This window comes from Falco rusticolus, chromosome 5, assembly GCF_015220075.1.
Source record: "Falco rusticolus isolate bFalRus1 chromosome 5, bFalRus1.pri, whole genome shotgun sequence".
NCBI lineage: Eukaryota > Metazoa > Chordata > Aves > Falconiformes > Falconidae > Falco > Falco rusticolus.
Window position 1 is genome coordinate 39,033,646 of NC_051191.1, and position 144,179 is coordinate 39,177,824.

Genomic DNA, 144,179 nt, shown 5'->3' on the forward strand with positions numbered 1-144,179 from the left:
ACATCAAAATGAATAATGGGGTGGCGGGTGGGGGATCTTCAAGAGGAATGAGAGTTCTCTGGGAGGAACAATTATGTAGAGACTGCCAAATGTTTTTTAAGCGCACTAGATGCTGATATGCAAAAAGACCATTAAAATTCATGTGAATTTTGAATCATGATGTCAGTGAAATTGCTTCCATTCACTTCAGCAGTAAGTAAAGTTGAACTTTCTCTCATAAGGACAACATAATTTAAAAAACCCAACCAAATAAAACAAAACAAATTCTTTGAAAATAAAATAAGACCTTCTCTAACTCTGTCAAAACAGTTCAGAAATCACACTCCTGAAATAAAGGGATTGTAGTCTTACTAGTTATGCTACAGGAATTCATATAAAAATATGCTTTTATGAACTTAATGGAAATACAGAACTGGCAATGGTTGCAACCACAGTTCAATGAGGAGAGGCAGGAGGGGTGAACTTTCGACATGTTGTTGAAAAAGTACTGGGAATTACTGGTGAGAAGTCTTTCTCTGGAGTTGGAAAGGGCAATACAAAAAACCTCTCCAGCTACCAGAGAAGAGTACGACGTCAAAATAAAAGTATCCGGATGTGTACTCTGAAACTACATGAAATTTAACCTGGATGTTAAATAGGAAAAATATTATTAATGTAATCTTTCCTACTAATTTTAAGGTTTTGGCATTGTTTTTATTGACTGATCAATATTGTGCAGAGAAATGAAAAGGATGAAGTATACATGAGTATAAATGAGATTAAGACCAATTAAGGATTTGCTTGCACTGATTGACAGAGACTACAGACTCCATAGTGCATAAAAGATGCATGTGGTATGTCTTGAAGTTTGAGAGTACATTTCATCCTTGTAAGGCAGGGCCATCTCTTAGTCCTGACCCTACAGTGGTCCAGACTGGGGTGAGGTAATTAAAAGAAACCAAGGGAATTTAGAGAGATGGTATATACCCAGGTCTTATCCTGAAAGCAAAAATGTAATGATGAAATGACTTGCAGTACAAATTATAGCTCAGTGCAGAGTGATATTCAGGGGTATGAAGGCAAGTTATACTCATTTTGCTACTTTGCTGCTCATTACAGAATTGATTCAAGGTAATTTGCTATTATTATTACTTTTAGAAATAAGAGCTACCTATAGAAGGCAATTGCCTCTTTAGGACCTGTTATTTGGAACATACAGCTTTTTAATTTCAGGCAGTTTTTGCATATGGTTCCAATTTTCTTCATTCATCTCCGGATTTTAACTTCTTTAACATTCAGTAATATCAAGAGTATTCTGACGGTTTTGATTTTGTTGCTAGTATTAAGAGGAAAAGTAATGAAAGAGGTGTAAGGAAATGTTTCACTTGATTCAGTTACTACCTTATATTGCTCCAGTTGCCTGCTGTATCATTTTCCCTTATGGGATTAAAAATTGCATATTGGTGAGTGGTGCTGAAGCAGCTCTTTCATTCCTATTATTTTTTAACGTAATTGACCAGAGATGGAAGTATGGTGTCTCTGTAGAAGGTTGTGTTTATATAAATTTTTACTTCCTCTGAGATAGTAATACAATTTTTTGTTACTTGTGGTTAGGTGTGTCTAAGGCTCAAGGAACCTTGTTCTTCCCTTATCTCCTATGCCATGTTGCATTGTATTCTGTGATCCTGCATACAACAGCAAAGTTGCCTGCATGTTTCCTGAGAGCCTTTTATCATCTTTTTTCCAAGTCCTTTATTTACACAACAGCAAATTTTACCAGACTTAAGTCAAAAGTTGACACTTATCTTCTACCCTGTATTCTTAATCATGATGGTTTTTGCAAAGAGATAATAAGCACCGAGAATTTTGCCTCCATAATTTTGGTTCAGCCTCTATAATCATCTCTTTTCAAATAATCTCTGCCTTTCTACCACTTGCTGTCAGGAGAAGAGTGATGTTCCTGAGGACTACTCTTTGGATAAAATTTCAGTTCATCGTTTACAATCCAGTATTTCTAACTGATATTCCACACTCTATGAAAACTTGGTGTCTATGAAATTCCTCATCACTTTCTGGCTGTACTTCATAGATACTGAATTCACTCTGTCTGTATAGCTAAAAACCAAGCAATGTTTTTACCTCATGGGGTGCTGGCAGGGCTACATTTGGAAGGAGGTGCAATGTATTTATTACTTCTCTGAAGCTGGGGGCTGAACGAGGAACTGTGATTTTAGTAGGACTAAATCATTCTCCTTTACACAGTTCACTGCTCAGATCTGATCATGTAACCCATATTTCCTCCCCAGACTCTGAAATGCACATATTTTGTTGCTGATATGCCTATATGCTACAGGACTTGTAGAAGACATTTGGTTTTCTTGCATATAATTAGGTAAAAAGTAGGTATTAATTTCTGTACCATGCTGTGAGTAGATTCATGATGCTTCTCCTCCAAAACAGTGCTGAGATAATGAAAAAGTTCGGCATTACTGTGGAACTTCATAGTATGTAAGATGATAACCCAGCAAAACAGAAGCAAGCTCTGCCAGAATTTTTTTAGAAGAGTGGATATAGTAATATCAAACATTACTATTAAGAAATGGCTTTCTTAAAAGCACTCCTGTGTCTGTTTATTTTACTATTAATTTTTTCTTCATTATTGGTGCTTCAAAGTGTGTTTAGCACAGCTAGCTGTCTGTCCAATATACTTGCAACTTTTTGCGATTTAAAAGAGAACTAAAAAGAATTACATTCTTTTCCTGGAATTGAGTGTATGTGTATCCTCCATAAACAGTGCATAAATGTTTTATGAATCAGACCCTTAATTTTCACAATTTCTGAGTCATTTGCAGGCATCTCTCTGAAACAAATAACACATTTCCTCACCTACAAACAGAACAGAAATATTTTCACTTAATACCTTCAGAAGCTTGCATTTCTAGCTTTCAAGTGCAATGCTAAATGATTTCTGTAAAGTCAAATTGTAGACTTCTGCTTCCTTTTGCCTAAAGGAAGAGGAACAGTTGTGTACATTTTAATTGATAGGAGTGTCTGTGTGAAACTGTAGACACAAGACCAAATATCCTGCACAAAAATGATATGTCAATACAAAGCTTCCAGACTGGCACTGTCAATGTGCCTTGCAGCATTTTTGCTCAAACTGGCATTAGAAAAAGGAAGTAGCTTTTCACTGAATACTTGGGAAAGGGAGCTGAGAACTGGTACAGTTACCTGTCTGCAAATACCTGAAGTTAGACCTTAAATATCCTCCCAGCAGACCATCAAACAACTAATGACGCGCCAATAAACCAAACTGATTTGGGCCACAAAAGCCAAGGGTAAGCATCCTTTTAACATCAGCAGGTTCTGAGTCTAGTCCCTTTAGGAAGAAAGTTTCACAGTCCAGTGCAGACCCTTCAGCCATACAGGACTACATAATGAAAAAAAAAAAAAGCAAAACACCTAATTGCCACTCTTGTTAGCAATGTAAATCTTGGGTTTAAATCCTTTTATATACAGACAGATTTTAGCTCTGTTTGAATTAGCAAAGTCTGAAGATACTTTGGATTCAAATGTACGTTGAAATACAATGTAGTCAGCTATCACAGGAGGAAACAACTTCTGGAATATATTGTAATTCAGCTGTTTATTGTATTTTAGAGATGGTGCCCACCAACTGTTCGTCTCCTAACCTTAATTTTTACATCCATATTATAATTGTTTATACAGGCATAATGTATCTTTTTGATCTAGTGGGCATACAAAAGAGAAAAAAGTTTCAGTGTGCTTCACTCAGGTACTCTGTCTCTTTTCAAAAAATCTTTGAGCTTATATTCTTTTTAATATTAGTGGTAAATACAGTTTGGGCAGATGATTTCAACAGACTTTAACAATATTCTAAAGAAAGCAAAGTATCTTCCTAAATAAGTCTAGGAGATACTTTTGCATTAGATACATATTTTAAACAAAACTGTTATTGGAAGGCTTTATTGTCTGGTTTACCTGACTCTTGATTGTCCAGTCATAGTCTGATGGACTCATTTGCATGGAGTCAGTACCTCTTTAATCTCAATTTTGTATCACTGAAATAAATAAACTGTAGATAGTAATTTAACTAAGAGTCTTGCCACAGGGCAAAAATCTGTTCCCATCCAATATTGTGACTGATCATTATTACCAAAAAAAACCTGGCCTGTGTCTTGAAGACATATTTCTAATGGAAGTCATAAATGTTGCCTTCTGAGCTATACTGCAGATTAAATATTGGTTTCTCTTTCTGAAGGATCTTCAAGAGCTTTATCAGCTCTGCTGGCAGCATCTTCGTTCTCATTGTTTGTTAATGGTTCGGCTTCCTTTGAGTCAGCATTCTTCTGTGCTTTCTGCTTCTCATCTTCTAACTTCTTTTCTTTTGCCAAAAGCCTGTAGTTAATGGTATTGCCAATGAATAACCAGATACTGGCCACAATCACAATCACTCCGCAGACGAAATACATGTACTGATATTCACCAGTAACATCTACCAACCAACCTGAAATACAAAGACAAGAAGAGAGAAAAAACATCTTTAAAATAGGATGCCCAATACAATCCAGATGCTTTCCTAGGAGAAATATCTATATATAGCTTGGTTTTGGAGTTGGAGCAGCAAAGCATTTCAACATGTTCAAATTGTCTAACATATATATCAGAACTCTAACAAAACCTGTCAAAGTAGCAATTGTCATTGGAATCACTGACAGTGATAAAATATTGAAGAACAATGTAAGTAAAGCTTAATGAATAATGACAGACATTTTTTTAGTTGTTTAATTTTCATTATTTCATTGCCTTTTTATTTTATTTTCCTCCTAATTTTGTTTCCTATTGTTTTGGAATGACTGACACTCACAGAGGCTGCATACAGACAATAGGATGAAGAGGTATGTGTCTTTTTATGCTGCTGTCATTGTACATCAACTTTGCAATTTTTACTTTCCTGTGACTGGTGAAAGAGATAGAAAGGTTTGTCCCTTCAAGCTATCATACTCAACTGCTGAGTTTTAAACTATGAAACCTGTACCTAAAAATTACATCCACACCTCTGAGATTAGTTGGGTCATGACAAGGAAAATAAAATATAACTGTTCTTCCACTTTATGAGCCATTCTTCCCAGATTTTCCCAACTCCCAAATCAACATCTGCACGTATCCAAGTATTTAGCTCTGAATACTGCTACACTAGCATTGGAATCCACAGGATAGCCTGCACACTTCAATTTTGTATGCATTTAGATGCTTTTACTGGGTTGAAGCCATAATGTCAGCCTATTCAGCTGATACACATTTACAAGCCATCAAATTATTTTAGTCTTTATTTCACAAGCCTAGTATTAGGAAAAACTCAAATAGCACTGCAAGCGTATAATTCACCTATTAGCGTAAAAAGTACAATTTACTGTTTTTTCTCAATGAGCAGACTCATAAAACTGATGATTAAAAATGAAATTCTGCATTAAAATTACTTCAGCATAATATAAGATAAATCAATTTTTCATAGAGTTATAGCACAAACACATACTTTTCAAAACTCCTGAAAAGCTAATATACTGAAAAATAAATAGTTTCGTGTGCTATTGCCCCATAAATATTAAATTTAATATCTTTAGAGTTAATACTAACATTGATTTTAGAACCTGACCGAAAAGGCTGGGCTCCAGCAGTCACCGGCTCAGTCCGCCCACTAGGTGGCATAGCAAGAGGCTGCGTGAGAATCTGTTGTGTTCTACCATTACCAAAAGGAATTTTTATGTTAAAAGATGAGAGAAACACTGACTATCTTGAGGACTATTAAAAATTTACTTTAACAAATATTATTGTACTTAAGTGAGTGGAATTGTTTAGCCATATTCAAAATTTCACGCAACAATGCTGTTTATAGAAATACTGACAATAATCCTCAAAATACTTTGATATGTATAAATGTTTTTTAGACACACATAATCTTGCTGACTTCTGTGGCACTGTTTATCCCGTGGGTATAGTATATGTTCACAAGTTGGGCTTACACTGCAACACACATACACACTCTCTTAACCAGTACTTTTCAATAATATTTGACCATCTATTTCTTTAGTTTCTTGTATCATCAGAAACCTTAAAACTACAAAACTTACTAACAACATTACTAAATAGTGACTAAATTCTAGTAAACAGAAAACACTTTAACATTACTAAATAGTGACTAAATTCTAGTAAACAGAAAACACTTTAGATAAGACTCTTCAAAATTTTTGGTGCTAGAAGCCCAAAAGTTATGAATATAGTCTAAGGTATACACATAGGCTCCCTTTAAGCTCCCCTTACACTCAAAAGAATAAAGTTGGTAACATTATCATCTTTCAGCCAGTTCACACTCTTGAATTGCCTTACACATTATCTGTTTGCTATAGAAACAGGCTAAAGGACTGGCGGAGAGCAGGGCAGTGGTGTGAAATTATGCCAGGGGACAACACTCCACAGCACCATGCTGGCATCCCACCATGCGTGCACTCTGCCTAGGCTGCTGAGCATGTCCCTGTCCTTTCTAGTACCTCCCTGCTGGCTTCTTTTTTCTAGAAATGCCAATCCTCTCTGTTTATACAAACTAAAGTTGCTATTTTAAACTTAAGTGTGTGCTCCTCTAGCTGCCACTAGTTTAGAGAAATCTAGTTAGAAGATCTGTGAGATCTCCACAAAACTACTAGAGGACTCAATCAATTCAAGAGAGTAACAACTATGTTGGCAATGAGCAAATTGGAACTGAATACATGTAAATCAAGGTTGAAAAGTTAGCACTATGTGCTATCAGGAAAACATGTATTTATCACCTGGATTTATGTGCCAGTAGAGATACACTCTTAATCTATCTATTGCACATGCATGCAATATATGCCTTTAGATTTTCATGTGGATCTGCAGCTGTAAAGCCGAAAGATAACAGATGTGGTACACTACTGCTACAGTATGTCCCTAGTCACAGTGAAAACATTAAATAACATTAAGAACAATGTTTATATTAATGCAATGCTAAATTGCAAGATTATGCTGTAATGCCTGAAAAAAACAGTATAAAAGAGGTTCTTACCTCCTAGAGGAGGACCTATGAGCACAGGGCAACATTCCACGATGGTGACAAGTCCAACTGCACTGGAAAATCTGGCAGCCCCAACGAGGTCCATCAATGTCTCAAAAAGAACGCTGCTAACCATTCCAAATGCAAACCCAAAAAATACAGCATATATCACCAAGCCAGTGTAATTTGTTGCCAGAGGGCACAAAATATGACAGACGCCATTATACAAGACAGCGAAACTGAAAAAGTACTGAATCTTTGGCCGGATAAACTTGGAGTTTGCTACGAGTCCCATTGAAGGCCTAGCAAACATGTCTACAAAAGCTAAGATAGACAGCAAAAATGCAGCAGAATATTCATCAATTCCCTTGTGCTTGGCATAAGGAGCCAAGAATACTATTGGAGCAAAGAAACCGATAAACATAATGACATTCCCAGACAAATAAATCAGAAACCCTCTGTGTTTGAAGAGGGAAAGATCTAGGTATTTATTCATGGTTTGCCAAAAAGACTTCTTGTTGTTTTTGTGCAAGGGAGAATCTCCTGTGCCTTTTTCAACATCTTTTTTTATAGGCGGGACTGTTTTCGGTCCAACAGGTCTCATAAGTGACCCAGCCACACAACAGTTCAAAAGAAGTCCTCCCAGAATGAGAAAGCTTCCTTTCCAGCCAAACACATTAAAGAGGAATTGGTTGAGAGGTGCCAATGTGCTCAGAAACACTGGACTTCCAGCCATGGCCAGTCCGTTAGCAATGGGACGCTTCTTATAGAAGTACTTGCCAATCATGGTCAAGGCAGGCTGTAAATTGAATGCTAAACCCAGACCTAAAAAACACATAAAAGACAGTATTATTGCAGGTCATGCACTGAAAAACACATCACACCTCTTTCAAGTTATTTTTAAATGACCAGTGTCTATTCCAGTGATTCCCAATAAAGACAGAAACCAACCAGCATCAGAGAATGAAAGACAGTTTCATTGCTGCCTATGCGTGTTCATGCCAAGATTGTGTCGTGGTGGCATTCTGCCATTTCCCCTATAGCACTGCAATAAAAGCCAAAACTCCTTACTGTATTTCAGCAGTGATAGTGACAGGGGAATCACAGAGGAATGATGGTGTCACTGCCTTGACTCACCACTTTTAAATTTACTAAGTTATAATGCAATTCTCTCTTGGCTCATTTCACAAAAGTAACATAATGTCACTTCAGCTACAATGAATGCAGGGTGTATTTAAATGCATAGATGTCCTCGTTTCTTACTTCCAGCTCTATTTAAGATCAAACTTGTGTACAAATGTGGAGCTTAAAATGGCTAACTGTTTTGCGACACATTCAGCTACACTTCCACAAGTATGGAAGTCACTGCTAAAGGTGGAAGAGTTGTAGAGGACATGCATGGGAGCAGAGCACCAATCCACATCAGCCGAGTGTATAAGCTGAACCTCTAGGCCTTCTCTCTGTATTAAGACATCTAGGCAATAAAGTCTGCATAGCTACACATCTGCTGGATGGCACAGGGGACAAGACAGGCTCATTCCTGGACTGTGACTTTACTCTTTCGGTAGACCCCAGGTTTAGGATGTGAAAAATAAGAGCATTAAGAAATAATCACTGAACGAAGACAGAGTCCTTTAGTCCCAACATAAAGAAAGATAAGCTTGAATATAAGAACAAGTATTACCTTATTCATTTACTACCTGCCAATATTTCACCTCACTTGCCTTCCTTATTCTGAGGATGTAGTTTAAAAAAAAAACCAAACCCACAACTTTTGATAGAAGAAGGCTATTTAATTTACTGGCTTAATGATCACATTAGTTCATTGCCTGAGGCAATATCCAGGCCTCTGATGGATGATTATGAATAATTTTATTTGGGGATTGGCCCTGGGGATTTCAAACAGAAACCTATTGAACTGAAAGTAAATGTATGTACGAACCTACAGAAAGCTGGCACTAGCTTTCATGTTTTCACTAGATTTCTGCTAGCCTCTGCCACTCTGTTTGACGTGCAACGATTGAAAGCTGAAAGAAGGAATGTGAATTTCTACATTCTACATCTACAAAATGACTGTAATAGGTGCTGTCATGAGCCAATCAATTTTTATACCATAATTACAGTGCTGTGTGGAACAATACATACATACAGCATTTATTGAATGAAATTATCGGTTGTTCCTGAAATACCCTATGAAATAATTTAACATCATACCAGCTAATTTAAACGATTTGATAGTTCAGATAGCTGAAATGAACTGATCTTGCTACCTTCTTGGCTTGTATTTGTACAGTGCCTTGCACAGTGGGTTCTTGACCAGTAAGGCTCAATGGTAGAACAGTATTAGAAATAATATAATATAATATAATATAATATAATATAATATAATATAATATATTAATACCTTTTGACCAGGACTCTTACCTCCAACGACACCAATACATAGATAAAGTTCCAGGACGCTATTGCAGAAAGAGGAAGCAATCATTCCAAATGAACACAAGATACCACCTGCTATCATCACAGGCCGGCTACCATATTTGTTCACCAAAATGCTGCTTATGGGACCTGTTGGGAAAAAAGAAAATACATTAACAGGTAACTCCATCATACATGTTTCGTATTTATGATATGTTGGAATGCTTTCCTCCTCCATCTTGGAAAACGTTTAGCTGTTTCCACAGCAATTTGTCTCACAAACATCCCCTGTGAGTCTGCAGATACACGAGCCTGGATGTAGATATATTGCCTCCATGACATGGAACTGGATACAAAGATTAAAGACATCAGACAAGCAAGAGCGATTGTTACAGTTCACAAGCAATCAATACTGAGATCGGTCAATGGAAGTTTTGAAAGTGCAAAGACTGAAGAATTTCAAGTATGAGGCAGATAACAAAACACTTCACAGAGCAGGGGAAATCTCCAGGCAAGCAAACTAATAACTGACCTTAATACTGTAGCATGTACTGGACCCCTACTTAAAACTACACATAGGCTTTAAAGTATCATCAAATCAGAATGTAAATCTCTGGCCCCTGAGGCTCGTTTTTCCTTACCTCATCCAGAAAGGAGCGTTAATGGGCAGTAAGATGACTATAGGTTGTCTGGGAAAACCTAAGATGTGGTTTAGCATAAAGACCTATAAACTTTGAAAATATTGCTACAGGTCCATTTTTCAGTTTCAACTGCAATTCAGTTTATGGTGTAATTACAGCCATACTAAACAAACAGCTAGTGTGCAATTTAGCGTGACATGCATTATATGTTTTTTTAAATGACCATGACTAGAATAGACGGTGATGCTACATATCAAGATTAAGAGGTTGTCAAAGCTCTTTAGGTAAACCTGCATACCATCTGAATGCACTATATTTGGCCCAGACCATTACAAATAGTCTTGCTTTTGCAATAACTAAACTTATCCAATTAACCCCCCCCCCAAACCCAAAAAACAAAACCCAGTAAACAATTATAATAAGAAGCAAAAAAATTCAAACTCAAGGTAAAGCAGGCACCTGGCATAAAGTGGAACGCCAAGCTCTGTATCTGATTCCACTGCAAATCATTCACTGTACTGGTAACAGTTTAAAGTCTTTAATTTTTATAAATATCTAAAGGAATAAATCCAAGAAATCCCATAATGTGAAAAAGCCAAATTCAATCAAATTTAAAAGTGTGTTTTCATAGGTACAGTGTTAGCTTAGACCCCACTTTTTGAATCACCTTAAATGTATTAAAGTATTATTATGGATGTAATGTAAATGTTATTTGCTACTTACATATCAAAAGTCTTAAGCATATGCCAAATGATCAGTTTTTAGCTGACAGAAATAAGCTCCTGCAATAGTGTTGCCCTCTGCCTACCTGTCTGTTTCTAATGGCTCATGAATCCAGAGGTCAGTTTGAAGTTAACTTGACTGAAAAGCAAAGATTTGAGTGATGTTTAGATCTTATGGTTTGTGCACTGATTAAACAGCTTGGGTCCCAAGGAGTCTAGGGAAGCTCCTTCAGGCTCCCTGTCCAGGCAGCACAAACATGGCCAGTACACCCAGCTTGTCACCACTAAAAGCAATCTATCTTCTTGCCCAGGCAGCTGTACCATTCCAGGTAGGTGGGGGCATAGAAGATAAACAGGGTGGCTATTTTACCGAGAAGGTAAAGGATGCTCAGGCTGAAGGCATTAGGTCTCATCTTACGGACATAAGCATAGGACATCAGGCTCTGCTGCTCACTGAACTGCAGCTTAAGCATAACCATGTATTAAACCCAACACACTTAAACACCCATAGCATGGAATGGCCCACCAAATATACAACAGCCCAGAGATTTAGTAACAGACTTTAAATCACATATGAAGCACTAAAACATTTCACTGACAGCCTATATTATGAGATAACTAACACTTCTTAACTTCCATCTGGGGGGACCACTGAGCAGAACTGTGACAAGGTGGGCTTTCTCCTTTGAGACCATACGGAGAAAGCAGTGAGACATGAAGAACGAACAAATTGCACTCCAAGCACTTTGCAAATATATCATGCTTACTTCTCCTGTCTTAATAAACTTGTGCTCTCATAACTATGCTGAAGAATAACTTAAATCATGATTTTGCTATTTATAGAGCTATGTTTGGACAATCAGTATTTGGCTCATGTTTCACTTAAAAAGAAAGCCCTTTTGAAATACAGGAACAATACAAATATTTTCTCTAGTTAAAAAAAAAACCCACCTTTTTACTGGAACTTTTTGCTTAACTCAAGCAAAAAGTTTCATCCTAATATCAAGTAATATTTTTATTTTTGAAAATAAATAAAACCAAGTCAATTTTCTGGAAAAAAAAAGAAGTTGTAAAGGCTAAACACAAAACAGTATTTTACATCAAAGATAAAAAAATACAGATTCCTAAAATTATTGCAAGTTCTTCTTCCCATGATGAGAGGGATGTATTTACAAAACTGTAAATGAAAAATTTGTTTAGTATTTCTTATCATTCTGACCTACCTGCAAGTTACCGCTGTAATAACTGTTGCCTTGCTGTAGTCATACTTAAAATGTTCCTTTGCTGATCCTTAGAAAAAATGTAGCAAAGAGGCATCGTAGCAGGGAAATATTTGACCATATTATTTACAGATTTATTCACTGCAGGCAACTTGAGTTTTACCCTTACATAAATGCTTCAGTTATGATGTGGATAGACCTGTTAGCAATCTGTTTCTTTTCTCATTAAACAAAGACAGCTTGAAAGGCCAGAAGGATAGGTGTGAAACTAAATGAAAAAGATGAGGTAAATCCACACATAGCAGGCTATCAAGTGCTGGAAATTGAGGAATGGCATTAAAAAATATTGTTGTGCAATATCGCTATATTGTTAGCATTGTAAATAAAATTATGGATCAAAAAGACAGCATTGCACAGCACTGACAATGTTTTGCAACGACAGTCAAGGACAAAGATGAGCTCTGCTGTAACATTCACCCCTAAAGAGTACTGACTATAATATTAATATTCTTTAATACTTTTCCGTCAATCCTTCCTTCCTTCTGTAGGACAGAAAAATGAGCCAGATACTTGTTTGTTTAGGGATTTGGGGGAGATGTTTGTTTTCAGTGTTTGGTTGGTTGCCTTTTTTAGAGGTTGTCCAGAAATGGCAAGTTTCCCTCTCCTTTGAGGGAAATAATTTTGCAGAGAGTTCCTTATCAGGAATAAGAAAACAGCATCTTTGCAGATCTTAACTGTGGTGCTTAGGCCAGGACTGTAAATTACAGCTTTTCAGATCAAAGCAGGTAATGTTAGCCCCACCTACAAGACCTGTTAGTTGAGGTCAAATATGGATGTATTAATTTAGGTAGGCAGTGGATGAAGACACCAGAGGAAAGACAAAACTGTCTGATGGGTCTAAGCTCTGTACTTTCAAATGACCTAAAGCTGGAATGGATTACAAACTTAAAATTCCTTTAAACCTAATAGTCTCTTTGAGACGTTTTTCTCAAATTAATGATGTGCATTTTCCATCATATCTCCATTTAATTTTGGGTTTTCTTTTAGTACATTCCAATATTTTGATTTAAAATTTGTGCATGTGGGAAATACTAATTGTTCTATAAGCCATAAAGTTAGTTTAAGCTTACTCCCTAAGTTACCCAGGAACCTTTCCAATCTAATGAGTAATTTAAACATTTTCTTGTGACATCTGCGTATACACCTGGTTTTGGAGTCTCATGAAATAATGCATATTCATACCTTGAAGTATATGAATCTACATAAATCCCAGCTGTTTGTCTATCATCACACATTTTATAGCCATACACAAATTTCATTTCACATCTAACAGCTTCCACAATTATTTAAGCAATGCTCACGTGACAGCACGTATCTATATTTCTTGCAGTTTTTTTCTTTTTAGTAGAAGGAAGATTATGCCGTTTTAGCACTGTAACACTACCAAAATCACATTATACATTAATGCACATTAATGCACTAAAGGACTGCTGGATCTCTGAGTCTACTTTCACGAAGCCTGAAGTAACTACATAACAGATGTTAAGTCAGGAAGCCCACAAGAATATTTAATCTGATCTCTCCCTTAGCACCTACAAACCATCAGCCACATAAGACTATACACTCCCTAAACCAAATTTAAGACCATTATCGTAATATGCTAACAGTCTCCTGGCTGTATTTTTGTTTTATATCTGTCTGTTTGAGGCAAATGACCAGAATGTGAGAAGGAATAAGGCAGCAACTGTAACTGATGCCACCGAAGAACAGTTTCAGGAAGGCCTGTGCAGCAGGACACAAATGACTTAGAAGAACACAAAAAATAGCAGCTTTTCACATTGTTTGTCATATGTCAAAGGAAAGATGGCAAAAGTCATTTCAGCTATGTAAGCAGACACTGGCTCATGCATCTGGGAGCTGTTTATGATGTTTTATACAAAATCTATAATAATGTGATGTCTACGTTCTGTTTTGACCGCTCAGCAGAACATTCACTTGCACATCTGTATTGTGTAAAATGTGAGGACAAAGGTGCTTTTTCTGGTGTTCAGTGAATACCAGGATTTCTCAGAAGAAACGTATTGTATACACATGAGATAGATTACTTCTTGTAATAAGAAAAGTAGCAATAAACCATATTTTCCTCTCACTTTCAAGTTTATATTTTCTATCACCATTTAAATCCTCATCTTCTGCTAAGGCATACTGTTGTAAATGAAAAGCAATAAAAAAGACTACATTAGTGAACAATAAGTAGATTCAAAAGGCAGATGTTTGAAGAAATAATCACCTTTTTTCCCCTTAAAAGATGTTTATTTTGCTAATATGGTTTAAACATAACTTGAACACTAAAGTTTCTTTTTAAAGAAATATACTGCTTGTTATTTTTGTGGAAATGAATAGAGGACTCAAACTATACACTCTAAATTTAATATTCTTTCTCTTATAGTTACATTCTCAGAGATACACACACACTCATATACACATATCTGTCCATTTATTTGCTTTTTTCAGCCCTAAAGAAAACATAAACTTCAAAAAATGATCTGAGTCTTCATATCTGGTATCTTTTAAAAGCTTAAAGGATGCAAACCAGATAACAGTATTTCCACTTCATAATACCTTGAGGTAATAGTACAGGCAGATTAGTTTTAAGGCCATGAAATAGAATAAAGGAAGATTTATTTGGCATAAAATGCACATCTTGCTCATCTCTCAAGTAGAATAACATTTATAAGATCTAATGTATTAGGTACACTCCATTAATTTAAAAGAGGAAAAGAATCTAGGACACCAGAATTCTTGCTGCCTTTTCTCTTTTCCATCAGTTTTTTTCTTACCAAACTGAACAAAAGAAAAAAAAATTACTTTAGAGTTCTCCCATAAATAGACACCACTTTCTGTGAGGGATGAAAAAATGTTCAGCAACTTAAATGTATAATAACTAGTTAGAATGGTTACAATACTAGGGATTGGTCTGTAGCAGTATCAAGCTGCCGTAATTGTCTTTTATGTCCAAAATAAAGTTATCTTTGGGTCTATTCTGTATTTGTATTCACTGGAGGAATGAAAGTGTCTTTGCAAAGTATGTAATCTAGGTTTCAGTATTTAATTTATTCATTCTGGTGTGATTTCTCACTGCTATAATACAGTGATGTAATCAAAGATCATTCACATCTGTAACTTGTTTCACATACAGCCAATGTATTTATGCTTTTTACTTTGCTACCTGCATTATTTTTAGTATGGAACTAGAGATGAACCTTCCTAATATAAAGATAATTCCTTAAACATATATTGACAATGCCATACAGTGTTCATAGTGTCATTGATCCAAAGCAACCTGAAATGACTCAGTTTGAACAATATGACATTTATTTAAATAAAGTGAATGGCTGAAAGAAGTTGAAAATAAACGCAATAATATTTCAAGTTGCACTAATGCAATATTGGAGATTGCATACTGTCAAGTCAAGTGACTGAAACACAATAACATTTGCAGCCATCTGCTCTGCAGAGTCAATGCAGCTATCTTTCTAGTCCAGCTTTATTTTTTATTTCTGTTTCCTACAAAGCTGGAAAAACCTGAGGAGCTGCAAGAACTATCATCAGGATAACCTACTTGCTAATATCAGTCAGAGGTGGTTTTTTCTTTTGCTGTTTTTTTTTTCTTTTTCTTTCCCCCCAAAATATAAGATCTACTTGCAGGAGCTGACTTGCTTTGTTTGGCAAAGAATCCCCTATTTTTTCTAAAGCAGAGCCTTATCTTTCACTTTAAAACAACTCCTTCAACCATAAATGCTTTAAGCAAGTACTTACTACTACTATTGGAATGTCATCTCTGGCTTACAGAGGAAAAGCAACTCAAAATTAATCACCTTTAAAACCTGTTAATTAAGTTGGAAAACACTTCAAAAATATGCTGCTTTTCTCAAGCAGAGCTAAAAATAACTGAGTATTTTTGTGACAGTCTTATCTCTAGTTCAAAAACCTTTCGCTAAATACTTTTACTCTTGGATAGAATTTAGAGATGACAGAGAGAAAAAAATACAAAAAGGTATCAATGAATTTGAAAATACTAAAATGTCATGCAACTGTTTGGGTGTTATTTTTTGTTGTAGATTTTTTGTGTTATTTTGTGTTGTAGATTCTATACCACATTTCTGGGAATGGTAACCTGTGTTTCTGACATATCCTATGCATTTCTGTAACAGCAATGAAGTTAACATAGTTCAACAATCATTGGAAAGCTTTATTTGTAGTTCCTCTATGCATTTGGCAGTATTTATTTTTCCATTTCATATAATATCTACAACTGGCTGCACTGATTCCATAAATCTAGATAATACAGTAACCTTGACAGAAAGCAAAGAGAAAAAAATACTCTTGCAATAAATATCACCGACAAGAAATGGCTAACACTGAGTCAGCGTCACCAACCTATGCATTAAGGTAGCTCAGCAGCTGAAAGCCCAGCATGCTGGGGGGTAAGCAGTCAGGTGTTCAACCATCCATCACACTTTGCTCACCACTTCCTCTCCTCTAACTACATTTCCTCAGCACCATTATCCTGAATTTACACATTCTCACTTGTGTCCTGAAGGATCCTTGAATTCTATTAAGTATCTATCTTTTGGTTTTTTATCTGTTATTTGGATTAACTGGACCTTCAGATATTCCTTAGGACTTTTAAAAAATACGGCAGTCCTGTGGGGTAATTCATAGGGCTCTGGCTGATGGTAGAGTGTCTCAGCACACCGATTGCTTGTTCATGGTTCCCCCTCCAAAAAAGCTGCATCTGATAATTTTGGACTGATGTGCTCAGGTCAGGAACATGTATGCCTGGTGCAACTATGGCTGCCTTTTTCCTGAAAAGTTCAGAAGAAACACAGTAAGTGATCAGTGGCACTGGTGCTTGCACTAAATATATTGCTTTTGTGTAGAAATTAAAGATCCTTGATCTGTTTTGGTATTTTGTTGTTTGTGGGTTTGGGGTTTTTTTCCCCCCAGTGATTCATCAGAGACATGAACCAAGGGCATTGCCTATTTTAATTAAAGCTGTTGTTTGGCTTACAGGTTTTTTACTTGTTTGTCAGGGTGCAAATGTATATGGAGTTAGGGACCATGTAATTTAGAAAACATCTTCAAGCTAGCAAATTACTCTATATCTATGCACTTTTCAAAGTTGGAAAATTGCCCAGTTTTTAATCAAGGAGAAGCCATGCTGATTATTATTTACATGGATATATATTGAAGCTTTATATTAATTATCTTTTGCATGCTCCACTACAGCATTTTTTTCATGAAAGGCTAAAATGCTTGATCACAAAGCAGAAGACTTTATGATGATTTATGACATTTCTTTTGAAATTAGCAATATGAAACTTCATAATATTTAATGGGAAATGAGTGTAATTCTATGAGTTGCTGACCACTTGCCAGTTTTCAGAAACATTCATATTCACCCACTACAAATAAAGTTGCCTCAAAATTAATTGCCCCCATTTAACACTGACACATTTATTGTGAAATGAAGTCAGATGCAGCAAAATATTTCAACATTTTTAAAACTTTCCTTATATTTACCTTCAGTATCTCTCAGTAAAGTGAAGCTCATGCATAGATATTTGCAAAAATTAGTCTTTCTATTTGGAAAAAGGCAAGAAAAATGAAAGAAGAAAGGTGAGAACAAGCTAATCACGATATGAAATCAAAGCACCTATGTAAAAGTGATGCATATAAATAGAGGCATTCTAACACCAGGCACATACTTCTCACAAAGTGGCCTGCATGCCTCTGTAATGGGGACAGCTGGAAATAGCATCAGCACCAGCACATGATATGTGCATTGCAAACAGTCTTCTCAGAAAAATGTTCTTTTCTTCTCAGAAAACTGATGCAACCAGCTTGTAACTTAAGCAGTAACTGTCATGTAGTGTATCAACAGGAACGTTAGAAAATTCAGTGGCAAATACAAGATACTTGGAAGAATAAATGAAAGTTTCCTGCAGAAGAAAAGACAATGAATTTTTAACGCTTAGTATTTAACTGCAATTTACTCCTCAGGACTTCATAGGTTGGCATGAATCTAAATTGTCATGGAAGCAGAACAATACTTTGTTATTTGGAAGCTTAGCAGACATCACAGAGAGCAAAAAACCATAGCAAACACTTTGGAAAGACCTTGCACAGGCTATTTAGTAGTTTTTATGAACTTAGGGTATATTCTCTGCAACTCAAATCATTACATTTTTCAGATAATGAATTCATTGTGAAAAATCCAGCCAACTTCAGTTAATACTGTCATTTGGATTTCTCTGTCTTCTACTAATTGCTCATACAACATCCCATTTTTACCCTGCAGATCATCCTACAGTTTATTTGTTTTCTTCCAGAGTACTATTATCTCACCCAACTTGGAAATGATTTCTTATATATTATTACAGGCAATAATATGTAATTTCAGAGAAAGCACAAGACATGCTTCTTCCTAGTTGCTCCTTTAATATATTACATTCTGGTCTCCATTTTGCACTGTATAATTAAACTTCAAACTGCAAATACTCAATCTGCTGCCTATGATGTTTCCATGAACCACTAACTGTGAATTATGGATCATGAGTGGATCATTAAATCTCATCTACATATTCAGAATATATGTAATGAGAAGTATAAATCTGGATGTATTTATAACTTGAAAGTGTCCTGAGAAGTCATCATATTTAGGTCATTGTCAATAAGATTGTAAAATTATTTCCAAATGCATTTGCTACTTAACACATATGTATCATTAAGCTTAAAATGTACTTTATAAAAAAAACCCACAACTTTCTAAAACATTATTTTATCATTATTTCCATTATAATTGTATTTTAATAATATCCAATAAAATGCATATGTGACTTTCAATGGTAATAATTAGAAGCTTAAGAGTGGGAATTTCCCAAATTCCTTTACAGCCCATAAATTAGATCATGTCTGAAGAACTGCATAAGGTAAATGTATTTTCATAATATTTAGTTAAAAACATACTAGAGGGATGAGAAGAGAGACATAAGGAGGGAAAGGGAAGAGGGAGGGGAAGGAAAAGGGAAAAGGAAATAAGAGAGGGAAGGGAATTTGTGTTTCAAAGATATATAAAATGGGAACTGAGTGTTCTCATTAGGTTTTGGCACCTAAGGTATTCAGAGTAAGTGCAGACAATGTAGAATATTAATGGGATCATACCTGGTACATAATTTGCATTTTTCCCAGTATTTTGAAAAAGGGGAGACTGAGAAACTGGGGGGTGGGGGTAGGGGGTGGGGGAACACACAACATGACGGACACATAACGGACATGATTATTCAGTTGTCAATTAAAAGTGAGAAACTTTGGGGGAATTCATTTGTGTTTTCTTTTCCTGTTTTCAGACAAGTGAAAAAATAACATGTATGTATACTGAGAAAATCTGTTTAATTATAGAATGATATGTAAATGTAACACTAAACATTTCCTCTTCCCAGTCAAAAAGACTAAATGCAATACAAACTGTATAATGGCTATAAGCATGAAGAAAAAATCAAAAGTAGAATGTCGAAAAGCCAGAAGTTATCAAATGATTAGCCTCTTGATCAACAATATTAACAAGATTTATTTATCTTTCAAAGCATTTCTTTATTTCAGCTGTGCCCACCGCAGTAGCCTTTATTAGACCCCAGAGGACGCGGAACCTTTGTAGACAACTTAGTGAAACGGTCCAGAACTCTAAAAGTGTCCCACAGGTTCAGATCACAGCATCTTCCAGGTTACTTAAACTTCAGGCAACCTACATTTAACTGCTTTTTAGAAATAATAATCTTCAATAAAATATTTACTGATTAATCAATAATTGAAGAATGAGTTCTAATCTCTTCTCTCCTTATTCCTTTTCCCTTGTTTCTCTCTAGCCTTTTACAGCAAAATGTGCATGCCTGACACTCTCTTCAACAGAACTGAAAGAGCAGCCAGATGCATTTTTTTTTTAGTCTGTACATTACCTGAGCAGATGTCAGTTTATTTTTGCATATTCCCATACCCACCTCATATACTTTTTGTCATCGGAGTTGAATTTGTCATCAAGTTGACACTTCTAGATTTGCATCTACAATGGGAAAAGCTTTACCTGATGGGTCATTCAAATATTTAGACATTTCCTATGTATAGTCACATGCCATTTCTTTTGTGGGCTGGGCTGACAAATACACTTTCCATGGACTTTTACCAATAAAAACATGATGACTTCCTTTAATGAGGGGAGAAGTATGCCTTCCTTTATGAAAACAATATTTCATATGTTAATATGACCAAGTAAGGAGTGAAAGAATCATAAAAAATTAGCAGAGGAAGCCTGGGACTTAAGCAGTGGAAAAGGAATATATTACAAGGAATCTGGGCAAAGGTATTTATGGCGTTTCTGTTTTGCCTGGACTAGAGAGGAAACAGCATGTATAACGTTCTCTGCACGGTCCCTTCCCTTGCAGCAGCAGAGGATGTATCTCCATAGACAAGTTCTTCTGAAAATGGCGGGGTGGAGGGGCTGGGGAAGCCTAGTGCTCTGCTTATATAATCATGGGATATCTCAGTTCTGCTGCAAAAAGCAACATGAAGTGGCTTGGTGACCTAGTGCCATCTTATTGTACTTGAAGATAATATTTGTATGGCTTTTGAACCAGGCATATTTTCTTACCTACTGTAAAGAAATAAAACAACCCACCACTGGCATAAACCTTATTCTTCACTGAGTAATGCCAAACAGCTTACTTCTAATGATTGTAATGCATCATAAATTCAAAATAAATTAGTGCCCATTGAAATATAGGCTTCTCATGTTTTGTATTACAGACACTGCCCGAACATCATGCATTCCTGGAGCGAGCTTTCATCTAAGGAGTTATGTTGGTATTCTTGAACCTGAACATATTGAAATAATCCATTGAAATATACCTGCTTCTGCAAGGATTTAACATTTATGCTTGTGAAAAGAATATAACTTAGGTTTACTAATGAAAGAATTATTTTCTTCCCACAGGAGGAACTATGTTTCTTTAGTAACTTTTAATACATTTTACTGACAAGCAATTGGTTAGAAAGTTGACTGATCTGGGCAATATGTATATCTGAACACCTTGTCACGCAAATTTTTATAACATCGGGAGAAATGATCCAGAGGAAATTCTATGATACAAATCTGTTCTTGTCTTAATCCCATCTGCCACTTCAGCTCTGTTTCCCTGAGCAGAGGGTCAAGTGCTTTGCACTCAGGTTATTGTTTACATTTGAGTAAGTAAATATGAAAAGCTTCTAAATCACAACGGCAATGGTTTATATAACCTTGCCCACTCTTTGCACAGGTACAAATTATGGTGTTGTGTGAAAGACAAGACAATCACTCCCACGTGTACTATCTTTGTGACATGCTATTTGATTTTTAAGGAATGATACATAAAATTAGAACTAGCATTGCATGAAACATTCTTTTGGCTTAAACATCCATTTTATTCCCAAGCTGAAATAAAAATTTCAAGCCTCAGAATTTTCATTTGAACTAAAAGTCTTCAAATAAGTCACTCTGAAATATCTCAAACGTCTTCTGTTGTACGAATAAACAAATTACTAATACAAATATCTGGCATTCCCATGATCTAACTTTTCCTCTTAGCTTTTCAAAATATTCACAAACATCTTGTTTCAGGTCATTCGGTACTACATCGCATTTCATTACCAAATCGTCTTAAAAACATTGCAGCTCTTTATTTTTTTATTTTAATATAAGCCAAATTGCAGGACTATGTTGCTCATTATTGTATATGTAGTCACGTAACACACATTGGACTTCACCCTGACATGAATTGCCCCGTGACATTCTGCAATGTGTAGTCCTTCTGCAAGTGCAGCCCACAGGAGAGAGGGGTTTGTGGAGTGCTTTGTCAAACTTTTTTTTTTTTTTTTAGATTTTCTGTAACTTTCTGTGACAATAAAAATGTGTTAAGAAAAAATGATTATTCAGGCCATCTGGCCCCTACAATTATCTCTAACGTTGACAACATTCTCTTCTCATGTGACAATCATACAATTTCAGGTCACTACCTCAAAGTTCAGCCTGGAGAAGCAAAATCTCCAGGGAGACCTGATAGCAGCCTTCCAGTACCTGAAGGGGGCCTACAGGAAAGCTGGAGAGGGACTTCTTACAAGGGCATGTAGTGATAGGACAAGGGGTAATGTCTTTAAGCTGAAAGAGAGTATCTCTAGACTAGCTGTTTGGAAGAAATTCTTTACTGTGAGGGTGGTGAGACACTGGAACAGGTTGCCCAGAGAAGCTGTGGATGCCCCAACCTTGGAAGTGTTCAAGGCCAGGCTGGATAGGGCATTGAGCAACCTGGTCTAGTGGAAGGTGTCCCTGCCCATGGCAGGGGGGCTGGAACTAGATGATCTTTAAGGTCCCCTCCAACCCAAACCATTCTGATTCTATGATTCTACAAGTGTTATGTTACATAAGTTCGTTGCTTCAATGAATAATCAGAACAATCCTTACACTCATGGTGCCTGATTCTTCACCCCTCAATGTACTTTGCAGCACTGGAACTCTACAGAATCCAATAAACTGAAATTGAAGTTAGGAGAATCATACTTAAGGTCAAATTGTCCTGTGTCCCTAGATTTTTACTTTTTATTTATGAAGCAGAAATAAGCTTACTGATAAATAAGTCAAAAGTTTAATCAAATGATTGCTTTAATAAAGTGAACACCACCAGTTTTGCTCGAATACTGTAAATCCTCAAAGCTAATCTATATTTTATTTGTATTTTATTTTGGGGAAGAAACATGAATCATTTATGAATAATGTCTTTTTAAGGTTGATATAAATAAAAATGAGATTTTAATGAGTGCCTCTGGGAGCACTTAAGTCATTGAAGGTACACTGTCAAGAGAGCTTGATGTTACAAACACCTATGGGTAAACATATTTGCATAAATATATAAACATGTTTATATGCTGACTTTAACCAGGTGAAAAAATTATTTTAACTTTGAACTTTATGAGACCACTAAGACATTTAAAATTAAGCACATATTGCAGATTAGCACCATGATGCCCATACTTGGAATGGAGTGCCACGCAGTTATTTTACATGTCTCTGGTAAGAGCATAACATCATCATTGAAAACTGTCATTCATCACTATGTGTGTCAATGGATCTGTTGTAAGTTTTCCTACTGTCATCTTTTATTTTTTCCAGTGTCACTAGCCAAACTGTGACTTTAGAACATTTGGCTATAAATTCGAAGAAGACCTGCAGATTCACCATATGCAGTACATGACCTAAAGCTCTTTAGCAATAATGTAGCTATTTTACTTTATTATCATCATCATCATCATCTTCATCATCATCATCATTATTGCATTTTGCTGGATAGATGTCCAGGTAAACCAACTAACTAACTAACTATCTAAAAAAATCTTATTTCACCATAAGTAACATCACGCTACTTCTCACCAGCTTTAAAACCTTATGTTCCTTAACAAAATGTTCATGGTAACAGTTACAGTCTTGGTTTCTTATGGATTGAACAGTTCCTGCAAAGACAGTCTTTAAGTAGAACATCCAGTAGTAAAACCTCCTGCACCTTGTTTAATTACTTGATGCTTTGGAAATTACAACTGTTGTGCTTATGCAAATAGTAACAGATTCAGCTACGTAATTACACACACTCAAAGTTTAGAAACATCACAATAAGGAGGGATTAATTCTGCCATTTGGGTATATGCCAATAATTCAAACAACTCAGAACAGAGCTGCTCTTGATGCTATTCTGAGTGAAATTTGACTTCCAAGGACACAAGAGTACACACATCCACCCACCCCCTTTCTAGGGAAGGTCACACAGGACACCCTCACCTTCTCTTGTGCCAGTCCTAACCTGAAAGCCATTGCAGACTCCTTGGGAAGTTCTAGCTTTAACTTACATTCTACAATGTAGAAAGCAATAAGAAGGTAAAAGCTAGGACACATATGCAAATCTGGAAGCAGCATGGGTGGGACAGAGCAGCTCATTCTTGTAATAGAAGAAAAAAAATCAGACAAGTAAGTTCTGTTCCTGGAAAAGCAAAGGAGCCCTCCATAGGAGAGCAGCATGAATAAGGTTTGTACCGTGTCAAAATCGGTACCACCAGCTGATACTGATAAGGAAGTGTTTGGGGACCTTGTTACAAAGATGCTGAAGTGGATTCAACTTTCAAATCATTCACAGAACAGAAGTAATTGTAACAGATCCATTGTTTTTTTTCAGCTTATAATCAGCTACAAAAGAATGTAAACGGTCAATTATTAGACAAACCAGCTATTCTCCCAGTTGTGTTTTTTTCTTAGCTGGTGATGGAAGAGAGGGAATTACTGGTATGAGGAAAGTCAATACAAGATTAGAGAAGATTTACAAGCTAATAAGTAATTTCAAAATTGCCAGTTACTTTTAATAGTATCACAACTAGTACAACTGAGTTAGCGTCACTGAAATGTGAGAGAACTACAACCCATACAACATAATGAGAGGAAGATTAAAGAAGAAAACCAAACCTTAACCAGAACAAGTTCAAACCACTAATCATGGGTGCATATCTCTTAACAGGAATGTTAGATTTTAAGGTCTCTAGGGCTATACTAATACTTAATGTATTAGTATAGGGCAAAAATTGTGGGGGGGGGGGGGGCGGCGCTCACAGATCTGTGCAAAATGGACATCTGAACTCTTCCTCTATATTACTTCAGCACTCAAAAAAGACACTGAACTTTAAAACAAGATTCATTTGGTGTGTTAGGAAAGGATGAATCAGAAATTCCTGTTTTTACTGACAGACAACAGAAGATGTCTAGGCAACTGCATCAGATGTAGGTGCCTATGCTGACGAAGATTAAACACGTGAGTCTTGTCCATATAATCTCCAGTTACTATTGTTAAAAGGCTGTAAGGGTAGCACTGCTTCCTTCAAAGTTTACTAAAAGTCAAAGCACTTAGTGATAAGTGTTTCAAAGCAGTACACATAGAAAACCAAAAGGGACATGTTCCAGTCATCAGTGGCTAAGGGTTGCAAGATGTGTTTGAACTAGATGAGGATATCAACGTCTTATGTCACAATCACAGTCTCCTATTTTAATCCCATTCTTTCATTTGACTGTCTAGTACATATTCACCTGAACAAAAGTCAGGTAAAACTGCAGTGAAAATGCTTAACTATTTCTTGACAATTAAAAAAATCCTGCCAAAATTTTGGAAAAGAAAAGTAAGCTTCTCTTTTGTTTGTATGCACCAATGAAAAGTATATTACCTTCTAAAGCTGCAGTTGTTTGTGCTTTTTGACATATGCAAACTTAATAGAATATCACTGTTAAGATTAAAAAGGCTCTGACTGATCAAAAACTCTTCATACGGTATATATGTTTATGTACCTGTGTCATATGTGGTATCTGCAAAAATCTTCAAATCTAGTTAATCAATTAAAAGGGTGTTTAAAGTAATCATAAAAGATAATTTAAAACCACCTCATTCTTTGATTTCTGCAGCTCCCCTGGCATCAGCATAAATCTGTCACTAAGTCCCTGGTCCACTTACCTCTGTTAATGAGTACAGATCTACATATCTTTATGAATCAGTAAAAGTCTCAGCTGTTGAGATTTGATACTGGATTAGAACATTTTCTAAACATATCAGTACAACTCTGTTTCCCTTGAATATACCCTTCAAAATAAACAAGGGAATAGTTCTTAGACATTCCAAAACAATGGACCAGTAAAATTCTATAATAAGTTCTTTGTAAAGTGCTGGGTTTATTATTTCATTTGAAGTGCTGGTGTGACTACAATGGTATACACAGACTTTTCCTTCCCCACAGTACTTCTCTGGTATCTGCTTAAATATCTCATGATTCCCAGTTGTGTTAGACCATTGTTTTATTACCTTTGAATTACCCGACACACATCACAAATACAACCATTGTATGATCCAGTGATATGAAAAACTATATGGGAACTATTCCAACATTATTAGTACACACAAAATAAGCATTCTTTCGTCAAAGCTTTACAAGCTCAATGAACATATCAAAGGCCTGAGTTTGTCCCTTGATATCTTTCTTAAACAAACCCAAAGTTTTAGTGGTTAGAAAATGTATTTTATGATGCATGTTATTTATTATTGTTTGACTTTGACCCATGACTTGAAACTAAGCAGGAAAGAAAAAAGAATCTTCTTTGCAGATAAAAGAGCTGTCAATATTGATTACTTTACTTATAGAAATCCCTGTCTATAAAGACAAATGAAGATCAAGACAAACACAAAGCCTTAAATAGGGAGAGTGCTTAACTAACATTCATTATGTAATCCACATTGCCTACTTGTATGTAAATGAGAACTATTTTAGTAAAGGGCTTGAGTTAATTAGATTTAAGTGACCACAAATATTTCTATGATATGCATCAAATTATTACTAATAACCTACAGTTTGGATACTCAAAGAGCTTGGTAGAAGCACACTGGAAATTCTTTGATGCATAATGTCTTTCGGACAGTTATTCAAAATTAACATAAGCGTACAACAAAAGACAAAAAAGCCTTATTTCTTTTGGTGGCAGCATGTCTTTAACTTTGAGAATGGCTTCCTGAGCGTGGCTTAATAGACCCCAGTAAAAACTATGTTTCATGAAAACTTGAAAAAATTGGATCCCCAAAAGTCACTGAATATTTAACGATTAGATCTTAGCCACTCAGCCAGGCATAACAACTTGCAGAGTTAAAAAGTCAACTTGCTCCTGTAGATAGGACAACAAACCAGTTTGAAAAAAATGTATAAAACCACCCACAACAGATCTGGGATTTGTCATCTTTCTTCCCATGACCATTTTAAAGAGTGTTTTCTGAAAATTAGGGAAGGCCTCTGTTCTAAATAGCCATTGCTACTGCAGAACACCACCCTAAAAGGTACAACTTTACTAGAACTAAAAGCCTTCCAAACATAAGAAGTGGCAGTATTACACTTCAGAGGCCTTATCAGGCTTTCTTAGCATTTAGGACTTCTTTCTTTAAAACTGAACTACGTAAATGTATAATACTTTTGTTACTCTTGATACCTTTTTTTTGTACTGATCTCCATTTGCTAGTAAGATTCAAAACGCTCTGTTCTTGTGTCACCTCATTATGACTTCTTTTCCTTTATCTCCAAGTCTCAAATTAACTTGACATAGATGTTTTACATATATTTTAGGCTAAATGTGAAGCATTTCCTCATGCCCATAAGGCATTCAGAAAGCTGGTAAGTTCTGCTTTCAAAGACACTCTAAATGAAGTGATTAAAATTCAACACTTTGCATATTTTGATGGAGAAAAATGCTTGCCCTTGACAACAAAGGACACAGGTCAATTTAAGAAAGCTTCTTAATCTCCTTATCCATGGCCACTGAATTCCTTGTGCCAGTATATTTGTAAAAACAAAATAAGAAAATGTTACCAGGGAGGAAAAAAAAGTGTAGGAGCCCAGGTCCTGTCCAAAAGTAAAAATCCATAACCATCTGTTGTTTGTGTTACATGGATTTCGCAACTGTCATCTCCACTGTGCACGCCATTTCATCTTCACAGCAATATCACCAAAACACCCACTGAGATAAAATCACAAATATTTTGAACATACCATATGATACATTATTTTCCAAATTAATATTTGACAAAGTCAAAATGAGAACTTGTCTATAGGTTACTTTTGTGTTGTCACATGAAAAATCCTTTCAGGGATTTTTCCCTACTGTTTGGAAACACTTAACCTCAAACTTGAGTAACTTAAGAAATACAGAATAAAAGAGAGGAAGCTATTAAATTCCACATTTTTAAATTATAAGTGTGTTTCAAAAAAAAGTAACGGCCACTGCTTACACTTATATAGCATCTTTGTTCAAAAAGGGTCCAAAGGTGCTTTAAAAATTATTTACTTAGAAATATTATCTAGAATTTAAATTAACTCTTCTTTTTTGAATTTCAGTAAGACTAGCATACATTTCGCAGCTGGGTATGGCTTGAAGGATTTGTCAGCTCTCAAGCTAATCTCTATAAACCAATGTTACACCCAAAAAATTGTTTTGGAAAAACAAATAAACAAACAAAACAAAAAAACCCCGAAAAACAAATAAACAAACAAAACAAAAAAACCCCAAAACATCCAAACTGAAATTGTCCTTGGAAAAATGAGTTAAAGACAAGGGAGTAAACCAACTGTTTTTTCCCTGAGGAAATCTAAAACTCAAGGTCAGTTGTGTCTGAAATCACCAGACCTGTCACATGGCTTTCATAGCTGCCACTAAGGCTTCTATCAAACCTACACTGAAAGTAATGAAAACATTTTTACTGGAAACAGATCGAGCTCTGATAAGAAGCTCTCTAATCACCTTTGGCTGCTAACACTCAGCAAAGCGAGAGCTGAAGTTCTGAAAAAGAGAAGAATGAACTGAGAGAACTTGAGGTCAAATCTATTTGATCTTTTTCTTGAATTCCTTAATGCTTGTGTATGTTAGAGCATAAATATGGCTCTATAAGAATATGAATACAGATATAGTTTATGTATAAAAGAATACATACATGTAAGCACATTTTATATGCATATGCATATGTGTTCATACACATCTAGAAACACAGATTGTCCTGTCAGGATAACTCAACTAATTCCATTTTGTCCGAGCTTCTGTCCTACAGTAACAAAAGTTTGGTGGTCTCAAGTCACAGTCCCCTGAGTGTGGGAGTCCATCACAAAACCATCACCCTTAATTTAATACCATTGACAGTCTCTGCTCTAGAGAGGTAGAAAAAGGAGTTGCCATGGAGACTGAACTATTGCTCCTCTCCAGAGAATGCCTTCTTTAGGCATGGGCTGAACAGTAGAGCCTGTGCAATACTGGTAACCTGGGTCACACCACAGCATCTGGCTTTTTGGGATGGCTTTTTAGTAAACTCTAATGAACATCCAGGAGATGGGGGTGGGGAGAGAAAGCATAAGAAAATAAACAAAACCACAAAAAACCACTATGAAAGTGCATATTACAACAGATTGAGAGGGGAAAAGTGTTTCATATTGATTTGATTTATCAGATTTGTCACCTCTGTTCAGTGCTTTCCTAACAGGGTGAATGCTGTGCTTGACCTATTTGCTGGAATTAACTAGGACTGCAGGAGACCATATGGATTGCCAGATGGTCTGCTATAATTTAATGCCATTTATTCTAAGTATGAAGTAATTGATAAACATAATTAACATTCTTTTAGCTTCTTACTGGATGCCTTTTATTAGTTTCTTTTTTTTTTTTCTCAGCCACTGAAAGGTAAGTTAATACCTTGTTACTGAAACACAGATGCCAGCTAATTACTGCAAGAGGCTGCGGCGTCCAAAGCAAAAAGTGTCTGCACAGACTAAACTTACTCACTGACCCCACTGTGATGATTAATAGGTTGAATGCTAAACACTAATGAGGATGACAGATCTTAGATGTTTTCAGGTTACCTTAATTAGTGGTATGATGAACAGAGCGTTCATCACAGACGTACGTATGACAATTCATAGTAAACAATACACCTTGTACTCATGGTCTGAATGTGTATTTCACATTACAGCACATCAAATGCTAAGGAATCAAACCTTCAGACAGCAAAAACAATGGACTGATTTCCTTCAGAAATGTTTTTCCTGATTGCTATTTCATATTCTGCCAGTGATTGTCTAAATGGCCTATTTTTTAGGAAGTGGTTCTAGAGAAGCTATGGCTTCAAAGAGTGTTTATATCAGACAGGCTTGTCATTCTTAGCATTTTAAAACCACAAGTCTGTAACAAGATATCCAAACAACCTGGTCTACTGTTCCTGTGCTGATAAACTTCATAGTGACTGAGGTAGGTGTTAGCAGAATGAATAGTAAACCATTTTATAATGTTTCATGTCGATGTCCAGGTGAAGTTAGTATGCTAGTACTCAAAACAGTAAAAGAAGTATCAGAGAAAAGGCAGAAATACTGAATGTTTTGTATTTTACATGAAAAGTTGGAATATTAAACCTCACAGGTAAAAATGACCACAGCTAAATGTCCCATGATTTGCACCTGTACTGTTAATAAAACATGAGTGAGCTCTGAGGTGACAGAAATGGCATAAATTAAATGTAATTCAAAGGTTAAAACAAAAGAACAGCACCTGTGCTATAATGCAAATCTACCCTTAAAAAATTTAGTTCCGATTACAAAATGTGGTGAAAAAGAGTCCAGGTCAAAAGCCACAGCATAGGGAAAGCAGAAACAAACTCCTGTGCCTTTCCCTTCTTCTGCATGGGTCCAGTGCTTGTTCACCGGCCTCCACGGTTACACAGGTACACTCCACAGTGCAAATGCTGATGTATCCTAAAGAAGTGATTACATTAGAGGGAACCTGAGTGACGGGATATACCTGTTCTTTTTTCCTTTAGTTCAAGTTACTTCTTCACCTGGTGAATTTTGGTGAATCACTTGGGTTTTGTTGCTGGTCCTATAAAATCCTTTGTAATTCTATACTAATCTATGAATAATTTATGATTCTCTACTAATATATGAATAAAAATGGGATCAAAGTGTCTGAAAAGCAAGCTTTTGTTGATGTTGACACCACTTGTCAAGATGACTTTATAAGGTCCTGTCTCTGTCAGCATTTGAAGAAAGGATCTATTTTTCCATCCCATTAACTGAAAAATATTTACCTGAGGTGCTTAAGCTAATGCTATGCTGGCTGCAGGTTCATTTTTATAGTCAGAGAGGAAACACAGGTATTTAGAGCAACTCAGGTAGCCTGAATTCCTCTCTGTAGGCATCTACCTCTCTTCCCTGACTGTGAAAGGAGTTAGGGTCATTCAGGTGTTGAAACTTAGGTAGGCTGAAATCAGAGATAAAAAAATACCATGCTAAAACTAAGACTCCATGCTTCCTTCAATAGGTTGTTTACTGGACCTGATAATACCATACTTTACTATCACACAGATAACACTTCTGAAAAATACTGGAGTGATGCTCTTCAGTGCTTAAAGATACTGAATTCTCAATGTGCTACTGGCACAATGTTTTCAGTTCCTATGTATATATTTCTATACTTAGGTACATATACATACATACATATAAATATTCAATATATATGGAGAATTTAATTGCTCCATCATTGCAAACAGTCTGAGATGCTCTAATTGATTACCTCATAAGATCCAAAGACAGGGCAACACCAGATCTATTGCCTGATATAACCTCTTTTTTGGACCTCTGGACTGCCTGAAAAAAGTGTTTTGCCAAAGTAGTAGCTAGCTCCCACCAATACTTAAAAAAAAAAAAAAATAATCTGAAAGAATGAAGGAATTAAGCAGAATTTAACAGTTAGTCTTGGAGGCTGATAGACACAAAACCTGCCAAAGCAGGTTTGACACTTAGTACTTAAGGATGGGTTTATACTTCAAAATCCTTTTTCATCTGTCTTGTTCTTTATTTACACGCTCACAAGAAAAAAGATATCAGAGAATTTATGTTCACCGTTCATTTCAGTCCTAAGAATAAGATTGTATTTTAGCTGTCATACAGATGGCATGTATGACACATGGCTTTTGGCCTAAATGGAAAGTAGGATTTTAATTTAGAGCAAACAGGGACGAGATATAAACCCCCTGTCTACAGAGGCTTACCTATGCCTGACTAATGAACCTTCACTGCTGTAATAATTTTCTGTGTTTATCCATCATCTGACCTACCTGAGAGATCTCACCGAGACAGTGGAAACTGAGCAAACATACCCCAGTCCCGGGAAAAGTTACTTAGTCATTGCTTTGTTGGAAAACGTGACTGTCAGAAACTGAATTTAGGGCAAATTTGCAAAACAGAATTAGGTAGAGAAACAAATAAAAGGCCCTAAGGGGAAAAGAAAAAGGAAAGAATACAAAATATTTTGAAAGAGAAAGTAAATGGTGCATTAACGATGAAGTGGATACCAGTAATCTCTGATAAAGTATAATACAAAATGAAGCATGTATTTTGGTAAATTCTTCAGGTAATAATGATAAAATCAGGTAGTCATTAACCTGAAATGCTTTAAGACCATAAAACCCCCCAAACTATGATATTTCCAAATTTCACAAATGTCTTACCTCCTGCATACATGACAGCCAACATTATTGATGATATCCAAGCTATCTCACTATATGATGTGTGGAAGATTTCTTGTATTTCTTTGAAGAATACTGTGATGGCTTTGGGGAATGCATAGGAAAACCCAATGGAAATAAAAGCCCCAAAGACCACAACCCATCCCCAGCCTCCATCTGGAGGTGGGTACTGTGGCGCTGCTGATGCTGGTGGCATTTTTGGTCTCTGTCTCGTCTCGAACCAGGCTGAAAAAGAAGAGAAGAAACAGAGTTTCGAACAGTTTTCCTTTTTTCTTTATCAAATTACAGTATTCAGTCATGATCTGCAGGGATTCTAAAGAATCCGCAAAGCAAAGACCAATTTCCTGCTTTCATGGGACCGCAGAACGCAAGTACCTGTGTTTAGAAGCAAAATCTGTTCTGCAATAAAACTTGTCACAAGAATATTTGCAATATCCTGTTCAGTATGTGGCAACTGTTACAATTTGCAGTCACTAAAGTTGTGTTTGCAATTAGTCACTTACTGGAAAGTGACGTTTTTGTGTGGGCTAATTTACATAACTCTACTATCTACAGTGTGGGTTTAGCACAGGAATCAAATGGAAAAAAAAAACAACACAAAAGCCTGGAAGTTGAACTTACATGAACCAATGAAAAAAACGTACAGTAAATTACCACTAATGTGATAATGCCATTGTGTTAGCAGGATTTATCTGTACTTCAGGAAAATCATCAGCAACAACAGCAAGGAATAAATGCATTACACAGTTTTTTTATCATATGCTGTCAGTATTCAACTTTTGACCATTGTTCATAAAACTTGCTTATCTCATGAGAACATCAAAAAAGTGTGTTCTAAATAGATTTTAAATTCCCTGTGTATCCATTATAAAAAATAGAAAATATTAAAACTCCATATTGCACTCCTAGTTTTAAAATTTTCATCTTCACATTAGTTGATATTGATATTACCTGCAGGAACAAGGTGGAGCTTGATGGTACTATTTTTGCTCTGCTTCCACATGTCAGAAGACATCAGGAAGTCTTCCACTAATAACCTCACGAACTTTCCACAGCTACTCTCTAATTTAGAATTTACCATAACAGATGCCAACAGAGTGGTATCTTATAGCAGTTCCAAGAGATGCAATCAACACACTCAGGCAGTGGAAGAAAGCATAGGTAAATACATATAAAACTCCTAAGGCCTGAAATAAATTTCATATAGTTATTATCATCCTGATGTCTAACACCTTAAGCTTTCTACACTTCGCATAACCTATTTAGAAAACATGTAGTAGCTAGAATCTACTTTGTAATTCTGAGACTTTTGCACTATCAAGTCCCTTTATTGTCAAACGCAGATTTGGAGTCCACTGTGCTTTCTTCCCGCCTACACAGACAGCATGAACTGAAAAGTCCTCTTTCCTCCCTGTTTCTTTCTTGGGCATTTAGGCAACTATTACTCTTGATAGGTCTCCTGCCATACCAGTATCAAAAGCTGTGGATGATAATGGTGTGCAGGTTGCTGTTACACTTATGATTACCAGCAAGTTCCTATGTGATTTCTTCCATGCCACATACGGCATACTCCAATTTCTTAAAGCAAACTGCATTAGCAGTGGGAGTGGTATGATTATCTTAACAAAAACTAAAACCCAAACTGTGTCACCTTATATTAATCTCTCAGGATAGTGCCTGGAGTACTTTCAGGGTAAACACCATGCAGCACTGTGTGCAATACATGCCACAAAACTAGCAAAGTGTTCCTTTCAAGATTATCTATCGCTAGGCTAGTCCTGTAATAGAAACCCACCATACTTTTGATTCTCCACTTCAGTGAAGCTGATTGTAGACATCACCCTGATATTGGCAGACCTCCAGGGGGAAGATAAATCAGCCACTATAATATCTGGCTTCTATGCAAGGTTGCAAAAACCCAGGTAGTTTGACTTCTGCATCATATCATACAGATTTGCTGCTGGCAGCAATACATACCTATTGCTCGGTACACAGAGCATATCCATCTCTTTATATATGCATGTCCAGAAAGAACCTCTGTCATGTACTTTGTTTCTACTTATCCTAGTCTCGTCTTAGTATTAATCCACTTAAATACACGAGTGAGGAAAACCCTAGTCTGCCGCTAAAAGTTGGACAGGTAGAGACAATTCTGGTTGCCTAAGACTTAACTTTGGCAAAGCAGATAATACCAGTTTGGTTTTACTGAATCAGGATTCATTACAAGGAAAAGTATTTCAGAAAGCTCACTGCAACTTGTAACACACATAGTGATTATCAATTGCTTTCAACAGCAAAAAAGCCCCAAACTGGCAAGAAAAGCAGAACCCTATTTCTGTGAATTTAATGACAGTAAACAAGAGAATTTGCTATCTGTCCCAGAAAGCTCTTGTTCTACTCAACTGAGAAAAGTTTTGGTTATTTACTAACGCCCCCCCTGTTAACTATTGTTTTCTTACACTTCAAAGGTTTCAGCATATTTGTTTACATATTTCATATTCATATGACATCATTTCTATCTCTATTATAAATTTTAGTAATGCCACAGGACATCAAGGCATTGCTCTCCACAGAAATGGAAAGGGATTATCAATTTATTGAGGAAGCACTCCTTAACCTAAAAATAACATACAACCACTTTGAAAATCAATGTCACCACCTTAAATCAGATGAATGCTGAATATTGCTGAATTCCTAAGGCATCGGTGCTTTGGAAAGATCCCATTATATCCGCCCTTTTAGGGCAGCAGAACAGGCTCTGACAGTTTAGTGCTTTCCTCCCTTCAAAATCTTCAAGTAAACTAAGGGGGCATTCAGGAGATGGCCAAAGGGGCATCGGCTGCTCCTGTGCCTCAGCCTAGAGGCACATTGTGCAAAGCCCATTGCCTGGCCCTGTCTGCTAACCTACACTAGACACGACACCGTCACAAAGAGCCTGGATCACTGTATCTCACACCTCCTGTTTATCCCACAGAGTAGAGTTAATAATAGCTTCCCTGATGTTCCTTTATGATCATGAGAGCCAATTTTAGTGCCAGATAAACAAAAGGTGAAAAGGAAAAAAAATAAAAATACATTTGCACCAAGAGGAATAAAGTATTAATTTTTTTCAGGAATATTAAATCTAGTATCTCAAACATCCCCTACCTGCTCTTGAGCTAAATCAACTTTCTCCTGTAAAATCTGCACTTAATATCACTGAAACGGAACTCCTTCTAAAGCAGTCTAGCACATTTTAATAGACCTAGCTCTACTCTAAGCCTAACTAGTTCAGATTTGGGTCGCATAGGCAGTATACAGACTAGTGCAAAATCCATTAGCAACCAAAATAAAACAGCATTTTAGATGAGTGGATATAATTGTTGACAAGAGAAGAAGAGGCAGAAGAGGGAGGAATGGCAGTGACAAGCAAAATGCCACTTCAGAGCTCTCAGAGCTTATTATGGACTGTGAAGAATAAAAAGAAATATGGCAGAAAGCATAAAAAGCAGGTGTGTGTGATGCTCATCTAAAGGACATGGTACCAGTCAAAAAAAAAAAATTAAAAAGCATCACTTGAGTAAATTAAGGTCACCACCAGTGTTTTCAGTCAGTCACACAGATTTCATCATGTGTTTAAAGCTGGCAAGCCAGCACCGCTCATACCTATGCTTCTATAGGCAAGCAGTGGGTGAGGAATACTGCCTGCCCTCTGCCCAAGGAAGCACCAGGGGAACAGTGACTGAAGCGCATCCTGGGTGAAGCCATCAATCTCCTTTCTCTCAATAAGATACAGAGAGGTTTCGCAGCCTCTCTATACCTTCAGTCAGACTGTGCACAGGGATTTTCTCCTAAGCTCCTTCTAGTTCCCCTGTATACATCCCATTTATGTAAGCAGTGAACAAGAACATAGCTTACTGTAGTAAGTGCTGCATGTGCCTACTAACAAATAATAGGAGAGAAACGGAGCAAGAGGACACTTTCAAAACATCTGATATGTAACGTTTTTTCTTATCTAGGTCTCAGCACATTTGAATTTAATTAGGCAAATGAGAACTAGTGAACGAAAGAGAGAAAGGGAGGGAGGAAGGAAGGGAAAGGAAGAAAAAAAGGGGAACAAAGAAAAAGAAAAATGCAGCAAGCAAGCAAGCAACAAGGTCAAACTAAGAGCAAATGCTACAGACAAATAATGTATCTTGATATCATGCACTGTAGACTTCAGTCAGTCATAATCAACCTGTTCAGACTGCTCTTGTACCAATGCTTCATTAATATTCTACAGTTGCAGCTGCCAGAATCAGCTATCAATACAACAGCTTGTCAAAGTCTTCTGAGAAGGGGTTATGTTGTTCTCTTGTTTACAGAGAGTGATTTTACTGGGAGTTTTAGTTTTGTTTTTCTGCAACATTAAAGTAACTATTTGCTTTCCTGCTTACATTTTATCAGCCTTGTCCTCAATGTGCCCCATCACCACTTGACTCAGCAGCCATTTGTCCCAGAGTAAAAGAGCTGGTATGTGAAAAATCTGTCCCCAGTTGCTGTAGGACTATTTGGCATGTGTGTGCCACATTCCAGTTCCGCATAGTAAGCCAAGAACCACAAAAAGCTTTGCAAACTTGAGCAAATTCAGTCTTATCCCTGTGGGGTGTCTAAGAAGTGTCATCCACTTTCAGACATGGGAAACAAATATAGTAACAGGCTAAGCAACCTAAGTTGTGTCCCAATTCAGCAGCAGAGCTGGGATGTGGACTTACGTCCAAGTAAGCTGTGAGTTATGACTGAGAATTTTAAGGACATGTGTGTTTTAGAAGCTCATTAAGTAGCAAATGCTGATTAATTGTATAGCTTAATGCTTGAGCTAGGAGTATGGGTCGGATACAATGTTTGCTTTACAGGTTGGAATAGTCAGCTGCTCTAACTTTGCTATATTTGAAATCAACAACGTTGTGGTAGCATTAGAAAACAATGAGTTATATAGGAATTATACTCTTGTAAACGATCCTTGCTTAAAAGCTGCAAAAAAATCAATTTTCTATTTTTATCAACAGATTTTTAATGAATTCCAAGCAGCATGGCAGAATACTGTGTATCATCAAATGGCATTGCCTCACCAACTCCTACAAGCTATTGTCATTATCTTGTGAGCAATATTCAGTATTTGAAGAAAAAAAAAATATTGTTAGTTCTGTGAGAAGGTTTTGTTCTAACTTGGGATTTTTTTTATGGCAAAAGGGAGGATGAGGAAAGACTCTGACTGAAGGGATCAAGAGAGCCTGTTGTCTGCTTTTAGCTCTACTCAGTTCCAGAGGCAACATAGCTCCTAATGAGCTGTGGTACCCAACCTTAAAGAAATGGCTAATTGTCCTGGAAGAGGAAAACACTCTCCATTTTGTCTGCATATCTATATCCAGAGACTGAGGGGTATGCAATAAATGAAATCCAGGTAGATGAAAGATACACTCGGAATCTGACTTTATTGCTTTTTTCCCACTAGGGTCTAACCTGCAGGACAAAAACACCCTGTGTGAGACCAAAACTGCTAAAATGTGCCCAGGCTACCTGGCATTTTAGAAAGCTGCTGGGTTTTGTGAAGTTTCTCTAACAGTCTTGAATCAAAGGGCCATGTCTGTGAATGTTTCTCAGAGGTCTATGCAACAATAATATAAATTATATTTATAGTCAATTAAGTGGTATTTATGGGGCTTACGTTAGGATTTACTATTTTTGCTAGAAGTCTAGGCAACTATTAAAAAAAAATAATTCACCAGCCTTTCTTTATTTTAAAACCTACTTCACTTCAGTCGTTAATAGTTCAGTATCAAACAATATTAAAATATACCATTACAGGTATTTTCAGTATAAAGCTGTATCTTATAGGAAAAAAACAACCTTTTTTTTTTCTTGAAGAGAAGAAGAGAGGGTGAAGGAACTAATTCCAAATATTCACATCTATGAAACAAATATGGAGCTATTCAACCCATCCATAATTTACAGTTAAGAATCAATATCGTAGTATACTTGTCCTCCCACTGAAGCTGTAACGAGACAAGTATGTGCTTGAAGGCAGTGTGAGAAAGTAATAGCCCCTCACACATCCAAAGCAAGCATATTAATATCATTCCTCCAAATGCCTAGGAGGCTGGCAGAGGCGGGCTCCATGGAGGAAAGCACAAGGGAGGGAAAGGCACACATAAAATAAATGAACAATCCCAGTAACTTTTCTTCCTAGGGTCTGGCATTGTAACAGGCCGATTCTTACTAACAGCATCAGCTGAGCAGACAACTGGATGTAAAAGCAAAGACACCTTGCTGAGTTAAACCAGGATGACTCCAGATGTAAGTTCCTGGTGGCTGTGGGAATAATTAAAGGTCTAATTCACTTTTACCAAGAAGACTGGAATAAGGGCATATGTCACGTAATTCCTTTTCCTGTTTGAGGACTCAAAACAGGATTAGAGACAGAAGTGAACCCTGTAAAATATTGCCCTATAAAAAGCAAAAACTTTAAAATTATGCTGTGACACTGTAATTAAAATCCCATTCACACTAAGGCCCTATTTCACCATGGTTTAAATAGAGGTTGAGGCCAAAAGCTATTACTAAAATTACTATCACTAAAGTCAGGTTTTCACAGAACTGGAACACCCATCTGAAAAAAAATCACATTTAAACTATCTTGGAATGGTTACATCATTGTAATCAGAGGACTGCTGAGTCAGTAGTGAGTAGTAACTTGTCAAAACTATTAGTAATGCAGTGTTTATAACTCATTGGAGTTGGGGGGGGTGTGGGTTGGTTTTTTTTTGTTTGTTTTTTTTAATGTCATGTGTTGTGCTGCCACATTCTCTTGGGAAACCATAACCTGTATTCATAATCACAGTCATGGCTTGGACTTCCATTCATCATGCCTTCTGTTACTACCTTTTTCATTGATTTTAAGGGAGACCTAAATGACTGGCTTACTCTGGATGACTAAATGCCTAGATGACTAAAGTTAAGTGAAATGAATTCCAACCAAAGCGACTGCAATTCTGTTTTAATTACTTAAAAAAAAGCAGTCAATACAATATCTAGCCTAAAGAGTGTGGCACTTCACCCACACTGAAGTGCACTGAAATGAAATGTTGATGGCTAAATTGAAAATGCTAGCCAACCACTCTGAAGATATAATCAGTTTTAACAATTAGTTGATTGAGATTCATAAAAAAATCTGAATGCCTGGAAAAAAATAAACCGTCAAACTAATCAACCTTTCAAAAAATCCCAACCCAAAACTTTGTTCTGCCATTAAAGAATTACTTTTAATAAGCTCAGCTAAACCCGTCCTTTATAACTTGAAGTGGTGGTTCCCCACACTGCAAGAATATTGATCCACTTATTAATTAATTTCTAACCAATCGTACCATCCTTTAAATTTTAGTGCCACTCCCTCATATTTAACTATGGTAGTTACCAGCTTTACAATCTGTTGTATAAGATTATTATTTTAACTTCGTATAGACCAATTTTGAACCATTTTTGGTAATGTAAGCCTTTTCAGTACATCACAACACTTATCTTTAAAATCCACATTGAGTGAATGTTATAAAAAAGAATATTCAGAATAACAGAAGTCTTAAAGATCTGGAGCTGTATGTTTGATACATATTTTTAAGAGTTCTGATGTTTGGAAGATGTGGATTTATAACTTCTTTGTAATACTTTATGTGTGGAAGAACTAAGGTTTCAAGTCAGTATTAATGGAGTTGTCTCCACAGCTGCTGCACATTGCTTGAAAAATAAATAGCATAATCTTTCCGAAGTAGCAGATTTTCCATTATCAATAATAACAGATATTCATTGTAATATCATTCCCTCAATACTTAGCTGCAGAAAAAGAAAAAAAAAATCCATGATGGGAAAAGCTAGTCTATTCTTAGGCTGTGCTATTTCTTAAGTTTTTCAAAAACAAAATCTGTATCTTTTTACATAAACATACAATTTGGAACAGGTAATATTTAATTCATTTACTGCTTAAGATAATATTCACATTCATCTATTAGCTTAATACTTGACATTATGAAGATGCAACAGATTCGAATTCAAATTCTGCTGACGTTGATTTCGGTAAACTTTATCAGAAGTTACTCTGTGCTCTGGAGATCAGAATCCAACCCCTGGCTCTCCTCTCTACTTCAATATTATTGTAGTAGTGTGAAAGGCCCAGTGTACTTTCTGTATATGTCCTATACCTCGCCTAAATCTTGGCCTGGAAGCATCATCTCACACATACTGGGAAAATATTTTTCTTCTATTCTCATGCAGCACATGACTCCCACGGGTGGAAATAGTTACTAATGCTTAAGTCTCAGTGACAACTACTTTGATTATGTAATAGAAAGTAAACCGATCTGGATTCTGTTCCTAAAAGCATATGACAGGAAACACATAGCAGGCCAAGGCTGGAAAATAAATCCAGACTGCAAAAGCTATACAGGCTTCACATTTCATTTATTCTTGCCTGTTTGGAAATTGTTACTAGTTTAAGAAATATTTTCTATATTATTAACAAAATGGAAAAAGTTAGGAAGACTTCTGATGACATAGACACTTTTAGAAGTGTGAACTGGGAAACTGAATTAATTATAGGTTATCTATTAGCAAAGCTCCAGTTAACTTATGTACTATATAGAAAATTACATAAATAAGGCAAAAAGGAAATAGGCAGAATCACTAAAACTTATAATGAGGAAGAGAGCTTTTAAAAGAAATTACTCGGGAACCAATGTATCTTGGAAAAGCCAGAATAGTTTCCTCAATTATAGGTATTCAGTCTAAAAAACTTCTCAAGATTTACATCATAAGTAAGAAGCTATGTGATTAATGTAGATTTTTAAAGTTGTGTGAGAGTACAGAAAGCAAGCCATCTATTTGTATAAAATAAAATTAAAAACATACAGATAATTCAAACTGTAAATTCCAATTGATACAGCTGTGCCCCGTAAAGGCTTGATGTGTGAGCTCTTTCTGCCAGTGAAAGTTAAAATATGAGTCATGGATTCCAAGCACAATATAGCCAAAAGATAAATCAGTCAAGAAGTCCTTCCAGAACTACTAAAATATATAAGGTCAGAAGAGAGAAAGAACGAGAGAATGAAAGAACAAACAAACAAAAGAAAGAAAGAAAGAAAAAAGAAAGAAAGGAAAAAGGAAGGAAGGAAGGAAAATAACTTCATCCACCTTAACAGAATTTAACAGAGATGAAAACTTTTTATACATTTTAAAAAAATGTTTTTTAGAACTGAATCATTGGCTTTAGAAAACAAAGTGGAAGAATTCTAAAAATACCAACATTTTTCTCACATTGTCTACCTGACAGTCTTCTCAAGCTGGAGGCATTAATTTTTATTTTATTAATCTCATGACCAGTGATACCCATGGGTCTGAAAAAGCAAAACATGACAGTAAGCTATGCTATTAGCTCCAGCTGTCTCCAATTCCAGGCAGATAGATAATCATGCAGATATGCCAGCTTGGTGCTTGTGTGAGCATATCTGCCCCATGCCCCATGCAGGGGCCGTCCTTGAAGATGCACTTCCCATTTCTTAAGTAGAGAAATCAGATTTTAATAGCACCTTGAATACTGTGCAGGGAAAGGTAACATCTCTAACCACCTAGCATTAAACAGCTATGTCCAGTGCATTCACCTTTCAGTCTTTCTTACACTGGTATTTGTGCTGGTAAATGATGGTAAAAGTTCTACTCTTATTTGACAGCCCATAACTTTGAGCACACTGGTAAGGAAATGAGGGAGGTATACTTTTACATGGGACAATGTAATACTACACAGATACTCATGCCGTCTCTTGATGGTTAACACGGCTAGTAGGAGCAGAATAGCTGTTTGCTCAGTATCCTATTGAGGCAGCTTAGCTCTAGTTGGGTACCATGGCATTGTGCTACATAAAATAAGTACATGTATGATGATTATTTGTCCAGTCTGGAACATGATGATAAAAAATTCATTTGAAGTAGGTACCAAAACTAATATAATTTAAGGCAATGACAATGTTTTAGCATAAACAAATACAGGGAAGGAAGAAGCTATGATTGTATTTGATTTCCATGGGAAGGAAGAGGATGTTTAATTACAAACTTACTATGTACTTTGTCCAAGTGTTAATGAGGTGACCTGCTGATATCTATATACAAAACAACTTTAAAGACCACGATGGTTTAATCAAATTCTGATGTGTACCCCTCCACCCATTGTGAGAAATTCGACATGGGGAGATCAAAAAACCTCTCTTGTCTGTTCCTAACACAGTACACAACACCCAAAGAGTACAACACACTGCTGTTACCTCCCAAAGTATAGTTCTACAATGCTAGAGCTAAAACAATCTTTGATTAATTTGCAACAAGTGTTAGAATTCATCAAGAGGTTAATAAAAATCATATTCTTCCTAGGTGATTAATTTGCAACTTTTCTATTCTGCCATTTACTAAATCCTCATAGAAAATCTAGAATACATGCGTGAAGCCTGTGGTTCTGCTCTGGCATGGTGGCACTGAAAAGCTGTTTAGTGCTTGTCAATACACTCCAAGAGTTGAAGACCAGCCGCTGAAGGATGCAAGAGAAGTGGTACATAATTCTGGAACCACTTCCCCCCTCATCCTGACATCAGGAATTTCTGAAGAATCTAGAAATCCAGTTTTTCCCATATTTGTTTCCTATTTTCCATATTTGAAGCTCCCATTATAGATTTTCTATTTAATCCCAGCACTGTATTTGTCTTATATAGCATCCATTTCCACAGCTTACAGTGGGAAACATAAGCCTTCCGGAACATGAGCCTTTTGACCAGAACTTACCAGCTATTTTAGCCCGTCATGAAAGTGCTCCTTTCAGACACTAAGACAAGAGGAAGTAATTTTCTTACTACAAATGGGTGATCCGAACAGGCCACTGTTGGGGTTGCAGACCCAAAAAGCAGAAAACTGAATTCCTGGAGTGCAGTAGCCAGCTAATCACACGATATGAACTTGCTATCGCAATAGATCTGTTTTAGCTGGTAAATTACTCATTTTTGACAGAGAATATGGTGATTACTCAAAAGCAACCTAAAAAATCCACAAGATGCATTTTTGTTGATATATGTAAAACGCATCCCATGTACCAAAGGATGTGACCCTTCTTTGCCAAAACCACACAAAATTAAACAGTCTCATGAGCATTAGCTTTTACATTTCTGTATCATCACACGAAATCTTTACACTTCAGGTTGTTCTCTTGTGAACTGAGATAGCATAACACTCATTATTCTCATTATTGAGAATCTAGATCAAAATAATTCAAATCCTCAAAATTTCACTGTAATAGCTGCAATGGAAACAGTACATTTTCAACAGCACAAAATACATAGCAAGTAAGACAAGAAATATAAAGATCTCTGTGGTATTTCCATGCTTCCAATTAGCAAAAGGGCAGAGTAAAAATATTCACCAAAGAGACTAGTTAAATCATATTTACCTGGAATCTTAATAAATCAAGAACAAGCCATATCAAATGTAGGACAATGAGTGCATCAGTCTAAGGAAAGACTCTGTTGACCCTTTCAGGACAAAAGTTTAATCAGTTCAGAGGCAAAAAACTGACTTGTGCTTTTTCTTGTGAAAAGCAGATACATAGACACATTTGGTTGTTACATGATGTCTGCTGAAGGCCAACCTACACATAAAACAAAGAGTTAGCCGAACTTTCTCCATGTAAAATTGTTGATAATGTGTAAAAATGTGAGCAGCACAGTCCACAATCTATTAATTTTGCCTTGATAACAAGACAAGGAAGTGGCAGTGGAGTTTTTTAAATCTCGAGGTTTTTTCCTTGAGAAAGTGACACAATTCTAGGATTCAGAGCCTAAAAGCATTATAGTCCACTGAAGATTACTCTCTCAGTCTTCAAGACAATACTACTTTCCTTTGTGTACAAACTACCCAACCCTGGAATTTATGTTTTTTAAAGACCATTAAAGACATCTCTTACTCATTTCTGCTGAAGTCTTAAACTGTTATTCTGCCTATCCATAGGTACGCATAGACTTTGCATACACTTCCTATACATAGACTTTTACTTTCACATACAGCCCAACTGACTTCAAAGGAGCTTAGATGGATTTGAGCTACAAATCCGTATTTCTAGTTGTCATTTAGCTAGATCCTTTCTCAGTCAACAGCTGCAGATGAAACAACCACCACCCTCTGGGATGACTAGATTTAAGTAAGCATTTTTTTTTTCTTTACAGATTTTTCTCCAAACACACTTCTCAATATTACACGGATCTCTCAAAATATTTCTGGATGTACTGCTAGGTGTTCCCGAGGGGAGGTTGTACTTCTTTTAATCTGATTCAAGCACAAAATCTCTGTTCTGTTCAATCTTAATATTATTATTCCCTTTTCATGATATTTTGCATTTTGTATATTAAACATGTAATTCAGGTTTTGTTTGTTGGGTTTTTTCCCCCCTGTAAGTTATGTAGGGTGAGATTCACCTCTTCAGTCAACAAAATGGTTACACTGAAAGACAAAGGTTAGGTGAAACAAACTCTGCCCTAAATCCAAATAAATCTGTATGGCTTTCATGTCAGGAAAGAGCATGGGTTGTTTCTTTCTCTTCTCCCTAGTATAACTTACAGATTCAAAAACTATGTCTGTAAAATGCCGCATACACTTACCACACCATTTACATGATAAAAGCAGCACAGGATGGAAAAGTATACCTAAATTGAGTTTCTGTGCCTGTGCACCTCAGAAAATGGTACAATGTATGTAGGTAGTAGTACCTATGAAATAAAATTTTAATGCACTGAATTTTTCTTTTGCCTTTTATGGGGAAATGTGTGATTGGCCCCTGCAGAAATAAGCTGACTGTTAAAAGATGCAGCACTGATAAAAATTGAATTTTTAGGGAGTGAAAAAAGGACAGTAACAGAATATACCTCTGTTCAGGATTCCTGAGCAAATATCAGAGTGCAAAAGGATGAAGCAAATAGTGCTGTTTTCATCTTCAAAATTAGTAAAGCTATGACTCATCCTCTTTGCAAAACAAAAATAGGACTTTGAGGAGGAGCGCATGAGATGTCGTCTAGTTCTGGCTACTTACGAATTTTTCAATTGGCTCTAGCTTCTCTCTGTTATGCATCAGACCTGAACCTGCCTTGTAGGGTGAGCTGCATTCTATAAAGTCACGCATACATTTGCAGTGTATATGCATTACAAAATAGCTATTATTATTACCTATGATAGCCGTGCATACTTAAAATGGTAAATTAACACAAAGTAGTGTTAATTTTCCATCAATCAAAGAAAAATACAAACTTTTTCCAGCACCATCCCTAAGTAAGGCTGTTGTAGGAGTTTTTCACATGTTCGTTCACACGATTTTTTTACAATTATTTAAACAAAAACAACATAGTAATGCAAAGATGATGTACAAATTCTGTATGTAAATGAATAAAATATTTTCTAATGTACGCTACTTCGGTCATATTTCTGGAAGAGACATGGTGGGGATTCCATACATTACAATCTGTCAATTCAGTATAACAGAGGAAAAGCAATACAATAGAATGCAAATTATTTTGAGTGATAGCAAACTTTTATGTACTTTTGACACTCACACCCCACATTTGAACTAGTAGTGGTTTCTAAGAAGTGGATTTTTATCATAGAATCATTTAGATTGGAAAAAAACTTTTAAGATTATGAAGTCTAACTACTATGTATCTATCTTCTGCAAAATTAAGCATGAGTGCTCCCTGAAGTATAAAATCAAATAAAAAACAACAAAAAAAACCCCAAAAAACCTCCCTCAAACTTCATTTGGATTTTACAATTAATTCTGAGCTGGAAAACTGCCAGAAAAAATCAGTCCCACAAAGGAAAAAAAAAAAAAAAAAGAGTAAACCTCTTTTAAATAGAACAGGTACTGTAATTCTTGAATTGTTCTCAGGTATAAAATAAACAGATTGAAGCTCTGCACTCGTATACTTGTTTGGTTATACTGAATTTGCACTATTAGAGCAGCCAAACACAGAGACAATATAGTTCTTAGTAAGAGAATTTGGTCAAAATTGTGACCAGAAGCACTGTAAGAAAAGAAAACATAAACAAACCAGCAGTCTTGTCAAATAAAGCTGCATGCCTTCTACAATATAGAAAAAAAAGCACTCAAATCCTTTGAGGCATGTAGGATAAAATCACATGTAAAACATATTAAAGCAACACTTTGGTAGACTCAAGGATAAGACTGAGTTATTACTCATCACTTAATGCATAGCACATATATTTCAGACCAGTGGCTGGGTCATCTAATATAAATTGTGCTTTTGTAAATGGTTCTGTTTATCTTTATTTCTTTAAAGATCAAGAAATAAAAGCCAACCTATTGAAAAATATATCTATCTGCACGTTTCATTGCCATGGGTTGCTTTTAATTAAGTGTTGTAAAAGGTTATTCTGACCATTACCTGAGCCTTGAATCACCCACGTTCACCCTCTTCAAAGCTCTTATATCACTCACTGAAATTCACTGTATTTTTGGCTTCTGCATGAGGAACACCTCCAAGGTTCATTAGACAAATAATTTCATACAACTCTAAAATTCAATTTTTTTAAATTAGCAAAAGCATAGTTATTTAAAAGCTAACATGGTCTGAAAGAAAATTCTTTACAAACAGTATCTATCTCTAAAAACCTAAGAAACTGAAATAAGACAACAGCCTTTGTGAATCATTATATAAAGTAAAAAAATCATTCAAAATCATGAAAATGACTAAGGGATAGCAATGAGATTGACATGAGCCAGATAAAGTTGTACTTGTGCCTCCTCCATAATTATATAAGGAAAAAATAACTTAGTTACGTATTTCACATACACTATATACAAGTCTTTATGATGAAGTTATGCATAGCTACACCTTACTTTAAGAAAATTATTTGTCTGTTAACAGAGCAAAGTACTGGCTTATTTGCTCTAATGTATTATACATACCTGCTCTGTTGTAAAATAATGTAACATTACTCTACCTTTTGCTGCCAAGTAACTGCAAACCCATTGTTAATTGCCAATAAATCACTTGAAATAAACTGTTTATTTAAGCAAAGGAAAGATGGCTCTAGGGCATATTTGCACCATGGGACTGACATAAACTAGCTACTATATAATTTGAGATGATGTCTTTATCCTTATCAATTACAAAGAAAAATACATTTCATCAACAAAGCACTATCCAAAATAGTATTATAATGTGCATTCCAGGATATTACACTTCACAGAAGAATAAAACATACGGATACATTTAAATATAATAATTGGTTGTAGATTGTTGTTTCTTCTGGATGTCAATGCTGAGTAATGTGAAAAATAAACAGCCCTTCTGAAGTATGATGTTTTACAAACAGGTTGCTGTACCCAAGACAGGAAACATGAAGCGGAGAGATGTATTAAGTCTTTCAAGGTGTCCATTATTAGCTCTTTCACCCTGGGGCATACTTCCAGTGCAGTATGAGTTGATTGGTATGGGTCAAGTTGATTGACACATTTAATTCCTCCTTTTTTGCAATTTCTTGTTTTTAGTAGATTCTACTATATTTAGTCTTTCATCCTAATGATGGTTTTTTCATTATCTATATTTATCATATGAGCATACCAATAATACTAAGTATACACCTGACTATTTTTAACTCCGTGCATGACATGGAAGCATAGTCTTCCACTCAAGGCAATGATTTGGGCTTCAGGTGATCTGGACCCATTCTCTCACTCTGCATCAAACTTTCCTTGCAATTTTAGGGAAGCCTTTCATGTGCCAGTTCAACAAAGAGTCTAAGAACATGCATACATCCATTTTTATTTCATACAAAACATTTAGCTCAAGAGCTTTGCTAACTGGTTGCTGGTTACAGGTTTCTAACATGCCTGTAGTGGAAAGACAGTCACTGCAGGAAAACCTGAAGTCTACATATCCACCTCAGGCTAAATTTTGGTAGTACTTGCATTTTCAGCAGCCAAAGAATATAAGATTATCATGCCCAGAACAGAACAATTTTATCAAGATGAAATGACAATGTCCTCTTGAACAGTCTCACAACTGAAGTACCCTCCTGAAATGGCAAAGATGCTGGCTAGAATCTTCTTGGATAAAAAAGAAACCTGAACATTTTGTAATGTTCTGATCATTGACAAGTGCCTGAAAAGGCAGTGCCAGTGTCACCTAACACAACCAACAGTGTGACACTCTATTGACCAGGTAAGCTCTAAAAACGTAAAACAATTCAGAGCTATCAAATAATCTCATGTTATTTACCCAATAGACCCCAATGGTAGCAAACTTCCAGCACAATCAGGGCTGGGGCATTTCTGACCGTGCTAAGAAACAGACTGTTAGCACTCCAACTAGGAAAAGAAATTTAAGGGGCTTCACTATCGTAACAGCAGCTGTTTGAGGTTTTGATTTCTGAAATTTATATATAAGCTTGTATTTCTTATCATGTATGTATGAAGCTTATATATCAAGCTTACATATGAAGCTTATACTCCTTTCTGTACCAAACTTTATTGTATTGAATTGAGGGATAACGACAACTGTCCAAATACATCTCTGATGCAAACAGCTATCAAGACCATTTTCTCCAGCCATTTAAGTGCATATATATGATAGTTTTGTTGGCTTTATTTTGTCCAATAAGGGAATTCAGTGATGAGTGGGACTCTTGCAGAATATGTTGTCTATCAGCTGCTTCTTTTTTCAGTCTTCAGTCTGAGAGCATATGTATGCTTCTCAATGGTAAGGTCTTTAACACTGTATTATTTTTGCTCTTTAAAACTGCCTTTTGCACAAGCCAATCTCAAAACCTATTTAAAATATCCGCATTTGTAAAGTGCTCTTCACTGTGGCATGCCCCCAGAGTGGTGTACAAAGATTAAAAAACAACATGCAGGCTACTTGCAGGTAGGCAGTAGAATCTCTGTGTTCTGAGTGCTGTGATACCATGAAGTTTCTCTGGAACAATCACAGCAGACAGACAAAAAAATTAGGCTCTGCACAAAACTTTCCCAAATGAGAGTGATAGTGGGGAATCCCAAATTGCAAAACGTTTCTAAAATATTATTTATTTATTTATTTTCCTATATTCACGGAAAACCATCAAAGGTTTATTTATGCACATAATCTGAAGACAATGGGGAAAAGGCTATTTCAGAAACATTTTTCTCACTTTCTTTTTCAAAAAGAAAAACAAAAACCAACACACACCCCCAGATTTTTAAATGTATGTTTCTTATTTAATTTAGTACACTCATTCAAGATTTATAGCTGCATATATTTTGCAGGCTGAAAAATACCATCTTTTTTTAGCTGAAAAAGAGACAAAAAGCATTAAAGTCACCACTTCAGATGAGGAGAATTTTTATCGATATAAGAAACCACAAAACATTAAAGCCAGTGTTTCAGACATTGCAAAAAATTTCCCCTTTGTCTTCAGTATGAACTTGGCAATTTCAATGCCAATCACATTTTTAATTGAGAGTGAATGAAGCCTAGTAGCAGTTTTATTTTTGATTATATGACAGCAACAGTCTCTACATTTCATCCCCCATTATTTCTCTCTCTTAGGCAAATGTATCTTTTTGGTTAGTCTGAATTCAACATATCTCATCTTCAGGGGGCCAAGTGGAAATACAGCGTCCAAGTTCTACAGCAAAAACACATCATGATTTTGAAAATTTGAAATTATGATGTAGCAACAACCTCTTCCTTTTACTGTTTACAAATGAAAGAAACAATCCGTTAAGGACCCAGCATTCATCCCAAAATGTAAGGATTTACTGGAAAAGTTAAAATCAATGCTGACTTGGGTGACATATGTTACTTAGCTGAAATCATATATGCAAAGTCCCCACATTCAGCACTAGCCAAGCTATTGCCTGTTTGTATTTTGAAGCATGAGCAAGTGCTTGTTAAAAGACACAGAAAGAGGAGCTGATTAGCATATTTTCTGTGCCAAAGTAGAATTTACTCATAAAAAAGAAAGAGTCACCATAAACAAAACAGGAAAGCATTCTGGGGTATTAACATGTCATCCAAAATATTTTTTTAAGCCTCAATTGTATTTTTCATCCATTCTGCTTTCCATATCATCACATTTATCTTATTTAAACTGTCTTTTATTTGTCCAACACTTTAATATCTATGCTTACACTCCAGGATATCGCAGGACTCTGCTGAGTTTTCAGAGTATTTGGCATCACAGCAGAACAAGGTCACCTTTTAGCCTCATGACTAGAGGCTTGGCTTCACCCTCATTGACCCTGCCTTACTATATTTTGAGTTAATTCATGCAAGGAGGTGGGAAGGATTACGCAATGAAATGTGGGCAGGCTCAGCAATGAGCATAACCACATGCACCTCCTAGAAAAGAAGCACTCGGCTCTCCCTTCTCAGTTGCATTTGCTTCTCTCGGTGGTCTTTCAGCTGCCACTTCATTTCTGTTCTTTTCTTAGTCAAGCCAGACAAAAATTCTGTGCTTTCCCACAAATAATTAAGGTATCTTCTTTTGTACAGTATAGCACAGTAACAGGCATTTAAAAAAGCTATTTGTGGCTTGTGGCTTGCTGTCACCCTGCAGCACTTTTTCCAAGAGCTGTTCTTGCCTCAGCTGACCAGTGCAGAATGCCACAGAATTTCTGGAGAAGAACTGCCGCACCAAACAACTTTCAACTATGAAATCATTCAACAGATTTAGGAAGCAATGTAGAACGGGGCACAACTGCTGGGTTTTATTTGATAGAATTTATCAACACAGAATTTCACGGAAATTTAAGTTTATACCTTCTTAAACAAGCGGTTTGAATAAACACCAGTTTTAGGAGAAAATGTTAACTGTTTTCTTAATCTTTAGTTTGTTTCCTGGCATCCAGCATACATCCAACTGTTCTTTGCAATGACCAGATTCATTATTTCCTGCAAAAAATACAGATGCATGGGCTTGATCCCCTTTTCCAAAATACTGCTGGCCAACAGAGTAGTGTTGGCACAGCAAAGATCAGCTGCAATGAAGAAACACAGCAGCAAAACTGTTTTTTATCTTAGAACAATCAGATCCCAAATTATTTAAACCTTTTCACAGATTCCTTTAATAGCAGTGTCCAACACTTAAATCTATTGAAACTGGAGCTTTGGGTTTGTTTTATCCCCAACATGTCTCTGAGACAAAAGCCATATGAGATGTTAATTTTGATGACAAAGTAGTTGAAGAAAAAGATACAGATTAAATTAGGTAAACAAAGGAAATCAATATGATTTTAAAACCCTAAGAAGTACTTCTCCAGACTCATGCTCTATTTGAAGCATATCTATCTCACCTGTGCATGCATATAAATAAAAAGCTGCTCCAGAAAACAAAATAGCTCTCAAAAGTTAAAGCTTTAAATGATGAATCAGAAAGGATTATTCTTAAAATTGACCAGTTATTCCATGAGTTTCAATTTCTGAGTAATTAACTCATGTCAAGATAAAAAAAAGAGTAATTTTCAGAAACTAGAAAACACACTGTGCAAAGTAACACAGGTGTAAGGTAACAGGAACCCAGTTCTGTGTATGCATGGCACTGACCAATTTTGTCAAGCAGCAACTAAAAAAATTCAATATATTTTCAAAGCAAATATCCACATTTGTAGAGCTCCCACCATTACCCGATTCCAAACATTACAGCAGCTTTAGGCTTAAAGACCTTTGACCATGTATGTGTCCAATATCCAGATTTTAGATTAATTCTGCCTAGGCCTGGTATTTTTCTGGGCAGAATATGAACATCGGTTTTACATGAAAAAGAAGCAATAAGACTCAGATACCAAGCTATAGGAGACCACGGTGCATCCAACAACAGACATATCTGAGATTTCTGGATAATTGCAAAAAGTACTAAAATTCTGACTTGAAAAGATTTCCAGATGAGAAACAATGACCTGTACATCACGGTACAAATATCTTCTAGATGTACTGAACTAAGGCATAACCCCATTGCAATGAAATACACAGATTAACCCTTCCTCTGCCTATTTTAATAGTCTGGATAATATTTATACATTTCATATTATCAGCTGTGTTTTAATTTACTTTTGGCAATCCCATTTCCCATCATTCATCCTTTCTTCATCACTTTGTCATATACAAAATAAATAGCATTTAGAAAGAATTATTTTTGCATTTATAACTGGGGTTTTTTATGAAAGGCAAAATAATTTTATTTACAAATTATCTATTCATTCAGAATTCATCAAGCAGAAATGCTGTCCAATTCATTTTCCAATTTCAAAACTAAAATTTCCTTTCTGAGGAATTATATAAAACTTCCCCTTGATAATGCAAATGAAGAACAGGATCACAGTATTTCATATCCAAGACACTGATTTCTAGGTAGCAAAACCAATTTAAGCATGTCACATATGATATCTAGTATTTTATAAAATGTGAGCAACAAGGCAACTAAAGCACAGCAACAAACATTGGAAATTATGTCAAAAGGAATAAACCCAAACCAAAACAAACCCAGCCATATTTTAGTTCTATTCCACATAGCACACCTCAGAAATAACCCCACATTCTACCAAACTTGTTGCAGGACTTAAACTACAAAACCCTTTGCTACTACCTGACAGGGAAAATTAATGATCCATCAAAAATGACAAGGAAGTAAATTTTATACTAACAGAGTAGCATGCTGAACCACCCTCAGCTGGCTGAATCCAGATAAATGAACCAAGTCATGCCATATTATGTCAAGGCTTAAGTGCAATTTTCCTACTTGCAAGGCATGCTTGTGACAAATACAGCCTGAGGTTTCCAACAACAGACATGCTGTTATTATGGCAACTGCATAGGGTAATAAAAGAAACCTTGTGAAAATCACACGTGACAAATGTTGAAAGGAAAGTCACAGTAAATAACTGCTTCCCTGAAGCTGGGCCTACTGTTTTTCTTCTAAGTATTTCCATGACTGTTTGTTAGTCTGTGCATTACACTAATTCTGTGCTAAAATAATTGTTATTAGTATTACAGGTATGCACATATTAGACACTGGAATGAGAATTTTTACAGCAGGCTTTAGGCTAGAAGAATGCATCGATATTTGATTATTATATCATGATAGCATCAATCCATTATCTTTAATGGATTTCATCCTCACAGGGCATAGGAAAGAAATAAAGTGGGTTCTCTGTTCATAAAGATGTTAGGACGATCAAAATCAGAAAAAGGTGGATGTGTCTTTGAGACTTCCATGAAGCAAAATTGCATTTTATCCCAATACCTGTTTAAATAGATAAGGCATTTCCAGTTATTAATATATAAATGTATGAATGTAATGGAAAAAATAGAAATCAAGATGAAAATAAAAATGAATAAAAAAAAGAATAGAAGTTTAAAAGATAAAATCGAGCATTAAAAAAATGAGAAAAAGTGCTTACATAAAAACAGGTAACTTCGGGGCAGTATTAACGTAACGCAAAGTAATTTTTATAACTTCTAATGCTGTCAGATTTTTCTCTGACATCTCCTGCCAGAAATATTGTCTGAATATACGAGGATTTTCTGGAAATCTAGCACTTCTAATGTTGGATAAAACTTTTCAGTTCTGAGTAGGCAGAATCACGTTTGTACTCTTCATCCTGTGCAACAAAAGGAAAGATCAAGAAGTGGGTAAATGTCTGTCACTAGGCGCTTCTGACTCATGCTACACGCTAAGAAAAATCCTCTCTTCAGTTCATTACAGAGGCAAAATATTCCTGAAATTGTAGTACTCACCATGAATAAATAAATAAGCAATGCTCTGAAAGCAAGTTCAGATACTGTCCTCATAAGAAATGAGGAAATAGTGGAAGTAAACCTTCATGTGAAAGTATGCCTCTCTCTTACCTGCCACTTTGAGATACTGGATTGAGACACCTCGAAGGCCAAGATCTAGCTTACCAGTTTAAAATTACTCCCAGATCGACAAGCAATGCTGTTTTGTCTGATGCCCCATCATGTGGCCAGCAGGCATCATACAGGCATCAGGACAGTCTGTACTTTATGTGGACATTTCATGTCGCAAATAAAAAGCCAATACATCCATCTTCTTAATGACAATGGCTTCTATTACCAGGTAATAGAAGCTGTGTGGCATCTCGAAAAACAGCTTTAATAGTACCTAGATTGCATAAGGAAAATGTGAATGTGTGTATTTTGATGAAGGAAGAGAAAGAACAGGAAGAAAGGGGGAAAAAAGGTGCAAGAAAGAGCCAAGGAGAGAAAAAAAGGGGGATAAAGTGATACCTGAGAGAGAAGAAAATTAATTGCTCTTCATTGAGTATTGGCAGGCAAGGAAAGACAGTTTCAACTTCTTCACTATTATGATTAGTAGGCAAGGAAAGATAAGGAGAGGTGAGGAATTTATATTTAGCTAAAGAACTAGATTTCCCTAGTGACATAAGGAAATTAATGAATACCCGCTTTTCTATGAACTTAAGGTTAACTTGCTCTTCGGACGCTTTTCTCTTAGAAATTAAATGCTCCTCAAGAACAGACACCAATTGTCACCCGAGTCCTTAGGAGCAATTTGGTGACTCAGCTGATAGGCCAATTGCAATAACTAATGAAGCTGCATTTCTATCATTGATAAATTTCATTGTGGTATATATAATACTTCTATTTGTGAAGGATTTGCTTCTGTAATTTCTCTTCAAATCTCTATTTCAACTCTACAATATCCAACAGATCATCAGCTTTATGGTATGATATGATTACACATAGGGCCAGCACTATTTTCCTCAGTTTATATCTACTGCTCAAATTACAGTAACTTTATTTTAGAACTAATTGCATTTTCCCATATTAACATCTCGAAGTGTCTCTGCTTTGTCAGTCTGTTTAACCAGCGTTGCACAAGAATACTTGGCCCTTGAGCCTAAAATTATGTATATTTCTATGCCATTTTCTTCCCTTACTGCCATCACACGAGTAATTCAGCTGCACTGTACAGCCAGATGTTAGTACATACTGTTGATCTATGTCATTCTTGTCAAGTCAGAAATTAATATCATGGGATCATTTTGAACAAATAAAGTACTTTCTGATGGACAGAAAATAATGTGTCTTATGTGAAGGATGCAATGCATCTCAAGGCTTTTTTGTAGACTGCCATTAACTCCTCAATATTTTCATATATTATAGAAAGTTTTCCTCATAAGTCAGAGATGAACTACTAGGCAAAAAATGTTAATGTTTGTTCCAACAGTGTATTTCATGCTGATTGATACAAATTAGTTTCCTAATAATATGTGAAGAGAGTTCATTAATAAAGCAAAAATTCCTACTCTACAGAGTTACATTCCTGTTCACCTGTTTTTTTTATTTCCAAGTTAAAAATAACTCATGTAGAATTGAAAATTGAGGATATATCAGTAATTTTATGTACTGCAGTGATACTAAACTCAATTGATACTCTCTAAAAAGTCTTAGAAAAAAATACAGAATGAATGAATTCAAGGCAGTTATGATACAGAAATAGACACCCAAAAGCACTTAGATGGTTGGTTCATTATACCAGTATTTTTAGTACAGTGATAGTCTACTTATGACTAGTTACTTAAAGTGACTGTCATGTCAGATTCTTTAAAGATTCCTGATTTCTCATTAGGTGGGATTTCTTCTCCCATTTCCATTTTTCTTTATTTCACTACTCGTCATCTTTATTTTAAGTGTCTGTTTAGTGGGGATGAAGGTGCATAAATCGAAAAATTGCTTCCTCCTCACACTATGCTTAGTCTTCTGATTTGCAGAAGATGCAATTTTGCCCTCATTCAAACAGATCCTTTCAAAGGTTGACTTCTACTCTTTAAGATGACAGGTGTTATAAAACTATCTGGGAAGAAGGGGATGGCTTTCTCTCTCACAGCTTAAAAGATTTCTGCATTTGAATAACTGAACTCAATCATGCTCAAAAAGAGCTGATTCTCCTTCTTGTAACATCATCTCAATTGCCTTAATCCAGAAAACACCAAAAGGAGGGGGGTTTTGGCTGCCTCTTATGGAGCCTTCTTCGTGTTGTATGGTCTTGTACATCATGTTTTCTTCATCCCAGACACCTCCTCAGTCCTTTTGCTTTGTTTCAAGGTCTCACCTCACTTCATGTCTGCCATCACTCCCTTTGTGTAAAGGGACAAAATCTACAGGGCTCAAAAAGACTTTCTTTCCCATAGATCAACTATTCTAGTTTTGCTTTTCTACCTCCTCTAGAGCTACCACACCACCAGTGCAGATCGCTTGAGCTGCACACCACCAACAGGCTGTCAGCTGAAGTTAGAATGACCTCAGGCTGAACTTGCCATTTACTGCAGATTAAGTTTTTCTTCTCCTGGCCCCTAATTCAGATGTTTTCAGGCAAGGGCTAACCCATGGCATAAGCATGTGTTCAGGTTATCTCCTAAATTCTTCTGGGAGCACTGGCTGCTGTGTACAGCCTGCCAGGGGCTTCCCTTCCACCAGCAACCTGGGTACCCAGGCTGCACCAGCACATCTCCATGGCTGCGTTGCCAAAGAAGTGCAGGCTGCAAAACAAACACACAAGCCCAAAACATTCATACTGTGTCATCTAATGAGTATCCCTTTTTCGTAATATCCATTTCTATCGTACTCTTCTTTCGTAAATACCAGAGGTTTAGTGTCAACCAGGGCAAGCACTTCAGCTCAAATAAATCTGATAGCAATGACGGAAAATGGAAAAACAAATTAACACTTCATACAGCCACCACAGATAGCCACTGTGGATAGAATAAAGTGGAAAACATATGAAGGCTCTTCCCAGTAAATCTAAAGATGCTGTACTAACAGCAATCACATATTCTTGCTGCTCTGTGTCTGTGACACTGTAAAAACTCAGTGTTGTAGAGAAGAGGATAGCAGGTAACAACTTCTTGCTACTTCTCACAAGGATGAGGAGCTGCTCAAAGAAACAATCAGGTAGGTTCTTTAATGATGCATGTTTTTAAGGCAAACTCACAAAAAGTGAATTGTATTCCATTCTATTTCCCTAAATAAACTTTGAACCTTGCATGAAACATAGGGGAAAAAACCAAACAAGCAAAAACTACCCTTCCCTTAGACATCCTACTCTTCAGATAATCCTGACAGCCACGTCACCATCCCTTTCTCTCAGAACAAGCATTAGAGAGGCATTTTCTTGGTGTTTTATCCTTCTCACACAGGTCTAGGTTTCAGAATACACTGTGCAGACTGCCACATTTTGCAGTTACTGTCAGAGTATTTCCTGATGATATTGCAAAATTAACCATTTTGAAAAAGGGAGAGTAATTATTATTCCAAAATGTGGGAGTTAGTCCCTAGAGACAGTGATGAGAGCTCTCTTGACACAAAGCAATGGTAAACTTAATGAAATATAAAATTCCATTGTAAACCGTTGTAAAGCATTGTAAACCAGTAGTTACCAGGAAAGCACTCACATCTTCCAACAATATTTCATATAACGAACTTCAATAAACAATCTCATTATCTAGCCTAGCTGTATGCTTGTCTCTAGGAAAAGACTCTTCAGTGATTCAGTGCACAAATACATGCTAAGTATTTTTCCTGGATCAGAGCTAGAAAGCCCAACACAGCCAGGGACTGAATTCTAGACAGGCAAATGACTGCGAAGAAGCGCACCTTCCCTTTTTGATTCATGTTTGCAGCTCAGCTGCATGATGGCTCGAAAGCATAACTACTGCTGTCAGGCTGATCTCATGAAAAGGAGGGGGATGTATAGGACAGCTGGCCAGCAACAGATGGGGATATGCTGTTCCACCTCACAGGTTGGTAGAGCTCCTGTTGCAGCACATGCTGTCCAGAAGGAATTCTAACTCTAATGCAACACCAGCCTTCCAAAGGAGGCCTGGCTTTAAGCCACAGTCAAGTCCAAGAATTAAAATAACTTCTTAAATTGTCTATCTACTCCTTAAACAGTCCAGTCATTTATAGTTCAGATCAGTTGTCTGTGCTGGAAATTAATTAGTCAGTTCTATAAATTCTTTTTGCTTAAGATAAGGTGAAAGCATGCTGTAACCTTCTCCGTTTTTGTGAACAGAACTTGAAATACCTTTTGACAGCTTAAGATTTCTTGCCCTTGAAGGAGAAAATTCTTTGCTTTCCTAATCATATGATAAATACAAAAAGGTCATCATCCGTCCCAGTCACCACAAGGATGATGGCTTTCACTTACTTTGCTTTACAGTAAGATGGCTTTGACCATCAATTGACTTCTAAAATAGCTAAGCTGCATTAAGATTAGACTGTTGTTATTGAAATTTACAATGAACTGAATTTATCTTTTATTCATTGTCTTAACTTTGTACAGACACCTAGAGTTTAATTCTGTTCTTCTGATATTTCAAATTACTAGAAAACAAAAAAAAGTAAAACTCATTTGAAAACTTGTGGAAACAGAAATTAAGATACCAGTTCATTTTGACCTTCTGAGTGAGAAGATATTAATAAATTACACATTTATGCCATTTATTATTATCAAGGTGACTGGACACAGTTGTAGGGAGCTTATTCCACTATGCAAACACACCCTGACCTAGTTGTTGTGTGCCGACATAAAGAATTATCTCGTCTTACCTCCTTAAAATAGAGATACTGTCTATTATGGATAAAGTTATCTATACCATGCCATACACAGAGTATCAGAGGACAGTATTCATTTGTAGTGCTAGTTTCACACTAGGGTTTAAATTACAAGGCACTAATATAAACTAATGGAAAAGCTGAACCAATACTTGAATATACAAAATGTAACAAGCAATTTAAAGGGGATTACAAAATAGGATTTGGCTGAGAAACACTGCTGCTTTGCATTATTGTCTGTGGCACTGCATAAAAAAAGTGTTATAACTTCACAGGGTATGACAAGACACCTTGAGGTCATACTTGGCAGATTATTAGAAATTTTATGCAACTGGCACCTGTACAATCCCATACAAAGCCATTAAGTGTTCAGCGGGACATTTTTTTTCTTTATGCCTTTCTTCTCTTTTAAAATGGCTTTCAAGTAAAAAAGTTATATATTAACAGTGATGTGTAAACACAACTCTGTAGTAAATCCTTTTTAAACACACAAATTATGAATTAAAAATGGATATGATCTAATATTCGTTAAAAGCTATTTTTGTACTATATATTTCCTTTTTAAAAAAACCTGAAGGATCACTTTACAGAAATACATATACAATCTGACTCTTTTTAAATGCCTACTGACTTCAAAGAAAATCAAAGAACAGCAACGTGTGTTTTACAGCTTCTTCCTTATTATCAAAAAGTATTTCAGTATTTGAACTGAAGGAGCAATTCTTGTGAATGCTTACACACAGCATTTTAGTACTTGTGCATATTCTTACTAGACCCTGCAGCATTATATTTCACTTGATGAGCTTCTTAAAGGGAGTCTTGATGAAAAAAAACCCACAACTTTGCATAATGCACTCCATAAAAAACAACAGGATATTCAGAGTACTCATACAAATAAATTTAATATTCAGACTAAATGTTTACAGATGTGAGCCTTTAAACAAAGGCAGTGAGCTAAAATTGAGTTTGCTTTACTCTCTCAGCTATTAATTCACCTTCGCCACAAACCAGAATATAAACCAGACACAATGCTACTCAGAAAAAGTTGAACTTGCTGAATGAAATACTGCCATTTTTATGTCTTCTCTTTCTCTGCAAAGCCACAGCCTACCCTTTTCCACTTTTGTGGTCTTTGTGTTCTTAAATTTGAGTCCTACAGTTAAAGGTGCATCATCAGCTTATCAACTATCAATTTCTTTAACTTAGTATTAAAATACTTTGAATTATTATTCTAACATATTATTATTTCTCTCATTTCTCCATACATCACGCATTACTGTTACTGTTTTACACATGCTATATAATACCCATGTAAATCGCAATCCCTATATTAGAGTTCAACATCTAATGTAAAAGGACAAATATAAGTATATATTTATAATTTTCATAATTTATATAATTGGCATATATATGGTATACAGATTTTGTACCAGCACATGTCATATACACCGACATTTTTGTGATTGCAGAAATACATGAATTATGATTTACTGCTGCTGAACATATATTAATTTGCTGCAGTATAATGAAAGAACAGAATTTTAAATGGAAATCCGACAATGGAGGTAGTTGAGTGTTTTGTCAGCTTTCCGGATCTTCAGGAGCAAACATCACATATAGCACTTTTATTTGAGGTTGATGACCAGTTCTATTTGTCATCTACATGAAGCTGATTCCACCAGTTTTGTATTGTTTTGAATCACCAGATGGCACTTCTCCCTGCCCTGAAGACCTACCCACCTGAGCGTGTGGGAGTTATATCTGGCAGAAACATTGCCAGCTGAACTCAGATGCTGTAGATGTTGAGTGCTTTACCAGTAAAGAAGCACTTTTCTTGTTTCAGTCACTCTCTTTAGCTGAAAATGCTCTTTCTCAAATTAGTTGCTGTAGACAAGCTATGTCTACAGAAGTGGAAAAAAAAAGGAATTTAAACCCTTCACTTTTGTCAACACATATGCACTGCCCAGGGACGGTTTTAAAGGCATTCTTTCGCATTCCCCACAAGACAATATTTAAAGCTGCACTTCTAACTTGAATAAAATAATATTGACAAAATGAAATGAAACTCTGTTGAAAAGTTTGTCCATTTCTAAGTAACAGTATAGTTTTATTGCTTCTATTCTGGTTATGCGCTTCAAGTAATTCCCCCCTGCCCCGTTTCCATGTGCAATCCACAGCAAGAAAAAAAAAAAAAAATCAGAAAAGTATGCAGCCATGGCAAGAGCTCTCAGTGAAGGACAATCAATTTATTATCATCACATACTAATGGAATATCTCAGTGGAAACATACAGGAATATTTAAAGTAATGTTTAAACATCATGCAGCGATTGTTTCATAATGTCCGTAACTACACTGCGCACACATCTTTCACTCTCCTGCTTTCTCCTGTTATGTGAGCCAAGCACGGCACTTCCTTTCTCTGTGACTTTGGGCAGAAGAGACTTAGGGATTTTTTTCCCCCTCAGTTTCTATCCATCATGTAACTGTTTAAGGGGAAAGGAAGTTGTACTGCTACATCAATTTTGTGTGACAATCTGAAAAAGCAGATTTTAGGAGGTAAGTTAAAGCAGAAGGAATTGTCCTCATACTGAAACTTCACTAAGCATCATGAAAATCACTTGTTCAAACATGATTCCTTTATATAAGGATTCGGGGACCTCTCTGCTGTTACTCTACAGGAATACCTTTCTGTTATCTCCTTCTGTTTTTTGCTATCACACAAGTGTTTCTACTGTTGGAGAGTTTCATCAGTTCTACACAAGGACGGGTCTATGAAAATATACACTGAAGTCCCAGTCATTGGTGGGGGGAAAAACTACTTTTCCTTTTATGTCCCCAATATTTTCTCCAATATTTTATTTTTTCCATAAATTATTTATGAATAACATTTCATGTAGACTTACAGAGAATCATATAATGAGCAAAATATAAATGAAAAAATATAAAGCAAGGTATAAAAATACGCATCGGGAATAAGCAAGAGAACTGTCACCATTGACCAGTTTTGTAATTTTTTATTTTGCATTTTGCCTCATGAAGTCTACAATAAGCCCACAGGCTTACTATGTGGTAAGTGCTTCTGACGTCAGAAGAGTTGTGAAGATGACAGCCAAAATTCTGGCCGCTAAGCCATCAGCCTGCTCTAATGAAATCAAAGACAGCTTTGCACTCAGTTTTGAGCTCAGTAAGCAAAGAATTAGACGTTGAGGATTTAAACTTTGATAACAGGGATAACAAAAACAGCACCAAAATCAGCAGGTCTTCTCCATGAAATAAACTCAGTAAAGTTTTCTCCAATCAACAGCCATTGTAAAACTGCTAGTGTATTAACTATTGGCAAAACTGTTTAGGTTGGTTGGAGGTTTTAGAGGGTTGTTACATATGAAAAACAGACTTGGAAATTACTTTTGCACTTGCTTCAGTCAAAGGAATCTAGTATTTTTTATGTACCTATGGCTAAAACCAGACATAGGACACTGAGTTCTGAGGTCACAAAAGCCTGAAACAGAGCTACTTGTGTCAGTGAAATATACACCCGTATTGCTTGCTTTAAAGGAATCCATCATTCTTTATTATAAAAATCTCTGGCACTGCAGAAGAACTGACTGTTAAGAGCTCAGCAAGGCTTAATATCCTTCATTCCATCATTCAGTTTCATTCAGGGGGATTATGTTATTGCTGCCCTCCCACATCCTTATGAAAATAAGATGTTTATCGTGAAGATTTGTCTTGTAAGTAAAATTGATACTGCATTTACAAATTATGTGTTACTTCAGAACATGTGGGATTAATTCTCCTTGCCAGCCCAGGCTCTAGTCTTCATTCCCACACATGCTTCCACAGCACATCTACCTTGCCTGTTGCCTCAGCTATGTCCAGCCTGGCTTCAAATCTTCTACTGGCCTTATTCACCTTTTGCCGCATTAGCTGTGAGTTTCTTGAGCATCTTCAAAGCTGTGTTTCTGCCATACACTTTGCTTGCACTCTTTGTCACTGTCCTACATTCCTCTAATTCAGTCCAAGTCACACAGCCACAGAACCACTTCCAGCACATCCTTTGCTCCACATTTCACATCCATCAGTCCTGAAATCTGACCTGAACTAAACTGATGCTTCCTTTTCTTTAAAGTTTGTCTTTAGAAGTTTCATATTTGAACTCTTTATTTTCTCACAAATGTCAGCAAAATATATGAACAAAAAATGTCAATCAAATCTATAGAGTCTGACAACTGAGGACTGCCATCATTCAGTCATTAATCCTTGTTACAAATTTTTAGGAGTAGTTGGTCTAAATATATTTCTTCTTTAAAGTGCTTCACACTCTTTTGTCAATATATCCTAGATAATCATTCAAAAGCCAATAGCAAATATTGTGCAACATGCTCTGGTGCATTGACTTGTCTTGCATTTAAGTAATCAATTAGTTTTACATGGATTACCACAGTAATCAGAAACTACCTATCGTTACTAAGTCAAGCCAAAAGGAAATAGAAAAACAGCACATTACCTGGCAGAGAGCTGCTGTCCAAGACAATGATCTGAACTTCATAGATACAGAGCCTTTGTTCAGTTTGAACATTTAAAGACTCTTTGGAGACCTGATTGGCTGATTTTCACACATGATGTTTGGATAGTTTATTTTGTGTGACCAATTGTCAAACCAGCCAGCATCTCAAATTACTGAGGTACAGGAGGTTATGGTGAAGCTCAACATTCAGAACACGATCCCAAAGAAGGGCATCCTTGGTTCGTGAATACTACATCATCTGTTTAGGGTCTCTTTCACAGTTTCTTTCTCTGATGTGCAGGATTTTTTCCTTATCATCCTCTGTTCATGTCCAAATGTGCATTTAGATGCTATACCGTTTAAAACAAGCGCTAGTATCTGCTGACACCTGAATGTAGTTTACGCCTACAGGAGTTCAGCACATACTGAGATGTTGACTGTGAACCTGCCTTTTAAAACATATATAAGTTAAGATCAGCATTAATAGGTGGGTTTCTTCCAGCAAATTAAAAATGTAATAAAAATGCTCTAAAGATCATCAGCAGAAGCTTACAAGTAAAATTGGAGGCACTCAGTGCAGCTAACAATTGCAGAAGTCTAATTTTTTTCTCATTTGAACAAAATTGTCCAGCTATTAACAGCAAATATGCAATTAACTTAGACTTTTTTAGACTGCTCCATTAACAGGCACAGTAAAGTACTGCATTAGGCTTTACAGAGCAATTAAAAAATTATTTATACTAATAAGCAATGTTAGCCACTACATTATTTTAAAAGCCATATTTTGCTGGAGATAATGCAGAGCTTGCTTCAGAACTCCAAAAATTATTTTTCATTATTTCTTAAATTTTACAAAAAAATCGCCATTTTTGTATGGGAAAAAAACCTGAATCACCTGCAATACTGATGATAAAATAAATGCATACATAAAAGAAAAGTTGTACTTCAGATCATAACTTCACTCAGGAATTCTAAGCAAAATTATTTTACAAGTTCCATCAAAAGCCCTTCCTTTTTAATTGCAAAAATGACCTTAACTATGTTATTGGAGAAGTAAACAAAAAGGTGTATGTGTCCTTACAATTGTTATTTGTCACCTTACTCACACACCATACTTGCCTTGACCCAACAAATGCTCCAAAAGATTCAACGACATGGCCAAACGAAACAGAAAAAACATTCTGACAATTCAGGTTTAAAAAAATGAAACTTTCTTGCCCTAGATATTCACTGTGCAACTGATATGAAAGCCTCAAAGCTCTTAGAAGTGCTTTGTTTGGGAATTTTAGGCAGTCTCTGGGACAGATTTTATGAGCAAACTGCTGCTACTTTCGCTGCCCACCACTTTGAATATTCACAAGGAAAGAATTCTCTCAATGAATTTCTTAATTTATCTGAAAACAATGATGCTAATGATGATCTGCATTTCTAAGACCTGTGGCAATCTCTCACAAAAAGACAAGTTCTAGAACTACTGAAAGCACACCCAATGTGAGAGTTGCCTAAAGAAAAAGACCAGCCTAATCATGAAAAAATATTATCATTTAATTGATCTCCATACTGTCTACAACTTTAATTTGTATCTGAAACGGTTCCTTTGGAAAGAATGAAATATATTGGAGATAATACGTAGCAGTGATGGGTAGGCATCTAATGTCAGACTGTGGGGAGGACTATTTGCAAGGGGTGCTTGCCGCAGCACTGAGGACAACAGCAGGAAGGCAATGTGTTTGCTGACACAAGCACATAAGAGGACAAAAAGGGAAGTAAACATGGGTTGCTGAACTCTGATGGAGACCCTGTGGTGACAACAATACCACGTTTCCTATTATTGGAGAGAAATAGGAAGCAAGGCATTGTTCGTGCTGGACACCCTCTGTTAGATTTTGACAACTTGTGTTTAGTCCCAGGTACAGCTTCTCGCTTGTGTCAGCAAAGCTGCTCCCCCCCATCGTGCCCTTTGGTGGCAGATCCTTCCTTCCACAGGATCCCCATCCCGCCCCAGGCAGGGGAAGAGAAGATCATCTCTGGCCTCAAGTTTTCTGCATCCGTGAAAAGCAGCCACAGAAGGAGGGATTAACAGCAGGCACCACTGCAATATCCCTAGAAGACGAGCTTGCAGCTGTCGTCTGAGGATGCTGATGGCAAGGTCAATATGAGCAAGCACAGCCCCACCTTGGCATCACACTGGCAGACTGCAGCTGCCTTTTGTACATCCACTTCAGAGAGCAAACAGAAGGGCTTAAAGCTGTGCCTACACTGAGGCTGATCTTCTGAATTCAGGGAACCGAGCATAAGATAGAAGGTCAGAGCTAAAGCTAAAGTGTGCTCCTGAGTGACAGAGCTAATTGGCACAGGTCACGCCAGTGGCAGGCAGCTGGCCTGCAGTTCACCGTCAGCTTGACCCTGACAAAAATAAAAGTTAATATCATCTCGGACCATTGTCTATAAAAACGTAGAGATACTAGCAGGGCCATTACTCCACTCACCATACAATACTAATCTGGCAGTGTATTTTGTGGACAATAATGGTAGTGGGTTTTTAAATGTATATCCAGCTTGAAAGATCCTCTGAGACAGGTGTCTAGATGTAGTTGCTTTACTTCACCTTGCTGCCTACTCACACATAGGCATATATTTATTAAATTTTACTATTCCTTCCTGGAAGAGAGAAAGACACCAGAACGAGGCTGAAGTTTTCTTCCAGGAGCTTTAACTGTTAAAATTGAAGTTAGTTCACCATAACCATTTAGTCTGGATGCCGACCTGAACTACAGCTCAGGTTGGCTACTCACTAATATCTGTTTCAGTCCAATGTCTGTTTATTAATAGACACTTGAAAAAATAATCACTTTTCCACACAGCCAAGTGATATCATCAATAGTACAACAAAATTTTTTCTTCAGTCACAATCCAAGGATGTTGATTTTCTTGAATGGATGCTTTACATTAGCAGTGGCATAGTACTTAAAGCTATATAGCAGTTTGTTCTAAGAACAAAGGTTTGGTCACAAACTGTTTTCTGTTGGTGTGGTATTTTTTTTTCCAGTCTAATCTCCTGCAAGACCTTAGATATTGGGTGACAATCTCCATTTCTCCTGTTTCTCCTACTAGTATATAGTTGTAGCTTTTCACATTTTAGGAAAGACTTAAGTTTGTAATAAAGGTCTGTAAAATATTCTTTGGTTTACAAGCAATCAGTGACTTTTTCTGATGTAAGGGTGGGATTCATCACAGACATATTCAGACATCGACAGCGCTAACATCTACATGTGATCTGGATACCTAGGTTCCACTTATATTCAACAGGCAGAAATGACTTCAGGGACGTTATCTCAATGACCTGTTTTAGACATCTAAGCCATAATGAAATGGTACTTGGCCTACAAGTGCCCGTATGTATATATTATATAAAATGAGTCTAGATAAGTTGCTTAATTATAGCTACCTATGCTACTGAGCTCTGAATTTGGATTAACCCAGCCCTTTATGTTCATAATATAGGTTCTTTGTATTGTAGGGGACTGAAAACAACCCAGTTCCTTTTTCCAGTCTAACACTTTCAAATCATACATGTTTTGGGGTAGGTAGGAGGAGGGTTTTCCAGTTCGTTTATTTAACTCTTACAAATTAAGAAAGTGAAATATATACATTCTAGATTCTAAAAATGTTCTGTCTTCTTTGAAATAGATCTACAGCATAACAGTATAATGCTGAAATCCGAAATTTTGTAATCTTTTCTGTATTGCTGAGAAAAATATGTTCAGTTTGGCTGAGTAATGAGTCTTTGAAAAGTATATGCTGCAGTACCCATATTTTGTTGCTGTGTTTGTAAAATATGCAACTCGGGAATGTTGCATTATGAACATTTTTGTGGCTATCGTGGCTGCAGAAAAGAAAATTTATGGAAGGTGCAGATAAACTATCTCATGCTTTATGTACATACCATAGGCAACTAATACTTTCTGAGAGTAAATCTTCAAGTCAAGTCTTGTCTTGCTAGACAAAAGACAGTGACAAATTTAAAACCTGCAATTTGAATTCACAATTTACTCAACTAAGTCACTGCATAAACCATCCAATTAAAACTTGAAACAATGTTCCGTGACTTACAGAACAACATTGAGGACAGCTTGCCTTACGTAAAGGCTGGGCAGTGGCCGAGAGATGCAAAATTGGAGAGGCAGCATTTTTAGAGCCAATTTGTGACTGTGCTGATTCAATTGCTAGTAAGACATTAATTTTTGTAATACATAAAATACTTTGTCTCATATTTCTCCAGAATTTTGTGAGACTGTATTTCATAATAACCAAATATGTGGCATTCTAAAATTCTACAAAAAATGCTTGGTATTAAATATGATTTCTTGCAAATGTTGGAGTAGAGGCAGCAGAATATATTTTACTCAAGGCAACAGAATAACAAGGACTGTCTCTGATGACGCAGATACCGAATATGCGTCAGGGACTGCTCACAAATGACCAGAAAAACAGTAACTGTTTGCCAGAGATACTGCCAAGTCTTTCTGAATACACTCAAGAATATAGTAAATTTGTTTGCAGAAGAAAAAGGCCATAATAATTTAAAATGATTCTCTGTGAATTATTCAAAAAGTATTATTATTCAGGCCTGAAGTTTTGTTGGCTTAGATAACTGCAGATACACAAGAGCTTGAGTAATAAGATCTGCCATAGGGTGTGACAGTGCACAAGTTTGAGTGCGTTAGGTATGAAGAAAATGCAAATCTGTAAGGCATGTTGCACGTTACATTGCCCAACACACAGCCCTTTGGGCTGATTCTTGCCTGATTCTCCCGCAAGCACTCTTTTTCAGTGGTTAGCATCAAGGGATAGTAAGGAGTGAATGCAGACCATAAGGAACCACAAATGGACAACAGTCCTGCTTACCTGGGCAATGCAAAAGACAGAGATCTCATCTGCCTCCAAAATGGCAATACCTCTCCCCTCTTGTAAACCACCTTTCAGAACAAGCCAGACACATCGGTGGGTTAAAGGCTGCCTGTACACAAGTTGCAAACACACAGACTAAAGAGGAATATCGGTAGTTCCCTTCTCAACACCTGTACTTCATTGCAGTGGCACTGTGGCACAGACCCATGCTCCCCCACCCCATCCCTCAGCCTGCCTTAGCCTGCCAGCCCTCCCCAACGGCGACTGCGGCTTCAGCCTGCTCCATGGGAATCCTTGCTGCCCCCCTCTAATCCCCCAGCCTCAAAGGCTCACTCACCCCCTTTGCTCCAACAAATTTAGTAACACAAAAACAAACCAGCACACAAAGTCCAAGGTAACGAAAAACTTACTTAAGGCTTGTTCACCACAAGACTGATAGTTCCTGTCTCGCCTCGTTCCCCGATTTCCCTTCAGTCATCCTCACTGTCTTGTATTTAAATGTATCTGTATGAATATATGGATAATCGTACTCAAACTAAATGCAATACCTGCAAAATAAATTTTAAGTCTAGTGTATCAGGGCAGATTTAAGCTGTGACTTATTTGAGTAACACCTAATGCCTTAAAAAAAAAGTATAAACTTGGCCACTAACATTCTTGCTTCTTTAAAACACTGCAGTAACTAATGAAGAGAAAACATGCTGAAGTCACTAAAATATGTTTGCAATTTTCCTGTTTTACTCAGATCACTTCAGATTCTTATACCAAATTCCTTCCTTTGTCTTTCATAAATTATTTGCAGGCAAGTGTGTGTTTTTTAGAGTAGAAAAATACCTTTTTCTAGTCTGATCAGATTATGTATGTGAGCCTAATTCACTGGAACTGAGCGTGTACATGAGACTTCCCGAGTATTAGAAAATAAAGGATGCTCTTCAGAGGGGAGAGGATGCCATAAGGACATTACAAAATGTAAGTGAAAAGGAAAATGAGCTTGAATGGACTGGTACTAGGACCTTTACTGGCATTTTAGTTTTTAAAATGGCATACATCTTGTGAAGGCCTGTAACTCTTAGCTTTCACTTAGCAAACTTTTATAGTTGCATATTTATTATGTTAAGCAAAAAATATTTTCAAGTCTGTTAAGAGCATACAAGATGGTCTCCAGTTTGAAAATCTATGATTTGCATACAAATAGATAAATTGCTAAATATGTGTTATATTTGTTGGAGGTACACTCAGCTCTTCAACTAGATTTGGAACGTAATTAAGGGAGGCATTTAAAGCAAGAAAGCAATAAATGTAGGTGCACATTATACTGGGAACATACAGTTGTACTTGGGTATATATTACTTTAACATATAAGCACAGGAATAAAAATATCAGCAACTGATGAAGTAATTTTGTTTAAAGACAAGAAGGAGATATAACCCATAGTGATTAAAGGGTGTAGTATAATGTCTTTCTACTTTGCCTAGAGGGGCAGCTGTGCTGGCAGAAGCTTTCACCCCTGAGGGATCAACTCTTGGCTGTAGCTTCTACCAGGGTAAAGCAGGTTTATTTTTATGGGCAGAAATCCACATAAATCCTGCCAACTGAGGCTCCTCAGGAGACAGCTAAATTTTATGCAACTCCCAGCTGGCCTGAATACCGCAACAGCAGCACCTTTCCCTTACAGCTCACTTATTTTTGCTCTCTGGACTAATCAGCTTCTTTCAAGCCACCGAGAGTACATCTATTTGAGATAAATACACCACCTTTAGCTCCCACAGGTAAAAGATTCAGATCAATGTACAGGTTCACTTTAGCTCTATAGCAGCTATTTTGTGCATGTATTTTTTAAAGATAGTAACCCCAAGCAGTAACACAAACCGCCTCTCAAAAGTCAGCCCATGGTCCACAACAGAACTGTTCAACCTGCTCTAATACTTATGCTGCTGCATTTCAGACTGAAATTAAAGCCAGTGCTCTGTATTCCCTCCACATTGAGGCACAGAGGTCTTTTTAGGTAGCTCATGCTACTATGGCTTTCCTCAAAAGCAGGGCAGAAAACAAGCTGGTGCATGGCTGAACTGCCTGAGAATCAAAGCCCAGCAGCCTGACAGCTCATATCACATACCTTTCCTTTTTCCTCTACCTTCAAGACCTTGTGTCTTCTCACTGCTGTCACCACCCTTTCTACTCCGGCTTAAAGAATCACTGCAACACCCTCCCAAGACAAGAAATTACCAATTCTCTGAAGGAAAAAGAAAAGAGTCTTAAATAAGCTCTTCTCTCCTTAGGACAAGTGATAGTGCCTCATGGTTCCCATTTGCAGCAGAAAGTAGACAGCCCTTTTCTATCCTCAGCAGGGCCCAGATAAACAGTCCTACCAAATGAAGAAATAAACAGGGATTCCCTCTGGCAAGGTCAGAGAACCAGATGAAAATGACCCTGGGAGCACAAGTTCAACCAAATACAAAAAGTTCCATGCTCAGTGGGGTTTGGTTAAATAATTCAGGTCCAATCTTTTAGGAACACAAATACAAACCATTCCCTCTCAATGGGGTAACAGAAACAAACACAAAAGTTAATGTACCCAGCGGGGATTGACCAAACAGTTCAAACTCGCCTTCGGAGCAGCAAGAATAGCTATAAAGCAAAAAACCTTAGCCACTTGGCACTGGAAGACAGACCCTGCTCTGCTTTGGTTGGATGACTGAAAACTTCCTTGATTACAGGAGTCCTTCTTTCTTTACGAGGCTAAATTTACTATTACACGCTGACCAAAGAATCATCCATTCAGTTCTGCCAGTTCACATGATAAGTCAAAGCAATGTCAGTGAAATGTCTTCTCCAAGCACTCGATCCCTCTGTTTTCTTACTGGGTGCAGGTTCCACATCTCCTCACAATCCTGTACTCCCAGCTTGCAGGCTCCCCTCCATCAATCACGTGCTTTCTTTCACACTGGTCTCCTTGTAGGAAACGCTCTTCTTTTTTTTATCCATCAGGATCTACTACTCCTATGCACGTGGTCACAGAAGTGTTCCAAAGGAGTCAAAAGTTTCATATGAAAAATACATCTACATGTATAGATGGTACTCATGACAGATCAATATAAGCTGTAAAAACCACACTGCAACACTTGAACTTCCAGAAACATCAAACGAATATACCTGCACTTCTTCCAGTGCTTTCTTCATTCCCCTACCTAATCTCCTACTATACGGCATATTGCATATTTCTTCCTATTTTTTTTTTGTATTCGTATACATACACACGATTATTTCTATTAGAAAACTATCTACTCACTTATGTATAATTAGTTGCCATAACAAGAAACAAGTAGATGCTTCCTTGAGACTACACCAGAATGCAATATTCTCTGCTTATCAAACAACTGTTGTTCAAAATACTTATAAAATAGGTCGTTCAGCATGCGGTTATAACTTCTGATGTCATCCTGTATGAGTGTTAGTCAGAAGAGAGGCCTGATTTAAAAGTAGGATTTAAGCTTCGGATGTTAAGAGGTAACAACCTACTTACCCAGGTTCCAGTAACACTGAAATTAAAGATCCTAATTTAGGTGGCTAATTTAGGTTTCACAAGACTATTGTGCTGCATACAAAAACTGTTGTTATTTATATACCTGGGATAAAACCGGTTAATGGGAGGAAAGGAAAAAAAAAAAAGTAAAAATTTGTGACTACCTTATTAAAAACATATTCTGAATCCTCAATAAACATATCATTCAGTATTCTGTAAGAATGCTATTCTATTAGACTAGCAATTTAAGTATAATAATTTAAAAGTAAGCTTGGCATGGTCACTACAGTAGCTTTGCTAATTTTTCAGGAAATAGCTACAAGAACAAAAAAAATACCATGGCTTCATAGGTAAAATACATTTGCATTCAGAACAATATAATTTCAGTCACCATTTTAGGTATACAATATTTCAGCAATGCTAAAGTATATCCAGAAGTGCAAGCTGGTTAGCTAGTGAAGGAAGAACATCTTGTTTTATTTACACCTTTCTATGCTATCACATTCAGAAGAACCTATTGTAATCATGGAAAGGACAGGCTTTTGTATCCTGTTACATTATGATCACAATATGACTGTATTTTCCAGATTGCCTAAAACAGCGGAAGCCACTATTACTTTCTTAATCACAAAAATAATTCTGAGCTAGGAACTGTCGACAGGATCAACACTCCCATATGCATTTGGGTGCTGCTGGACACAGCCACATACAAGTGTCATATTCACACTTCACATGTCAGAGCTCCTTTTTCACACTTAAAGAGAGTCACCTGCGCACATGCTGATCAGCCGAACAAACAGGCGCAGTGGGATGCATTACCAGACTGCATGCTGCTGTGTGGCTTCATGGTGCTGCACAAGCTTTAAGTCAGGAACCATCCCCTTTCTGCCCGCCCATTGCTTAAGCACCCAAACAAATCCATACAGCAGAGTCCATATTGTCTCCCACTGAGGTGACAGGCCATCACTACTCAACATGATGTTTCTAGCCTTTATTTAATTTTACAGTATTAAGTGTAATGGCTTTGAATGCATCTTACATTATTTGAAAAATACTCCTGTAATTTAAGACATTCTCAACCACCAGGCTAAACAAAGACCATAAAGTTCAGCAACTGCATTTTATTTTTAAGGTTGCAATATTAATGTTTGAGAACTGCACTTCTCAATTGTTTGTTAATTTTTTCTCATATATTTCATGTTCGTTTCTTTATTAACATCTTGTTTTATGCATCTACTGGTATACATGACAACACTGCCAAGAATGGACACCCATTTGGTGATCAGACTACACAGCTATTCATCAACAACAAAACCTTGCTATGGCCATCAATTATCACACAGATATCATAAAAGCAGAGATCAATATTCTCTCTTACAGCTTTCTCAAAAATAAATAAAAAAACCCTAAAAATCTGAAGAGAACTAAAACCCACTCTGACTGAAAGTATGACACATTATTCCACTTCTTCTAGCTTGAAGATATTTGCCTCTGTGAAAATCCTCAAAATAATATTTCCTCACATTAACGTCTCTTTCTCTTCTACTCTGTTTTCACCTTCTCCATTTGTCATTTTTCTCAGGCTACATTTTTAGTTTACCCTAATTATAACACCTGAAAGGCAGAATTAAAAAACAGAAGGGCAAAGAATGTAAACATTTGTAACTCTAAAGACAAAAATAGCATGATAAAACATAAATACTGGTTACCATGGAGAAGCATCATCTGTGCTATATAAAAGCTGTCCCACAAGCAAGCATGTCTCTGACAGTTTCCAGGTTTAGTATGGAAAACCCAGTATGCCAGTAGGATGAACAGAGCAGAATAACAACTTGATACTTTACCTTGAGGTTTTTATTCTGATAAATGGGGAGAAGGAAAATGCTCCCACAGAAGGAAAGATGGAAAAAGAGCGACAGAGAAGATGGACACATGAACGTATTTGTTTGGAAACAGAAAAAAAATCATTTTGGTAATCATTAGGAGAAATAATTTCCATTTAAACTCATCAGGCAAGCCAAAGCAAGTGATCCGGAAGACAGACTGAGTCTTCAGAAGCAGTCAAGAGTCTTCTCAGCCATTACTGGGTGTGAACCATGAGTAACCCTTTTTAAGCCAGTGGAACTGTACAAGAGGAGGGGAGCTCAAGTTTGGACCTGGAGTCACAGAAGCAGGAAATGCCAATCAAGCAACAATGACATATTCTTTGACTGAGAGAAACACCACAGTGCTTTTAGGTCTCAGTTTTAAATGCCCTTCCTGGGTTTCTCTACTGCATTTGAGTTTGGCCCTTATATTCATTAGCTCTGCTTATAAACCTCTTTCACTATTCTAATATAGCTAAAACTGTAACAGGCCATGCACAGCAGTCATAATGCTCTAGTGTTATAATACATCATTACGTGTGAATCAGGAAACAAGGTAAATTGAAATAAATAACCCTCATATCCAGCATAACTACATCAAGACATCTCTTTCTGGATAACTACATCAGAAAAATAGGAGAACAAAAACTATGTTATGCCTCTAACCAACATAATTATATCTGCACATGAACAAGAAAACAGGATCTCCTTTTTCTTATTCTTCACAAATACAGTGCATACTTCATGCTTTGTAAATACAGGCTATTACAACGTATTCTTTTCTACCTATTTTCCTTAAATATACAACCCAGAGGTCTCAAAATACACACGCTTTTGGTCATTGCTTGCTAAAATCTGGTGTTGTGGCTTCTAATCATGGGCTACTGAGTCCCCTGATTCACCTTTTGTAGAGTTGGTGAGAAGAAGGGAAAGAGGGTGCCTAATGGAAGACAGGGAGTTAGGACCCCTGTGTGATACAATGAGCAGAGACCTTATAAATTCCTCAGGAAGGAAAGGAGCCTTTAGATTTACACTATGTACAAATTCTTATAAAGCTGTACATCTTAAAAAAGGTTTGGTAATGGGATGATAGGCCCATTGCCGCCTTCAGCTTCCAGCACTAATTTCCCTCCACAGCCTGGTCTGTTCCCTTCACCAGCTCCCAGATGCAACCCCTTGCTCACTGAGCTAGAGACTCTGTCCTAGGCACATTTTCTCTGCCCCTGAATCCAGTCTTCAGTTCCAGTTTGCAGCTTATAACTCACCAATTCCCATTTCTAACAACATTGCTGAGAACACAGGGTCCAGTAACCAGTTGCAGACCCAAATCCATCCCTGGTATAACATGCAAAAGCAGTTAACTTCTAGAAAGACTTGTTTGGTGGAGAGTGTAACTCAGCAAAGGTTAAATTGTCAAGGAATTTAACACATAAAATTCCAATTGTTAAGAAATCAGACATCTACATTCCCATGCGGAGCTTATTTGCACCATTAACTTGTTCTTTTTCTTTTTTGAACCTGCCCTGAGGGCCATATTAAGAACACAAACTATAGGAACTCATTTTGGGAATCGCAACTCCCTATGGCATTTTAATTCAATAGCATGGCAAACTGTTGAGACATCCTACAATTTAAGGCTTCCAATTTCCATCTCTCATAAGTCAGCAGAGAAAAGCAGCTATGTCTCTCAGAAGACAAGTTGTTATAGTTGGTAGTTTGAACTCCTGTGTCACTTCAAAAATTCTAACTTTCACTGCCAAGTATTTATATCATTATCCCAGAGATTTGAAAAAAATGCCACAAAGCACTTCATTTGTATTCTTAAAAAACCCAGTCTTAATACAGGTAATTTCAAAAGTGTGTGCTAAAAGTGTGTTTCTTTATCTGCAATACTAATCAAATGCATTACAGTAGGAACTGATTTTGTTTAAAAATATCGAATAAACATTTTGTGTGTATGCTTTTGCCATTTTTGTCAGCACAGAAATGGTAAGTTCTTTTTGGTTTCTTTCTTCACATGTTTTTAGTACTGTAAAATATGTATTTGTCTCTATTTCTTTAATGCAGAAAGCAAGCACTGAGAAGTACATGTCTGAAGTTGACACTATGAATCTGAAACTAATAAAAGAGGCTAATTGAGGTTTCATCTTTTTTTGTCTCCTTTTTGCTTGTACCATAGAATGCAAGTGTGTCTAAGTGATGAGTGGCAAGCATGAATGCTAATACCTTAATTAATCTATTTCTATGGAAAAAAAAAAAAGTCATTTCCATCTGTTGGGATAATGTAGTGCTGTTTTGTGACTGATTTTACTAATTTCTATTGCACAGAATACATGCAACATACATCACTGCACTATCATTACCACCACTGTAGTGACAGCAAACACCTAAAGTTCTTTGATGCCAAACACATTTTGAACACCATTATAATGCTTTGTCACATGTGCTAGCCCTAAGTGCCAAACTTGCAAGTGCTGCCAACAGTCCTGCAATCACTGAGGCTGTACAATGGGAGGGCACTACACAATGGTCATGCCTGAAACTGCAGTGGGAGTCTGCTAGCAGGTGTGGGAAGATGACTTATTCTAAAAGACCAGAAATTTTAAAAAATATATAAAGATAAGAAAAGCCATGAATACAGGAGGTGTTCTGAGCTGTCTTCCATGCAATGTGCTTTTCTGAGCATTCCCACAGCACCTTGATCATCACCTACCGCAGAGTACTCCACTGGAAAAACCCCAAGAGAGATAAAGGAAGTAACTACCAAGCTTGCTGTCAAAACACCGGGAAGTGTTCTTTGGGGATACAAATACTCAGGCTGGAAGAAAGCAAACACTGTTTAAACAATCCTGCAAGTCTGGGCAACTCCAGTCCATGCAGTTTTATGCTTTGACCATTGAAATCAGATGCTGCCATTCATAGTAAACATGTGAAAAGAATATCAAATTCATGAACTCTGAAATATATCAACTTCCACAATGTTTGGGCTTTCTGCAGTTTGTCAATAGCTGACTTAAAAGTGTAAGTTTCCTACAGTCTAAAGTTATTAGCCACTTCTATATGAATTACACTATTATTCAGAGCACTGCTTGCTTTTTGGGTGGAACTGCAACACATTCAATTCTTCACATTCAGCAATCACTTTCACCAAGTTGAAAGAAAATGCATCAACAACTAAACTAAAAAAACCAATGGCTTAAGTTTGTTCACTAGGGCTTCCTGATTTGTGAATTAACAGTAATTCCATTTCTTAACATCTTAAGTCTTACAACCACAAAGGGAAAGAGTGTATCATGCTAAGGCCCCATTCTTTCCCATTAATTTTCCTCCTTCATTTGTGGGAACTTTTTTAATTGCCCTATTATGTTACTATCCTTTTGGAAATGCTATTTTTTTAATCTGCAGATGTTTTTAATGCACACCTCTGATTACATATTGCTGCAAGTGTCATGAGACAGGAATGCACCATGTCCCAAAAATGAAAAAAATACTAGCATGTAACTGGAGGTTTGACCTTGAAGATAACAAACAAAGGAACTACTTAAAGATACTGCATAAACTAAAATTACAAATATAATCAACAAAAGAACGAGCTGATGATGATGAATCTACACACACATACATACAAATATTAAGGATTAATAATATTGAGATTTACAGGGGGAAAAAACCAAACTAAGACCCTTTCCAGTTTGTCATCCACCATGACCTGGTTAGCTAGACATTTGCTCTTCAATAAAAGCTTAATATTATTTTGATTGCTTGGCTGTAAGACCAACAGCTGTAAGAAATATCAGAAAGATGTGACAGATTGTAAAGCCAAATAGAGCTCCCAAGTCAGCCTGCCCAACATCCTCTACTCCTCAAGTCATGGAATATTACCCCCTTACTCCCACAGCCCAATTACTTTTGTTTGAAAAATGCAAACTTTTCTTCAAATGTTCCAAGATTCACAATAACATTTTGAAAGTTGGCACAACGTCTCACAAATACATGCAAGTCAAGAAATGCAGATCTGGACTGAGATGCGTATGTTGGATGCAGCCTGCATCTCACTTTCCTTTGACACATAAATCAGTTGGTCAGTGAGGTCCTTTTCCTATCTAACCTCCTCCTTGGTATTGTGCAAACATTAGGCCATATATATTACATGAACAGATGCAGAAAAGAGTACTATTCCGTATCAATGATTAATGGCTATGACCTAACTTTTTAAAATAAAAATCAAAAGATAATTACATTTTCATAATCACACCGACCTTGAAACAGAAAATTCATTTAACAGCACAGATTATTAGCATAGCACAAGAACACTTTTCTTTTTTTGATGCTCATATAAGAAAACGGACAGCTTTAACTCCAGCAAATGGTGTAAGGGTACAGTTAATTTAGAATTATGTTCAGACACCATCTTTGCTAAAGCAAACATCTCCTCAGGAAAAATGCAACTCTTTAAAAGCATCTTGTGATGTTGCAATAGGAAAAAACCATCAGGTGAGCTGGTCTCTTTTCTAGAGCTGGAAGGGCTCCGATAATAACCAGAGTTACTGAAAGCAAAACCACCTGCTCATCATAAAAAAATGACAAGGTAATTTATTTAAGAAACAAAGGATACCAAAGAGGACTATTTTCTAGCATAAATGAAAAGAAAAACAATGGGTGCCAGAAATATACATATATATATATATATATATGTATATATAAAGAAATAAGAGAAGTATGACATAGTGAACCAAATCCAAGAAAGAAAAGTAATGAAAGAAAAATGTTTTAAAAAACATCAGCTTGAGATTCAAGGAGAAGTGCTCTCTTCTCTCCCATAACCTGCCTGTCCATAAATAACAGCTCCTCCTTTAAAGCTGCCCAAAGCATGTCCTGCCTCCATAAAACTCAGATTCTAGAATGAGGATTTTGCCATAGCAAGAGCTGAGAGAGCTTAAATACAACATGCAATATGTACTCCAGAGAATGACAGACAGAATTAAGGTTAAAGACCTGGATGGATATTTGGTTTAATATACTATTAATGATGCATTCATTTACAGTGAAAATTGCTGAAACAGAATTTTGATTCTCTTTACTGCAGCTGTCGAGCCACAATGTTTAACTACACTGTTTCTTTGATGTATCACTTTATAATATTTCAAAGTCTCCCCCTCTACATGTAAAATACCTGTTCACTTCAGTCCTACCACTACATAACCCAACGAGTTTTCCTACCCATAAAACGTGTGAATTCAGCTTTCTGCCACCCATGAAGACCTTCCATGAAGACCACAGTTGATATTTAGGCTATTCCACACCTCCACCATATAAATAAAATGAAGCTAACTTCATTAACCAGATTTACTCACAGCTGCCATAAAAGAAAATCCGTAACCTCCATCCATCCTTTGCTTATTCAGAATGATTAGCTGTTTTGCTCTGAAGCCACATACATCATAAACACTATGTTGCAAACTAAGCTAGCTGGGCCCTTACAGATACACAGAGTTACAGTTCTGTAATAAATTGCACAAATAATAGAAACATCTGGAGTATAATTTCTCCTCCAAATTTATTCTACCATGTGGAAGCGGTAGATATTCAGCACTCATTCTCAAGTATGATATTCAAAGTTAGCAGACAATAATGGAAGGAGAGAAGAGAGTACTGTCTTTAAAAATAAGAAGGGAATCACACATTATTCCCAGATTTAATACTTGTACATAAAAGCATTTACCACTTTATTGAACCACTTGTCAGTTTCCTCCTTCCTTTAAATATCAGTCTACATCCCTCTGTCTTGAAGACTAACTTCTGTATCATGATTCATCTAGACAGAGCTGAGGCAGTATTTTGTTGGCTCGATTGGTGTGCTGTTAGGTTTATGGCCCCATTCCTGCAGCGGAAGCTGCAAGCACCTCTTTCATTACTATTTGATAAAGTAACTTGAGAGCCAGAGATGGATGTCACTATGGAAACAGGAGTGACTATTATAGAGACCAATGAAACAAGGATGGACGCCTCCATGAGGCATTGGCTTCCTTCAGTTTCTTTCTTTTTCCCAAAACAGCTTCTGAAAAATGCTATTACATCTCTAAACATCATTCTGTTGTGTTTTGTTTTAAGTATCCACCTGACTGGAAAAGCAGTGGGAAACGTGTGTCTGTTCTGCATCGCTGCAGGCCTGAGAGGTACCATGCCCTCCTAGGAGTACCAGGGGACACCCTGGCCTCTGAAATGTGAACAGGGCAAGTTCTCAGTCTCATCTAAGGTTGCTGCAGTGTCTTGCACGGGCCAGTTTGACAACCAGGAACCCAGGACACAGAGGTCTCTGAGGGCACAGAGAACTCCTTTTCTCTTGGGATGACTGCCCCTTGCCAGGGAGACTCTTGGGAACGTTTCCCTCATGGGCCTTGAGTCCACTGTGTGATGGCAGAGGTCGAGTAAAGAGAACGATGGAGGAGCGTTTTCCTGGCTCTGGCATCAGCTACACTGGGAGCTCAGCACACAACCACTGACTAAAGCCTGGAGATAACGCCCGCGCTACCGGCTCGGCGCAGCCCAGAGCAGGGTGACTAGTGCTGCAGCTGGCACGGCGCAGCAGGGGGTCCATCGGGACCCACCTTTCCCAAGGTCACCTCGACCACAGAGCCGTGACACCAGCCTCCTCGCAGGCCCGCTCCCGGTGACGGCAGCGCTGCAGCGCGGCTTTGGCCGTGCTGCCGCCGCCGCGGCTCCCCGCCCACATTTCCCAGCGGAGCTGCCCCCGGGGCGGGGGCGCCCCGACCGCCGCTCCGCTCGGGGCGGGCGGTGCCGCCGCGCCCGGGATGCGGCAGAGGCGGCCTCGGCGCCCGGCTCGCCGTCCCGCGGGGGATGCGCGCAGCGGCGAGGGGGCGGGATGGCGCCGCGCCCCCCGGAGCTGCGGCCTCGGCCCGGCCCCGCCGCCCGCCTCCCTGCCCACTGTCAGGGCCCGGGGCGCCGCGGGCTGAAGGGCCGGCGGGGGCGCGACGGGGGCGGGCGGCGTCTCCTGCGGTGGCTGCTTTGGTACCGGGGGGCAGCGCCCACGGCGGGGCGGCGGCTGCGCCCCACGCGGCGTCCCGTCCGTCCGTCCGTCCCTGCGTGGGCGGCGGCTCGTGTGTGCGTGGTGCGTGTGTGACTGACAGTGCAGCGCGCACGGCGCGGTGGCAGCCGCCCTCACGCCACCGGCCGGGGGCCACGCCGGCACGGCCCGGCTGCGGCAGCCCCTTCTCCGTCCCCCGGAGCCCTCCCCGGCTGGGGCGACCTCAGCGGCCTCGCTGCTTCTCCTCCTCCTCCTCCTCCCTCCTGGCGGGTAGGTTACGTTACCTGGTCTCTAGCTCGGGCTGGATCTAATCCCGCGGCCGCCGCCGGCTCCTCTCCCTGCCGCGGGGGTGAGTGGGGTAATTAATTTATTATTTCCCATGAGGTGTCCTCGGCAGCGGAGCAGCGGCAGGGAGGGAGGCCCGGGTGCTGCTGCGGGGCCGACGGGGCACCGCTGTCCCGGGGGTGCTGCCGGGGAGCGGCCGAGGCGCTTCAGCACCGGCGCGGGGGGGCGGGAGCTGCGGAGGAGCCGCCTCCCGGGCTGCCCAACCCGGCTCCGCGGGGCCGGCGGGGGCGCGGCGCCCGGCCCGGGGAGACGGAGCCAGCGCGGCAGGGGGGACGCACCGCGGCGGGCAGCACCGGACCCCCGCGCCCGCCGGGGCGAGCCGTGAGCCCTCCCCGCCCGCCCGCCCGCCTGCCCGCCTGCCGGGGCCGCCGCCGAGCGCGGAGCCCCCTCGCCCGTAGGCGCGGCCGGGGCTGTGCGCGCTCCCGGGCAGTGAGGGGCGCGGAGCCCCCGCCGGTGCGTGCCGCGCCCTCCGCCTCGCTGCCGGCGGCCCAGGACGCGGCCGCCCCCCGGCCCGGCCCCACCCCGTTCTCCTCCTCTTCGGCTCTGGGGATGCCAAGTATTGCGCATCACAGCGCTGTTTGCACTCGCTGTTCTGCGGAAAAAGTTATGGAAAGTCACATCAAAACGTTGCTGCTGTTGGGGGGGGCGGGGGGAGTTAACAGAGACCTGTTTATGCTAGACGCGGCGCCTTCGTCTTCTGAAGCAGGAACACAAATTTGGCCAGTTGGCAATCAGCTGTTGATTAAAAACTTGGTCACCAATTCCTTTGCCCCTTTTTTCTCTCCATTAAAAAAAAAATAAATAAAAGTTACAGGAACTGTTTTGTGTCTGTCATGAACATCTTTATGAAAGTGGCCACTTAATTCTCCAGAAATTCTGTCCTTAAGGCTAAAATCCTGTAAGGAAAGAGATATAACGTAATCCTATAATTGCATGATTAAAGCCTTTGCCAGAATGCCTATTCTCATGGGTAAAGGTTGCACATTATGTGCAACATTTAAAGTAGTGTGGGGAGGCCGGATTAATTACGGTTGTTGGCATTATGTTGCAAAATATGTACAAAAGTAAATGTGGTTATCATGTGATCTTATTTAAAAAAAAAAACAACACTTTATTGCATGTGTTTCACTTAGCCAGAGCATTGAGGTTCTTTACAGACATGTTTAGGAGCTGAACCTGCTTGTGTGTGAACAGGAGGACGGAGAACTTGGGTTGTAGTTGACGATACTCCAGTTTTCTGAGCTGCTAGTGAAGGAAGGAAGGACTTGATAGGGTTTTCTGTTTATTTTCCATTAATAACATTTTAATCCCTTAGCTAGCATCAGCCACAATGAACAAACTTTTTAAAAAAATAATCTGGAAAGGAGCATGACATCCCTCAAAAAAGCTGCAGTATGAGTGGCAATACCTATTACACATCAAAAAATCCATCCATAGAGGGCTGCACAAGTTCGTAGCTTTGGCTCCGTTTGTGAATCTGTTTGCTTTTATATGAGAAGTGTTAGGCATTATTCTGTTTCAAACTATAATCATTAAACCAGGAGACACACCCAGAAATGTCAGTAATGTAACATTTTATCATTCCTTCTTTCTTTAGGATATTACTGTTATAATTTATGTATCATCTGCTTCCACTGCAAGTTCGTCAGATTCAAGAGAGAATACTGTGTCATATGTTAGTAAAGCAGCCAGGTCACTGCAGTCGCAAGGAGCAGCAAGTAGTTGACTGGTAGAGACAGGAAACGTCTTTATTCCTGAAACAGACTGAAGAGTTTGGAGTTGTTTTCGTGACATCACATAAGCCAAGTAATAGTTATGTACCTGAGTGCAGGGACATTTTTAGGAGCAAACGTCCATGGTGACTGCCAGGGCAGCTCGTGGAAGTCACAGCTGCGTTAATTTAGATGGTGGTGTCAGTCATCTCTTGTGCAAGTACGTGAAAGGAGCCTGTGTCCTGCATGGTCACAGTGTATGGCCCAGCAGCAGGTTGTACTACAGGCTTTGGAAGACCAACAAGCACTCAAGGGGGACCAACTAAGCCGAGCGGAGGGAAGAGCAAACGAGCAGTGACTATTGGGCATGCAAGCAAAGGCAGCTTGGGTACAGACACCCATGGTCAAACACACTGTCACTTCCAGGCAGGCCTACAATTACAGGATAAAAAATGTGTAAATTAAGATGAAATCTGACGTAAGATCTTTCATAGAGAAGCTGCTAGAGGTGAAATCAAAGTTGTATACTTGGCATTACAGCCGGTGTTAAACTCTCTTCCATATTCAAGTACATTTGTATGCCCAGAGGAAAATCATAGCCTGTGTAGGACCTCAGTTACTGTAAAATGCAGAGCATGGGGTACATTGTCCTTTTACACTGTAATATTACAGTTTACATACTGGTTTATAGAATGTAGGAAAGTGACTTTCAAAGGGAGCTGAAAAATAATACATGAAGATAGAAATGGTAACTGTTTTTCACTGCATGGTTCTATTTCCTCCACTGATGTGCCTTAACTAGAATAAATATAGATTATATTTATATATAGCTCTATAGATATAATTTTATATAAATATATATTTTTAAATTATAACTGTGTACAATATGTATTATAGACAACTTTTACATGGTGATATGTGTGATAAGGTATATCACAGTAATTTTCTGTACTACATAGTACATGATGCACACCCATGTATACTGCTACGTGCGTACAAATGGATGTATGTGTTTATATATAATAATCTGTATTATATTACTACGCATACATTAACATATTTATATAGAAATAGCATATTTATAACATATGTTAACCGTTATAGAGACTTATATATTTTTTCTGTCTATACATATGGGCATCATGCAGTTTCTTTCCATACCTCTTTTTCAGAACACCCTCTTTAGAAAAGGTGTATGCATCTTAATTGACTTACTGTTACTGTGTGCTTCATCACACTTTGAGTTTTCTAGCCCGAGGCGGAGCCTGAACATAGGCTAGCTGCAGTTATAACGGTGTGTGATTCTGGCCTACAGTCTGCACAAGTTCAGATACAGCTTGGTGTCTGCATTCTGCTTAAAGTCACTTGTCATGCAGTTTCATTTGAACCCAGAATTTTACAGGTCCTCTAAGCTTCGATTTCTCTGCTGCTTTGCTGCCTATGTCTTCTGGTTGTAGAGTCTGGACCTAAAGGGTGTGTGTTTGTGATTGTGTGTCATTCTGGCCTACATAAGACTACATTCTGATTATGGTGTGGGTTTGGGTTTTTTTCCTGTATTGATTTCTATTCCATAAATATGCTAATAAAACTTCTCTCATGTCCATATGCAGGCTGGTGTGGTGTGCATGCTCCTCATCTCCAGCAAATACACAGAGTATTATCATCAAAATTATATTGATATATAATTTTTATAAATAACTAATGTAGGCTTTATATCAACAACTAATCATTCTCAGCCTGTGTCTCCACCCTCATTCATACACACCAATAGCTCTGTTGGTAGCATAAAACTTTAATCCTAGTTCTGTTAGTGAAAGAGATAGGTCTACTTCAATTTTTGTGATAAAATTCATATAAATATTAGACTGTAGAATTCTAATGATAAAACATAGCCAAAGCATGTCTTTCTATTGATATCAGTTTTCTCTATAAGCATCAACCATGTCTATTCCAGGCCCAATAAAATTCTTTTCTTTTACAGCTCCCGGGGACACAGAACACGGCACATTGTAACTACAGCAATAGACTTGACTGCAAAAGATCTCTATCAGGCATCACAGAGAATCTGAGGCAGCTGGCAGTTATCAGCTGAAGCAGGTAGTCAGTAGAAGTGTAGAAGATAAATAGATAATAGAAAAGCAATCTGGAAACCTGGGAGAGATAATAAACCTCTCTTCTAGAGGGGAGGTAACAACTCAGGTAGGTCACTGATGAACTCAACTTCCAGAGCAGTGCTGTGTCTAATACTGCTGAAAATACAGTAGCAGTTCATGCCTATCAGCTCTGAAGTAGTATTCAAGGTGTTGTTGGAAATGCAGTTTGACATATTCAGTTATAGAAATCACTATTGCAGTAGAATGAAGAAGGATCATGCTGCTGAAAGACAGGAGCACCATGACCCTTCATGAAATCACAGTTACCAGAATGGAAAACTAGTTACACCCACTTCGTATCCTCCATGCTGCCATGTCTATAATGCCAGCACAACCATCATGTAGTATTCCTGCCATACTGAGCATAGTCCTCGTGTTTTCTTTTTTTGTGTAATTTCTACTTAAAATAATTGAACCATTCTGCTTTCCGTGCCATGAGCACAGAGAGGGAAAGGCCCATGTCTATGAGGAAAAGAATGCAGTGGTTTTAGTATCTATATACTAAAACAGTCCTACAAAACACCCTTATTTTCAAGTCACTCTTATAATTCTCGAATTCCTGGCTATGGAAAGTGTGAAACCTTGCATGAACATGCAAGGAAACTCATACCATGTGATAACTTCAGCTGGGTTCCGAGATCTTGTAGGACTATATTGGTGGTAAGGAGATAGCATCAGGAAGTATTTCTGTGGGAATGGGCACAGAAAAGTCTATCAGGGCCATCTTTCCACCAGAGGAGTGCTCAAATTACTCCACTGACATCTGTCTTTATTTTGTTAAACCATTCAGGTGGACCACAGGAAGTAGCTGATGTCAGTGTAATGAGAATTCTTGTGGAGCTGAAAACAAAAAAAACACAAACAAACAAGAAAAAAAAAGGAATAAATACTTCTGCTGCTCAATTTGCTTTGAAAGATGCTTTAATGCTTTAAAAAATACCTGTCTGTACCAAAAGAGTTACACTGAAAGAGCATAAAGCAAGACACGTGTCAAATACTTTCAGAATATTAGTTATCACTGTCAAATAAAGTCCTAACCAGGAAAGAAAAATACAAAATTCACAAAACTCATTAACAAAATTTCGATGTGTCCATGTTACTGGTTGCATAAATAATGTGAGTCCTTTGAACAGTCTCTGTAATTCTTAAAAAGTAACTGTTGTACGTGTTTTATTTGTTATGTATTGTTTTAATATTTGTTTTACTATGCCACTGGGCATGAATTACTCGTGTGTCTCTGTAGATTCTGATTCTAAGTGATTGCTGAGGGTGTTTTTCCTTTCATATCTCATTCTATGACTGCTAAAATTAGAAAAGATCAAAGTTTACATACATGACAGCTTACGTACATGAAAAGTTTAAAATGGCCATTTGCTATTTTGAGGCCTGATTCATCTTTCCATTGTGCCAGTATAATTCAAGTGATAGACTCTGGGCCAATTTCTCAGTTTAAATGTTATACAGCTTGTTAGAACAAGTAAATTACTACCGTTGTGTTATAAATTATGCCTAACTTAATTAGATTACAAACTTCTTAGGCAGCAGGAGAATTTCCTTTTCTGACTTAGGTATTTTTATTTGTTCTCAAAAGAAGATGAAGGAGAAATGGCCAAAAAATTGCTTATTAGATAAAATTCTAGAGTATGCCTTAATACATATGCCTTAATATATGTCCCGTATATTAGTAATTATCAACTAACAAGATGCTGAGAACATGTTGTCCTAAACAGTGCAAATAATACTTAAGATAATATATGGAGCCAGAAGTAAGAAACCATCAATCGCAGGGAAGCATCCTTGTAATCAGGATAGAAACAGATCTTTATACTTTTTCTCCCTCTGATGAAGCCTTTGAATATTTCAGTCTTTTGCTATGCTGTGATCCAGATTCAACAGGAAAAGTGGTGAATAAATAGTTCAGCTCAGCCTGAGGCTACGTAACTGTGATTCAGGTACTGCTATAGGAGGTCTAAATAGAGAGAGGTCTTTGCATGGTGTTTCTGGTCAGTTCCCTAACTGTGCATGGAAGGAGGCATCCTTCATTATCTGGTTGTGCCTCAAAAATTAATTTAGTGCTCTGAATCTCAGGGATGAAGGTGTTTGTTCTACATAGAAACATAAGCTAAATAACTGTTCAAACTTCATAGCTGAGTGTCCCAAGATATTTGCTGTGCCGTCAGTGGAAAGGAGAAGGCTTCCTCCTTAAAGCTTCCGAATTCACTCATGGACACACTTAACCACTGATTATATGTGAGATGGGACTGCCTAAGGAACTACATCCGAATCATCCTGCAGGTATAATAATTTAAATAAGGCCTTTAAGAGTAGATTGGTTTGCAGAAACATTAAGCGTCAATGAGCACACTCTGATGGGATCACATTCTGCACTCAGGTGACATGAAAACCCAACTCCTGAGTTGGTTTACAGAATGTCATGAACATTTTGAATGCTGTGAGTGTATTGAATGTACAATTCATCTTCAGGTACTTTCATTTGTTATGCATTGTGTTGAAAGCACTGGACTATGTGAGTCAGAGTCATACATGAAAAGCTTTTACTTCTTGCTTTATGTCTTCTTATAAATCATGATTTACTTTGCAACTCTCCTCTGGGGTAGTCATGTTTTCCCAAAGTGGGTAAAAACCTAAGAAATAGAAGTATGTTTGGATTACTAGTGCTTTGCATGCTTCAGAGCTGTAAAAATCCTCAAAATGTCATGTATTTACTTTCTTTACTGATTAGGTCAAAGATGTAGATTGTCAAGCTAAAGGTATTATAAAAGATTTCATATGTAGCCATATGTTTAAGTTTTGGGGGCTATATACCCAACACGCCCTTCTTCCAACACACAAATTGAGACTGGGAGACTTTTGAAGAAGAAACCACATGACACGTGTGTGGTTCCTCAGGAAAGTATGAGGAAGCAGAAGTCAACTCTATTTATGGGGAAGGCTTCAGACTGTTAACCCAAACCCTGTTTTCCCCAGCAGATATGTGGCATGGCAGCTATGTGTTTGCACATGCTTTTTTGGTGACTCTCTTATTCTGTAACAATTAGGACTGCTGGAGCTTCTGCTAGTGCCCTGGGATCACACTGTTCTGATTTACTTATTCCACAAATTCAGTAATAAAAATTTATTTCCCACGTTTCCATTTTATTGTCAATCATTGTCTTATTGCCAGTAATGTCTTTGGATACACAGGTATGATATCCTTTATTGAAATATCCACTTCTTATCAAATGGCTTCAATTCTACAGCAGTTTATTGTAGTCTAGGGTGAGACTTCAGTGGAGATTAAGATGCCTTAGACATCTATATGGAAATGCTCAAGTGTAAGCTATACTTATAAACTCCTGTTCTAGACAACAGTTAATGCAAGCTGGGGAGCCTACTCAGTGCCTCGGCAGCTGACGAGCTGTTTTGCGTATGTTTCAGAATGAGATGAGTTGTTCTCTAGGCTCCATCTGAACTCAGAGCAAAATTATGGCATCTTGTAAAATGTACTGTAATTTTCTGTCTCTTACAGTTCTCTATATGACGCAACTCCCAGAAACGGGAAAAATATTCTACTGTAATCATTAAATTTCTGACAAAAATAGTGTGAAGAACTTTGAGTTTCTTCCAAAGATAAATTAGAATTCTGTGAAATTGTCAAATCTTCTCTTGTCATTGGCTGTGACTGCACATCATACACCTCTATACTCTAAACTGGTAATGCTTATTTGGCCAAGTAAAAGCAATCTTGGGTAATTTTTATGTTCCTTTATGCTGAAAAATGTGTATCAATGTGATGATGTCAGTTCTTGAATCTCTCAGGCTTGTTCAATACTTTTAAGATATTAACAGGATTATTTGAGTTGGTAGCCTGTATTTGTTGATGCAGAAGGTTATTCTGAATTTGGTGTCTGAGTGTCTTTCTCACCTGTTCCATGTGAATAAAATATTTTCCTGTAAACATAGTTTTTCGTTTTCTTTGCAGTGATTGTATATATCATGAAAGGGAAGTAATTTCTGCCTTAGCCTAAAGATTTTTACTTCTCATAGCACCAACAGCCGGTATTGGTTTAGAGCATTGGGTTAATCTGAAGTTCAGCAGCTGATATACCAGAGAGAAGGTTTGAATCCAACCATCAAGTAAAAACAGAAAGCAATAGCAAAGGACACAATTCAAGGTATGGTTGGACTAAGGTTACACAGGGTGGCTACTAACCCAGGACAGCTACAGAGACAGAGCCTAGACAGCTGCAGGGCAGTGGCAGCCAGCCAGCATTCCTGAACAGATGAAGATGAAGCCAAAAGGAGGAGGACTTAAATCTCAGATATAAGCTGCTCTAATACAGAACAAACAAGCTATATAAGAACCTTATATACTGTGACAAGAATTGCAACAGCTAGTTGGAAACAAAGTCCTTGAAGCTGCTTGTGCAACTTTTCAAACAGAAATTCTCATAACGAAAGTATTTAAAAAATAGTATCTTTTGAGACATATTTAGTTCTAAAAAAATTATACAATAGGTACATAACAATCTGTGCCCTCAAATACATAATATACAGAGTTATTAAAGAAAGGCCATGCCTTCACAGGCATGTTTCAGTTTATGCAAAAATAATCCTAGTTATCATTCTTTGGCTGGGAACTAGGATTTGTGAGCTCAGGTATATTGCTTTTAGTATCCCAACTAGCTCCCTTGTCATGATGGTATACTCTGTCTGGTGTACTTCAATTGTTCTTTGAACCTATTTACAAAAGGCCTGTTTCTCTCTGAAGTACATTTTTCAGATATAATCTATGAGCTGTGCGCATCTCCACTGGCTAAAAAGGTTACTTTTCCTATCCTATTTATAAAGCATATTATTGCTTCACAAAATAGTTGCAGACCCTGACCCAAAGGCCTAGCAATTGAAAACCAGACAATTAAACAGAAAGGAGGAGAAGAAATACAGTACAAAAAGATCTCTGCAGAGGACCCACAGCTGTCTGCAACTAACTCTCCCCATTATTCTGTGTAAGACATACTCAGGTAGGTGGGATTGGCCATGGATACAGATGATATCAAAACCAGTCCTCCAAATCTTTTCAATTTTCCATTATGAAAATATGCTATAGACCTCTGGTATCCAACATGAAAAGCCCTTACATACTTTTTTATGTCAATAGAATTTTTTTCATCAAATTTTAAATCATGTGTGCTGTACATTGTGTGTATTTTTCCCCCCCTATTAAATCCAAAAATCTTTCCTGATAAGGACACCCTTTCTGAAAGTACTTCTTAAAATAGACTAGCTTGATGCTGTGGACAGCACTTTGACATTGATGAAAACCAGGGAGATGCAAACAAATGCAAGTCTGGAAGTGGTGCCTGTATACTTCAGAAATGGTTTGACTCATTAGTAGATTAATAGGTTGCACAGAGAGCTGGATCTTTGAAAGAAGTCAGTGAATTAAGGGCAGACTATTACCCTGTAGCTCCCATTAGCTTGCACATTAACCAGATAGATCTACAGATATTTCTGTCCCATACAAATTGCTGGAACAATGGATATAGGTTTTTTTATAAAAGCAGCATGGCCATAAAATGGAATGTAGGAACATTTTACAGTTACTGCAGTTAGAATGGCCAAAGCCTTTGAATACAGCTCTGTCAGGATTTTTATTCTCAAGAGCCTACCTATTCACAGATCTGAGGTAGCTGAACATCACAGGGTCAGGTTTCCTGGTATGGTTATTTTTTGCTCAGTAATAATTCATAAAACCATTTAACAACTTTAATGTAAAAACATTTTTTTACATTTGATAAAAACTGTGTCTGATCTTGTCTGAGGGCAGAAGAATGGGTACAATGACCTGTCATCTATGATCGCAAGCCACTGTGCCTATCCTTTATCTTTCAAACAGGTATCTGTTGTGATGACAGATACAGTGAAATACAGCAGTCCCTTTCAAAGGGCTTGTAGTGTTCTGTGTGTGCAGGAAGGTCATAGGAAAGGCCAGCAAGGTCCCAGACACTGCACATTGAAGAGTTCAGTTGGGGGGGGGGGGGGGGGGGGGGGGAGCATTTTGAATTTCAGTTATTTCGTGTGAGATTCATATGACCAAATGGGACTTTTGGAATGTAGCAGCTACATTAGAGCTAAGCGTCTAGGCTACCCTTATTCTCAGTGGTTAGAACTAGGCATCTGAAGGACACAATTTAATCAAAAAAAGTCTAAAATGAGTCAGTGGAATTGTCTTCTAGAACTGCCCATTTGTCTCTATTGACTACAAAGACAACCCAGGGTATTAGTACAGGTATAAACACTTGCAGTTTAAAAACCCTAAAGTTAAGTGAAATGACTTCCATCCTAACTTTTCCCTTGTTTGCATATTGCCACCCTTTTTCAGGGAAAAAAACGATCAGTGGACTCAAAACAGATTTATCATACTGCCTTTAGCTGATTTTTGACTGCTCAATAGTTCATTATATTCACTCTGTGTCCTATATATATTACAATGACTTATCACAGCCTTCCAATTGTGGCTGATAGTTCTGCACTAGATAACCACATTGTTAGTTAAGCTGAAGAAAATAAAAACAAAGAGCCATTAAGTTATACATGAGAACTTATGAATTTTCAGAGCAATGGACTTTCTCCTGTAGTCCCCAACACTGAACAATGACAAAGATGGTGAAGACATGGATTGTGTTGGCTTTCCCGATTTTACTTTTGACACAGTAAGAGAAATTTCATCCTGATTCAGCTTTCCCATCAACATATGCCCCTAAACATAAAGATTTAAAACTTTGTTGGTCAGTTCACTATGCTTTAACTGCAGGTTACTACTTTTATGTACTCCATATGGGCTATTACTTGAAAAGCATGCTTTGAATAGACTCTGTAGTGTAGATGCAGTAACAACGGAAGCCAAAAAAAGACACAATTTTGCTGCAGTTGTATTTTGTGTAAGGTACAAAGAGTCTACTTACAGATGGCTTGAACCCCCATAAAGATCTGCAGGAGCAGGAGCGTTTTATGCATTTACAAGTCCAAAGCTACAGCTAATGAACCCAGGCCAGCAACGCAGCTACCAAAGACCTGCACATAGCCGGCAGCCAATCTGTGATACTCGTGGAGAAGACAGTTTTCTCCTGCACGCAACATCTCTTTGCCAAGTGTATTCAGACTTGGCACAGGTGGAAATACTTCATGCTCAACTATGTTCTGCTTTGATAGGAAATATTGGTATTTCATGAGGTTTTTTTCTCCCACATATGAAAACTATATTCTCTGCTTCTTACAGCCTTCATCAAATATTTAGCTAACCATAGTTATAAAAATAAGTAAAAGAAGTAATATTCATTAAAAAAAAAACTACCAGTCTTCTTGTAGTGATACTGATTATTTAGAATTATCAAACAAAATAAAGCATGATTTTCAAAGGAGGCCAAATTGGATTTACATATGATGAATTCAATTTCCTCAGTGAGAATTTTTAAAGGAAAGATAGAAAAATTATAGATAATTGTTTTGAGCAAGAACAATGAGACTGATTCGTTGTTTATAAACCAACATTCATGTTTTGTTATGCATATATGACTATACAATTAATTTTGCATCTTAAAGAACTGTGTTTCTTTACTTCTTTGTTGTACATTCCTGTCAATACCCTAAATGAAAGAGGTGAAGAGAAACTGGCTTAAAAAATAAGAAAAAAAATTAATAAACCACAAGCAGGCATCCCCCCTCAAAAAAGAACCCTACCAAAAATTCTGATGGGGAAAAGTTCTCTCTATAGTGGGATAGTATTAGGGGTAATTTATTGCTGTCTGTCTGGGTGTTTCACTTCGGTGGTGTTATGGTAATGTTTTTATTGTGAATGAAGTCAGAAGTGCCCAGATTAGCAAACGAGTGCTTTTCTAAATCTTGATAATGAAAGATCAATAATTGATTCTAAAATTACTTGTGACAGATCTCAGCAATAAAAAAAGGAATATACTTTTCAATTTACTTGTGTACTTCAGCACATTTATGTCAATGAGAAACTGATTATGTTTTAAGGCTGTGCAAAGAATTGATTTTTTAATTTAGCTTCTAAATTAAGCAATAGAAATAGTTTTTATTCTGAGAAGCCAGCGTTTTGGTTTTTGTTTTGTTTGTGCATTTTTTTTTACTTTAGATCCCAGACCAATGAAAAAAAAAATCAATTAGTCTGATATCAAAGTATTCTGTGGCCTTATGCAAACCAGTTTTTTGGAACACAGGTAAGAAAAAGCAAAGGTGAAGATGGACCAGATTCAGGCAAAGCTACTGGAGAAAACCACACATTTTTTTCTATTGGAGTGTTAGACTGTCCACCTGCATTGCGCAGTTTAGGTTTAGTTTTCAGTTCACCTTAGGGGAATTAAATCTTAAGGAAATAAACTCCTCTAATCCTAACCGCTAAGCTGTGAATGGTTTTGTAAGGAAAAAAAAAATTCTAGAAATAACAGAAGTCTTATCTTCTCTCTTTTGTGCATTACTCTTAGAATATCTACAGCCTTGGAAGAAGGTATTAATTTAACCTATGAAATAAACTGTTTCAGATTCCTACCCTCAATCAGAAAGAGAACAGATTTGAGTTCAGACAAGCACCATAACAGGTGGTATGTGAAGCATGCAATGCCTAGGAAATTTGTGGGTAGGATATCCCTGTGTTGGAGGTACTCCGTTTTGTGTAAATCATCACCATTGAGTCAGATAGAGCAAGAGCTTGATAGTACTGGGTTCAGAAAACCTTTCAAGAGCCACAGGATTTAAAACACTAATATAAAACAACACAGTAAAACAGGGGTCCGGTGCGCGGATGCAGTGGCAGGCAGTCATCTGCGGCTGCTTGGTTCCCCCCCAACCCTCGGCGGAGGAGGAGTATTTACCGGGGGCCAGATTGAGGACCCTGGGGGGGCCGTATCCAGCCCGTGGGCCATAGTTGGAGGACCCCTGCAGTAAAAGGTAAATCTGACCTCCCATTTCTGCTTTGTACTCTGAAATTAGGATGCTAACCTAGGATCTAGGAAAAAGCTGGGAATTTAAGCAGGGACTGCCAAATTTTGCATGAATGTCAGGAGCACTAGATTAAGCAGGCATAATGATAGTTCTACATTTGTGTGTAATGAAATTTTCAAAATTCTGGTAATGAGCACATTTGGCTTGCACTCACATCATTTTCAAGTGACTGAAAATGCATTTTTTGAGGAATTTATACTTTGTCAAATCATCATCAACATCATCATTATCTCTACTCATCTCTGCTCATCTGACAAAAGCCATAGCTGCAGTCCTTCAATGGGTTGTGATGGAACAAAATTAAGGGATACCATTGGGAACCCTTAGCACAATAAGGGTGTTTGGTATGGGATAGGTTTCATTTTGCATCATGTCACTAAACTACTGCAGTTACAGGAAACGGGAGAAGAACTATTTCTAGTTTCTCAAGTACACCAAACGTTGGAGTTACAGAATTAAATTGTTTGACTTAAAAAATTGAAATGCATAAATGCAGATTCAGGAAAAAATGTTAAGATGCTGATGTATTGCAAATTTGGAACATGACTGTAGAACAAGGGCAATTTAGCAGTATGGCAGTCACTCCCTCTAGTCCTCTGCTCATGGGGTCTAGTGACTTCCCTGACTTTATTTTTGACAGACTTTGTTTTCTTTGTCATGTCTCTCAGTGTGTTTCAGAATTACAACAGATGCTATTTCCTGCTACATTAGCACCTACTTAATACAAAACTCTTCCTCTCCATGTGCCACCTACACTTACAGGCATGCACTCAGAAAATTAAGAATAGGTGGTTTTGCATAACCTGATGGTTTAAAACTTTGTAGATAAAGTAAGAGCCTTGATTAAATCAAAATGGGTAAAGGGAAACAAGAGGTCATTTTAACCTATAATGTTATAAAAAATTGTTTTTGAAACAACAATAATGTAATTTTTTTTTTTTTTTTAAGTAAAGGAACTCTTGGTTATGCAGTTTTAAGGTTTCTAGGAAAGTCAGGAAAATTTCTGACTGTGAAGCTAAACTTTTGTTGAGAGGAAGTGTGCATATATAGCACCATCAGATGTTTGGTTTTTATACATCTCAGAAACAGTATTTTAAAGCATATCTTTGGCAATCAGGTTAAGTCTTCTGCTATTGCTGGCTATGTTGTTACAATAACTTTGAGGCTTAGGCATCTATATTAACATGAACTTTTCTTCCCAGAGTTCCTCAATGTTTTCTTTCCACACTCCCTTGCTTCAGACAGATGCATTTTGGAACTTCTCCTCTCTGATAAGTGTCATGATCTCTTTATACTCAAATGGGATACAATATCAACCATATCCAAGGTTTCGGTTCATTCGCTCCTTATTGACATATTTATCTTTATCTTATTTTGACAAAGCTCTTTTTACATTAAGCTCTGACTTACCTTTTTGAAGATGTCTTCTTTTTCTTTTTTTCAAGCTGCAAGTTGCTTCCCTAATTAATTGGCCCATTAGCTACTTATTGACTCATGAAAGGATAAAACTTATTCATTCAAAGAACTCGGGATGTGAATTTGAGAGTGAAATATTTTCCTTCACTGCTCTATGTAGTTAGATCAACCTGACCATTATTAAGTGTACTGACACAATCACCTTCATTAATTTATCAAGTTTATACTGGTTCTTGATTGAGGCTATTCACAACAGTAGTCAACCTTTGATTTAATTATATTCTTGAGGTGACTCAAGCACAAAACTTGTTTGGAAGCACACAGTAAAAATTATGCCAAAACCAAGTAGCTATTCCCTTCAAAGCTGGTGATGCTTTGCTGCCTTCAGAGGCCAGGAAGATTCCCTCACAGCACTTTTTTTTCCCTTCATCTTACTTTGCAAACCAAGAACATAATTCTGATCTCCTTCAGCACTGAGTTTCAGATTTGCTGCAGCTATTCTATTTGGGATAGTAGCCTTTATATTAATTTGATGGAGCAATGTCTGTTGCTAAGACTTTTCAAAATTATTTTCCATGATGCTCTTAGACTGAATTTTGGGTTCATTGCTTTCCATACCTGAAACAGATCAAATATCTAAATCTCAGAAAGCACCTGCTCTTCTGTGACTTCTGCACATCAGACAGTCTCATTAACTGGCAACACAGATTCAATCTATGCCCAGCCACAACTGCTTCCTTCAGAAACCATGGCTGGGAAGAGAGATGTGATTACTCTTGTCCATGTACTTGGCATGTTGTTTAAAGGTTGGAACAATCAGGTGGAAAGCAATATGCCTGTGTTTTAATCACTGCTCCCTAGATAATTTATGCACATGAAATTCAGTTTGGGATTAAAACAAAATAATAATAGTAACAACAACAGAAATTATTCACCTGATATGGAGAGATCCAAACCTAAATTTTCTAACTGGACGCTTTGGGTATCACTGTCAGCCCAAGCTAAGCTATGGACTTGTTGTGAGGGCATTTGCTTGAGATGTGAAAGCTGTGGATTCAAGTTTGTTGGAGTTGAAGGGAAATAAATAATTCTTTACAATATATTTCTAAAGTGGGCTACATTCAATGGTAGGTAGTATCAGGCGTGTTTTAAAAAAGGTGAGCCCTGTTTGACTGTTTGTGCATTTAGCCTAAGGAAAGGACTTAGCACCTGAATCCAAAATGCTTAGGAAGCCTCTTTAGATTAAAAAAAAAATAAATTAAAAAATGATCAGTCAAACATATCTGTTAACGTTCCTCTAGCCTCTTCAGACTTCCAGACTCCTCCAGATTTCCATGCTGAGAATGCATGACCTACAAATAGCTAAAACTTGCAAGGTTCAGTAACTTTCTGCATCACCAGTAGCACTGACCTGAATCCCCACCCCCAGCAACAAGTAGTGACACCTGTATTTGTGAACAGCCAGGGAACACTCTTCAGCTCTAAGGCCAACTGGTACAGAATGGCCACATCTGTGCAATATTCTTGACCTTGAACCTGTGCCTGGGATGGTATCCTTGGACACATAACAACTTCTCATTTTCTTTATTTTTCAGTTAATATGCTTGAAACAATATAGAGAACATTGTATCCCAGTATGTCATTTTTAGGGCATGTTACTGAGGGTATCTGTTACAGGTTCTGGGGTATCATAGACAGGGCTTGTGGGTGTATTTAAGATACAAGACTTTCTGAAATAGTACTGGAGGTGGGTGGGATGGGTAGCAGGTTAGTAGGGGATAGCAGGGTGGAGTAGCAGGGTGAAGAAAACTCTGGGTGTGGGAGTGGCTCCTGGCTCATGCAATCCCAAGCATTTTCTAGGAGAGTACCAGATGGTACAGGTGAAAACCATGCCAGAGAGTATGTTAATAATTAAGTGGTATAAGTGGTTGGGTTCAGGGTTTGATCTTGTTCTCTAGTCCTGTTTTATTTAGCACTGTAGACATAGCCAATTGAGATAAGTTTTTACTGCTGAGCTCATTTTCCCCTAATCCAGAAAAAAAATAATGTTCAAACATGACTAGATAAGGAGACAGGGGCAGATAACATCAGGCTGGTTTCAATAACAAGTACTGAACAAAGGTAGCACAAAAGACTTGCTTTTCCCCTTCACAGCTGAAGTAAACTATGAGTTTACCCTGTGCTGCATGTACAGGTTTTGTGGATTTTATTAGAATGGGAATGCTGCAGGGACACCAGTGCAGAAAAAAAAAATAAATAAAACAGAAAAACAGATCACAGAGGTGCAAAGAAAGAACTACATGTTATAAACCCAGAACTACAGAAATGGGTGAAGAGGAGTCCTGAGTAGGGCTTTCATATCTACAACAAAGACTGCAATGACACCTTCACCCTAGTTCCACAATAGAACTTTAGAAGGACTGTTGGCTGTAATATTGTGATACTTACTATTCAGGTGTTTGTTTCAAATGGAAGATCAAAGTAATAAATGAGTCTAGATATATGTCAAAAAAACAGAAAAATGACTTGATTTTTAAAAATGAACTGATACATCTTTGGCCAACTCTGGACTCCAAATCTATTTGACTTTAAAATTATGAAAATACATGTCATCCTGTTTCTTTGAAAGTTCTGGAGGCAATGTGGCCATAAAGTACAATAAAATAATAACTATCCAGATGCATTCAAAGTATAAACAAGGAAATACAGTAGTTTAATTGCTTACTGAGTTTATGGATTTTCACATTATCATTTTATTCTAAGTGATAATTTTGTAGATTGCCAAAATATTCTTATACTACATTCTTGTTCTTACTATTATTGTTTGTGTATCTTTGGTTGAAGATGATTGTAGACAATTTACTAACGGCAACAGAAATTACAACAGTCTTTGCAGGTGGCAGGTTTACAAAACAAAGCAACAATACGTATTGTATAATGATGTGATACCTGAAGAAGAGCAAAATAATTGCAATTATATTAAAATTCAGTTGTAATAGTTTTTTAAAAATGCAGAACACCGTTGTTGCTCCTTGAAAAAATCTTTTTGTGTCGTTTACCTCACAACACTCCATGTTGTTGGTTTTGTGCTGTATTTATTGAAATGAATGTTAAATCAGTTTTTAAAACATTATAGTTGATTATCAATTACATGTTTATACTATTTATTTCAATAAGACAAATTTAGTGCCAAGATTACACCCTCAGCCAGGTGCACTGGCTCCAGTAGAAATGTAGATCTGTAAAGGACTGCATTGGCAGCTCATTCTCCATGCAGTGCTTTTACCTTTTACTTCCATTATGATTTTTAAGAGACTATGAGAGGTACTTCACAGAATAATGGTCTGAAGAAGTGGTGACCAAGCCTTTTGTCATTGCAAAGTAAATCATCAGCCCACTGTTTTTAGAATCCCATGGACATGGTTTTATAGTGTGACTCTGAAAAATATTCTTTTTAATTTTTCAAGGGGATGAGCAAATCTGAGAATATTTGCTGAGAAATCAAGAAAACAAGTCAGGGAAGGAAGGATGAGATATAACTTTAACACGTTTAATTCTTTTGACTATCCCTGCACTGTATGTCTATCTACTTGTGGCAGGAGCACTAGCCTGTCATTATTTAGTGCCTTGACAGACATATAAAGCTGCGAAGGTACTGAATCAAGGACATCATTTACTAGCAAAAATGACAGTGGGGAAAGCTTGAATAGCAGCTCTATGTTTTGCATTAACATCTAAAGATGAAGATCTGAGAACAGATTTAGCATGAGGGCTTTGTACCATAAGGACCTCTCTTTCAGAATGTAGCCCAAAGGACTATAATCACGTACTGATGAACCTGAGAAATTTGGGTTTCCTTTGTGAGTAGAATAATAAATGGTGCTGTACTGCTGCTTTTGATGGCAGGTTACTAGCACAAAACTCAATAAACTCAGCTTAAGTGAAGTGTGTGTATACTGTATTAAAAGGCTTTTAAACTGCCTTGCATAAAAGATCTCTGATCTGCATAGATGAGATGATGACGATCAGCCTTAGCCACCCAGTCAAGTAATTTATTAAGAGTATGGCTTGCATCCAGATTCTGCTTGCTACCGTTTTGTGAGTTGCTGCCTTGGCAACCCTAAATCACAAGGAAATATAATTTAAATTAATTTCCTCACCTATATGCAGTTCTCCACCTCGAACCAACAGAGGCAAATATTGGCCCTACATGGCTATAAAAGCATCTTTTTCATTCTTATAGAAAAGTAAATCCATGTTGGAACTAAACAACTTGCTGCCAAAGCTCTTTTTTTGCTGGGCTTATGTGATATTTTCAGATAGCAAGACAGACTGGTTTGTACTGTTATCAGGCACTCTCCACAGGTGGTGTTATTTGACAGCGACATTTGGAAAACATTTCTATGTCCTTGCATCTTAAAAGGCAAGAGAACATGGTCAGATGACATGTACAAATATCACTGTGGGTGAAGCAAGAAGGCCAAAATGCACTGACAAGGACTGGAAGGGGTTGTTGTGAGACTTGGTGATGAAATGTTCTTTGTATTAATTGCCTTCACAAAGCAAAGAATACAATTCACACAACAGATGTCTTGACTCAAGGTGTTTGGGAGGCTCTGAATGCCTTGTCAGGACAAGTGTGAATCATTTTTGGGAGGAGAGAGAAAACACAGATTAATAAAAAGGAAAGGGACAGCTCAACATCAGAGAGATGATGCCACATTCAACCTCCTGCTCCATGCAATTCAGAACAGAAATTAAAATGTCGCTTTCATTTTGCCTTTAAGAGCAGAATTCCCATTCTGAGAAACTCCAATGAGGAGAAATTATTATTTTTTGTAATTATGTAAATAACCCTAGTTATGCTGTAGCTGAATTTGGCCCTGTATTTTATTTGAATAACTGCTGCATTTCCAAGTAACTGGGAATTAATATTTGACTGCAGATATCTTCCTTGACGACACAACAGTTTCATACTGTATTTGAAAGTATTTGTGGCAAACTTACTGGCATTTTTCCTGATTATGTGGCTGTATAGTCACAGCATTCTTTCGCTAGCTAATAGATCAGCTGAAGTATTGCACGTCACCAGTTTTTTTACACGTTATGGCTGTACCCAAGAAAAGCATTTCAATGGATGTTTCTCAGTAAACAAATCAGTGGCCCTCAACTTCAGAAATGTAAAGTGAAGCTTTTGTTTGCTTCCTGTGTAAGATAACCACATTCTACAAATAGTTTTGACCTTTCTTTTCATGGATAATAAATCTACCATTATTTTCTAGAACGTTCTTATTTTGTAATGTGAATTGAATTTCATCACTAAGGAAAAAATGTACAGGATCAGTAACAGTTGAATCCACATTTATTTAATAAGTTGTGAAAACTACAGAAACAGTACCTTTATACCCAAGAAAGGTCTGATATTTCTAATTAACAAGCTAGCAATTCCTAAGGATTTAATTGCTATCACTATAAGCATTATTAAAACAATCTTGATATATTGTTTAAGCTGTGAATGCAAAGCTTCATGTTAAACATCCGTGTATCTTATGACACAGCTTTTTATTGGTAGATTGTCTAATATGTTAATGAATCCTGGTAACAGTAAAAATTGCATTATGCCAGATGGGTAATTAAAGCAATTAGAAAAAACTAAGGGGCAGGTACTTTGATAGAAAGATCTATTAAATAATGGCTTACATAATAATGAACCTGAACAAACAATTCCATAGCCATTTTTTCTTTCTGTTTGTGAATTACTTCCCCACATTATATAAAGAAAAGGAAAAATATGCAGATGGACTTACAAGCATTGTACCAAAATGTTTCTGAAGGTGATTCTGAGCAGCTGAAGAATGATCTAGGTGACTGTTAAAGACTGCAGATGAAATTCAACACCAATAATTGCACAGAAATGCACACGGGAAGAAAAGTAATCCTAGCTATAGATACATTGACATGCATCAGTGTAACTCTTTCCACTTGGAAAGAAATCTTGGGAGTTTTTTGGTTAGCTCTCAGGCAATCTAAGCTTGATGCTCAGTAAGGGTCAGAAACCAATCACAGTGATAAGATTTATTAGCAAAGGAATATAGAGCAAAACAGGAAATGTAATTACACCAATGCGTAAAAGTGGTATTTGCAAATTGTAAATATTTCATGAATTTCTGGAAATGGAAACACATAAAAATCTCCATATCTCTAAAAATCATGGAGAAGGCTGTGTGGCATGGTAAGAGTAATAAATTGCTTAGGACAAGTGAAAAATTAAATAAAGACCTTGAGGTTTCCAAATTCTAATTGTTTTCCCTTCAGACATATAATTTCCATAGTACATGCTAGACATGTTTGTTTCTCAAAAGGACAAATAATTCAGCATATTCCATTATACTCTTTAGGATTACATTTATCTGCTCTAAATTAAGTGTTTGAAAATTAGACACCTGAGTCTTAGCTGTTCACCATAGATATGTTGTCTAATCAATAGGGGGAAATAGACACTACAAGAGAGTTTCACCTCACCTTAACATATTAATCCAAAATTGCTCCTATTAGTTGCCCTTGAGATGTCTATTTCCATCCATTAATTGTAAAGATGGCTTACAGTGACTGCCTCAGCTACAGTAATGTGCTACCGGTGTTTCTGCCATATATATGTGTGTGTGTGTGTCCCTGTTTATTTGCTGTATATACAGCATCCATATCTTTATAACTTAGACATAACATCTATATAAAATATACATATAACAGCTCAAGGACTGTTTTGGTGCATGCATAGAGATGGTAGGTCTTTGGTCTCCAACATTGTCTGGAAGAAATCCTTTATAAAGATGGAACATTGATCAGATGTCACTTTACTTCTTGATGGCTAGTTTGTCATCAGCTGTTGGCCATTATCTTATTCCACAAATCTCTAACACAGGAGAAATCAACTAGACAGCAGTTTATACTACAACAACAACAAAAACAACTGAAAAAAAACAGTATCAATTGGGGATGCAAAACTATTTCTGGCACTCGTTTGCAATAGCAACAGAGAGAGGAGAGTCTGTATATTGTATCTACTGCTCATCTCTGGACAATGTCTGCTTATTTTGAAGAAAACATGTTTTCAGAGCAGTGTGATCATAAGAATAGAATGTGAAGATATGAAATAGTAATAATGGCTAACAGGTCATGGGTTAATGAAATAGTTTTTCAGTTTCCTTGCAAACCATGGTGCTTTTTCCTATTCTTCAAAAAGTCAGTGTAAAATCCAAGTCCAAAGACCTGGTTGCAAAGATTATAATTAAAGTTCAAAGTTAGTTGTAGTAAGACTCAACTACAGCCAAAATACCACATTGTATATGTGAGTATGATTTTCCTGCATGGTTTTATCTCTTTAAGGCTGTAGGATTTCCATTTTTATTGTTACCTGAGAAATTAATTTCTAACATAGTTTGTTCGTGATGTTACCACCCCACTGTAAGTACGTACAATTTGTCCTTCAGACATTGCATAGCTTTCCTGTCAGATTTTGGAAGGATTTAATAAAATTATTGTTGACTTTAGCACGCTTAATGGTCTGGAACATTTTTTTGTATTAACCATTTGCATATTCTTAATGGAAGAACTGTGAGGCATTTCTCTGTCAGCTGTTTGCCACTCATAGCTATCACCTTGCAACATTTGGACAGAAAGACATTTTGTTCCCCGTACTCCCTTACCACACATTTTTGCTTCTTGTCTTTCTTAGCTTAGCATTGCCATGTATCTTAAACTGAATTTATAAAGCTGATGTGAAATGAGGTACATAAATATGCCGTTTATTGTATATTTATGCACAACACAGTACGGTTGCAAACTTGAACTTTTTACGTTCAGTAGGAAAAGTCCAACTTAAAAATACGGGAGTTTGACCAGGTCCAGTGAGAGCATAGTCCTATGTTCAAGGAGGAAAATAAAAGTATCATAAGGAGTGAGTGCAGATTTAGCTATGGAAGAGTATTGAGTAGAATTAATGAACATTATCCTTTTTATTCTTAAGCACTGAATATAAAAGTTATTTTATTCCAAGCCATTACTATTCTCTATATCCATTAAGAACCAGGGAAAATGTGCAGTGATTTGTAGTATAAAGAAGTTATGTTTGTGCTAAAATCAGAAATATGAAATATGTGGTATTTTTATTCTTGGAGTGTCCCTTTTGTTATGGCAACTATTACATTTGTTTTTTATTAAGTAATAAAGATTATCTTTCATCTTAACAAATGCCTTGGTCTTTTACTTGCTAATGAGAAAAAGTGCCTTCCACAGCAAATTTCATTGTAAATTTTTTTCAGTAGAAGTCTACCCTATTTAACATAGTTCTTTTCTGGACTTCTCTTTTTTCAGATTATTACAGACTGCTTTTGGTATTTTTGTAGCTTTTTGTGGTATTATTAGTATGGTGTCAGTATATACATGGGACATCAACACTGAAGTTAGAGAAAGCAAAAAAAAGCAAAAATGCTTTTTGTTCCAAGGAGTTGGTAAACTCTCATGAATTCAGAACTAAACTTTTGGGCAGTAAGTGGAACAGGAGAGGATCCTTCTGAGGGAACAGTTTATTGAAAAGTTCAAATCAATAAAAAATAATTCACAACAACATACATTCTAGATTCTTTTTCATTAAAATACTTTTCCTTTCCTAAGTGAGACCTGTCCATCCTCCATTAATGAATATATTTTGAACCTCACTGCCTCTTCTCTCAAATTAATACCCAAAACATGAGACAGCTATACAACCAGAAAAGGTCTGTCTCTACATCTCCTGTTGCATGTCATTTTCCACATATATAGATATTAACTGAAGAAGAGATTTCAACCTTACTGTGGTCCTTCACAAGAGTGAATTCTAGTTTCAGAACAGTTTCTTAGTTTCCCTTTCTCAACCAAGAATATTTTGTCATTTATATAAAGAGAAGTAACTCCATAGAGATATTAATGTTTAAGACAATCACCTGACATGTATAAAGGGCAGATGAGTTCAGGAAAATCTCCAAATTTTAAATAAATATTGGATTCATTCTCAAATCTAGCTGATCTTTTTCAGACTGTTTATGATCTCCCAAAGTTCAATACTTTGTTAAGAGTCCATAACATAGCTGTATATAGGCAAAGTCATGCTGAAAACATGGAAAAGTAACCTATATGGCAACGTACAATATGTTTTTAGATACTGAAAAATGTGGGAAATGGTTGAGGATTAGGTAGTAGTTTAGTTCTGTTTGAGGAGGAGGTAGTTGTTTACTTTTGTTTAGAAGTGCAAATCAACTGAGAGTTGACATAAGTCATTAAGAAAATTTCTTAAAGATTTCATGAGACTGGCCGAACAAGATCAAACAAAAGATCCTGCTGAGACACAAAATGAAGGGTGGCATAGCTTGTGCTGTGTTTCCTCATGTTATATGTTCAGGGTGCTTAAACTTTATCTGGAATCTTTACAGCTTTATTTTCTAAACTTTTATATATATATATATAAATATAAAAGAGGAGTTTTCTCTGAACACCTGACATTCCCACTTATTTTCCAAGCATTTCCTTTCATAGTCATGTGACCTATGCATGGTCTCCGTTCATCAACTTTCTATCATGCAAATTGGCCTAATATCCCCATTTAAACAAAACAAAACAAAACAAAACAAAACAAAACAAAACAAAACAAAACAAAACAAAACAAAACAAAACAAAACAAAACAAAACAAAACAAAACAAAACAAAACAAAACAAAACAAAACAAAACAAAACAAAACAAAACAAAACAAAACAAAACAAAACAAAACAAAACAAAACAAAACAAAACAAAACAAAACAAAACAAAACAAAAAAACCAAGCCAAACCAAACCAAAACAAAACAGTTTTCTCCCAAGTCCTATCTTAAACAGACAATTAGCCTTACAAATTTAATTCTAATAATTTCTTTCCCTCGACAGATTGCTCCATCTCAAAAACTTAATGAAATACACGTGATTCACAAGTGTGGCTGTGGATAAAAGCTAGTTCATAGATGTTCTGTTCCCCTTCCAAAGGAAAGGACAAGGGAGAAGGATAATTTGTAATGCCTCTTTTCAGAATGGGGTTTAGAGCTGTAGTCTTGAGGAAACCAGCCATTTATGCAGAGGGACATGCGGTCCAGAGCTCTGCCTGTCATCTTTTTTTGTATGCGTATTGGAGACAAAGGTAGACTCAATAGGATATAATAATGGTCTTACAGTTATTCAGTTGCCTAGCTTTTGACAAGCTACAGTATCAATTCAACAAATTTTCATCTGATTTTCTGAAAAACTATTATCAACAAAATTGAAAATGAAAAATAAGTCTGTGACAAATAAGGTCAGCCTTGCTTCTAAATATAATTTGCTCTTAGCATGCTGGTATTACTGTTATGGCTATTATGCCATTTCTATGAATAAATAGTTCATATTATAAAGAGATCTATTTCCATTCCAAGTAATGCTTTTTCATTTTTCACTAGAAATATTCAGCCAGAATGTGATCTACAAGCATTACCTAGGTTTTATGTTACAATCTTTTTTTGTTACTCACATACATTTGTGCATAAACAGGCATACGTATATTTATATATATGTTGATATATATTTATATATTTTTGAATCTGCCAATTGGAATTATGAAATCATATAACTACTGCAAACAGAGCAAGCAATTCTTTTTGCATCAAAAAAACCCCTCAATATACAAACTATGATGATTATAATAAAATTTCATGACAGCAAAAACATTAAAATTTCAAATATGATGTTGGAGTGTCAAAATCTCCTTCGCAATGTGTCTTCATATACTTCTTCAGTCTTTCAGAATCTCACTTTTCTGTGAAAATGCTGTCAAAGGAATGAATGCAGTATGTTTTTAGGTAACCCTAGAATCAGTATGTGTAGAGCTCAGAAACACATCAAAGGAGAGCTATAGAAGTTAAAAAGAAAGGAAATCCTTATATTCTTTCCACATATGATACTCTAGGGAGCATATGCTTGAATGAATCAGAAAATAGAGCTGCAATGATTAGACAATTTAATGTTATTTTAGAATAGTTGCTGCAGATGAACAGAATTCCTCTAAAACAAGAAGGCAGTCAACCAGTTCAATCTTGCAGGTATAATGTCGGAGGATAAACTGTGCCTCATAGAATATATAATCTTCTGCTATCATGAAAGTACATTCTTCTGTTTTCCAATTCTAGGTGTTGAATGCCATACTCTCATAGAAATTACATGTAATTTGCAAGATTTGAAAGCAACTGTTCTTTTGTGTCTATATGTTGTTACAGAGAAATATAAGCATTGCTTTAAAAAGGTTTGGTGCATTTTTTTCTTTCTTTCTTCCACAGAAAAAACATTGCATTTGACAAGATGAACATTATATGTTTACACAGTTGAATAAATATTTTACAAGGAAAACATAAATAACTTTTCCATTGAGATATTATGTGATAGTTGGAAGACCTATTTACTGAAATTAATCTTATGATTGTAGTTTCTTAGTTTGTTCTAGTACATGAAATGAAATAAAGGTTTAGTTTCAGAAAGTGATTAATGGCTGCCTGCAACTATGCCTAAAATATATAATCCAGGAACACCCAGTCTGGGTCTTTGGACACAGATTCATGTTTGTGTCCAAAATAACGGGAGTGCATTATCTCCTTCCCACTCGTGACCTAGTTAACATAAAAGGAAATCTGGAATTGTGGCCAAGCCAGGAGCCATGGCATGTAACCTACCTCCTGTAAATCAGAGAAACAAGTCAGTAGAACATGATGGTTGCCTAAAAGAAGTCAAACTATACTAAGTAAGTTCAAGTAGAAAAAAATATAATTTGACTAAACATATCCCTATGTAAAGATTTCAGAAAAAGTCATTAATAAAAGAAGTGCTGTTTAGGCAATAAAGATCCTCTCTGAAGTCTGAATGCCTGTGAAATAAAAGTACACACCAAATTGTATCTGGATCAGGCCCTTTTTGTTGTGATTGCTAAATATCTCATGTCTCTTCTTTAAGTGCTTTCTATAGGAAATTAAAGCTAATTATGAACATTTTCCATCTTCTTTTGCTGGATGGATAAATTAACAATATTTTGGGTTATAACTACAGTTTTAATATCCAAGCTGCTAATTTAATGCATGAAAATTCCTTGGTATTATCTTCTCTATTGCCATGTGAATTTTTCAAGCTTCATGTCTGATGAGAAATAGTGTGTATGAAAGTAGGACAATTTGTAGAAAAGACAGTTCATCTTACATACAAAAAGAAATATCCAACTAAGGAAGAATCACTCAAAATTTCTTGAATCATTGTATGCAAAGATGCCCCTAGTAACTGATTAAAAATATGTTTGGTGCCATTGCTTCTGTGGAAGATGACTGTGTGACTACTAGATTGCATACAAGTGTAATATGCAGAGTATTTATCGCTGCTGTTTATCGCTACTGGTGGAATTGGAATTTCAAAGCAAAACACTTCCAGCAAATAATATGTGGGGAACATCACTCCATATTTTGTCATTATTCAGTGGACTTTTAGAATGGAACACAAAATTTTACTATCTTGTTTTAAGTTTCTCTAACTAGTTTTAAACTCATTAACATAAATGCAGTATGCACTGTAGACATGGAAGAAATGCATCTGGTGAATGAACAGTAATAACAAACACAAGTTATGCAGAAATCTCAAAATCTCTGGACTTCCAGGATTTCTGGAATTTATGTGATTCGGTTCAGATTTTTCTCAGCGTTCATTTCTGTAACTAGGTCTATAACGCAATAACTTTAACATAATGCAGCTATTCTACTTGTTGAACTGTTTTATCAGCTTGTTTCCCACCCTGTCTTTCTGCCTGCCTTTAAGGAATTGGTCCCTGGCTAAATACTCTTACCTATACAAGGAATCTGCAAATCTACAAAGATTTAACAGTTGCCATCCTAATTCCCTATGTACCTTACCTTAATTAATATTTTGAACCAGATCCCGTTCTCAGCACAATGTAAAGAATCATAATTGTCACTCCCAAGTGAGATAGCCAGTCCTCCAAATCAAACATATCCTAAAGAATCCTAGATGAGATACATTCAAAAATGCTTTTCTGTAAAAAAAAAATATTTGTGTTAGTTACCTACATGATGTAGTTGTGCCTGACTGGAGATGGCTGAGGCTGTCCTGTTCTTTTGGAACTACTAGATTTATATTTAGATTAAGAATAATGAAGTGTACATGATACAGAAGAAAACTACAAAGCTTAACACATTTTAGCACTTCCAACTGTCCTGAAAATGTTTACAATTGTATATTTCCTTTAGAGCAATTTCACTATGACTGTTGCTAAATGTCCTCATTACCTCAGCACTATAAACCTGTGAGGGACAATAATCTCTTTTAAGAACATTTTCTCAGGTGATAAAGCCTTAATTTCCTCTTCCAGCCAAGATAACTACTAAAGTAACATGGAGTTTTGTTCATCTTTAGCTTCACTGGTACTAAGGGTGGAAGATCTTTTAACCGGTTGCTTGGAATGTGGTTTTAGAAACTTCTTTGCACTGTTGGTAGGTTGTGGTGAGCTGTTTGTTGTTCAGCAGGGAAGGCTGAGATCTTTATTCCTGGATTGGAATTTGAATCTAAGTAAAGCTGAGAAGTTCTCTGAGCAGCAAAAGATTCAAAGTGAAGTGATAAGTAATGGAATACTATAGGGAAGCAGGAGTCAGTGAGATTTTGATTTGCTTTTTGGAGCTACAGGTAGGACATGATAGAGCTATATTTTCCCCCTCTAGGAAATAATACTGCAAGATAGCATTAATGTCAAACTCTTTACTGAAATGGAAATTCCTGACAGAAAGTGGGAATATGACAGAGCATCATCAGAACTAGGAGGTTTTGAGAAATATAAGTTCATACATTCTTTGCAACCTCTTTCTGTGGTGAGTGAAAGGTGTTGTAACAGTATCAGTTTACTGCTGGTAAAGCTGCATTTTTTGACAGGATTCCATATACTGAACTAATAGTTTAAGTACAGAGAAAAAAGTAGCTCCAGAGAGGCATGTTTTAGAATATGAAGTAAGAGACATTGTTTTGTGGGTTTGCTTTTTTTTTGTTTTCTTTTTTTTCTCACAGAAATACCTTAGAAATAAAAAGGGAAATTCTAATGCTAATGAGGATTTCTGCACAGGCAACAGATGATAAAGCAATGTCAGTGTGTTGTTTCCATTATGAGTTTCCTAAGGGACCAGTAGGAAAATAACCAAGACAGCAGACACAGCCAGTACATATCAGAGTCCACCAAAATTCTTTTTGCAATAAAAGCAACCTCGGCTGAGCTGCATAAGAGATATGGAAGACAGACACATTGGGAATTTTGCTCTTGAAATAATTTCTATTAATTTTTCTTCATATTCTTTCTCTTAACTGAAGACTGAGGCATCTATCAAGTAGCAAAGTATTCTATGCCGTCTTGTGTTTTATGCATTTTCTCTGATAATAATTTGAAATTAAGAATTAAATAAAGGGTTTGACACAGAATGAATCACCTCTTTCTTTTTTTTGTTTTCTAATTTCTGTCCTCAGGCAAAAGTAATACAGTTTAACACTGAGTTTCCCAATTGGATTATTGCAATATCCTTTTAAAACATGTGAAAGATCTTAGGGCTCAGAAAGGCTCTACAAAACCTTTCCATGTAGATACCATAGTGTAACATATTTTGATATATCATCTTATTTAGATTCCAGACCTTGTAACAAGATTCAGCCACACATTTCTCTGTGTTTCAGCTGAGAATTTCAAGGCTGGCTGTGAGGTGAAGTGTGGGTCTCCTGTTGACAGTACTGAAGACTACAGGGACTTCATTAGATACAGTATGTGTAGAAAAACAGGCATGTTTATAGATTGTATCTAGAGAAATGGCACAACAGGGAAACATTTGAGTTATGCAATGATCCCTTAGTAGGCCATCAAGATTATCAGGATAAGACAGTACATAGAGAAATGGTTTTATGTGACATTTTCAAATTTTGGGGGTTTTTTGATTGACAAATTCCCTCAAGGTATGGCTATAAGTCGTTCATGAACCAACATTTATGATCAATAGCCTTACTTGAGGCAAGGGAGCAAATCAGAAATCAAGACTACAGGCCTGAAATTTGGGGAATCATAGGAACTGTAGGAGATGACCAACTTTTTCTTATCTTTTGAACCCAGTACTTCCAACTGGATAAGTGAACTGCTTATGTTCTTTGATCTTGGGTGGTAGAACTTAGCTTAACAATAATGTCTCCTGCATTTTCCAGCAATATAAACTGGGGGGAAATCTTGTCAAAGTTTATAACTTGTCAGTTTCCAATTCACAGTTAATTATTTTGCTTAAAAAAAATATGGGGGGAAAAACAGCTAAATTTGCAAGCTTTTGAAATGCATTTAAAAGCACTATATCATGTTGCAGAATACTTGGGGCTACTCCTATATAGAGGGATTTCTGTTAAACAGGAAAAAGCATCGTTAATTGTCCAGAGTATGAAAGTTGTTGTAATGGTCAGGTTGTGTGAGCACAGTTTGCAGCATTCTCTGACTGTGGTTTTGGTCCAAATTGAATTTTGGAATTAGGAATTTTGATTTACTTTTCACCAAAGGTTTTGGAAATCATGCTTACTTAATAATACAGTTATCATCAGAAAGCATCCCCATTGAGAGATGAACTGTCCAGAAATGTTATGCGTCCCAGATGGGAAGGTGGGATTGGCCAGCCAGAGGCCTCCTCTCTACACCCCTTCTCAGGACATTTGTATCTGACAGTCATGTGGAATTTAGCTCTGCAAATACCAGATGATGCAGCTGGAGTCATATAATGCAACTTCTGTTATATGTTAATCAGTCATCAAGTCAACAGGATGATATTTTTTTGGGGGAAAAAACCTAATAGGAGAAATCATTGATGTTTTCTGTAGAGGTAGATAGTATTAAAGACACTGGTGATGTATTGTCTTAAGCACTAAGTTGTCACCTTTGATGATCAAGACAGCCAAGATGCATGAATATGTAAATGACTAGAAAGAGTGGAGAATAAGGGTCAGTATTACCAGCAGATACTGCAAGAGCAAAAGGCTACTTGTGAAAGAATATTTTTGTTATTTATAAATATATCAAAATAATAAAAGCTAGAGAAAAAAAAGAAGTATTAAACTTACGGGACAGTGTTGGCATATGATCAAATTATTTTAAATTTACCATGAATCTATTTAGGCTGGAAGTTTAGAAGCTGTCTTCATGAAGAAAAAAGAAACTTCATTAGACCCAAGAAGTTAACTGCAATCAAAGGTTTCTGTGGATCTTTCATTAGCTTTTAGTTATGCTCCCATCAAATGCCCTCTCTAGAAGACTTCAGATATTTATTGCAGAGACAGGGTTTTGAAAAAGAAAAAAGAAAATGTAATGATATTGCCCCTTTGATGGGCAATGAAATGTTGCCTTCTAGAGCATGTACACATTATAAAATAGTAGACATACTGGAATAATTTTAGAGAGTGTAGTCTGTAACCATTTACTTCAGTAGTGATCATACTAAACCAATATAGGACAAAAGACTGGGCTGACAAGATAGGAATGAGAGACTGGCTTTAGATTCCATGTGAATTTGGTTGGCAAAAGTAATGGAAGTTTTGGGGTTTTGTCAGGTCAGAACTTTTGACAATATGAAACTTACTTATTGCTTCAGTCTTGCATTACCTTGTTAATCGCTTGCAGTTCCTGTATGTCAATGTTCTCCATACATCTTTACAAAAACTGGGTGGGGGATAAATAGGAGCATTCTGAATAAAGCAAGGATATATACCAAGACTACTGGTATATTTTTCCCTGGGTCCTTTGCATTGGGCAACGTCCAGTGTTGACAGTTTACATTTTGAACAGATAGATGAGAGAAAGTAAACTAATTTAATTGTTAGTATTCTTTTCACTTACAGGGAAAATATATTAATACCAGTGGTCAGTACAGAAGGTAAGGCATTTTAAATCTCTTAATTATTTGGCTTGAACACTGACTACCATGATAAGAATAAGTAGGAAATTTTGAGTTGCATTCTTACTCTGCTGGAGGATTTACAGATTATGGCATTCCTATATGGTGAAAACAATACTTCAGGGCTGGTCTTTTACAATGGCTTTGTAGTGAAGTTCAACTGAAAGTAGTGACTTATCTATCTAGTCTCAGATGATGGTGATAATGTGGAAAAGATGGACCATGGCATTTGCAGAAGAGTGATCTTAACTGAAACATTTTTTTGCTGTAATTCTATTTTTCACAGGTATGTTTATGCAGCCTCTCCAACAAAAAACATGCAGAAAATGTTGCTTAACTTGTACAGCTAAATATTTCAGTACTCCAGAAAAATCAGTTTAATGAGGAGAAGCATAATTCACCTGGTATTTGGTGGAAACTGACTTTAATACTTTGATTACTTTTTTTTTTCTGTTCTTGCATCTAGATGTGGTCAGACATGACTGACCACCTCTTTTCTAGCACCACTGGAATTATGCCATAGAACCTCCATAAAGATGTTCTCTTCCCTGAAGACTTTTTGGTAGACTTATATGTGTTAGGCAGTATTGTGATTGTGCAGGGATATTGAAGTGTGCTGTGGAAGAGCAGGCTTGGTTACTCACTTATCTGAGCACTGTTCAGCCCATACTAATATAACTTGTTTCTCAGACCATTGTACTTCTGCTTCTTTGCATGCGGTGCATTTGCCATTAAAGTACAAGTTTTCACATGTATTTCTACTGAAAAGTTCAGGTGGAGACATTGTAGCACTGAGGTCCAAAATTTAGGAAAATACTGTTTACAAGGGTCTCAGGTAGTAATTTTTTTAATGATAGTTTCTGACTGAGGCAGAAGTGGCATACCTTTAAAATTAAAAGGTGACCCCTAAACAAACATATATAAGAGCTGATTCTAGGACAGGCAATGTAGATGATGAGACTGTGAAATACTTCCAAGTGTTCTGTCCTGATATCTGTGTTGGAGACCCCTTGACTTTAGATAGAAAGAACATCCTACAGGTGGGTATCTTCTATTTTGCACAAACTGTGGAGCCCTATGTTTTTTCCATCTAGTCTTAATGTAAAAGGCTCAAACTATCTGGTAAATTGGATAGAGGTTATATGTTGTAAGTTTATCCTGCTGCATATTTTTTTCCTGAAGTTGTTAAGTAATGTCTATATCATCTATGTCACAGGAATATAGATGATTTCTGCCACACACCCCTTCAGATACTACCATTCAAATATTCCATTACTGTATACCAGTATCCTGTAGGTATCCATATACAATAGAAAGCTGAACATAAATTATTTGGAAATTTATCAATAGTAATATTGGGCAATGATGAGAGATCCAAAATCTACTCACGGTTCTGCTAATAGCTTTTCACAGCTCTGTGCCCCATATTCCTTTATTTATAAAGCTAAAATAACAATCTACTTCCATTGTAAAGTTGCGGTGAGTTTTTCTAATGGAAAGTTTTGTCTGAATGATGCAAAAAATGACAATAACTCCCTAACAACATTTCTTTTGCAGATACATTTATATGCAGGCACAACTTCACAGGTATTGCAATTATTATGTAATTGGTGCCACATTTGTCTTTCAAGAAGATATTGCTCTTTCAATTCAACACAGATGTTCTCTGACAAAAGAGTTTCATAAACTATGAGTTAAGGTTGCCTGTGGGGTTTTGCCCTACTTAAGGATTAGGGTCAGTGAAATTTAACCTTTTAAAACCAGAAATTCTGAATTATAGGATGTGAACTTGTTAATCTGCCATCTTTTAGCAATGCCCTTAAAAGTCCACTATATACAGATTCACACTTAGCCTTTGCCAACAAGGTCATATTTCAGAGGAAACAGAGCCCTTGATAACTTTAGAACAATATCTAACATCTTTTTTTTTTTTTTTTTAACCTTTTTAAAGGTAAAAGGCAGGGCTATGTGAACTACAATGTGTTGAAGCTATCCCCACATGTGTTACAGCTAGGAAGTAACCCCAAATATGCAATGTTTTACAATCCCTTTGCATGCTCTATAAATTAAGTTGATTTTCCTGCAGAATTTTCACTCTTACAACACTGAAAATTCCATGATGAAACAAGGCTTGGATTTCTTTGCACTGATGACACATACACCTCTCTTCTTGAATACACCCAGTACTGGCTCAGACCCAGATCTCATACTGCAAAGCTGCTCCAACTAATCCCATCACCATTCAGTATCACTGCAGTTAGCACAGTAAATCCAGCTGAAATGCATGTGGACTTTTGCCAGATGGGGTGGAAGAGTAAAGCCAATGCTTCACTGACACATTTTAGCATTATTTTTCTTGATATTCACAAGTTTAAGTTACACACACATCAACTCCTTTTTTTCTTGTTTTCAGATATCTGAAAGTCACTGGATTAAACATTCTGGAAAAGAACATGACTGTACTGATATTTTAAATCCTGGTGAAAGGCATTTTTGTCAGGCATTTATTATGTACCACATGGTTCACATCCAAACAAACACGATTTTGCTGCATGCCAAGGTAAGTTGCCAAGAAACATTTCACACAGAACATGGAAAAATGGGGAAGGGGATTATGTGGCTGTTAGGAGTTTCTGTACATACTTGGAGGCATGCAAAAAGTTTGTGGACTAGAGCAACGTGAGAAGAATGCATGGGATTCAGTAAGAAAAATAAGGTAAGGTCAGAAGATGCTTTCATGATTTAAAGCTCTGGAGTTGGGATCTGAAGCAGATGACAGGCACAAAGGGTTTCTCTGTAGTGCTGCTGGCAGAAAGATTATAGTTGTCCTGGGACTGAGCAGTAGGAAACAGAAGCATTGTGAATACCAGAGGGAATGAGATCAAGAACAGAATCTGCAAGAATTCCAGCAGGCAGTTTAGCCCAAAAATAAAATACAGTTTTACGGATTTCTTTTGAACTTGGGGATATCTGTGGCATTGTTTTGTATGGCAAAAGTGAATAGTTTTGTTCTGTTTGTCCTAAGAGAGAAGTTTGAGACTCAAGAGAGAAACATATTGCCAAACCACCAGTCACTCAGCAAAACATGAAAGGAGACTATGATAACTGATCAAGAATTTGGTAGGGCCTGTGGAAGCAAAAATAGAATAAATGTTAGAGAAATTCATCTCTGGTGCAGCTACGCTCATGCAATGACATTGTACAAGGGATGATTACTGATGAGGTGATAAAAGGCATTAGGGAGCCATGAATAAAGATATCTAAGGAAAGTCATAAACACATGATTCATCAAAAAAATGAGAATCCTTAGAAACATTTCAGTTTTCAAAGTGTTGTGCAAGGCTTCCTTTAGGAAAGTGACTTTTGGAGCATGGAATCAAATAATTTCCTAGCTCCCTTCTGTTAACAAATACTCCAATTTTCACCTTGGAAAGAGACTACATAGCAAACAAACAAACAAACAAACAAAACCCCAAAAAACTGTTTTCAAAAAATCCATCAATGACTTTACTAAAGTTTTAAACTTTACAACATTATGAAAATGAAATGCCAGATTGCCACACAGTCTGGATCATAACATACAAGGTAGGTGTTTTCATGCTGCAGGATAATTACAAATAAATCTCCAGTTTCTACCTGCAGGAACAGCTACTGAAATTGCACAACTGTAATTAACAGAATAACTCTATCTGATAAAACTTTTGGCAGTAAGGAAAAGAAAAAAGGGCAGAAAGCAAAGGAGAAAACAAAAAATACAGATATCTTTTAGACATTAATTTGACTGTGAACAAGACCTTTGTAGTTCTAGATTTTACCCAGCAACCCTCTAAATAACATTTTGTCTCAATACAGTTTTAGAAGTGCATGGTGGATAATAGTGTGAATCTGAAAAAGTAATAAAAATACCCCAATATAGGATTGTGTAATACTGCCTTTATTACTGTAACACAGAGGCTGCATGTGAATACAGTACTTCTACAGCTGTTGTTAGGGAGCTGTTGAGCTGGATTGGTGTTATCAACGTTTAACTGCGTGACTGGAATAGCAGTGCTACACAGAAAAAGTATTACCAACTCCCAGTGTCTGGGGATATTCAGGATTTCTGGATAATGCCGTTATTTCAGATCTGGATAATACTGCATCTGCACCATAATGTGTAGCCTGCTGCCCCAGGTGAACTCACAAAGTCTGGATCCTCAGCAACTTAGGTCTTTCAAATGCAGCTTTCATAACATGATCAATGAGTTTATTCTTACGTAAAATATCCTTCCCATGATATAATTCATTGTTTAGTGGGACATTATCAACATCAATATTTAAATAACACCTTCCTCACCTGCAATGAAAGGACACCAGATTAACCCTAATATTGAGACTTTTTTGTCTTCAAGAGTGGCTGCTCATCAAATATATCTTACCCAAAATGTGAAAATATTTTATTCATTTTTTTATTTTTAACATCATCTCTCCTTTAAGTTCTGTGAAGCAAAGGCAGAAGATGCCCAACCTAAAATTGTGAACCCCTAAGTTCACAGCATCCATTCACTAACATGGATGGTTTCTGTTGCTACTTCATCTTGCATGTTGAAATTGCAGTATTTTTGTTCTACCTCATAATGTGAGATAACTCCTTAATAGTATTTTTCAGTGTTGTTAACCAAAAAATTTATTCTGTTTATTTTTAGATAACATGGATAATTTCAAAGTTTCATATAGGAATAAAGAGTCTTTGAGTTCATATTGCTTATATTATTTTTGGTTATTGTTCCATGTAGAAATTTCTGCCAGTGCTTAAGCTTTATTAAAGTATATAGCAGATATGACTTACTGTAAAGTCATAAATTAATAAAGGCATTATTAATTTTCCTGACCATTAACAAGTATGAGCAGAAGGAAGTGAGTTTGACTTCATACATTTTATGAAGTATTTCTGTCTTAGGTTCTAAATTTTGTAACCAGCACCTTCAAAATATGCACTTTTTTCCATTCAGATCTTTGTTTACATATCATATGCATTATAATAGCATCTAAGGAATAAGAGCTTGATAATGAAACTAGTGACTATTGTTAACCTCTAAAATAGCACATTTTATTACTTCTTTTTAAAGAAAACATAGCAGAATGAGACATTTATTGGTTGGAATTAAAAAATCTTTTAACGATAGCAAATACTATTTATGATTCATGTCAAAGAATGAAATAATCCTAAAGATCTTAAATCGTGGAAGAAGAAACAGAATCTAAAATCTGGGTATGCACTGAGATCAGGTTAATTTTCACAATTACCCACAGACTAGCAATCTTCAGAATTGGATGTATCATCACGGACAAGAGTGTGATAACAGCTGCTGAAATAAAATGGGTCGTGGTTGTGTAGGGATTTGTAAATGATCAAAAGTACTTTACAGAGAGTTAGTCTCACTAACTGAGAGTCATTGCTGGCACCTCCACAGAAAGAGTGAATGCTGAGAGAATATGCAAGTTGCTCCTTTGAATTCGTTTTTGCTTGTTTAGTATGGGAGTTATTTCTAGAGATAATCAAAGCTCAGGTGAACCATTTAGTCTGGTAGTACATCGTGTGTGATTTCAAACAAGTAATCAAAATAAAATGTAACAAGCAGTGCCTTAAAGAGGAGGATAGAAAGAGATCCACAGCCCAGCCTACCTGGTGAATCTCATTTATCTGTTTTGAAGAAAGAAGGTTTTATAGTGAAAAGCCCTTTCAGCAAATGAAGGATTTGACAGTGTTAGGGGTCTATGTTTTAGGGTTTATCTACATTACTGAAAACTCTTAATCAAGATATGCTACACCAATATAAAACTGTAGCTCAGTCAACAGACGGTAGCTCAGTCAACCTCTGCATATTTACAAACTCAGCCTGTTCAGGGGACAGATCTATAAAACGGAAAAATGTTTTGGAAATATCATCTTGTTAGTAATCACTCATTTTCAAGAGATTTAACAATAATGGATATGAATCGGTCACACTCCACTTCAAAGGAATACACAGGTTTTTAAGATTATCCCTCAGGACCCCCCACACCCTCATCCACTCCTTTCTTCTGATCTGTGAATTTTGCATTGCACTTTGAATTCTTGCATGTGACTGTACCAATTTCTCCTTTGGGCAAACAGCAGTGAGGCAAAGACAGGAACAGGAGCTTTACTGACTCTTCCCCCACACTGCTTTTTATGCCCCTGAAAGAAAAAAATGTGTTCCTGATTTTAATTCCTCGTCTAGATAGCTCTTTGTGGCTGTATACTGATTTAGGCAAATTTTCTAGCTAATTCCAGCTATTCTAGCCTGGTGAGGGGTATTGATAACTCATTAGCAGTATCTAATCCTCCTTGACATGGATGATCATAGCTACAATGTAGAGTAGACTTCAGGGGTCTGCTGAAGCAAATGTAGCATCCCACAAAAGGAGACGCAAGACAAGATACCAGAAACAGAAGTGGTAATGGAGCAAAACCCAAGACTTCATCATGAAAATTAAAAGAAATAGACAAATTGGTTTTAGCCAGAGTGAAGAATGATCTATTAGCATGTAAAGCTTTTAGATTTAATATCTCTGTCTACTCAAGGCAGTATACTAAGAGGCTTTGTTTCTCTGCAGTGCTCTTCAAGATAACTTCTGCTTTAACTAAAATAACTAACAGATATTTTAAACATCCACTATTAATTTAAGACAACACACAAACATTTTATTAATTTTATTTTTTATTGTTTGAATGATCATCTTCCAAATCCCTTGAGAAATTTCAGCTATGTATTGTCTAGTCATTTATTAGCAATTGACAATTACTGAAGAGAACTTTTTGAAGACTGTAAAGCTGGTCACTCAAAAATTGCTGAATGTCAGATCTGTTTGTCTGTATAACCCTATTTAGATTGTATATGGGTTTTGAGATAGTCTTTAATGATAATATTGCTATCCAGTTTTCTGCCTTCCAAGTAAAAACAGCAGGCTGTGTAAAAGCTCCAGTATATATTGATATACAGCGACATATAATGATAAAGTAATAATTTAAACTCCATATTAAGTAAAGTGAGGGAGAATCACATCTGCAAAAACGGTCTGGTTTGAGGTAGACCCTGCATGGAGGGTGGGGTCTAATATTGTAGGCAAACTGTTCTAACTCCTGATCAAACTGATCTTAGACTGTATGTCCCATCTCCATCATGGTGCTGACTTATGGGCTTTTTATTTTGCTTGGTTGTTGTTTTTTTTACCTCGATAGTTCATGGAATTGAAGTGAGAGAAAGTTTTTTTTGTGGGTTAGAATACTTATTTCATGCAATTTTTCTCATTGAATAGGAATATTTGATGGTAGGCTGCCATTCAGCAAGACCTGGGCAGAGGCTGGATGGAGGGGAATCTAATGAAGTTCAACAAAGGCAAGTATAAGGTCCTGCACCTGGGGAGGAACAACCCCTTGCACCAGTACAGGCTGGGGGCTGACCTGCTGAAAGGCAGCTCTGGGAGTTCTGGTGGACAGCAAGTTGACTACAAGCCAGCAGTGTGCCCATGTGGCCAAGAAGGCCAATGGGATCCTGGGGTGCATTAGGAGAAGCATGGTCAGCAGGTCAAGGGAAGTCATCCTTCTCCTCTGCTCTGCCCTGGTGAGGCCTCATCCGGAATGCTGTGTCCAGTTCTGGGCTCCCCAGTTCAAGAGAGACAGGAAACTACTGGAAAGGGTCCAGTGAATGGCTACAAAGATGATTAGGGGACTGGAGCATTGGCCTTATGAGAAAAGTCTGAGAAAGCTGAGCCTGTTTAGCCTGGAGAAGAGAAGACTGAAAAGGGATCTTATTGATGCATACAAATATCTTAAGGGTGAGTATCAAGAGGATGAGGCCAGGCTCTTTTCAGTGATGCCTAGCAACAGGACAAGGGTCAAGAGACACAAGCTGCAACACAGGAAGTTCCATTTGAATCTGAGGAAGAACTTTGAGTGTGACAGAGCATGGGAACAGGCTGCCTGGAAAGGTTTGGAGCCTCCTTCTCTGGAGATATTCAAAACCCACCTAGACATGACCCTCTGCAAACTGCTTTAGGTGAAGCTGCTTTAGCAAGGGGTTGGACTAGATAACCTCCACACATCTCTTCCAACCCTGACCATTCTGTGATTCCGTGAGTCTATGATATTGTAGAGTCCCAAAAATGCAGTTGGCAGAAGGCATGCAGTAGAGTTAGGATTTCCACATCGGAAGCTATGAGATCAGTTTATCTTTAGCCACACTTTGAATTTTCATTTCATTTTTCTTTTTTTTCTGTATCAAATAGAGAAAATTTAACTTTCCCAGAGGAAAGTCCAGTTATAAATTAGACACCTCCCTCCTCTTTTAAGAAAGGAAGGAAAAATAGGAAATAATAGTAGGGAATAATAGGAAATGTCGAGTGCTTCTATTCCTTTGGGATTTGGTCCATCTAAGGAAATAATTATTGGTGGTCATACGGACTGAAACACAGAATATATCACTTTCATAGCAGATTCTAAGAGATCCTGTGTGAATAGGCACTTCATCCCTTCTCATAAAATTAAGCCATTCTCATTGTGGCTGTGGACAGAAAAGAGAGAAGAAAAGTCTGTCTGTAGTCAATTATTAGGGCACTCAGCTGGGAGTGAGAAAGATGATTCCAGTTCTGCCTAGCAGGCATGATAGGAAACTGGAGTGCCATCTGAGAGGTACCTAAGCTTTAGTGGAGCACACCATGTGTCTATAAGGTTATGAAGTGCACCTTTTCTGTGCAGAAAGAGCAGCAGCAGGAGAAAACATAGCAAATTTATTGATGGAGACTTCAAGAGAGCTACATCTCCAAAACTGAACATTAAATTGAACATACACGGACACTTGAAAGCAACCTATTACTCTGGCTGGAGACACACTAAGAAATGTAGTGAGTAATCCGGGTCTTGTGGAACATACAAAAATTCAGACTGGGAAGCTGTAGAATCATTCCTACTCTGGGAGATTTTACCTGGATGCAAAGATAAAACAGATCTTGATTAGATGGATTTCCTAATTGTTTGAGAAAAAGAGATACCAAGGCTAGCAGATCAGGCATGCTTTTTTTTTTTAAAAAAAAAAAAAAGAAAAAAAAAAGACTGTAATGTAGGGCAGAAATCCTTAGATATAAAATCTCTTTCCCATACATCTTTAATAGAAGAGGTAATGTATCAGCTGAATATGAAACAGATAAGAGAACCCAATTATCCTGGAATACATGTAATAAAAATAGTCTTACTATGCTCAAAAGAAACCTCTCAATCTCAGTGATAATTTAGGTAGATTTGTTATGTGGTATTTTAGAGAGTTCAAGAACATGCTGAATGGATTTTTTCAGTAGCTAGATTTCAATGGGAGGAGATTGTCACAAAGGATTTGAACAACTATGTTAAAAAAACTCTGACCCCTAGTTATTAAAGAAGAAATTTTGTGGCAAAAAATATGTGTTCAATATTATGCATTGATTGTGATTTATTTTTTCTTCTTTAAAAAGAAGTTTGTAAACTTTTAATACTTTGTTTGGGGAACTATGGCTCTGCTGGCTTACATTTAGAGTTATGCGTTGTACCTGAAGTACAGTCCCAAAAGATACACATAGATGAAGCTATTCAGATTATTAAGGTATGAGACAGAGGATTGTCTAATGTAAGAAGAAACAATGCAGGAACATAATCAGGTGTTCCGATAAGCTCTAAAAATAGTTCATGTTGCAGATTTAAAACACAACAAATATAAGGTTAAAGAAACCATAGAATTAGGAGAAGTGTCTTTTGATGGGATATGTGTAAATGTCAATAGGATAGAGGTGATTCCTTGACCTATAGAAAGAAAATTATGTACAAAAATTTGTGGGAACAGTATGTTTTGGGGAAAGTTTTTACTTAGTCCAGTTGTTTCTTAACAGCTTGTCTTAATTAGTAAAAGTGCAGAACAGGTAAAAGATACCAATCAAGACATGGATTTTGAAATTCTTACACAATTCAAACAGAAAGCAATTGTTCTGACATTAAAGTACAATAAGTGCCAGACAAATCTGTGATCTGATGCTTGTAAGAAGAGCTTTGGGGGCATGCTTGTGCAAAAGCAGGTTGATTGCTTGAGACTCATAGCACATGCTTCCAAAGCTTGGACTGAATCTGAACGTCAGTGTGCAGAAACAGAAAAAGGATATCTAGCTGTACCATATGTAAGGAAGGAAATGCGTTGGTTGATTTTTCCCAAGGGAGACCAGGTTTGATAGAAAAAGATCATGAATTTGAAAGAGGATTACAAAAAAGTCAGAAAGGCTTCTGAATTTCAGAAATTTCTCCTTTTCAGTTTCAGTCATATGATTTACAAGCAGATATGAAAGAGGAAAAGACTGTGGTAACAGAAAATTTCTTTTCAGCTTTGGATAGAAATTAAGTAGGAAGACATAGGAGTCTGATACTGGAACTAGGTTAGCCTAGTCAGAAAAACCGCTTCACAACATGTGGCAGTCATCTCCCAGAGGATATGGTCTGTCACTGCACAAGCTGCAGCACAAAATCAAGCTGCCAAAGATAGTGATAGCTATTAATATCTTGCCCTTATAACAACTTTGAAGCAGATCTCTATGACACAGATGATACTATATTTAAGAACAACAGGCTTTATTCTCTGTTGATTTCAGATAGTTGGTTGCTATTTTCCACACGTGGTAGCACCAGAAAAATGAATAATCAACATAAAATTATATCAGCTAATTTTGTATTTAAGTTACTGGGTAGTATCCTTGAATCTGATCCTTTCCCAGTCATCCACTCGGATGTTGCTCAAGTGGAATCAGAGCATTAAATTATTTTCCAAAAATAATGTTATTGTATGCTGTCGTAAACACTGTGAGAGATTATGGGGAGTGTACCTGCGTATATATACAAATATATGCATATATATGGAACAGAAATAAAGATGGATAGAGACAGATAGCCAAAATGGATCAAATCTGTTAACACTATAGATCTGGGTTATGTGTATATTATTGAAATACAAATTAAATGTAGAAATATGGGCAAAGAAAACAGTGGTCTCAATATATAAAATATGTTTTCAGAGCCTTCATCAGTAGGAGGTGGGAAAGAGGTGGACTCTGTGCCTGTCTTCTAAAAGAGAACAAACTGTAGAGTGCAAAAGGATCAGAGGAAATGCTGAGCAATGGAACACAGAGCAAATATGTAGCAGTGTGTGTTGTCTCTTTGGAAGGGGTTGTTGAAGGACAAGTAATGTATAACTTTGTGTTGCAAGGCAACACCTCTGGAACATTCTCGTAAAACTGGTTTGACGTCTGTACACAAGGAGAGCCAGTTTGGATACAAGGAGAGGTGCAGACCTTGCCTCCTTCTCAGATCTTAGAAAAATATTTGTAGCTTGCTTGATAAATAACAAAAGTTTGCCTTAGAAATGAGTCCAGGGACAGAAATTTCATTACCTGCAGGATAGCTGCAAGTGCAGGGCTAGTTTCTGGATCATGCAGGCTTATGGGAAGTTGTTCTCACTGCAGCTCCTGCCCTGCCAAGACAGCTGGCTTTCCTGCCAAGAAAGCCAAGGTGTGTCTGGGTGCACCCAGGACTTGTCTTGGATCTGTACTGGGGGGAATAGGAACTTGGAGTGAGCAACGGGGCACACCAGCCCCTCAGCATCAGTGTTTAGTTCTCAGACATTAACAGCCACCTAACATTACTTTGCCCTGGAGGCTGCCCAGTTTGTCTGCTTAGCCTGATCCTTAATATTTAGTCGAGTTCTAATGAACCTAATCTGACTGCATCTGTATTCCTTCCCCTGTTTGATTATCAAATATACTCTTCTCAGCTCAGCAGCTCTATGCCCTGAAGCCCTGCTAACTGCCAGTCCTTTCTCCTTGTTTTCTTCTCTCCCACCTGGGATATTCTTCAGTCCTCTTTTCTTCTCTGCAAGATCTGTACCTCAATCTGTTTCACGATCCATTCATTTGTTGAAGCAGGGTGTACCATGGACAGCCAAGTAGAGACAGATCCTCTTTTCTTTTTTCCAGTTCTAGCATCCATGCAATCCCGCTCCTCCTTCCTTGACTGTGAAAAATGTTCAGTGAAAAGTCTGACTTTTCCTATAGCAACTGCATACCTTTGGATTACATTTCAGTTGTAGGAGCCTGTTGTGTAGCCCATAACCTACTGCAGAAGCCATGGAAGAACATATAGTCTAGAAGCACTCTGAAGACATGAGGGGACTGAGGACAGCGAGCTGCCCTGCAGATCCGGTGCCTGTGCTGGCTGGTCTGGAGCTATAAGAAACTCAAACGTGCTAGGGATCTTTGTTTCTCTGGAAGTTTCTCTTAAGCTTGTATTGGTGCTAACTGTCAGGCCCCTGAGGGCACTAGCAGGCCTCAGCTGCCCTGGCCAGCCTCACCTAGGGCTCCCCACCCACACCCTGCCCATTGCTCTGAGGTCCTTATGTAAGCTCAGGCCGGGGCTAGCAGCCCTGGTTTAAGCTAGGGTGTAGTTGTACCTGGGTTAAGATCTGCCTCTGGCCCTGTCTCCTGACTGGATCCCCTGTATAATTCCCTGCTCTCTTTGGGGCTGGCTGCGGGCCCTGTGACCAGCCCTGCTCGAGGTGGCCAGCCCCAGCGGGATAGCAGCCATTGGGGCTGATGCTCCTCGGCTGCCCAGCCCTGAGGGAGCAGTCATCTCTTGCTGTTCCCTGACACCGTTTTGGCTCTCCTATAGGCAGTTTGGCCAGTCTGAAGGCTAAAAACCCCCCAAAGTTCTATATCAAATGCCAGTGTTAAAACACAGCAATGATACCAAAAGAGTACAGCATTATCTTCAGTTATCCTTTCTCTCTGTAGAGCTTCACAGTGTGCAGTTCTACAGCAGCTTTAACATCGTGAGGAAGTTATTTATGGAAGGCACTGTAGGTGGGGAAAAGAAAATTCTGTCCCTTAGAAGAGTTGGCTGCTTATGCAGTTCCTCTGTGTGCTAGATATCTCTGGCAGGTGTTTGTCTTTGTGGCAGGTTTCTGTGTAGTGTACTACGTCCTGCAGTGCACCAACTCCTGCAGCCCTTCACTTGGGCCCTGACCTTGATTATATGCTCCTTTTTATGGATAATAATTGCCAGCTTCAATAAAAAAAACAGAACAAACCCTAACGTTGTACTTCTTAATTCCCTAGACAGTTTAAGATCCTTTCTCTTGCAGAACATGTTTGAGATTAGTACACGACTTTTGGGTTTGCCTGAAAAAGTAATGAAGCATTCGGGCCTTTGGCTTGTGGGCCTTTTATTGAAATTTATCCCTCCCTCACAGCTTGGATCATGGAGCTGGAGCTGAGGGAGCAGGCAGGCATGCCTTCACTTTGTAATTTCCCCTCAGCTGTAGATTTTCTTGGCATATGAATGCACTCCCCAAGTGTCACTCCTGAAGTGCTCCTGTTCATGCTGTTTCTGTAACTGAGCACTTACGGCACACTGATATGGGAGCCCTTCTTCATTTAGGAATGTGTGCCATATAGTTTTGTACAAAAGCTATTGCAGCGGGCAACTATGCATTGTCTGAGGGGCTGGATAAGTTAAGATCTAAAGACACTTTTATCTTTCTAGTTGCAAAATTTTCTTTATTCATGCTTCTTACTCTTTCTGATTTTTGTGACCTTACTGTGTTACTTGATCGTTGTTTTGCCCGTTTATTTTGGGTAGGAGGTTATTGATATGTTGTTTGTAAACAATGAGTTTTCAAAGAAGGATATTTTTTCCATCTATTTTAGGTGTCTGGTTTATCTCATTTGCTAATTATATCACCTAATCTTTCCAACCATATGACTGCATGTCTGAACATGTGACTGGATTAGTTTCTTATGAATCTGTGATCAGTTTTTCCTTAAACACAGGAAGACCAGTGTGCAACTTGTAGTTATCATCTAGTAAATAAGACTTTTACTTAAAAACAGAGATATTTTTTCCCCTTTGGCTTGATATATTCTTGCACCATTTTAAATATGAGGTACTTTTCCCCCCCTCCCAAGCTTTCAAACTGAAATAGCAACAGCTGTTGAAGGATAACTTCTCTGTCCACATTTTTTCTCTTTATAATTAAAGTTGGTTTGAGCGTGCGGTTTTTACATCTGAATTTCACTCTCTGGTGTGGGATTCCATCTCAGTGTGGAATGGTCTTGGGTGGAAGACTGCATCAATGGAGATCTCACCCAGTACAAAGCCTACCTTCTATGTGTTAGGGGGAAGTGATTTTAGCAGATCTCAGTGAAATACTTCCAGACAATAAGATGCACCTTTGCTAATGACTGTGTATGAATTATTACACTGTGTTCTGGGGGAGCAGAAGCCTTTGAAATTTTGTAGGGGGAAGCTACAGATGTTGTTAAATGTCTTTGTTTAGCTTACTTTAAATTTTATTTTGTTTACAATCAGTTTTCATTATGAGAATGATAGGAGAACCGTTAAGCCATTACACTTAGAAATCCCAGTGAATCCCAAAGGTTTCTTCCTACTGTGAGTTTAAGTCCTACACCACATTCATGCTGTCCATAAATTCAGCTGTAAAGGAGTACCTGATTTTGGGACAGGAAAATTAAATGTGTTTCAATGCAATAGCCATGTAAATTCTTTGAAATCTGTTGGGTATGAAACTCAAATGTGCTTTCAAATGGGCTACTGTGATATCATTAGTATAGCAGGTAGCATGTTGTACAGCATGTTATTCACCCTGTCTCCCTGTTAATTCCACGTGGATGTATCACCCCAGTGCAGTAGATCACACAGGAAAGAATGTGGTAATAGAGCCTCAGTGAAAGATCTCAGAGGATCCTAGAGATGGTAGCTTTTAGAAAGACTGGGAACTTCAAACTTCACTAGATTACTGGGGGAAATTTAGTTACTAGCATTCTTGCATTGGCATCTGACCTGCCAAAAAATGTGAATCCCCAACTATTTACTTTAATTTCCACATTTGCTCTCTTAATCAACTGTTTTTTTCACAGTGCCTTTTCAGTGGCAGCTGTATTGACTGGGAAGGTTCAAGCTATGTACCTTAGAGACAGGTAACTCCAAGCTTTTATATTTGCAGAAGAGAAAAGATTTAAAATTGGTTGCCTCCATCCAGTTTCCTAGTTGCATTTCCAATATTTATTCTGATAGCATTACCTTCTCCTGCTATTTCTATTTGCATTGCCAGTTCTGGCCATTTCTTTTTCTTTGTAAATCTCCTGTAATCCTGTCCCATGTCTTTGCCAAAGCTTCCATGTAAATAGTGTTTATGAAGCTGAATGGCTACAGTGGCAATAGCAGTTTATATTTGATTTTGTCTGAATCTCAGACGGTCATACAGAAGAGTCACACTCAGCAAGGTGGGAGGGTTGGTTTGCAAATACAGTCATATATTCTGTTTCATTTATTGAGCTGGGGTTTTTTTTGGTATGGAATGCAGAAATGAAGCTGCTGTTCCCGTAACACACAGGAACAGCAACACAAACTCGAAGATATATGCCCTATTTTCACTGTTATGTGAACTGGAAAGCTTCTAAAGGCTTAGCAATCTGATGCAAATGGAACAATCATTGTTGGAAGCTGATTTTCATGTGTATATGTTGTATACATGCCTTCAGACAATATACATCCACCTTCTAGTAGCAAAAGGAATTAGCATGATGTAATGATTAAGGACAACCTTGTTTTCAGGGGAAAGTAAAGAAAATTTTTGTCACGAATAGGCATGGGTAGGGGTAAAAAGAAAAAAAGATGAACTGATAATTTGCTGTATGATATATTCATGGGTTTTCAGAAAGGAATCAAAAGAACATATCTAACAAACACTGCATACAAAACAGGATTAAAACTGACTGTTGTGGTTTAACCCCAGCTAGCAACTAAGCACCACACAGCTGCTTGCTCACTCCCCTCCAGTGGGATGGGGGAAAGAACTGAAAGAGTAGAAGTGAGAAAACTCATGGGCTGAGATAAAGACAGTTTAATAGGTAAAGAAAAAGCCACGCATGCAAGCAAAGCAAAACAAGGAATTCATTCACTACTTCCCATATGCAGGCCGGTGTTCAGCCATCCCCAGGGAATTGGGGCTCCATCATGCATAACAATTGCTTGGAGAAGACAAACACCGTATTTTGAAGGTGCCCCCCTTCCTTTTTCTCCTTCCAGCTTTATATGCTAAGCATGACATCATATGGTATGGAATATCCCTTTGGTCAGTTGGGGTTGGCTGCCACGGTTGTGTCCCCTCCCAGCTTCCTGTTCCCCCTGCCCGAGCCTGCTTGCTGGTGGAGTGGGGTGAGGAGCAGAAAAGCCCTTGGCTCTGTGCAAGCACTAAGCAGCAGTAACTAAAACATGCCTGTATTATCAATGCTGTTTTCAGCACAAATCCAAAATGTTGCCCCATACTAGCTACTATGAAGAAAATTGATTCTATACCAGTTAAAACCAGCACACTTACCTAGAAGCCAATATTCAAAATGCATATTGTGTGGTGAGGAAACTAGGGTTGTTTAGCTTGGAGAAAAAGAGGCTCAGGGGAGACCTTATTGCTCTCTACAACTACCTGAAAGGGGGTTGTAGCAAGGTGGGTGTTGGTCTCTTCTGCCAGATAACAAGTGACAAGAGAAGAGTAAATGACCTCAAGTTGCACCAAGGGAGGTTTAGTTTGAACATTAGGAAAGATTTATTCACTGAAAGGATGGTCAAACATTGGAACAGGCTGCCAGCGAAGTAGTTGAGTCACCATCCCTGGACATATTTAAAAGACATGTAGATGTTGCACTTAGGGACACAGTTTAGTGGTGGACTTGGCAGTCCTGGGTTAACTGTTGGACTTGACCATCTTAAAGGCCTTTTCCAACCTAAATGATTCTGTGATTCTATATTCAGTCATGAAGGGACAATTTATATTAATGATATCCATATAATCTCTTAAGTGTAAAACTATTGTTACATGCATGTTGAGGTACAGGGGAGGGTGCAAAATACTCTGCAAAATTGCAAGATTTTAAGATCAATGATTTGTCAAAGATGGGAGGGAGGGGGGAAGAGGGTAAGCGTTTTAATTTTCCCTGGTAGCACCAGGGCTGCAGTACTGCACACAATCATCCTTTCCTGCTAACATGGCCTCACTCCTTCCTCTTATACTTTTCTCAGCTAGTTTAGTTGCTCTGTTTGATTCTGATCTTGTTTTCTTGCTCCAGCAATCACCACACTGTTTTTCTTTCCCTTGCCCCATGCATTATTATCTCATGTATAACTGTTATAAAGGCTAGCTATTCACAACATTGCACACAGCACAATTCCTACTGTAGCACAATAATAGTGTACAATTAGCATAACAGCATAACTACATTGCAGCTCTACTCATACCATAATTTAATTATGTTTTTATGCTGAGTTTATAGTCAAGACTTAAGTACACCTAGAAATAAGACTGCTTTCTAAGCAGGGTCATCTGTGACCCTGAGGATCAAGGAAAGAGGAGAAGCCTGTTTTGGAAAAGCTGGTCACTGGTCACAAAGAAAAGGTGGAGAGCCCCTGGGATGGATATGCAGATGCAAACCAAAAGAGATAAGTAGTCAAACTTCAAGAAGAAATCTTCATTGTGCTTAAAGGCTTTGCTCAACCAGTAAATAAAACAGAATTGCCTTCTAGAATCAAGCATTAATGTGTGAATGTACGTATAATTTAATTGTTAATGCAATGAGTAACTGTCAAGATTTTGAATCAAGTAGAAATATTTGAGAAAATTGGCAGGTTTTCTGCTCTCTCCTTTTGGAAGGAGAGCGCTTAAGCAGATTAATATGAACTAGGGCATCACCTGGCCTCAGGGTTAGAAAATGGCCCTAGTCTCTTTTATTTTACTTTTGTAGACATAATCACAGGCTTCAGAAAGGGTACAGAGCATAGATAATCCTGTGACAGAATCACTGTACTGAGAAATGGGTAGTAAAAAGTGTAGTCAGTCAAGGTAAAGTGTTGATTAAAGATCTGATCCCAAGCTTATTCTGCATTTTCAGCACTCCTGTAAAATTCCCAGGGGACATTAGAGGTGCCTTTCTATGCAGTCCCTAAGGGGAACAAACAGCTGCTTTCCCTTATAGTGCATCTCTTCTAAAGACTAATGGGATTTTCTGACAGGAGAGAAATAATTTGCACCTGTCTATGCCATCTTCAGAGCATCTGGTCAATTTAAACCAATTTACATCAATATTCAAAAAGTGTGAATATTGATGTAATGTTACACTTTGAAATTGGTCCATTCATTATTTATGATGGATGTTACTATGTGCCAGTTTCTTTTTGGACTGGCTAGAAGGAGGATTTCTTATTTCTGTTGACCAACAGTAGTGTGGAAATTCTGGATTCTGCTACAGATGTGCATGCAGAACACATTCTTCCACTGGAAAAAAAAAAAAAAAAGCTGCAGCTGCCTGGATCAAATAAAAATTCTGGTTCAAAATTACTTTTGTGCCTACAAGTTTTTATTAGGGCAAAATAGTCTGGGAGCATTTTACGAATCTAATTTTCACAAGCATTTTAAGAGCCTACCTTCAATTTCTCTCAACTTTGCTAGGTTCTAAGCTTTTGGGGTGAAACCTTCCATCTGAGAGATTTGCCTTAGCCTGAATTTCTCTGGAAACCATCAGTAAACAGTGTATAGCCATTACCTAGAGTAAGACTGCAGAAAACTACACTGACCTTTCAAGTTAAAAACAAGTAAAAGCATTGGAGTGGTGTTACTCTGAAGCTCTAGTAACTCAATATGGAACAGGTGACTTGACATTTGGCACCAGAACAGACCCCTGAGTTAAGAGTGTGCTAGTTGCCAGCAAGTATCTGTGACACCTACCAGTATAACTTGAATCTGTAGGGTAGATCAACGCACTGGATGAAAAATCAGTGGTACTTTTTATGAAGTGTGCTATTATGTCCAAGAGCAGCAGGCTGTACCATGGCTGAGTTTCCAGTCTTTTCTTCGATGCTCTTAAACATCAGGAGTATGTCTAATCGTTCTTTGATTTTTCTTTTGTTTTTAAATCAGAAAACACATTCCTCATAAGACTGCAAAGTCAAGTGCTGGAAAGTTAGGAAATGATAGGACTTATGTTGTCTTTGCAGCCTTAACCAAATGTGTATATATTTAGATGCAATTTTGTTTTGTGTGGTTACAGTGTTTTGTTTTGGTGGTATATTTCCTTTATTCAGTGCTCCTGGTAAGCTGTGTGAATCATCAGGCTGATTCAGAACTTACAGGAGGCTGCTCTTGCCTTATGTAGTGACAAGACAGAGGACAGGAAAAATATCAGTGCTGCTAGCCTTACAACTACAGTGTGATTTTAGGCAAATCAATGAAACCATGTTTTTTGGTTGTGACCACTGGGAGTATCTAGACTCTTAGTAAAGAACAAGTCTGAGCTTGCATTGAAGCCCACAGAGATCTATAAGACCCTCTTTTTCAAAGCACCCTTATTGCTTCCTGGAATTTTCACAGACAGAACTGCTGAGAATGAACTTGAGGTCAAGTCTTGACTCAGTACCAGGCTGCACAGTTGCTTGTTTACTTTGAACTGAGGGTAGAAAACAATACATTGAAGAATGGAGCACTGCACCCCCAAAGGAATTTTGTATTAAGTGGGGTCATTACATGGAAGAGTCTGTATCATAATGTGCTTCCAGTAGACCAACTGACATTTCCCAACTTGTCAGGGCTTAATTTTGCAACCATTGCATTCGATTAGCATTGGGAAACTGAGAAATAGACTGGAGCTTTATAATGAAAAGGTAAAACATACTGAAGTGAATCATATTATCAACATTTATACTTATAAAACAGTCTTTTTTGGTTTTTTTTTGTTTTTAGGGTTTTTTTACAAAAGAATAATTATCTTTTTTGTTTGTTTGTTTACTTGTCTTCCCATTTAACTTTGGATTCCACGTACCATCTCCTTTTTTCTGTTTGTTTGGTCCCATTCACAGTTGGTTGTTCCAGCCTTTTCTGTCTCCAAACCTTTCAACTACCCAACTTACAGTAGTCACTTTCTGATTGAAATGGCACAGGTTCTGCTCTGCAACGTTATGCAGTGTCATTGCAGAAAAATGTTAAAAGACTAGTGAAGAGAAGGTGAAAATAATGAGGGAAAGAAAAGACAGGAAGATGAGGATGGAGACAACTGGTGTCTGCAACAGACTGAGTCCTTCTCAGTGTGGTTGGCAGCTACTGGAAAAGAGCTAATGCACATGTGTTGTGCTCAATGAAATACTGCAGTCTTAGTCAGGGCCCTCATTTCCCTAATGATTGTTGACTATTTGTAAAAAGAAAGACTTAGCTTAAGGTGCACTGGCCTTGCTACCTGCTGACCTTGTCTTCCTTTGTGTGAACAACAGATTTATTGCCTGTTATTTATTTGCATTTCAGCTAATTCCAAAGTTACTTTGAATTTTTCCCATCATTAATTAGAATGTGGATGCACTGAAGCATAAGGTGAAATCTCATCCTTGGCAGTTACTTGGAGATTTGCAATAGTTCTCCTTAGTAGTTCCCTGTATTAGCATGATCATCCCATCATAAAAAGCCCTGGCAGGTTACAATAGCTACTGTCTCTTAATTCGTGCCTGCCAAGCCTGTTCATTTAGCACCAGGCGATGTTTCAAAAAGAGTTTTAACAAGTCCCCCCATTAGACAGCACTTTGTTGGTTTCCTCATTATAGCAAGATCTGATTTCCTTCATTAGCTAAAAACTTCTACTTCTTGTAAAAATATCCAAGAACGAGTAATGACTTTAGACTTTCTAAACTAGCATCCAAACCCAATTAGAGCTGGCTATGTTACGTTATTACTTGGGGGTGTGTGGTGTAATTAATTAATTAAATAATTTTTTAAAAATCCAAACAAAGAAAGAACCCCTCCAAGTAATTTACATCCAGGACTTGATTTTTCATTTACTTGTGTGGTTTATACATGTAATCCCATTAGCGTAGCAAATGTAAAGAAAGTATATGCTGAAAGTCATTTCATCCTGGTGGAACTTTCTACAAAAAGCTTATTTGTAAGTGGAAAAAAAAATCCCATAAACATTCTGCTTACATGTGACAAGTTGATTTTTAGTGTATTGATCCAAAGTAAGTATAACCACATTGTTGTCCCCACCTTGAGTTTTCTTGTGGTGCTTTTTGCAGGTATGACAAGCATTAAAGATCCTGAGTTCTGATCCCTAGTTTCTAGTTCTGTATCCTGCTGCTCTGTACTAACATGAACATGGAGTAGACCAGAAATAACATGCTCAATAAGAGATGATTTTTACAGGACAAATCATTTTGGACCAGGACCCCATGTAGAGAACCATAGGATATCTGCTCTTAGAACGTTGTTACAAAGACAGAAACAATTATAGAGAATAAAAAGTTTAATCTAGCATTTAAACAACATAAAATAAGAAGTTCAATAATGGATTATCATCTTCAGGAAATCAGTGTTTGCAACCTGCCACAGACGTACTGGGATTCACCAGCAGAATCCATGTGAACAAAGAATGACTGTTGAAAGGATTCCCAAGACCCGTCAGGGTGAATTATATAGCCTAAAATGAATATATATTGAGGTGCAATCAGCTGTATAAATACACTTAGTGTCTGACCACCATTCCAAGCAAACCTCAGTATACATTCAGAATACTGCTCCTTTCTTGTTCAGGTGCTTATAGATGTCTGGGAAGGAGGATGTCTACACAGAACGAACAGTGCAGTGAATTCAGAAAGTATTGCCTGTATGAAACTGGAAAAGTTTGCATATCAATTTCTTAAGAATCTCTCAAACTTTATGAGGTCTTATCATGACATTTACCCAGAGGAACAAAGGCAGATTAGGAAGTTGTGGCATGCTTGATAGTCTGTGAAGTTAAAAGGGAATACCCTGAGCCTAAAGAATGGTAGTAAATGGAGTTACATCCAGCTGGCAACTGGTCACAAGTAGTGTTCCCAAAGCTCAGTATTGGGGCCAGACCTGTTTAATATCTTAGTGCACCCTCAGTAATCTTGCAGATGACACCAAGCTGGGTGGCAGTGTTGATCTGCCAGAGGGCAGGAAGGCTCTGCAGAGGGATCTGGACAGGCTGGATTGAAGGGCCAAAGACAGTTGTATGAGGTTCAACAAGGAGCAGTGCCGGGTCCCGCACCTGGGTCACAACAACCCCACGCAGCGCTACAGGCCGGGGCAGAGTGGCTGGGAAGTGCCCGGTGGGAAAGGACCTGGGGGGGTGGCTGGCGGCCGGCTGGGCATGAGCCAGCAGTGTGCCCAGGGGGCCAAGAAGGCCAACACCATCCTGGCTTGTGTCAGAAACAGTGTGGCCAGCAGGACTGGGCAGTGACTGTCCCCCTGTACTCAGCACTGGTGAGGCCGCACCTCGAATCCTGTGCTCAGTTTTGGGCCCCTCACTGCAAGAGGGACATTGAGCTGCTGGAGTGCATTCAGAGAAGGGCAATGAGGCTGGTGAAGGGTCTGGAGCACAAGTCTCATGAGGAGCAGCTCAGGTAACTGCAGTTGTTTAATTTGGGGAAGAGGAGACTCGGCGGGGGACACACCTTATTGCTTTCTATAACTACCTGAAAGGAAGTTGTAGCGAGGTGGGTGTCACGTCTGTTCTCCCAGATAAAAAATGACAGGACAAGAGGAAACAGTCTCAGGCTACACCAGGGGAGGTTTACATTGAATATTAAGAAAAAATTCTTTGCAGAAAGGGTTGTCAAGCATTGGCACAGGCTGCCCAGGGAGGTGGTGGATTCACCATCCCTGGAGGTATTTAAAAAATGTGTAGATGTGGTGCTTAGGGACATGGTTTAGTGATGGACTTGGCAGTCCTGGGTTAACGATTTGACTTCATCATCTCAAAGCCCTTTTCCAACCTGAATGATTCTGTGATATGATTCTATGAGCTGCTTTACACCACTGATACTTACCACCGAGATTTACTTACAGAAAACTAGCACATTACAAAACTTTGGTAAAAGCTCCATGGAATAATGTTTGTGCAAATGCATTCTTGTTATAGGAAAACCAGCAAAATTAGTAAATCCTTTAAGAAATATTGACAGGTAGGGAGGAGTGCAAAGGCAGTATATATTAATTGGATTTAATTTTTTTGAACATGGTTGAAATAGCTCTGGTAAATAATAGTCTAAATTGTAAGGTTGTATGATAAATTCAGGCTTTTGAATAAAGCACTGGTTCTGTTGTCTTGCATATCATTATATGCTTCAACAATAAATAAAGAAAAACAATGCATTCCATTCTTTTTATTTATATGCTTGGGTTTGTGATCATGACTATGAGAGTCTGTATCAGCCACAGATGATCCTCTTGTTAGAGTGGTGGTCTCTGACTTATTGCATCTCCCTCATGGAAATTATTTTCTCTAGTTTGCAAAGCATGATTTGTGGGTTTTCATGGGGAGCTCAGGATGCAATATTCTCATTAATAAGCTCCTATGAAATACTGTATCTCACTTATTTCATAACCTTGAGAGGGATGTTGCGGCATTAGCTTTTTCTTATTGTTTATTTGATCTATTCAAATTCTACTCAAGTACCTATTTGCAAATTATCAGATGTTAAACTAAAATTATATAAGGTTCTTATAATATCTTATCCCCAAACTTGTAAATAATAAAATAATCAATATCAGATCATTTATCTGAAGGCTGCTCAAAATGTTTAATTTAGTAGAGGTTTTGAGTATGCATCTGGAAGGAATCAACAATGTATTTAATTGCAAATTGTTATAAAGAAGATATGGTATTTTCAAGACATGCAACCTTTTAAACAATTTTACATTTTGTGAGCAGGCTGTGGTTATGCAGATATTCATAAACAAAGATGCCAGTAACATTCCATACTTTTATTTCCCAGAATATTTACAAATGCATTCATTCATACTTCCCTTTTTGCTTATACCTTGAAAGTAGTCTGTTACATATTAGGTTATAGAAGTTCTGTAATAGGAGTAAGTTGGGCAAGCATTCATAGCAGAATATTGGTATTTCTTTTTTTCATACCCACTCATATTCCAAATAACCTGAGAAGGATGATATTTTAAGTTGTATTGTTAATGGAGAATGCATCCTCGCTTAGTCTTTCGTTTGGATTTAGTTCCTTGCTTTGCTTCCTGAACAGACAGAACAATGCCTAACTTTAAATTAGTGGTTTGAGTTTTAATTGGAAATACTTTCTGATGTGCTACCTAAATTCTCTGACCAACTGTGGTGTTATAAGTCTCCAGAACCAATTCAGGTAAAGCTGGAAAGTCTTATACCATGCCTAGGCCTAGTGCTGTAACATTAAATTATTAAATTCTACTGCTCTGTGATTTGAAGGCACTTTAATTTTCCTGCTAGCAGGGCATGATGAAGGAAGGAATGTATGAAAAGCTCCTAGTAGCTTGTAATTAAGGTGCATTGTACAGTTAGGTAAATGAAGCTCTCTCAAAAGTAGAGCTCTTACTGTAAGCAAAGTATAATTACTGTTTTGACACATGATGTGATGGCTTTCTCCCCTCTGATCCAAACGATAACATTACTCATTACATACTGAAGTACCAAGCAAGGTAGCACTAAACAGCACCACAGAAATTAATGTTTATCCCTCCGTACCATCCGGTTTTGGACATACTTCGATTTCAGTGCTATTCGCTTCTTGTCCTCTGTAACATTGTAGTTAATGACAACACAGTGAATCCTCCCACAATTTTATTTGATATAGCTGAAACTTAGGTGGCCTACACTTGTTCTTAAGACAGATTGTTATATAGAGGTGGTAGAAAAGCAGTCTGAAAATGGAATAGTTGGGTTCTATGTTGTATCACAATGTTATATTTTCTTCAGAACAAGTCACTCCTACTTCACCATCTTGGCATATCTTTCAATACAAAGCCTGGAGGAAGTGTATGGGCAGGTATGAAACATGGTGCACAGAGAGCAACTGCATTACAGTCAGCATAATATATATTACACTGATACTTAATATCTTCTGAATCACATTTGCTCAAAGAACATTTAAAGTTAGCAAAAGCTTAACATGGAAAGTTTGCTTCTTTATGTTAAGGCACGTTTCTTTGGAAATCTGATCTAAAATGTCTCATTAACTCTATTTGTAGAATAGTTTATGAGCTTGTTTACCGCAGAGAATGCAGAGGGTGCTTGTAAAGTTTGTCCTAATAAAATTCAGGTGAACACTATTGATGAAAAATTATATTATATTTGCTACAAAATCTTCTTTCTTTCCTCACAGGATTGCAAAAATGAAAGCAGCAAAAAGTATTTACAAATTGACATGCAGCATGCAAAACTATAGTATAAGCCAATTCCTGGAATGCTACAGTTTCCCAAGATATTTACAGTTTAAACTTCATAGTAAGGTACTCCCTGGAATGTCTTTGGTCCCAGGATCTCAAAAAGATCTCCTGCCTTAGAATTGGTTTTGACAAAGATACAAGTAGTATGATGCACTTGTTCATATTTCCAGGGAATTGTTAAAATTCTCAACAGTTCTCCAACTATTTAAAAGTACTGAATATTTTAAATGACAGAATTCAATATGTGCCTTGGCTTTTAATTTGTGAGCATAATATACCATTTACTTGAGGGAAATGTGGAGTCTCCTAAACGAAAATAGAAGATGTAGATAAATATTAAATAGTTTCAGTGCCACCTATTGGCTGGTAAGTTATTTGATTTAGCAATAAACATCAGCTTCATAATTTTGGACAAAGTGACATAGGGCTACTTATACTAATATTTCTAATTTGTACTGAAGGTAAAGCCAGTATCAGTGTCTATGATCACATTTGAAGACATTACTCCATCTCCAAAGAATTTAAACTCTAAATACATATTTGTTTTTTCTCTATAGAAAACAACATGTGAATGCATCCTATGGGATGCTTCAGACATCTCATGGTGGGACCAATGTTCTAAATCATGTAGTAAATAAATAAGGTCATGGGAGACATAACAAGAGTTCAGGAAGTGATTGAAACTTGTCTTTTTAGCCTGACAATGGGGGTTTTTTTGTCTGAACATATGATGTAAGCAGTTTAGCTACAGTTAACTTCTTTGTAAAATTTCAAGTCAAAGATACTCTTCACTGCATCTCACATTCCATTTCTGGAATATACTGAGCACTGTGGCATCTCAACACTTGAGCATGTCTTTAGCTTTCCACATTCATAATTTGATCAGAAATCTGAGGAATACTGTTCAATGCATTGGAACTACACACATACTTAAATGTAATCTTACAATTGTTTCCTAGAGCAAAGCAAAATTTGCCAGTTTGCATGAATGAGGCTTAGATATTTTATCATCTTTAAAATGTTCATGCTTCTTAGCTTCCCTAATGGCTTTGAATTTAGGATTTTGAGTAAACTATCCAGAGGCTGTGTTTATACAGGGAAGGTTTATTTGTTGCATACTTACTTATGAAGCTTGATATTTCATTGCAGAGGTGGTAACCAAAGAGTTATATTTCTCATAGAACTTTCTATAAATTCTAGGATTTCTACCCCTAAATGTGATTCACACTTTTTTCCTCTGTGTTCTGAGGGTTTTTTTGTTTGTCCTCTGGGTAAATTATGCCAGAGTAAGGAGGTGAAATTATGCCAGAGTAAGGAGGTGAAATTATGCCTAATAATTTCAAAGAACCTAACTGCTTTTAAAATTGGGCTTGATTATAGTTCGCTATGTCAGAAAAGGATTTAGAGTCCTGTATAGCTCTATGTATGATTGCTGACATCTCTTTTAAGAAGGTGTCAGATTTTTGTTATTTAATTGAATAATTTGTTCAGGCAAGATATCTTTTTAACCAGTGAAGCATAAAGGAAAGTGTGTGGGGTGGCAGAGTGTTAACTTATGTTTTTGATAAACTAGGTATTTTAATCAGATGCTCAGAGAAGAGCAGAGCTGCACCAATGCCAAGAGAGTCCAGCCATTTCAGGCTGAGAATGGACCAATTTCTGGTCAGTCCTATCCTGACAAAGAGAATTTGCCTCACATATCTTTAGCTAACTGAAGTTCAGAGTCTACTTAAGCTGGCTGTGTTCCGTCTATAGTCAAAGGTAACCTCTCCAGGCTGGCAACTTAGAGAGAAATCCTAGGTATAGGACAACGAACCAGAACAGTAAAGTATATTTATGAGGTGCCTGTCCCATATCAGGGACTACGCAGGGAATGCAGGTGACCTTAAATTTAACACAAAACATTTTTAGGAGACTAAAATTTTGAGATAAGCCCTACTCTTACTGTCAGACTCTTTGAACATGAACAGGTCCTTTGCAAGCATTTCAAGTTGTCTCCGTTTCTTTAAAAAAAATAATAATTGTGAGATCTATGTTGCAAAATAATCTTGGGATCAATGTCTACCATTCCACTCCTCTTAGTTCACTGACACTGTCAATGTTTTGCACTGATTCAATCCCTCCTTTCAGGCCTTTTCTGCTCCTGGCATTATTTTTTACTTCTTCTTTCTCCTTATGCCCTCGCTGAATCAGGCTGCCCTTTTCTGGCACTGAACTGCAGCAAAGCAGCCTGAAGGCTATGAACTTTTGACCACCGACTCAGAAGCCATGACAGAGGCTGAGGCAACAAAATTACTCAAGACCTGAAGCACATTTGAAAAAAAGAAAAAAAAATCTATCCCATAGGATTTTAAATAAATCAGGTTTTTACCAAATGACAACACAATCCTTGGCCAAAGGACAAAATAAATTCCAGAATGGGAGCAGTGCTTTCTTTAGGCTGACATGGTGCAAAAATACTCCAGTGCTGAAATATATCCTCTTGGTGACGGAAGAATACCATACTACAATAATTATTTAATGACAGAAGAAAACTTCTGCCTTAGACTTCCTCTGAATCCCAGCTTTCAGAACACCTTCACCAGAGCACAGCTGTTCCCAGTTTTCTCTAGTTTATTTCAAAGCTCTGGAAGTGATTGTAGTTCTTATATTCATTAATCTGCAATTTATTTGCTCTTTGGTAGCACACAAAACTATCACACTGGTGTTCCTACTTTAGTTGCCGTATCCAAACCTGATGCTCTGTAATAGGATGAACCAGAAATGACCCTTAGCTGTGGAATCTTATTTCCTGGATAGGGTTAAAATCATATGAGGGCATCTAATCTTGCAAAATGTGAACTATGTAGGGGATTAGAAAAATGGGTAAAACAGCTGATTTGCAAACCTTATAATGTTAGAGGCTTTTGCTTACAAAGGTCACAAGATTTTGGTGCTGTCACATCCAACCCAAAACTCAAGTTTTAGTCTTCTGGATAAAAACCAAATGTGAATGTGAAATATAAACTGGGGGTTTTAATACTAAAAAGCCACTCATCACTTATGAAGCATTTTTCATAAATAATTTGATATTTTAAAAGATTAATTTCTTTAGATTAATCAGTCTCTAATTTCCCAAATAAGACAATTTTTCATATTAACTTGTCAAGCATTTATCTTTGTGTAGGTAAAATCTTGCCACAGAGTTGCCTATAGTATCATCCTCATTTTGGTACTTTCCTTTTCCAAATGGAAATCACATAAGACCTACCTTTAAGATTAGTTGTTTACCATTTTTCAATGTTTATATCATTTGACTAATTTCTCTTGGTCCATATTAAAATAATTTTTAATAATGTTCTTAGTGAAAAACATGTCATTACTGTGATTAATCTCAAGTGATGACAACACACTTCACAACTAAATTGGCACTCTAGAATAAAAAAAACCAGCAACCCTATTTAACAGGGTTTCTTGGGTCGTGATGCTTGTTTGAGTATTACGAAGTTCATAATAATTTATCTCCATATGGTATTAACCATGTTCATGTCAAAGACATAGGTGTCAAGTGTGATGATTTTAAATTTCTACAAACAAACGTTTAGTAGAATCAGTCACTTGAGAACACAGTAGCAATATAATTCCAGCGTAATTTGCTATCAGCAAGACTGTCTAAATATATGCACTGAGCTCCTACTTTCTTTAAACAGTGAATCTGGGTTGTGACTTTCCACAAAGAAAGTATTTAAAGATACAGTTCACTCTTTGTTAAAGATCTCTCTCAATTGACCAGTGTGCTACTTGGAAATATAAAAATAAAAATTGAGTAAGACTGTTTTCTACATGCCAAACTGTTAACTCTTTGTTCTCCTTGCAGTTGGTCCAAAAGCTAATTGCTGCACAAATTAGGCTCAAACATAGTGGAATGGAAAAAGAAAAAAAAAGAAAAGTGTGCGTTTAGATTATTGAAAATTCGTATCTATGAGATACCCTTATATGAATCCTATGATTCCATGTTTTTTAGATCCCAATTAATTACTGAAATAATTCTGTGGCTGCTTTTACTCAAAACTATGATTCTAAGTCACAGCTTGGTACTTATATTTCATCAAGGACAGTTTTATGATGTCTATCACTGTTTATTAAGTATAGAAAACTCCTTTATATTTATTCCTGAGTGTTTTATAAGAGTTGAGTTAGAATTCCAAACTTTCAGAACTTCATATGTGCATTTAGAGTTGAACTATCCTTAGATTGAGAGTTCTTTTTGTTTTTGAAAAAGTAACTATATTGTGAGGTTTATATGAGAATATTATAACTTTATTTGTTTAAAGCTGAAACAAATTCTCTATTTGAAGAGCCAAATAATTTATTTGCTTTAGCTTAAAACATTACAGTGATTGTACTCCAAAGTGACATTCTCTGGATACACTTCATGTGATGTTGTTGGCTTGTTAAGTACATCCTTAAAAAAGATGCAAAAAAATATCTTAGCCCTCTTTCATAAACTAGCTAATAGCTCACAGTTTCATGGGAACTTAAAAAACATTTACTATAATTTTAAAATATTATATCAGGAAAGATATTCAAATGTATGAATGTGTTTCTGGCCAGCTTGATTGTTAAGTCCTGCAGCTGTGTCACATATTTATGTAGAGGTTTATGTTGTATATTTTCAAAATAAGCAAGGTTTCAGACCAAATGGATACAGTATGATGATGCATTTTGAGAGCAGCACAGTTCCTTTAATTCTTGTTTAAAACAACACCACCAGAGAGACTAGACTCCTTGCTTATTGCTGAAGTGGCAGATTGCTTAGTACGTGTACCTTATGGTGCCATTAGGATGACACTTCACTTGATGTATCGTTTGCTATGCCCACAAGCTCTTCAAAGTAGGAATTATTTGGGTTTTTTTAAAATAGTAGACTGTTTTTCTGTGAAAAATTATTAGTAATGGCTGTTCTTTAGGAAAAAAAGAAAAATCCCTGAACCTTTAGAGTTACTTAGACTGGCAGCTGGTGTAGTCAATTAACTTACAGCATCACTTTCCACTGTGGCAGTGTTCTTATGGGACTTGAGTCTCTTTTATGCCTGATTCTGGACAGCAAAATGGTAAAGTTTATTTTAGCAATTTTTTACGATACAGATTACCCATGAAAATTCTCACTAGCAATTCTTTCTTGATGAAAATATACTCTTCTTGGGTCTTTTTTTGATACATCTCAGTGTATTGATTTAGCATCTGAAAAGGGCATGAAAAGTCAGCAAAAGGAAAAGCAAGCCCTAGGATGGAAATAAATATATATTAAGCACAAATACTATTCCTCACTGAATACTTACGTCATATTTTCTAGTTTCAGTGTTTGCTTTATAACATTCTGCCATTGTCCTGTCATTAATTCAAAGAAAGCCAATGCATATAGCTTCAAGACAAATAGCAATATCATTGCATAAGACCAAATTCATATTATTAAAATTTAGCTGCCTTAAAGTTAAATATCTCATCTAAACTCCTTGTCGTACATATGTCAAAAATACATTACTGTCCCTAGAATCACTAACTTTTTAACATTCTCTATTGAAACAAAATCTTCTAATATAGTCAGGGTTGTAAATAAGAAACTTATTCCACTGTAAAGGGGACAGAAAGAGACAAAAGTGCTACGTGTTCACATTTTTTATTGATTAATTGAAAACAGGTAGGGTTTTTTTCATAGAATTATAATAAAAAGATAAAATCCTATTTATTATTCTGTTTTAATTTACAATTCAATCCCTTTTTAACTAATTCCTCCACCTAAATAGAACCATAACAACATACTTGGGCAACCGACTTTTATCCAGGAGCCAGTGATGGAGCTTTCACTCCTATTGCTTGCCTCTTTTCAAATTTTTCACTGTCTTGTAAAATAAAGGGAGATTTAATTTATATTTTCATATATGATTTCTAATTGTTTAATCAACCAAACCAAAATTTTACAGATAAAATACATTTTTCATTTCATTACTGCATTGTTTGGGGTTGAAGAGGCATTTGATCATCATAATTGAGTAACAGGTACAGATTACAGTGGTAATCGAAATAAACATAGAAACTTTATATAGCATCTTTCATCACAAAGTCCTTTTCCAAATTATAAAATCCATGTACAAATGGAGCATGAATAAAATGTTAAGGTTAAATAACCAAGCCTTCAGCAACCAGTCATGGTGAAGTCAAGTGTTTTCTTCCAGATATGTCTTCAAAAATGTGGTAACCCTTTAACATTAAAAGGCTAAATATTAGGCTATGTGAACACTAAATATTTCTTGCCTCAGTTCTATACATTGACTTAAATATTATTGTTTGAAAA

General features: G+C 37.2%; 1 protein-coding gene across 2 annotated transcripts; it reads right to left on the reverse strand.

The window, feature by feature from the left end:
- Positions 1-3,606: 3,606 nt before the first annotated feature.
- Positions 3,607-82,588, reverse strand: SLC16A7 (solute carrier family 16 member 7). Of its 2 annotated transcripts, none has more exons than XM_037389171.1 (5): positions 81,095-82,588; positions 32,260-32,502; positions 9,494-9,637; positions 7,082-7,894; positions 3,607-4,507 (listed from the first exon to the last, which is right to left on the reverse strand). In XM_037389171.1, the coding sequence occupies exons 2-5, from the start codon at positions 32,471-32,473 to the stop codon at positions 4,236-4,238; spliced, it is 1,443 nt and encodes a 480-aa protein (XP_037245068.1). In that variant the 5' UTR covers positions 32,474-32,502; positions 81,095-82,588; the 3' UTR covers positions 3,607-4,235. The 2 variants fall into 2 exon arrangements, with proteins under 2 accessions (XP_037245068.1, XP_037245067.1); XM_037389170.1 differs by lacking the exon at positions 81,095-82,588 and adding an exon at positions 32,653-32,810.
- Between the last annotated feature and the right edge of the window lie 61,591 nt (positions 82,589-144,179).

Excerpts from the sequence above, each read along its gene's own strand:
- SLC16A7 (XM_037389171.1), bottom strand. The coding sequence starts at position 32,473 with ATGCCACCAGCATCAGCAGCGCCACAGTACCCACCTCCAGATGGAGGC. Across the intron at positions 7,895-9,493 it reads ATGTATTGGTGTCGTTGGAG|GTCTGGGTTTAGCATTCAAT; the intron begins GTAAGAGTCCTG and ends TGTGTTTTTTAG. Across the intron at positions 4,508-7,081 it reads CATAGGTCCTCCTCTAGGAG|GTTGGTTGGTAGATGTTACT; the intron begins GTAAGAACCTCT and ends TTTGTATTTCAG.